Raw genomic sequence first — 144,179 nt, forward strand, 5'->3', positions numbered from 1 at the left:
ATTAGTACACAACCACGTTCCCCGTCATTACATTATGACTTTATTATGTATGTATCTTGTACTATTTTATGTCGATGCTATATCTTCATATAGTATTATTAATGCCGCTATGGTTGTCTACATTTGAAACTATTGTTATTACATTTAATTTGTTATGTTTCATCCATTCCTGTATTTTAGTGATTGATGTAAACAATACCCTTTAGTGAATCTAAGTACTGTCTAAGAACTTAGATTGCAGTGCTCTAAACTTACAGAGCCCATGTTATTATGTCTCCCACCCTTGTGAACTTATAGTTCCTTGGATGAATGTAATTTTGATTAACTATATCAAACCCTTATTACTGTAGCCATATCCCTAATATTTTATTTTCATCTTATCCTTTAGTATATAATATGCTCATTCCCCATTTTACTGTAACTGATTACTTATCGTCATAATCAAATTTAATGGATGAATCTTGACTAGTATCATCCTACATTGTACAATAGCACATTTAATGAGGTTATCTTACTTATATTATTTTGTTATTGAGTTATATGCGCATGCTTTAAGATCTTATACCTAATTGTCTTAAATGCCCTATTGGGATTGATACCAATGCCTACATCTGAATGATTGCAAGGCATATGGGAATCCCTACTCAATGTCTTTAGGAGGTTCCTAATTGTCTGTCTTATCCCCAGCCTGGTTGCTACCCCTGATTGCTACACCTGGTTGCTACAATATATATATATATATACAGTTCCGCAAGGTTGTCATTACTGGAAGTGGTAATGGATATAAGTACTCCACCATGGCTGGCTACCTAGCTAGGAGAAGGAAAACTCTGAATTCAAACCTCTACTGCCTTGCAGCTATACCCAATAATGGGAAAGGCTTCGGGAGTCAACCCTGAGAAAAAATTCAGGAGCTGGCGACCCAAAGGCAGTTTTCAGCACCCAATGCTACACCCTGGCAGAGCCTGCGACGCCGCTGAACCTAAACTGTATCGGCTCTGCCGTTTCTATGGATACATCAGCTGCGTGGAGAGGGGGAAACTGAAGTGCCCAGGCATTAATCCCGTTCCCATGGGATGATCCATAGTCGCTTCGCGACTGAAGGAGGCCATTATATATATATATATATATATATATATATATATATATATATATATATATATTGTTGTAACCCTGCCTTGCACCAGTGCTTGTGGTGCGCACTATTGAATCAGATCAGGAAGACGCTAGGATATAGAAAAGAACAGTGTTAAGTATTTGTAAAGAGTCTGAAATGTTTGGAAACTAAAGAGCCGTCTTTCGTGCTTCCTGGAGAGCGAAGCGGGCAAGGCTGTCGTTAGTCCGTATTCAGGTTGCTGGTGGAAGGACTTATATAATTAGTAGCAAGACTCTTGGAAGCTGAAGGATGTTATGTGTTTGTCCTGGTAAATAAACACACGTATTTATTTATTGTAGAACTTTGTTGAGTTGCCTGCCTTAGATTTACAGATTTACAACAATATATATATATATGCCTGTGATTTTAAATTAAATTACTTGATGTCCCGTAACGTAAAGCAGTTGTGTATTCTTTCACTAGTTTATTCTTAGACTGAATATTTCCATGGCAAGGTCATGGCTGTAAGATGTTGACAAGTAACGACAAGTTTATTTAAGAATAGCATGGAACGTTCCAGAATAGGTCAAGAGCGTAAATTTGGAGAGTATTTTAAGGGATTAATTATCGGTTCGGGGTAAGAACGTACTTTAATATCGTATACTCTTAAGCGAACAATTCTTGTATGTATGCATAAGTGTGTATAAATCATCATAGTGATTCCAAGTTCTGATTTTTTTTTAAATTTATTTGGAAAATATTTCTATTTTGAATTTATCCTTTAAAGCAGTATCTCCGGCATCACGATATTGTTTGAGTATTCAGAAAATATTTTAAGGAGAACACCACAAACGCATTGTCTGATTAATACAATCTCATCGTAAACATCGCAGCCACATATTGTAACATCTGACACTAGAAAAATGTATCACAATAGTAAGATATATTGCACATTGCAACAACATTTTATTAACCAGTTATTATCCGACGATAAAAAAATATTTAATTATATATATATATATATAATATATATATATATATATATATATATATATATATATATATATATATATATATATATATATATATATATATATTAAAAACGATAGAATTGATGAATTGGATATAAAGTACAATTAAAACGGGTTTACCCAATTTGTTCAATGAATGGTATTATAAGTAAGTCAGGACGTTCTGAATTCGCAGATATATGTAACGAATTTATGTAAAAATGCTTTTGAAACACAAATTTGAAGGTTAATTTTGTTAAATAATGAAATCAATAGACTATATTTTGTATTTTCATGTGTCATAGTAAAAAACTATCTGTGCAAAATGTAGTTCTTATAATTAGATCTAGATCTAAATCCTTTCGATCTTTTCTCATGTCAACATTGTAAACAAAGCCTAGATCCACAAAATACTATAGCTTTAATAGAGTCGGTCAACTGTATTTTTTTTTGAGGGTCATAAAATTGTTTTAGGGCTACAATACATACACTACGGTCTAAGTTAGTATCCAAGGGACATTTCTGCCAAGTTTTATCAAGATTATTCAAGCGGCTTTGATTTCTATTCATAACATACATACATACATACGCCTCACATTCTACTTTATAAAGTATATATATATATTTAACGATTGTTAAATTAGATTCATTTGCATTTTTTAAATTGTTTATTTTTTTTTCATTAAATATCTTGTGTGTTGTATCATTAGCCATTCTGATTAAATGCATTTAACAAAATCCAGGATGTGAGTGTTTATATTATTCCAATCTATTGACCAGGATCACCTTTAGTTCCCATTGGTCCTTGAAATCCAAGGTCACCCTTAATTCCCTTTTGTCCATCTGGTCCAGGTGGCGCATGCAATCCATTCCGACCTGACAATCCTGATAACCCTCTTTGTCCTTTGTTTCCTTCATGTCCTCGAAGTCCAAATGGTCCTGGGTATCCTTTTTCTCCAGGCGGTCCTCGTAATCCATCAATTCCTGGCCTTCCAGGGAGTCCTTCGAGTCCCTTGATTTTTGGAAGGCGCTCTTCTAATTCAACTAAACTTTCTGTAGATATCAATTGTTGATGCTGTAGTTGGTCAACACTGTTCAGCAGCTTATCAAAAAGGTCAATGAAATTATCCTGCTTCAGTGTGTCCATTAAGACTTTATATATATCAGAAGACATAGTCAGTCTAGAACCAGATTTGTTAATAAGTCTTGCGACGCAGTAGTAGTTACCATTTTGTTTTGATGTTGGTTTCTTGAAAAGTAAACTCAAATAAGACAAGTCTACATCCTTGCTAACTAACTGACCATTCGCTTGTATTCCGGAACTGTTAGTAACAATTTCAACTTTTCCAATAGCCAAGACAGTGGCGAAAATAAAATTGTCTGCAGGGAAGAAATTGTAATTTCCTAAATGAATTTTAAAAACTAAAAACTTTGAAATACAGATTTAGATGGTAGTTAAAAAGAGTATGTAATCAATCTTCAAATGCAAGCATTTTTAATGTAAGTGTTACACAATGAAATGTTAAAGAAAAACTTTTTAAAATGTCTAATTAAGGGAATCATTGGTATTTTCGTCTGTTTAAAAATTTAGACATTTAATTTTCGGAATTTACGTAGGTTAGAATTGTTAATTTCATGCTGTCTTTCTGTAGCCTGTCACACATGATCTCAATCCCTAAATTTCCTATTAATTCATTTAACTATCGTCTAAATCAGGCTTTAAAAAATGGAACAGCTACTTTAAATGGGCTATGTCGCTGAACGTAAAAGTTATATATGTGACAGACGCGAATAGCTTCACGTTTTAGTAAAAGAAATTGCAAAAGCATAGACCTATATTTATATTAATTCTAGACTGGACATGAAGACCTTGTAACACTACAAAAATGTGAAATTTGTTTAAAAAGTTGAAACAAGGCGGTGTTTTGTAAAGTAGTTAAAAAAAAGTAAAGCTGTTGTTTTTTCAACCCTAACCTATGTAATATATAATTTTATTTTTAATTCTAGATCTAGTAATTGAACATCAAAAATAAGAGTACTCTCGTCTCATAATTATTATTTTGCAATTTTTAGATACAAAATCTAGAAAGACCTAGGCAATCAATCTATTTAAATTTACATAAGATGATTAAAATCAACAAATATGAATCATTTCGATATAGGATTTTTGAAACATTATCTCAATGAAAACTAACAGGAAATGGCTTTGTTTCATATATTTGCGTGAATATATAGTTCTGTGATTTAGAAGCCCATTGTAATGAAAATCCGAGTTAATGATTTTGCATTATTTCTAAACTTTGAAAACTAAAGATCATTACTTTTCTAAGACAGAAAAGATTGATTGGGGCGACTCCCCTTACAGCTTGAAAAATAAAGTTTACGTACATAAAAATCTAGATATGTATAGGTTCTCGAATCGATCTGTCGCGGATAAGAATTTGTTTCCGGTTTCCAGTCTAGATATAATATATTTAAGTCTATGTGCAAAAGTCATTTAACTATAAAAGAAGTTAAAAAAGTTATATAATATAAAACCACAAACTTATATTTACTACTTTAAATATAGTATTTTGCGCTCCATTTACGATATATTTAGGTAGGTGCTGTTTACTATTACACGCCAAGTATCAAAATAAAATAAAAAATTTGCAAAGACAGTTTGTGTGGAAACACAAACTCAAAATCGGCCCCCAAAGTGGTCCACCTAGAGTCTTCACCAGGATTCAAACACTGGACTTCCGATTCTAAGTGCTTTACCCCTCAGCCACATCATCTCTATATATTCCTTTAGCGTACACTTATATTTTTAAAAATAATAATTATTAACTTATCCATACATTCAAAATTAATAACATGTTACATTGTAATAAAGAGCAACTTAAAAAGATTTATTCTTGTAACAAAATTTGATAAATTGGCAACACAAAATAAAATATTTCTTGACCTACTTTAAGCTACAAGCATAGACATAATGTATTTTTATGTCTATGGCTACAATTGTTTACAAATGACTTAAGACTTTCCCCTCGCAAATAAAAATTAATATCTCCATTGTCATTTTTTATACAAACTAGACATAGAGCTAAGTCTAGATCTAGAAATAGATCTAAGTCTAGATCTTGTGTTAGATCTTGTTGATGTCCAAAGAGCTGAGCCGAAGGCTCTTCGAGCTCTAAGTTTGAAAAAAAACCTGTTTGGACGCCAAACAGTAAAAAAAAACAAAACCTGTGTGAACACACAGTTCTGTTTGGGGGAGACCCTAGACAATGCCTATGTAAAGCATTGCTGTTGACCGATGCATTTGGCCCCCAACTCGTGGGCTAGACACGGCCGAAGGCCGAGAATACACCGGGATCTTCTGCCATTTTCCTTCAATGTACCAAGCTAACTGTGCGGGAACCGCCATTGATGTAACGGTCCCTTTGAGGAACAGCGCATGGATGTGGGACGTGTTTGTGGGGACTTTTTTTACAACCCCGCCCGTGCAAGGGGTTAACTCTCATCTACCCGTGGGCATCCCCACGGGAGTCTTGTGTTGCTACCCATTTAGCCTAGCCAATTCCTCAAATGACCGTTTCCACCCGGGCGCCACGATGAGGCAGGGCAGCGTGCCCGCGTGTGTTAGATCTAAGTCTATATCTAGATCTAAGTCTAGATTATATCTAGTTCTATATCTAGACTTAGATCTAGATATAGACTTGTGTTAGATCTAAGTCTATATCTAGATCTAAGTCTAGATATAGAACTAGATATAAAATCTTGATATAGAATCAATATCTAGACTAGAACTCGTATGAATTTACACGTTTAATCTTTAAATTAATAGTCCTCACCCAATGTTATGATCATGAATGTAGGCCTTTTGTTACCGAGTAATGGTGTACTATGCTGTTCATATCCAATTCATTTCTTAATGTGATACTATTGTTTACATAATAAATAAATCTGCACACCTAAGCTGCCAGAAGATAAGTTATTGCCCTAATAATTAAAATTTTGTTCAAATTATCAAAACATTTATAATATATATATTATAAAGATATCTAGATCTGGGCTCTATTTAGTCTTATTTAGACTGTGTAGGCCCCTATAATTGTAACCTATAAAAGCAGTTCGTTATTTTTGAAACTTATAACTAAAGCGAAGTAAAAAAACAATAAAAACAAACAAACATTTGAATCAGTATTCTATTCAATGAGTTAGTTAATAAATGGAAAACATATTTTATAATGGTCCATTGACACTTTTACCATTGTGACCTTAGATGCAATTTTGTGTACCAATGCGCGAATCTTGGAACGAAGCTTGAATTATAAATGATGAAGTGCAAGACCTTAAAAAAAGTTACCTCTCCTGAAGTTTTTCATTGAAAAGTGGTGTAATTTTTTGAAAAATCTGCTTGGATATATAATTTTAAAAATTAGATAGTTTACTTTGGGAAAAAAAAAGTAGTCGTTGCATCAGAACTTTGAATGATGTCCGATTTCTATTTTCTCTTCTAGTTTCTGAGATCTAAACTGGACGGACGGACAGACGGACAGACGAACGGACGGTTAGGCCACACAAAACTAATAGCGTCTTTTCCCCTTTCGGGGGCCGCTAACAAGTTCCTTTTAGTGTAAATCTATTCGATAACACCTTATAGATCTAAATTACATCTCTATATTAGTATAATTAAATCTATATATTAAAATCTAATACAATAGAAATAGCCTGTATGAATGCGTTGGTAAAGCTAGAGCTACATATTCTAAATGACACTAGTAGATTTATGTTAATAAATTAAGTGGAATAAATCTATTCTAGAATTTTAGAATTTTCATTATTTGGGCATCTCTTACAGCAGCACAGCAGACAAACTTACAAAAGCTGTCATGTCGCAATAGGTTCTGCCATCAGGATTTTTTTTCGGATGGGGGGATATTGTGCCCTAGAATAGGTTTTTCCTGGAGTTAGTGGAAAAACTGTTGACTCCCCGCCTTGCCAGCAAGGGAGTATGTCAACTGTGAGCATCCATGTCATGCGTATTCATATTTGTTTGAGAACATGTCCCGCAAACCTCATGCGACGCTCTGTCACAACCTGACTAAGGGGTAGACTACAGTTCGTCAAAGGATTTCCTTGCTTGAGACCCAATCTCTATAACTGACTCCTAAAATCCGTCTTAGCCATCTTTGTTGAGGCACATTTAGTCTTTTTCAATTTCGGCAGATGACTATTCACTGCACTTTATTAATGGAGTCCATCCACTGATAGAAATGTGTAACCTCTCTTGGTCACGCTCTTGGAATTAGATTGTATATTGAAAAGGGAAGTTGTATCGTCAAAATCACCTGTTGTGGGGTTTTAAACTAAAAAATCCCTGCAGTTTTTTTTTAAACAAATTCAAAACCACTTAGCTATGCTCATAGAACTTGGTCAATTTAGTTTGCTTTAGAAAAAATATTAAAGAGATAGGTTTTCAACCTCGAAACTATCTGTAGGGGGTTTTAAACTCAAAACCATCTGGAGGGGTTTTAAACTTTAAATAAAGCCCTCTGGAGAAAGGGTGAGGGTTAAACTCAAAACCCCATTTGGATCGGCTACGCTAATAGAATTTTGAGTGTGTAATTTGCTTTTTTTTATATTGAAGAAGTGGATTTTAGCTGCAAACCCCGCTGGAGGGGGGGGGGTTAAACACAAAACCCCTCTTGGCTATGCTCATAGAATCTGATGACTGATGTATGGAGAGTCTTATACTGAAACGGGGGTCTTATCGTAAATTTCGTTTTAAAATCAAATCCCCACTTAGCTATGCTCTTGGAATATGGAATTGTCGTTGACATTTTTCTTTTTTTTTTTATAGAAGAGGGGGATCTAACTGCAAAACCCCTTGTAGGGGGTTTTAAACTCAAAACTCCCTTGGCTGCGCTGGGACAAGGGATGGTTTATTATAAAAAGTCTTATACTTGGTATGTAATAGTAAAACAGCACCTACCTAAATAAATCGTAACTAAAAATAAAAAAACTATATTTATAGTAGTATATATAGGTCTGTGGTTGTATATAATATAGCCTTCGTAACTTCTTCTATAGAGAAAAACCTTTTTTTTGTAATTTCTTTTACTGAAAAATTGGGCTATTCGCGTCTGACACATATAATTTTTATGCTCAGCAACAAAGCCCATTTAAAATACATTTTTGAAATATTATTAGTTTTCAAAAATCTGATTAAAGAATAGTTTGGAAGTTCAACGAAGTTGATTGTTACGTTTTATTTATTTATTATTATTTATTTATTTTTGGCAGTAAATATTTTACATGAAAATTAGTGGTACCTTCTGTAGTGATAATCAACCTGCGTCGAATATGGCAGGATAATAAAAATTGCAGAATATATATAGCAGAATATATATATATATATATATATATATATATATATATATATATATATATATATATAAGTTAACCTTTCCGACCTTGTGGTCAATAGGGCAGATGATGTAAAGGTCATCTGATTCTGTGGCCTACGGTTAACGAGGGTGTCATGTGGCCAGCACAACGACCAACCGCCTTTACTTTTCCACAACTAATGTCTGGTACCCATTAGAGCTGGGTAGACTCAGAGGCGCCGAAATAAAAAATCCCAGACTTTCCCAGCGTTCGAACCCGGGACCCCGGTTCGGAAGCCAAGCGTTTTACAGCTCAGTAACTTCGCCTATATATATATATATAAATTTTCTCAAATTAGTCAGAATTCGGTTTTAATTACCTAATTTATTTTCCTGAAGCCCCAACGTAATGTATCGGTTTCCTAGCATTCTACTTTTCAGATCCAGGAGAGATCGAGAAGGTAAACATTATCTCTTTCTACCCTAACTGACAATACCAACGTTTACTCCATCAGAATGTGGTAAATAATTACGGAGAGAAAGAGTTAAAGCCCAGTGGAGTCGCTATGGTAACTTGGTAACTAGGTCACACTTAGAAAGACATATCAGAATAAAATAAATAATAAAACAAGTAAAATATTTTTTGAAAAACAAAGCGTATAGCAAGCGTAATCTACTCACCTTTTGAAAATCAAACGTGTAATTTTATTAGTAATAGATTTAGACTAAATAAAATAAATCTGTGCGATTCGAAATATTTTTTCCAATTGTTTTCGTTTAGGGCAATTTCATGCTTTTAGCTTCCTCAATACGCTATGGTACGATAACTTGCTCACTACGCTATGGTACGATGACTTGCTCACTACACTATGGTACAATGACTTGCTCACTACGCTATGGTACAACGACTTGCTCACTACGCTATGGTACAATGACTTGCTCAATACGCTATGGTCCGATGAATTGCTCACTACGCTATGGTCCGATGACTTGCTCACTACGCTATGGTCCGATGACTTGCTCACTACGCTATGGTCCGATGACTTGCTCACTACGCTATGGTCCGATGACTTGCTCACTACGCTATGGTCCGATGACTTGCTCACTACGCTATGGTCCGATGACTTGCTCATTACGCTATGGTCCGATGACTTGCTCACTACGCTATGGTCCGATGACTTGCTCACTACGCTATGGTCCGATGACTTGCTCACTACGCTATGGTCCGATGACTTGCTCACTACGCTATGGTCCGATAACTTGCTCACTACGCTATGGTCCGATGACTTGCTCACTACGCTATGGTCCGATGACTTGCTCACTACGCTATGGTCCGATGACTTGCTCACTACGCTATGGTCCGATGACTTGTGTCGAACAGTTAAGGAGGGGGGAGAAAGAGGGAAAAGTTGCTCTACTTGTTTTTGAACATGAGGCTCAAATCTTTTGTTTGGCCAAAGTTACACGTTAGCCGCTGAGCTAGACAAGTAGTATAGAAAGTTGTATAGTTATCCATAGTAATTTTCAAATTTTTAGGCTACGATCTTATTCTTTACGCAAGACTCATTTACCCTTAACTAGTACTGTCTCAATACAATGGAAATGTATTAAGTACGATTAATTGATAAAATAATTGGTCAATTTTCGATTGATTCATGTATTGTTAGGGACAATGAATAATACGTTTCATCTTGATCTGAGAACGGAAGGATGGAGAAATCACGAGGACACAATTTGTTTTACACAGAATAAGTTCATTGGAGCTTCAAAAAAATGTTACACTTGTGTTCTAATCAATGCTTCTATAAGTAATTAGCTTTTTTCATTTTAAGTAAAAAAATAATCCAACGACAGATTTTATTAGCAAATTTTTATTAGGGAAGATATTATGTGGGATATACCTTTAACAAAGCGCATGGTATGCTATTGATGTATATATATATATATATATATATATATATATATATATATATATCATGGGCGTAGCCGGGGGGGGAGGTCACCCCCCCCGAAATGAAATTGGAATTTACTGACTGTTTTTTTTTGCTTTGATTATGTTTATTTTAGGTGAGATTTTAATACTAACCCATCATTTGTCCCAGCGCAACCAAGGGGGTTTAGAGTTTAAAACCCCCTACCAGGGATTTTTGCAGTCAAATCCCCCTATTGTATAAAACAAAACAGAAAAAAAAGAATGCAAACAATGATCCCCGAATTCTAAGAACATAGGTAAGGAAGATTTTCTTTTAAAACCCCCTCCGACATTTACCATAAACCCCCCCTCTTCAATAAAAGACTATCCATACATCAGTTACCAGATTCTATGAGCTTAGCCAAGAGGGGTTTAGCTTTTAAAACCATCCTCCACGGGGCTTAGATCTAAAAATCACATATTCAATAGAAAAAGCAAATTACACACTCAAAATTCTATGAGCGTATTTAAAGGGTATTTAAGTTTACCCCCCCCCCCCCCACCATATCAGTGGGGTTTGAAGCTAAAAAATACCTCTTGAATCTAAAAAAAAAAGCAAATTACATACTCAAAATGCTTTGATAGTAGCCATAGGAGGTTTTGAGTTTAAACCCCCTACTCCATAGGGCTTTATTTTGAAAGTTTAAAACCCCTATTGAGTTTTGAGGTTGAAAACCTCTCTCTTCAACTTTATTCTCAAGCAAACTATAGTTACCAAATTCTATGAGCTTAGCTAAGAGGGTTTTGAATTAAAAAAAAACAACTCCACAGATTTTTTTAGTTTAACCCCCCCCCCCCCCCCGCCAAATGATTTTGACGATAAAACTTTCCTTTTCGATATAAAATCTAAAGCAAACTACAGTCATCTAATTCCAAGAGGTAGCCAAGAGAGGTTTCAAATTTCTATTAATGGCTGGGCTCATTTCATAAAGTGCAGTGCATAGTCATCTGCAGAAGGTTTTGACAGAGCGTCGCATGAGATTTGCGGGACATGTTCTCAAACAAAAATGAATTACGCATAGTAAGAGTTACGATGACATGGATGCCATGACGAGGAAAGCGCAAACAGGGACATTCTAGTACAACTTGGCGCCACATTTTCATGGAGGTTCTCAGAGCTGGTGGAAAGAGGCTTCTGGCATTGCCAATGACAGATTTTTGTGGAAGCCCAATGCTCCTAACGACTCGGGAGGATCAAAGTCAGCAAAAATAGCACATAAGATTTTTGAAATAAAACTTTTTAATTGCAGGATAATGCATTGTAGATACCCCAGAATAAGCATTTTGTTTGGCTTTCGATATCGGAAATGGTGCTTGGCGGTGGGGCTCCCTCAGACCCGTTTGCTGGCAATGGCGGGAAGTTAACAAAGGTCTCCACTAACTCCAGGAAGAACCTATTTTAGAGTACAATAAACGTCTTCCGAAAGAATGAGGGGTCAGAATGTAATAAAGATTAATTATGTACACACACACACACATTTATATTTTTTTTGCAGGGTGGGGGGGGGAGAAAAAAAATCCCCCCCCCCAGAAAAATAATCCTGGCTATGCCCATGATTTATATATATATATATATATATATATATATATATATATATAAATTGTAGCTTCATCAAAGCATTATGCCACATGGCTTAAGTTAAGTCTATTATTTTCACTAATCGTTTTGATCTACAGTTCTAAAGGTCAAGAGTTCACTACATGTCGGACAATAAGGTCCTTCTGAACCAAGTTGACATTTAGTCGTTAAAAACGTTCGTTCACATTATTACTTGTTCATACGGCCTCCAGCATTGGGCTCGCCCTTAAGTCCTTTGGGTCCTGGTTGTCCAGGTACACCTGGATCTCCTTTGGGTCCTTTGGCTCCTGGTTGTCCCATAATTCCATCCATACCATTATGTCCATTCCTTCCAATATCTCCAGGTTGTCCAGGAAGTCCTAGAGCTCCAATGTGTCCAGGATCACCGCGCAGTCCTACGTAACCAGGCAGTCCTGGATCTCCGTCACGGCCGGGCAATCCTGGTGGTCCTGGGATTCTTTTTATTTCTGCTATTTGAGTTTTAATATTGAGAATGCCTTCAGAGCATATTGATTGCTGAGATTGAAGTTCATTAACATTGGCCAGGAGCTCGTCAAATAGAATGACACAATCTTCTTTCTTCATTTTGTCCAAATGTACTCTATAAGATTTTGAAGATATTGCCATAGTAGAATTAGATTTGGTAACAAATCTAGCGAGACAGTTGTAGTTACCATCTAATTTTGACGTTGGCCTTTTAAAAAGTAGTCTCAAATAAGAAAGCTCTAAGTCTGGGTGTACCAAATGACCAATTGCTTGTATGCCAACATTATTCATAAAAATGTCAACTTTTCCAGTCTCAGAGACAGTAGCATAAACACGATTTTCTGCAGGATATAAATGACATTTTCTTAGCACGGTTTTGTTCCATTTAGCAATATCTTACAAAAAAAAAATTACCACAATAAAAAAATTAATTATTTTGCATCGTCTTTAAATGGACTGTTTAGGTAGTATTGAAATAGTGTGCAGAAACGATTCGCAGTATTTACACATAAATTGAAAAGTAGGTAGACCAAATTATCATTCATTATTAAGAAATATAGGGAGGAAATAAATAAATGAATAAAATACATTAATTATCGTTTTCAATTGATTCATGTATCAATTGTCATTTGATTCCAAACATTAGAAAAAACTATGTAAGTTTGGCAAGGGGATGCCCATAGTACAATTCATAGATGGGTATTATAGGTCTATATTTTATTTTTATAAAACATAGATCTTTTAAATGAGAAATGCAAGTCGAACATCTACAATACTGTCTGTATAAATGATAATATACTTTTAAATATAAAGCATGTGTTTGTAGTGGGAACATGTATTTGTTGTTAAAACAAAAGTTTGTGGTTGGTGAATGTGCTTGAAGTTGGATCATGTGTTTGTAGATGGATCATGTGTTTGTTGTTAACTGGGACTTGTTCTCAATACGAATATAAACGCACAGATCAAAACTCCTCCGCAGACAAAAAGACAAAAGAGTTTGTCCTAACAGATCTATGAACAAAAAAGTTAAACTAAACCAGTCTAACAGTTTTAGGTTGTGGAAAAGTACAAAATAAACTGAAGATAAAATGTTGATGCTATTACGCTTGATTTCAACAATGATCAAGATCATTATCATGTCATTAATGACATTTACGCAGTGGCGTAGCTAGCAATTTGGGGGCCCCGGGGAGCTTGACTTCTTTAGGTACCCCTGCATTTTGACTCAAGTAGGGGCCCGGGGGGATTTTAAAATTTGGACCATATCTACGCCAAATCATTTATGCAGTGGCGTCACTAGGGTCGGTGTCACGAGGAGCGCTAAGCTAGGGGTGTCATCCCCCCCCCCGTCAAAGGAAAAGAATCTCTTCTAAAAAAACAAGCAACTATTTTTTATTTTGTTTCTTTATGTTGACCAATATACTGTAAGCTAATTAATTGGTTTTCGATTATATTTTAAAATATGGGTGATTTTGATATTTTATCAAAAGTTATTACATAAATTAAAAATGTACAAGTATAGAATTGAGAAATCTTGATTTGAATATATTTTTTTACTACAGATTATTTCAGAGGAAAAGAACTGAACAGGTTTACGTCCTGCGTGTCGAACAAAGCCTGGAATACCACCAAAGGATGCTGATACCTTTGGTAGATTTTTAAAAAGTTTGATAGCGTCTTGAAAATAGCAAGAGAATAAGGAATCTTGCAACTCTTTGTCCAGATTCAGCGACATGTCTAAAACAAAACAAGCTGTTGTGTAACAAAGTGACATACTTTAAATCGAGACGGATATGAGATTAGGCTGTATCATATCCCCATTTCTCTTTCTTGTAGCCATCGATGTCATAAACATACATTAAACAGGTTGCATTCGGGTTGTCATGGTAAACCAAACCGAGTTGGATTTTGCAGATGGCATGGCATTATTTTTAAATAGAATTAAATGTATACACGAGATGACGGATAAAGACGCCCTCAAAGTTATGCATATTGGGTGCTGGTTACCCAGTACAGCCGTCAACATTGGTCATACAGACCTTGGAAAATAGAAAAGTTCACCTATTTAAGCAGTGTAATTTCAAGCGATGCATATCATTATTTCGCATGTCGGATTTGAAAGCAGGAGCCGTCTTTCAAAAAGTACGGACCAATTGAACAAAAAAATAAATTAGCCTGGAAATTAAAATCAACCAACTTAATACAATAATTGTCCCAACTGCCCCCTACGCTTCGAGACGTGGTAGGTTGAAAAGAGGCTGAGCAGTGATGGGTGAGAAGGATCCTACGAATAACATACCGAGATAATTTTACCTATAGAGAAATCTTTTCCCGCACATTCGCTATCTATGGGAAGTGGCGACTGAACGTCGTACATCTGTGAGACATATCATTAGATATGATGAAACACGTTTATCTATGTCAGCCTTCACATGAAAGCCGAAAGCTTCAAAAATTCTTTCTCCTGGGTACCTATCAAAGGGGGATAGGGTACATGGCTACCTACCAAGGGGGCATAGGTTCGACACCCGACTCAAGCAGAGATGTGTTTACTGAGAGCCTAAAGACAGCACTATTCCACAAAAGATATTGAACTATAGAATAGGCTACAATCATGAAAATTGCGCTCTATAAAGGTAAAAAAATAAAATAACACGGTCCTCAATGAGTCAGATTAAACGGCATCTCTCCTTGATGTTCACCTCCCCCCTATTATCTATGTCAGATTGGCGAGCTAGCTGGCATTGACCATCACTGTCTTTATCCTATCTCCCCCCAACTCCATTAATCAGTCAAACGCGAAAGTGAGGCTCTAGCGGGCCATGGCTTTTTGTATACAACAAAACGTGTTTTCTAAGCCAACCAGCTGCAATCTAATTGAAACATCTAGTCATCTCGGCCTCACTTATAAGCCTCAACTCAGACAAATCCTTTGGTCCATCGCTAGAACTCTAGGAATGTTCGTTTCTAGTTTTCTCGGACCTGTTTCCACTAATGCTACATAATAAAGCACCGACCGTTATCTGTTATCTTTATCTCTGTAACAGGATCGTGGGCTTCTGACCCAAGCCCCAGTCAGATCACAAGACTCTAGAATAAACCTTTCTTAACTACCTGACGGGAGGAAGGAATATCTAAATCTCTTAACTTAAGCTGAACCATGGGCTCCAAAAAATACACCTTTAATTGATCATCAGTTGCTAAAGTTGTTTCTTTTAAGAGCACTGGGCTTCTGCTTCCACATCGTTCTGTTATCTCCGCAGACGCTGCTTTCCCCTACACAACAAGAGCGTGTAATAATGAGTGGATGATCAACTGACGTCTCAACTACAACCTAAAATTGAAGCCCGTTATCATAGCTGATTTCTCTTAACATTAGGACTCACACTAACAAGCTGAGCCAGCCAACGGTAGAAGGATCCGTCTCTGAGAGAACAACAACTAGAGACTAAAAAAAAACCCTAAGGTAACAAAGATAGTTTGTTTGGAAACACAAACTCAGAATCGGTCTCCAAAATGGTCCACTCAAGAATGGAAAGACAGGTTTCAATTATTTCATCTGAAATATCAGAAACAATGAACTGCAAAATATCGACAGCCCTATCTCTCCTCCGAAATAAAAAGATTAGACGTTTAAGTGTTGCCGATATCTATGAGTTGTTAGTCCGACAAAGAAATATGATACCACAGGATACAGAGATATATTAACGTTATTTTTTTTATATTGTTAATATTCATATGAAATCAATGAATTGATTTATATGTACATCTGGTTTAATGTAAACGTGGCCAAAATGATGCTATTAAATGATTTAGAAGTTGATGGTTCTCTAATTTCTCTTGCAAGGCCTCAAATCAGAAACTTTTTTCTTTAAATTCATTGTACTATTGTGTAGGGTTCATTCTTATTGTTTAAATAATGTGAAACACAGCTTATTAAATGATGTTGTAAATTATATTTTACCTATACACATACTGAATGATTTATTGATCTTTTAAATCGAAAGAAAACAATTTATTTAAAATATAAGTTGCTTGTATAACAGAAAACATTTAATTTAGTTATACAAAATATTTCTAAGAATTTGTTTTAGAAAATAAAACAATATTTGCATACATGTTTATGTAAATAAATGGCTTGAGTTTATTATCCCCTTCTTACATACCAATCAGAACAATATTTTGTCTACTTTTTAACTCATGATATTCTATATTTTTAGCGGTCCCCGTAAGAGGAAAAGCCGCTATTAGGTTTGTGCAAAATGTTCGTCTGTCCGTCTGTCACACTCAGATCTGCAAAACTAGAAGAGAAATGTAAAATATTATTTCTTAATGCGATGCAGCTTGAAAAGTAGCAAGGGCTACTTTTGGTTTTCTAAAAGCAAACATTTTAGTTTATAAAATTAATTATGCAAGCGATTTTTTCATAAAAATACACCAATTCTAAAACAATTACGTAAATGTAAGGGAGGCAATGTTACAATATGCTAACAAAGATGTACAATTTTTTGTGTATTTTCAGTATCACAAAGTCAAATATAGTTATAAAATGTATTAGAAATGTTCACAACTAATATAAATATTAGTTAAAGCTGTTTTTTTCTTGTCAACTAGCTGCTAAAATTAAAAGAAAACATTTATATTTGTTTATAAAGGCTAAGAATGCACTTTGTATGTAAATATCACGCACATTTTTAAAATAGACTTTTTATGCAGCGACATTCGTGAAGTAGCGTGACATGCATTCTGCAAGATATGGTGCTATCAGTTTCCTCAAAATTTTTAAAAATAATCAGATTTTATTTATTTTTTGTTTAATGCCCCCATCAGTGTAAAAAAAGCTTATTTTTGTGCGTTTTGTCGGTTGGTCGGTCTGACCGTCACGTTTAAATAAAAAATCAATAACTCTCTAAGCTATTGAAAATCTGATTTACCTTTTAATGTTCCTCCCGTAACATCTCAATAGTTTTAAGTATCTATAATTAATTGTTCCGGATGTTTTCGTGCAAAACTAATCAATGCCAACAAATGTTTGTTTGCTCTTTTAACCTATATTACATTTAATTTCCATGATTAAACGTTGCAAAAACACATTGTCAATAATATGTTGTTCTGTTTTTTTTATGCAAATAGCATATAAATACAAAATCAAAATCTCTATACTGATTGTAAAATTAACTGTAAGAATGTTCCGAATATTGTTTTATAAAAAAAAATTATGTCAAATAATTGTTTGAAATCGCATAATTGATTAATATTACACTTATATTCTTTGACACTAAGTTATCAATATAAAATTGTTCCGTATTTTCATCTGTAAACAAATTTTAAAAATATCGACAATAGGTTGTTCAGGATTTAAAAAAGAGAAAGTAATTTTCTAGAAACAATTATTGAAAATCACTTTTTAGCCTTATTTTACATTTAATTTTCTTGCTGAAACAGAACAAAAGTTTTTAATCAATTAAGAATTTCCAGATTTTGTATTGAAAAGAAATTGACCTACATTACTTACATTTTCTTACAAATCGTAGAGAAAAATTTCTTAATTTTATATGAAAAATCTACTAACGCCAATTAACTGTTTGAAATCTCTCTTCTAATTAATAAAACAAATAACCTTCGCTTTGAAGAAAAAATGTTAATCCCGATTTTTTATGAAAAATTATTTAACTCTATTTTTATGTAAAATCTCACTTCTCTCTTACAGTACATTTAACTTTCTAGCTAAAACGTTAGAAAATCTAATGATCGTTAATATTATATTCCGATTTTTAAGAAAAACAACTTCCAAACACTAAAGTATGGTATAAAAATCTCTCGACAAGGCTGTGGTAGATCTAATTTTTATACAAGACCATCCCAAAAACTTAAATAACGGTATTACATTTATCTGGAATTCTCTTTTTAACTTACTATTTGAACAAACATCCGGAACAATCTATTATATATAATTAAATCTATTGCGTTGATACACAAAAATATTGCGATGTTTTGAAACGAAAATTAAAGGTTATTTTTTTTTTAAAGTAACATGACGGACAGACAAACTGACAGACAAAACTGACCAAAAAAAATGCGGCTTTAATCATCTTAATTATATTAAAACTCAGTGCACCAATGTCGTTATATATCTGGTGTTAATAAAGACATTTTTAGGTACTATCCCATTTTGATGTAATGGAGTTTTTTTTAGAAATCAATGCTGAAAGATTATCTAAAATCGCTCGTCTGACATATTGTACATATCCGGTAGATGTCATGCCGCAATGTGTAATATATCTCTTTATCAATAATAGGCTATTAGTTTGTAACCATTTTGTTACTAAGTTAACAGCAATGCCTGGTCGAGCGGTTAGCGTGCTGGACTGATTATCTCGACGGTCCCGGGTTCATACCCACCTCGATGCCATCCCCGTCGTCCAGCGGGAGGTTTGGACAAGGACGTTATCTTTATCTTTAATTATCTTTAATTTTAATCTTCGTGTGGGAAGCGTGGTCGAGAGGCTAAGTGCGCTTGAACTTGCCTTGTCTTGGCTACCTAGAAGGGGGCTCTAGGTTCGACACCCGACTCGGGCAGAGCTGCGTTTACTGAGCGCCTAAAGGCAGCATGGAAAACCAACTCCTAGATACCCCCCTCCCCCCACTGGTCCACAGATGAGATTGGACCAAAGCGCTCTGAGCATGCTATAAGCATGAATGTAGCGCTATATAAAAGCTATAATAATAATTGTTGATCTCAAATAATTCTTGATTAGTTTGTGTCGCGAGAAGCTTCTTTGATCAGATGCCACAGTTTCAGGTATTGTTAAAAACAACAAAAGGCAACAACGTATTTTAGGAAAGCCGAGTCTCTTTCATTAATGGACAAATAAGCAAAACATTTTACAGGGTTTTTTTGGCGTTATTTGGCAGAATATGCCTTATAATGACAATATTGTCTCTTTTTTAGGAGATTTTTTGTGAGTTTTTAGTAAATTCTAATAATTTCAGGAGATTTTGAGGAGCTGTTATAAGTTATAGTGGTTTAATTTCATAATTTTCATCTAGAAGCGCGCGGCCTATGGAAAAGCGGGACCCACTGCGGCCGCATAGGTTGCAGTGTCGTAAGGCTGGCCCTTCACCTACCTCGTTGAGATGTTCGTAAATGTTTCGAGATAAATCACTTCAATGAGCCTTAAAACCGGTGTAGGGCTGTTATCCCTTGGCGAGGATGAAGGATTGGCTCTTCACCTACCATTCTGTCTGGAGGCCCCAGTCAACTACGTGATCATTTCAGCTTATCCGTTTGTTCATGGGTCACGATCCCTTGAACTTATGCAATGGGTTCCTCAATCCCACGCGAGGCCGGAGGCCGAGCCCACGATGGGACGAAATTCATATTTCTATACTGAGCCATTGCCTTCCTTGGGGAGACCCGCTGCAGAACGGTGCAACGGATATTGGCAGGTTAGCAAGTCTTTCGCACATCCTCACCACGTGCAAGTACACTCGCTAGAGCAGAACTGTGGTAGCTCACTGGAGGCTGTGTTAGTTCTCGTTCTTAACCTTTCCGCTTCCCCGGGCAAACATCTCCACCAGTGGCACCACGCTGAGGCGAAGGGAATTTTAATCCTCTGGCCTACCAGGGCAATCAATAAATTAATATTTAATGAATTAATGTAAATAAAATTACACCAGAGGCTCAGTCACTATATCTCTTGGCAGTTTTCTGAGCGTTGCTTCTGGATTTAAGTTGTTTTTTTTTAAATTAACATGTTTTACAAGAGTTATACCTTTTTTGATGATCAATTGAGAAACTTCCCAACCATCTAGTTGATAATCTTTCTGAAAAAGAAAATGCCTTAAAATTAAAAATGGCAGGGGCGAAATATCAGCTGTGCACACTAAGCAGTGCTAATGTTTCTGAAATATAGCCAACTTTACAAAGATAACTGGAAATTTCAAAATAAAAAGTGTAGATACGAGAGTGAAAATAAAATCGAAACATATTGTAACGCTTTGTTCCTGGCTTTAGCCTACCAATCAACAGAGAGAAATCTTATTTATCACTTCTTTGTGAGATTTTTAATTTGAATGCTGGTAATATACGTAATAAATACCGGCTGGATCCAGGGGTTTGCTGCAGGTAAGCGTGATCCCTCTTAACCTACTCACTTCCTGACATCACTATTATGAAATGTTCCTTTCTCCGATTTAAACCGACTATTAAATTCAGAGGTTGAATCAGGTATACAATAGCTAAAGAAATCTATACATCATTATAAATCATATAAAATTGATTGAAGGAGCTACTTCTGGTTTAAGTCTTAAAATACGCTTCCCTTCTGACACCTAATATTCGATGCTCTTATCGGTGAGAGAGAACAGGCGCTCTGGTTAGATAGCTGGGACAAGTGAAAAAAAGGTCAGAGATGCATGGAGGCAGGTGAAAAGGTAAGACCGCAAAGATGCGTGGTTGAAGCTCAAACGAGAGGAACAGGCCATCCTATCCTAGTTTACAGTCTGTCTTTGCCCAACAGGCGAGTAAATAGTGCGATTTAGGGATGATTTGACTCAACCACTGCTGAGAGAGTGATGGGAAAGTGGTCCTCGTTCTCTCCGAATGTCTCGTCTTGCACAATAGAGAACAATGATATGACAGCGAGAAGCCTGGTAGGCTACATGTTGAGGCTCATGATTCTCCTTGTACATGGACAGGTTAACCACTCACTGTCCACCGTTCTTGTGCTCTAAGAGAAGAATCTCAGCACCTCGTCACGAAGGGGTTCCAGATAAGATACGTAGTGTAGGTTCACACATTAACCGCCCCTGTTTCAGCGATGAATCCTTTCACAAATTTGGTTTTAGTTAATACAATTAGTAATAAACTATGATCAGTTTCAAATAAATCTTTACTCGAATATGTTGGGTTTAGATACCATGTAAACAGGTAAGTGTCAATAAAGTAGACTTACTATACTCTAACTCGCAGAGCCAGAAAGTAAAAATATAGTTTGAGTAGGTTAAGCTAGGAGGTTCATATACTCAAAGCAGATAAGTTGGAAAAGTATTAATAAGTAGATTTAAAATAATTGTTACGTGTGCACATTATTGCGGCGTTGCTTAAAGAAACGTATACTGTTTATACTTATATCAGACGTTTTAAATCTTAATCCTAGTTGCATAAGTTCACTTGCCTTAGCTACCCTGTGCGAGCCACTATCATACGGTAATTCGCAAATGCGCCGCTTACCGGACCTTCTGGCATAGACACATCACATATTGGCCCAGGTGCTCACTAGGTTCGAGATAAACCACTTTTATGAACTTTTACCCCGGTAAAGGATTTTATCCCATGGCCAGGTTGAAAGAATTGCTCGTCAACGACCCTTCTGTCTGAAAGCCCCCTATCAACTAGAGCAGTGTTTCCCAAAGTGGGGTACGCGTACCCCCAGGGATACTGGAATACTTTGTAGGGGTCACGGGTTGCACCTCATTAACTATGCTGATTTTTTGAATACACATTTATTATGTGCTGTTGATAAATTAAAGTGTGGTGAGGGGGGAGGCGAGGGGTACTCAATAATAAAAAAATTATAAAAGGGTTACACATAGGTCAAAAGTTAGGGAAACACTGAACAAGAGAATAATTTAATCACATCCGTTTGTTCATGGGTCACGGTTCCTTTAAGCCAATGCGAGGCCGGAGACTGAGCCCAAGAGTCGTCACTTCATATTCCTATATGTTCCGTGGAGGAGCCATCACCGCCAATATAGTCACCGCTGGAAAATGGTGGGGTGGATGGGACAGGTAGTATTTGTACTTTGTGGCGAAACAAATACAATTTAGCAACCCTTTCTTCCATCCTCACCACGTGCATGAACACTCGCTAGAGCAGAACTGTGGTAGCCCACTGAAGGCTATGTTCGCTGAGGCAACGGGACCCTAAGTCCTCTGGCATATATTTAAAAGAAGTGCGCGGCATGTGTCGGGAAGTTGCAGATACACATTCTCTTCTGTCATTTATTATTTCGCACAATTGTCGAGGAACGTGGCTGACGTACAGTAAATGACATGTAATTGACTAAACGTCCAGAATTTGGCCAGATACACAAGCTACATTCCATAGTAAAAATTGATGAAGAAATATTTCTTACCATGGTAGCGTTGAAGCCTCTCAGTGAGCAAGTTAAATTTAATGGTGTCAGAAATTCCACAGGATTTTGAGGCTCAACTTCCAGCCTTATGTCTGTGATTTTAATAGACAATATATACAAGTAAAAATACAAGTAAAAATGTAAGGTACCTCTTTCGGGTCTTTCGATGGTTTAAGAGACATTGCCAATAATCTACAGTTCAATTTAAAACTATGCAACCATAAGTACATTAAACTTTTTTCCCCTGGATTTCAAACTTGAAAACGTATCTAAATAAATATATTTAACTATTTCATTTTTAATATAATTGCTCGTTGTGAAAGTGTCGTCTGTTCATTTGCCCCCCAAAACTTCTTAATTTAAAGAATCCTTTTTACATTACGCCAAACATGGGCCGAAGGTAAGAAACGGTGGAAGGCTTTGTTAAATAATTTAGAGATATTCTTTAAGGTCTTAGTGGCATAGGATTCATGCCGTAAACCATATCCTCTTTGAATGCCCCTCCCTAATCCACCTTAGGCAGACCCTACTACCACTACAGCCCAACATAACCAACACCCTGTAGGGCAGTGCTGAACAACAGAAGAAAACAGCACACATATTTTTCCTTGGCACAGTCTGCAAAAGAGCTGACAGCTCAGCAGCAATAAAGCTGGCTAGAAGAAGAAGAAGAATGTCGTCTTTTGGAAAAACATCTTATACGTCATTATTTTGAAACTGACATCTACAATAATGCATCGCTTGTTGAACTAAAGTATTTTTGGTGGGATTGTTCCGGATGTTTATCTGCTACATCAATGATTGCTTCGTGTAGGATTTGAAGCTCAGCGTTAAAAAACAATCAATGCACAAAAGAATGAACTTGTTCTCTTCTGAAATAATGAGTCCGGCATGTTGTGATTGCTCTCCTGATATTTTCTGGGTTTTTTTTATCACTGTGATTTTTTTAAAAAGAGCCTTTTTTTTATAACACTTAGAGCTAAAGTGTTATACTTTTGTTAAAGAAAAGGTTTAATTAGTCACCACTTTGTCAATAGTTTAAAGATAGGCCTTCTCTTGTGTTACTTGGGCCTTCTAGTATATCTTCACCCCCCCACCCCCCTCCCCCAAAAAAAGGTAAAAAAAAAAAACAAAAAAAAAAAGATTTTAAGCTGCGCCTCTAGTGCCAATTATTTCAAAACGAAATCCCGATATTACAGTGCTAGCAACAAATTCAATAGATTCGATTAAAAACATTTTTAAAAAAATCAAAGCCGTCTTCGTATCCATACATGCAGTTGGTTAAGAAAGATAGGACATTTTAAACAGTATGATAAAAAATAATGTTTAGTCAAAATGAAAAAATATAAAGATCTATTGATTAATTGTGAATAAAATGTTCTAATAGTTAGCCACTGTAGTTTATTTTTTTAAATTGTCAGTTATTCCCAAATTGCATTTTTTTACTTGTGTGTAACCCCCCCCCCCAACCCTAATGGGTTTCACTCGGTGCGGACCACACCCTCCGCAATCCCCAGTGACGCCACTGTATGTATGTATGTATGTATGTATGTATGTATGTATGTATGTATGTATGTATGTATGTATGTATGTATGTATGTATGTATCTATCTATCTATCTATCTATCTATCTATCTATGTATGTATGTTTGTTTCTTTGTATGTATGTTTGTATGTATGCATTTATGTATGTATGTATGTATGCATTTATGTATGTATGTATGTATGTATGTATGTATGTATGTATGTATGTATGTATTTATCAAAATCAAAACCGTTAGACCAATCTTGATCAAACTTGACATAAATGTTTCTTAGATCATGACGGAGACCATAGTGTATGTTAAATGTCACTACCACTACCGGAAGGCCCTGACAAAAAAGACAAAAAGTGCCTAATTGTATATTTATATAAAATAAATAAAAAAATTTAACAAATCGGGTAAATCCATTTTCACGCACTGTACATTTGACTGCTTGGCAAAATAGAAAACACAATGTGAAGGTAACTTTCTCCATGTTTAACATAGATCTAAAATTAAAAACAGTAAAACAGTAATACCAAAACTAAGGCCCGCGGGTCATATCCGGCTAGTAGGAAATAAAAGGACACGATTGTTGCATACTTACTTTCATTATATATTATCAACTCTGTGTTCAGCGCGGAACACTCTTGAGAGCTTGTATCCAGTTTCTTCAATCGCAGTATCTCCTCCAGCAACTCTGACACAATCGTCTTCTCCTCGACTTTCTTCTTATCTGCTATAGAAATGTTGTTCCCTTGTAAGCTATCTCCAAACACATTGCACCTATAGACCTGCGCATCAGACTTGGTAGGATTGTAAATAGTCAGCGCTAGAAACATGTTCCCGGAGCTGATCTCTGTATCTTTCAGTAGCGTTACTTGTTGGGGTAACAGTGTTTTGGCGTCTAGTGTATAAAGAACATCAAACGCTTTGCTGCTTTCATTATAGCGTGACAGAGAAAGACTTGTGATGATTTTAATCTCAGATTGCTGATTGTCTGTCACAGAACAGTTGACCACAAGACTTGTTGTGATTCCAGGCGATATTATCCTTGGCTGCACATCGATAATTACAACTAGGATTAAAAAAAAAAAAAAAAGAAATATATGTATATAAATATCCTTTTTTTTCAATTTCAGATCATACGTAAGTTTTGTTTTCTAAAATATTATTTGCATAAATTATTATTATCTGTTCCTACATGGGCGTAGCCAAGATTTTTTCGGGTGATTTTTGAGCCCTAGAATAGGATCTTCCTGAAGTTAGTAAAAAACCAATGCCAGCTAGGGAGTCTGGGGAATCTCTGGGAAGACCTCCAGCGGGGCCAAGCATTATTGCCGGTATTTAAAACTTTAAAAATATTCTGAGGTATTTACAGTGCATTATGCTGCTACCGTTCTAAAAAAAAAATAAAAAAATAAATTTAATATATATATATATGTGTGTGTGTGTGTCATACCAAATCTGCTATTCACTGCCCTTTATTACTGGTAATTATAATTTCGCTTTACATTTTTATTGAAGGGGAAGGCATCCATAAAACCCCTTTTAGCTACGCTCATGTAATTCAGTAATTGTAGATTAGCTTTTCCTCTAGTCCCACCTTGGATACGTTCATGACATTTGGTGACTGCTCCAAGTTTTTTATCGAAAAGGGAACTTTTATCGCCAAAACCATTTGTTGGGATTTCATTTGGAAAAAGAGGGGGATTGAGCCCATACCCCTCCCACGGTTACGCCCATATGTCCCTAGCAAAATTTGTTATAAACAAATAACCAATTAGTTAATAATTATTGATAAATAATGTTTTGTTTCAAAAAAGGGAAATAAATGCTACTTATTGAGCTATGGGGCTGTATATGTGGAGTTATTCTCCCCCTTTTTACGTTATTTTCCACTCTTCCCCTTCTTGGATCAAGATAAATTTTGCATAATTATTCATCGTAGTCGATGACAATACACGAATGATAAAAAAAAATTAATTAGTTAATCGATTAGAGGTAATTAATTAATTTTGTCCTATATAGAAACAAATAGAGCCTATTCCATCAGTATTTATATATAGGACCATGGCCATGATTTTTGCGGTTCTTTCCATTAGTTAAGAGTAGCTATTTCAATGAGTCTGACCACATTTTGAGAACATCTATCTAAATATTCTCTATTTTGTTACTTTGCCACTAAATGATTAATTTCTATCTCCTCCGTTTAGATCATAAGAAAGGTAGTCGCCATATTCCATGTCAAGCTTTATGCTAAGGCAGTGTTTATTAAACTTTTACCAAGATGTAGCGAAAATGAGAAAAAAAAAATTAAGAAATGCAATTTGTAGCGCTGTCATAACTAGTCCTAGTTTGTCATTAAGAACTGACACTTTGGTATGAAAGATGGGACACCTCCGATAAAGACTGTAAATTTTGGAGGTGAGTAAAAAACAAACAGCACAAAGATGAGGAATGGTAGCTAAAGCGAGAGGAACAGGCCATCCTAGCCCAGTTCCGTGTAGGTCAATTTTCGATAGGCGTTTACTTCGGGCGTTTCTTGTAGCATTATGACACACAATGCCTCACTGCATGGAGAACGATGAAACAGTGAATCACATTCAATCGGATGGCAAACATCCGAAACTATGAAACATCCGAAACTTTCAATATCAGGGGAATCAAAGCACGAACCTAGTAACACATCATTGATCATAATTAAAATAGGTAAAAAGATCTGCTTTTGAAAGTTCTATATACCGGAGTATTACTAAACTAAGATACTACCTGACATAACTGATGTAACTAGAGAGAAACACACCAAGTAACGTAACGGTAAAGTCGACATTTTTACTTCAGCACTCACACATCACATGTAAATGTCTCTTTTTATAAGATTCAATCTGCTTTAAAAAACATTCATATCATTGTGTTATATAATAAGATAAACTTCAAAGACATTTAATGTTGACAGAAGCAAGTTAGCATTTGAATTTTCTTATCTGTATTTTTATGTTAGCCAGCTTGTATATCTAGATATGTTTCTTTCTTCATCCTGCTTCGAGATTGGGTCACACACATTCGAGTTAAATATTATAGTATTCTTTTTTTTAGCGTTTGTATTTTGAAGATAGTTCTTGTTTCACGCTCATGAACCACGGATGCGGAACTCATTCTTATCTGTGTTGAACGCTGCTCTCGTAACGTTTCGCGAAAGATGTTAGATAAATTGAAAGCAGTGGTTCTAAAATTGTGGACTGTGTGCGATGGTTATTGAAGAATGAGCTAGATTTTATTAGAAAAGACAAAGAACTATTTTTGATATTTTAGAAAAATGTATATTCTGAAGTATCTACAGTGCATTATCCTGCTATTAAAAAAATATTTGTTCAAAAAACAAATCTGTTATTCACTGGACTTTAATAATGAATCCCAGGGACGGGTAGAAATTTGTAACCCCTTTTGACTGCACTCATGGAATTTGGTGACTGTAGTTTGCATTAGATTTTATATCGTCAAAACCATCTGTCGAGGGGTTAGAAAAATCTCTGGAGTTTTTACAAATTTAAAACCCCCTTAGATACGCTCTTAGAATTTGTTGATTGTAGTTTGCTTTAAAATAATAATGAACAAGGGATTTATAACCTAAAAAAACTCTCTGTAGGAAAGTTTTAAACTTAAAACCCCTCTTTGCTACGCTCATAGAATCTGTTGGCTGTTGTATGCTTTAGTCGTATATTGAAAAGGTTTTATCGAAAAATATAAATTGGAAGGGGTTTTAAAATCAAAATTCAAACTCCAAGTGCTGTGCTGGGGCAAATGATGGTTATAATGACATTAAAGATCTAGATCTGTGAAGAAATATACATACAAACAAAATCTCGAACCTAAGAAAATTACGCACCGAAAAAAATAAGCGTTGATAAGCAGAAGGAATTATTGTTTTGTTCCTTAGATATTAAATGTCGGCTTCCAAAGACATTGTTGGTTGAAATTGTAAATAAAAAAATCATTTTTGTTAACCGCTGCGGTTTCGATCTTGAAAATGGCTTAGCTGCCCTAAGCTTAATTTAAGTAAGAAGAGGTTACATTTGATGACATTCCGCCCCACGGCAAGTGAACATTATCATGAGTGAATGAATGAATGAAGAACTGGCAAGGGCCAAGAATGTTATATTTTATATTGTAGATGAAATTAGTTTTTTTATTGCAGTTAGTTTGATAATTATTGTGTTCAGAGGTAAACCACAAAATAGATATTTTAATAATTAGTGGAATGACAGTCCCGAAATGTATTGTGTATACGTCTAGGTCCAAGGGAAGTATAAACAGGAATTTTATTTACACATTGGTTTCTCTAAGCTTCGAGTTTCTACATAGAAGCCAATGTTAATGAAAGGGAAATAATTCATTTCTAGCAGGAGTACACAATTGCACATAATTATTTTTCCGTGTTTTGAAGGAATCCTTTATTTTGCTCATTACTATTTCACTTCCCTGTTATGATTGGGCTTCAATGGCTTTGTTGTTTGTAATCAGAAAATGTTGTATTTGGTATAGAATTAAAGGAGAATGCCTGTTCTTTTATGCCAAAAAAGTCAAATAAAAAAAAATTAATTTAACATTAATTTAATGTAACGGGCTCAAATCAACGATGGTATCGTCGAATAAAATTGAAAGAGTTAAAGACAAAAGAAAAAGGGAGACGAACGCCTGATACCAGTCTTTTGTTTTCATTAGTTTAAGATTCCTGTTAAGTGCATTTTCAAAATTTACCATTGAATAAGAATAAAGAGGTGAATATTGATAAATATATCGAGTGTTCAATCTTTTCATGATTTCTACATTGAGGAATACAATCATTTATTCCGTAAAGAGGCTTATTGATCAGTCTTTACTTAGACATGGATCTTCTGGCAGACATCGGGCCGTTAGTCACAGACTTAACTTCTGAATAGACAGAGACACATATTCATTACCCAATGCCATTCTAACACCTACTTGTAGTCTTAGGGAGTCTGAGGACGTCGCCAAGGAAAGTCCCCCCTTTCAGACCTTGTGATCTATAGGGCAGATAATATAATGTTTCTGTGGCCAACACAGACGGTGTCATGTGGCCAGCACAACGAATAACCGCCTTTATTTTTTTACAACTAATGTAAGGTACCCATTGAAGCTGGGTGAACTTAGGACTCGCCCTAAAGATCCCGTAGAAATCCATTTTTTTTACTTGGATTCGAAATCGGTGTCGTGCGCATCTAGAGTTGCTTCTAATGGGATGTTTCTCTTTTGTGAACCATAATGGTTTAGGCTTTAGTTTCTTAGGACGCGCTATATTGGTGCCATTGCTCTCTTGTTTTTGCTTGAGATGGAGTTCTCTGTTGTGTTTTTTTTCCACCAGTGTTGGGTAAGTTAGTTTATTTTGCGTTATTCTTCGCGGGGTAGTTTTGAAATCGTTTCTATTATAATCGTGTGAATGGCGGTCTCAAGCAATGTGTATTTTTCTTGTTTTTGTTGTAAAAATTGCTTAATTAAAATCCAACTAAACCATGGTCCTATTCTAGCTCAAAATTGATGTTAAGAAGTTTTATAATCTTCTGAAAAAGTACTTTTTAGAGGAAGAAATATCTATACTTTAAAACTTGTTTTTAAATAAAAATGTGAGAAATTAAATGAAGGTAAATTGCTTTTTTCGTTATTTACAGAGAGAAAACATTATTATCTGTCTGATTATTTAATGAGATGCAATTTTGAATATAAGACAGATATTGATTTTAAATTTTAGTTTTTGTCATCTGTTTCTGTCGCCCGCGGTTAACAAGGTTGTCATGTGGCCAGCACAACCACCAACCGCCTCTACTTTTCAACAACTAATTTCAGGTACCCATTAAAGCTGAGTGGACTCGGAGGCGCCCTAAATCCCGAAATTCTAAATCTCAGTCTTCACAAGGATTCGAACCAAGAACCCTTTGTTCGTAAGCCAAGCGCTTTACCACTCAGCCACCACACCTCCTGTTTTAAAATTATCTACACAATAAAAGTTCTGATATCGTGCTGAGAATAATATTCTCTCTCGCCGTTCTTCGCATCAGTCGTTAAGCTGTCTCTATACAACTTGTACTTCAGCCTAGCTTGTAGCCCCTTCCAAACTGATGTCTTCTAAACTGAAGCTATTTGAATACGTATAAACGAAACTACCCTTGAATTTTAATATTTAAGTTTTATTCTATTAAAAAATGCTTAGGGATCTTAACGTGCTTAGTGACATAAGCAGATAAAAGACGCTGTCTGAGGGTTTACCCTCGCTTGCTATTCTGACACTTTTGAAAAATAACAACAAAAAACAATGTAACCCATATAAAAAAAAACTGTCGCTCTTCTTACATTTAAAGTTATTCACACGTTTGTTTCAAAAATTAGGCTTAACGCTAGAGACTTGTTCACAAATTAGTAGAAGTTTCAACATTTGATTTCGGTTTGGGCAAGATTTCTATAGAGCTATAATCACTTGGACAAAATAATTGCTGTTCATTACAAGATTGACCTGACTTAGGTTAGTAATAGCAGCTGTAAACATGATGAAGACATTAAGACAAAGTATTCAAGACACTATATTTTTATTTAGAATGTTTTTTTTTTGTTATCTTATATGTTAAAGTGCATTAAAACTAGCTGTGCCAGAAGGTGAGAAGTCCGATCTACTATGTAACTTTATTGCACATGGTGTATATGAATTGATATCTGACTGTACTGATTTTGAAACTGCTGTAAATACACTAAACGGACTATATGTCAAACAAACCAATATGGTTCTAAAATATGCTTAAAGAGTGTCGACCAATCGCTACAAAATCAAGACTTTATTCTGCAAATTACACTCTATTTATCAATTCAGAGGACGCCTTCGTCATTTCCTTGGCGGGCTCAAGTATTAATAACAACTAACGAACGACACAAACGAAGAATGGTAGTGGACTACAGCCAAACTGTTAATCGGTTCACACTTCGGGATGCTTATCCCTTACCTCGCATTGATGATATGGTCTCTCAAATAGCTAAATACGAACTATTTAGCACCCTTGATCTTAACAACGCATACCATCAGATCCCTCTAAGGAAGACTGATCGCCCTTATACTGCCTTTGAAGCTGGAAGAAAATTATACCAATTCTGTAGCATACCCTTTGGAGTAACAAATGGGTAGTCTGTTTTCAACGGACAATCGACAAGATCATAGAACAAGAGTCACTGGAGGGTACATATGCTTATATTGATAACATCACCATTTGTGGTAAGGACAGAGAAGAGCATGATAAAAATCGGCTTAAATTTCGTTAGGTTATAAGAAAATATGGAATAAGTCTTAATGAAGAAAAGTGTACATACGTTTCTTCAAGCATAAGATTACTAGATTACTAACCCATAATGAGATGAGGCCAGGCCCCGACAGACTACTGCCCTAGCAGCACTTCCGCCACCCGAGAACATAAACGCACAAAGGCGAGCTGTAGATCTATTCCCATACTATACCTACTATTTAGAACAGTTCTCTGATAAGTTCCATCCTTTGGTACACAACAGAACTTTCCCACTCCTTGAGAGAGTCAAAGATACATTTCAAGCGTTGAAAGAAGAACTAGAAGTAGCGGTTGTCACTAACGTAGACCACAAAACGCCTCTGGAAGTTGAAACTGATGCATCGGATATCGCTATATTTGTTACATTATGCCAGAACAAAAGACCAGTTGCCTTCTTCTCCAGAACACTATCTCTTAGCGAGAGACGTCAATCCTCCGTAGAGAAAGAAGCAATTGCTATCGTTAAATCAATAAAAAAACTCACCACGGATCCTTCATGCTTAACCCTCGTCATCATGGCAAGATTAAAAACGACAAAATTCAGAGGTGGAGAATTGAACTATCAATGCTCAGTTTTGATGTTTACCGGCCGGGGGCTGACAACATGGCCGCCGATGCTCTTTCTCGTGGATTCTGTGCAAGTACAACCACCCCCTCCATAGGTCTTTGAAAGAACTTCACAACACACTTTGCCATCCTGGCATAGTGGGAATGCTCCATTTCGTCCGATCAAAGAATCTCCCGTATGCAGTTGAAGAAATAAGAACTGTAACAAACAATTGCCCCATTTGTGCAGAGATAAAACCTCGTTTTTATCAACCACCTGCCGGCAGCTTAGTAAAAGCCACATCACCATTCGAGAGACTTAGTGTTGACTTTGAGGGACCACTCCCTTCTACTACTAAAAATAGGTATTTATTGACAATTATTGATGAGTAGTCAAGGTTTTCTTTTGCATATGCATGTCCTAAACGCACTCTATATGATTTGCAACAAGATCTGGCAATCAGGAGATTGGCCCAAACCCTTGACCCAATCACTCATAATAACCCTTCCAAAGAAAGGCAACTTACAACTCTGTCAAAACTATCGCACCATCAACCTCATAAGTCATCCCAGCAAAGTACTGTTAAAAATCATATTAAACCGGCTAAAACCGATAGCAGACAACATCATATCAGAAGAACAAGCAGGTTTTAGACAAGGTCGCAGCACAACAGAGCAAATCCTAAACCTCAGAATACTCTGTGAGAAATATCTCCAACACCAAGAGAATCTTTTCCATGTCTTTATTGATTTCAAGAAAGCTTTCGATCGAGTATGGCACGGAGCACTCTGGGCGACAATGGAAAAGTACAACATTAATAAAAACATAATCAAAGTTATCCAGAACCTCTACAAGGAGGCCACCAGTGCGGTGTACTTCAACAATAATATTGGGGACTGGTTCAAAACCACAGTTGGAGTAAGACAAGGCTGCCTACTGTCACCAACACTCTTCAATATCTTCCTTGAAAGGATAATGGAAGATGCCCTCGAGGGCTATGAAGGTACTGTTAGCATTGGAGGAAGAAGAATTACTAACTTGCGCTTCGCAGATGACATTGACGGCCTAGCAGGGACAGAAGAAGAACTAGCTGACCTGGTGATGCGCATTGACAAGACTTCCGCAGCATATGGCATGCAAATAAATGCCGAAAAAACTCAAATTATGACCAATAGCCATCAGGGCTTTAAAAGAGGCATCAGTATTGGAGGTGAAAAGCTAACTAGAGTTAACAGCTTCAAATACCTCGGAGCTATTGTCTCAGATGAGGGAACAAAACCCGAATTATTGGCCCGAATAGCACAGTCCACAGCAGCCCTTTCAAAACTTAAAATAATATGGAAAGATAAGGGCTTAGCCCTCGGCACCAAAATTAGACTGATGCGCTCTCTGGTCATGGCCACATCTTTATATGCTTGTGAATCGTGGACATTGAATGCAGAGCTTGAGAGGAGGATCCTAGCAATGGAATTGAGATGCTACAGAAGGATCCTAGGCATCACATTCAAGGACCGCATCACAAACCAAGAAATCAGAGACAGGGTTACTGTAGCGATCGGAGCTCATGACGACCTGCTTACTATTGTGAAAAAACGAAAGCTTAAAACCTTTGGCCACATTACAAGATCTACGGGGCTCGCAAAGACCTTTCTTCAGGGAACAGTGCCAGGTAAAGAAGAAGAGGCAGACAGAAAAAGCGATGGGAGGACAACATTAAAGAATGGACAGGCCTGCCATTGAGAGAGGTTCTGAACAAGGCAAAAAAAAAGGGAGGAATGGAGAAAGACGGTCGACAAATCTTGCCTGGTGCCCCAACGGTCCAACAGACTAAGGGATAGGTAAAGGTAAAGGTAAAAGTCCTGATATATCTACTCAAACATTAATTAGATGCTTCACTAATCTATTCAGCAATTTCGGGACGCCCTCGTATATACATTCGGACCGGGGATCAGCCTTCATGTCCGAAGAGCTACGATCTTTTCTCAGAGGTAAAGGCATAGTAACAAGCAGGACCACAGCATATAATGCAAAAGGTAACGGCAAGTAGAAAAACTGAACTCAACTCTCTGAAAGTCGATTATTATTGTCATCAGGACAAGAGGGCTACGTAATACACAATGGGAGTTATATTTTAACGACGCCCTCCATTCAATTAAATCTTTACTAAGCACTGCTACAAACATTACGCCTCATAAAAGACCATTTTACCACAAAAGAAGGTCCGCCTATGGTGTTCCTCTACCGACCTGGCTATCTGTTCCAGGGCCAGTCCTGATGAGAAGACATGCAAGGCAAAGGAAATATGATCCGCTGGTAGATGAAGTGGAGCTTATTGAAACTATTCAGAACTATGCTCACAAAGTCTTCCAAATGGACGGGAAGAAACTGTCTCACTACACCATTTGACTCCGAGAGGCGACTCATCTCCCGCATTACATGATTTCGCTCCGAGATAGGTTGAGACATCTTCTAAGGTCTCTCAACATCAACTGGCTCCTGGTAACACTAAGATATCGCCGGTGTTCCAAACACTCAGTAGCTTCTAGGGGTGACAAGGGGACACCTGCAGAGAACATGATTCCACCTGCTATAAGAACAGAGGAAAACACCAGTATAAAAAAAACACCAAACATGCTTCGATTTTTGTGAAAAGATCCGATACTACCGAATAAAATTCCAACTCTGATTATAAAAAAAAGGTCAAAATTAATATTTAGATTTGGTCAATCTTATCATTTTTCTATGAAGATAATGACCTTGAACCTGATAAAACGTAGACAGTGAAAGTTGTAGATGTTTCAAAGACATCTTAGAAAGAGTATATTTAATTTATTAATAACAACACTACAAAAAATAAAAAAAATAAAAAAAACTATTCATCGTCAAATTCACCAATCACAATGAAGTGTTTACAGACATATCCCGTTCTGTCTGAGTGTTTGTTGTTTTTCACTTCACAATTTTTCATAGCATATCTTTGCAAAACTATGTTTCTACCCTGTTAGTTATCAGTTGTCATATTATATAAATATGACATTCGTTGTGATTTTTCAAGCACCGCCCCTCGAACTCTTGGTCTGGTGAAACATAAACAAACTCAACCTTGCACTGACGTTAGCTTGTCGGCACTAAGTGTCATAACAATTTTGAGCAATGTAGTTTATAGTTGCTGGAACTTGAATCCATCTTCCTCCGTACTTTTCAAATTATCATATAAGTCTATGAATGAATACATGAGATTCGTTAAGCTATAAAGTTCATTTATTTACAATTTAATTATGTGAAGAAATATTTATTGGAGAAAATTTGATTACGTATTGTTTTGGGTTTGAGCATTGAAGTTTCGGAAATACAAAAAAAACCCAATAAAGTATCCCCTTTCAGACCTTGCGATCTGTAGGGCACAGGACGTAAAGCTAATCTTATCTGTTTCTTTTTGCCAATGGCCAATGAGAGTGTCATGTGTCCAGCACAACGACCAACTAATATCAGGCTTTCATATATCCCAGTCTTCATCGAGATCGAAACCAGGACTTCTCGGTTTGAAAGCCAAGCGCTTTACCACTCAATCACCACATCCCCTCAGCTTTAACAATTCCTATCAGATATTGACGTTGTAATTACGATTTTATAACGTTAGCAAAAGCACTGTTATTTAGGCTTTAAATAAAAAGAATTTTATGGTTTTGGTCGCCGCATAGTTGGGAACAGTAAATAAAGGGGACGGAATTCTGAAAGTGGAGAGCCATTGGTGTTATTGAAAATCTTTTATTTATTAATTTTTTTATTTCCATTCGTTGAGTTGATGACTAGATCTAGGACCTTCTAAAGCTCAGTGCATTTTTTCATAAGCTAGTCCTGATTTATTTGTTGCTGTTTTTTTAACAAGGTTAACACACTTTGTAGTAACGCTGTAACTATGAGAATTGACATTTTGGCATTTCATTTATTTGAAGATCTAAATGATTATAAATAAATTATCTATCTTGATCATTCATTCTGAAAACAAAAAATGTAAATAACATGTAAATAAAGTGTGCTTTATTTAAAAAGAAATATATAGGTAACGATAATTATACTATAACATTAAAGGCTAGAATATAAGGTCTACAAAAAAATATATAGATCTAGATTGGTTTGTAAAAATCATGAGCTGGCCTGTCAATAGAAGAACTTGATTGTGTGAAGCTCACTATGACTTTTTGAAATAAAGAAGCATTAAACGAATAAATGATTAATTAATGATTATCAATCAGTTTCATTAGGGGGGAAATTATTTTTTTTTAAATATTTATATCTTACTTGTTTAAGTTTAAAATACTTACAAAACGTAATAATTAAAGTAGTGAATTTAAGTAGTTATGCTGAAATGTACAGCCACTATTGACAGCCCTATAACAGTCACCATGTATGAAGAAAGCTTGGATAACATCTCCACAGAAGAATTCACTGGAATGGTCGTGGTCTTAATGTCATGTGTTATCTCATCTATTGGAAATTGTCACGATAAACTTAACATTGTCAAAAAGTTCAAAATAAACTTCAATATAAACACAAACTCAAAAATCGCCCCCCCCACCCAAAGTAGTCCACTCAAGCAGATTTTACCATGAATATCAGAAGCTATGAACTACAAACTATAAACAACCATGTGTCCATTCATACAAAAAGAAGAGACGTGTGCGTATCGAAAGTGTTTACCGATATTACTTTATTTTTAGAAGAGGATATACCAATGTTTTTACTAGTATAGCATAGTCAATAATCATATGTATCCCATAAAGATACCTGTAATAAGAAATAAAGGAACACTGAAGAGTAACCTAAAACAAGGCTTTATTAAACTAGAACGACACATGAACTGGCGAAAGAGACTTGGACAGTAGCACACTAAATCAATGTTGTGAACACATTCTCACGACGTTACACAAACATAAACAAATAGCAACTATTTCACCACAATACCATTATTAAGATATGGTTCAGTGTGAGCTTGGCCTCACTGATGTTATTGAATGATTACCTAAATTGTGCTTTTGTAAAGCAGAGCCGGTCCTACAAAACGCGGGGCCCTATGCGAAACGGATTGCGCGGGGCAAAAGCTGGGTTGTGATAAGGATAATAAGTGAAAATTAAGAATTTATATTAGAAAATAAATTCGTATTTGCATTTTATTCATACATTACTAAATATAAATTCACGGTCAAATTAACTTTACGAGCCAGTAGATAGTAGTTTTCCAACAAAAAAAAAACCATAAACATTTAGATCTGCCTTTTAGATTTACTATCGACTAGCAAAATATCGCTTTTTTTAAAAAGAGATTGAAATAGATTTAGATCTACATTTGTATGTCAAAGACTAAAAAAGTAAATTAAGTATTTGAGTTTCTTGTTGTTGTTAAAATTCGCCTAATTATTATATTTTATAAAATGAAAGCTGACAAGAGATTTGCATCAGTTTTCAGAAGATTTAAAATAATTTCCGGAGATTTGCATGACTTTTTCGTATATTTTAGAATTTCAGGAGAATTCCAGGAACTCTTTAATAGTAAATTAAAATGGTTTAAATCTCTCTATCCTAACTGACGATACCAACGTTGATTTGAACCTATTAAATTAAATTAATTTTTGGTTTTATAAACTTTAATTTGTGTTATATAAAAAGAGTGTTATATACTTTCTTCTATAATTATATACATAATATAACATTTCCTGATTACAAAAAAGGTATTGAAGTTTAATCATTACAGGGGTAGCGAAACACAAATGAGCAAAATGAATGATTCCATCAGAACGTGGAAAATAATTACGGAAAGAAAGAGTTAATTTAATAATTTACACCTAGAATTCGAGAGGGGCCTATGAAATTGCGGGTCCCACTGCGGCCGCATAGGTTGCAGTGGCCTAAGACCGTCCTTGTTGAAAAGGATCAATCTCTCATTCAAGGAATAAAGACTTTCCATTTTTGTTAAGTGTGTCAATAAATACAATAAAAATAAATGGGACGGACAGACAGACAGACGACACAAAATGATTAGCGACTATTTCACTTTCGGAGCCGCTAAAAATACAAAGTTTGTTCCACGATGTCTTTAATATCTAGAAACTAACGATAAGCAATCAGCCTAATGCTGGCTTTTCTTTATGCTGAACCGCTCTGAGGTTATCTCAAATTTTTTGAGTTGTGTAATACTCGACATCTTATCTTGGATCTAAAATGTTATCACCATATACACCAACGTGTACTATTGAAAGTAACAGTCTTTAGATGACAAGTGCACCACCCTTTTAAGGAAGTGTCAAGATAACATAAAGAAAATTTGATCTATAATCGTTATAACAGTTGCCGCTGATATTTTAGAAGAAATTCAACTTGCTATTATATAGGCATCTTTTCTAATTACAAATTACAACGCCAATAGTGCGCTTTGGTCAAATCTCTTGTGTAGACCAGTGGAAAGAGGGTGGGGGTATCTGGGAGAAGTTTTTCGTGCTGCCTTAGGCGCTCAGCAAACCTAACAAGAGCCCCCTTGATAGGGTGCCACGCATTCCACTATTATAACAGAACCTCATTAATTCTTTTGGAATAATTAGATCGACCAAGATGAAAAAAAAATCTTGAACATCTTTCTAGCCTGGCATTATGTTTTGGCAGAAGGCAAACTGACATTTAGATGTAGTTAAGATAATTCTCAACTGTTGGCCTACATATCCCATATCTGAATTTAACTTAATGTTATCAAACGAGACCTCAAAGCAGTGGACGTCAATGTTGGTAATACATAGCTTTAGTCTCACAATGAGAAGAGAGAAGGGGACAAAGAATACTTCAACAGCGACATGGAAGAAAGGTGAACCATACAAAATAACCGAAATCTAAAAAAAATATGCTAAAAAAAAATGGAATTAGATCTTTATAGAAGAACTCCACATTTACAGACGTATATCTCAATACTGTAAGATTTATTTCTATTCCCGATATATGACAAATTTAATTAACTACCACTACTGAAATAAATAATTGTTTACTTTTTTTTTAAACTCATGTTTTGTTAGAAACAATGAATAATTGTGCGAAGTTTCAACATAATCCGAGAGTTGGAAGTGGGAAAAATAACGTGTTCCAAATGTGTACCAGACAGACAGAGTGAGTTGATATAAGTTTAGTACAACTGACTGGCAGCATTATCACCAAAGCAAATACTAACTTAACCTACGTTTTGTGTGGTCTAGACTATCTTTCAAGAATAAGGCTCTACAGTCACTTGAAAAAAAGTACTCTACAACTGAACAGACCAACAATGTAATGTCAAAATTGAATAGCCATGACAATGCGTTGTAAGACATATCATATTCATACTATTCATGTTTTCAATATGTAGCCATATGCCAGTTATATAAAAATCTCATTTGAATTTAGAATTTATACTTACCAAACTCTGGACTACATGAAATGTTCATATCTTCACCTAAAAATATTTTCAAATGCTTTAAAAAATCATGTTTTTATAATTTGTTCTTTTCTTCTAACAAAACTGCTTCATGATTTTCTCAATCAATATATTTTGAGAAGGGAGGCGTGGTGGCTGAGCGGTAGAGCGCTTGGCTTTCGAACCGGAAGTCCCTGATTCGAATCCATGTGAAGAGTGGGATTTTTAATTTCGGAATCTTTGTGCGCCACTGAGTCCACCCTGCTCTAATGGGTACCTGACATTAGTTTGGGAAAAGTAAAGGCGGTTGGTCGTTGTGATGGCCACATGACACCCTAGTTTACCTATGCCACATAAACAGATGACTTTTACATCATCTGCCCTATAGAGCACAAGGTCTGAAAAGGGAACTTAAAAGAAATATTTTGAAACACAAAAGCATTTATCCCCTTCAAGATCTTTGCATTACATTTATATAAATATTTGCATCTATTCCTAACTAGTATGAAATTATTTTCATGGATTTTTTCATTTCGACACACATTTAAAGTATATAGAAACTGAATTTATATTTCATTAAAGCTATAATATCCATTAGATATATTTTTACCTGCAATTTCGATCCATAAACTGTTCGATAGCTGCCATCTTTCTTTAAATGTAAGTATGATATTGATAGAGTACACAAAAAATTCTTTGTGCCCTGCAAGCATCCATATCAACGAATCGCTCTTAAACAGGTCCAGACCTCTACAAGACAAACAAAATGATAAAGGTTTCTCAAAATATAAACACAAACAAAATTTAAAAGAAAATGTGTTCTCACTGAGAAGATAGTTTGATAATGTTTGAGCTAGAGAAATTAGCTTGGCCATAAAATATTAACTATGCGAACATTTAATAGCTTATTTTTAAGTCGGGCTGAGTGGTGTCAATGTGGTAAACTGCTGAAAACCAATAAATCCTGGGTTAAAATCTCGATGAAGACTGGGATTTTTAATTTCAGATTTTTAAGGACACCCTTGTGTCTCCTTACTATAATGGGTACCTGACTTTAGCTGGGGACAGTAAAGTTGGTTGACCGTAGGCCAAAGAAACATGAACTTTACATCATCTGCCCTATAGATCTCAAGGTCTGAAAATGGTTACTTTACTCTATATTACAACGGGCGCCCTTTCTGTGCTAGTCTATATATTTGAAAATATTGTGGGGGCGAAATGAATCAGACAATTATTTAAAAGTCAAAATATTTTGAAACACATTTATCCCCTTCAAGATCTTTGCATTACATTTAAATAAATATTTGCATCTATTCCTAACTAGTATGAAATTATTTTAATGGATTTATTCATTTCGACACACGTTTAAAGTATATAGAAACTGAATTTATATTTCAACTATAATAACCTACACATCGTTGTTTTCCTGATACACTTGTAATTCTTGATGTCAGTCTAACATCAATAGGGTGAACTCTAATACTGTTGTCCAACGACATCACTGAACATGTACAAGATGAAGGTTGCGATCTGGAACTCATCAGTTCTGATGTATTCAATGCTATTATTCTTTTCGTTAATCCATCTAGATTGGCCTCAGAACACATGTCGAGATAAGAATGGCGAGCTTCTGCTAATAAAAACAAGAATAACAAACATGTTTTAAAAGACCATTCCTCCCTTACGAAGCTAAAGACTTTTGAAAGAGAATTTATTTGTAATCATAGTAATAAATGACAATTTTTTTTTTTTAAAAGGACAATTTTGTACCTAGCCTTATCCTACCTCTCGACAAAATCCTGGTCAAGCGAAGGCATAAATCTACTTAGAAAATTAAAGGTTCTTATAAATCTTTTGATTCAGACTTTCAAGACGTTTCGCTAATTCTATTTGTTTATTCAATTCTTTAATAAATTCTTACGGTAATGCCTATTCATGTACGTATGTTCAAGATGTAGAATTCCAAGACCCCCAGACCAATATCAATTTGAAGATTATTACTTTAAAATCATAACAGTAAAACCAGGCACCAGCTACAGCCCAGCGTACTAGTTATTATTTTACAACTTAACTACATTAATTCAAATTTGTAGAAAAATCTTTAGAGCCGATTTCGAGATCCGTGTCCACCCATCCAGGCACTATGAAGAGTTCGCAGGCTGTAAAGAAGAATTGTAAAACAAAAATCTTATAATTAGTTCAATAATATAAAATAGCAATGATTGTACTCTAGGTCCATATGTACTGACGAATATATATATTTGATTATATTTAATAGGACATTGAACTGTTTTATTGAACCAATTGGATCCGTATTAAAAGGTGCGTTTATGTATGTATATCGCGCATATCTCCAGTGTATCCATCCATCCTTTCATCCATCCATCTGTCTGTCTTCCGCTTAGAAATCAAAACCGTTTGATAAATCTTGACAAAACTTGGAATAAATGTTCCTTACATACTGCCGTAGAACCTAAGTTACGTAAAGTAGCTCTACCACAAGCTGAAGACCCAGAGTCCTAGCTATGGATTCTAGGTTTAGATATTCATGTTTTCAATGTAAGATACCTAGTAGGCCCCTCTACTGAGGATACCACCTACTCAATATTATAAGAAATATTCCAGACAAGCTTTACCAAAATGTTTACAACCCTAATTTAGATAGAACAAAGAAATAAAACTTACTTGGAACGCATTCGTAGCTGATGGCCAACAAAGACGTGCTTGGTATGATTGCATTCAAAGAAGACTGGACGTCGGAATACGAAACATTTTGATGTCGATGGACGCTGAAGTTTTGGATTAAAACAAGAAATAATTTCTTTGTCAAGTCTGGATCGGTCCTTTGTAGACATGAAGACTTGATCGTGCTTTTGTAATTAAACCCAGCCAAGGTATCACAGACTTTCAATTGTGTGCATGGTATGTACAGGTAGAAATCAGTAATAAGAAGATAATCATGTAAGGTGCATCCTCCTTGTATGTCATACATTGGGTTATCTCTCTTGTCCCCATGAATGCAAAGCAACATTGATTGTGTGCTGAATTTTTTTGAAGTCCTCCAAACAGTTTTGAGGAAAAAAGGAGCTGCCTGTATATATAATAAACAGTAATAAAAGGCTCATTTAATGAATTTATGAGTCATTCCGTCATTCCCTTGTCTTTCAATCACACATACAGACTACTTCACTCTTTCCCTTTCTTCGTATGACTTTCTTTTTAAAATACATTTTATTTGTCTTTCTTTCTCTTTTTCTTTCTTGCTTTTCACTGAATTTCTATAATTCTCTCTTTCTTACAGTATTTGTGAAAAAAAGGTTGCTTATTTAAATTATATGTTCTTCATATTGATACTCTGACTAATGCTTATAATATTTCATCGCATATTGTAATCTACATTCCACTACCAGTAAATATCAAGTGGAATGGTAGGGGTGCTTGTTTTTGTTTCCATTCTACCGCCATCACAGGATTTACAAAAAAAAAATAGTCTCATGTAATGTGAGAATTTCAGTCAAAAATGTTACAACTTTGACATTTAATTCTCATAAATAGCTATAAAATACTCTACTCTTTTTTGTAATATTTTCAATTTAGAATTTAGTCATACAAGAAGTTGCAAAGGGAAAAGATAGTCTCTAGAAATGTAAAATGCCACAGATAATTTAGAAGCCTTTAAGTGGTAGTTGAACATAAGAGACATGATTTTAACCCTATTTATTCAATGTTTTTATGTTTAAATTGCTTAAAGTACAAGTGATATGATTTTTTTTCGAAAGACTCCATGTATTTCCCCCTCCCCCATTTTGTTTCTCATACCTGTTACTCAGACTTTAAAAAAAAAAAATTAAAATAATTTTGTAACTTACACATGGAGGCGCGGTGTATGAGTGGTAAAGTACCTGGCTTCCGAACCTGGGTTCCTGGATTCAAATGTCGATAAAGACTTGGATTTCGAATTTCGGGATCTTTAGGGCGGCTCTGAGTCCACCCAGCTCTTATAGGTACCTGATATTAGTTGTCGAAAAGTAAAGACGGTTTGTCGTTGTGCTGGCCACGTGACATTAACCGTGGGCCACAGAAACAGATGACCTTTACATCATCTGCCCTTTAAATCAAAAGGTCTGAAAGGAACTACTACCTGCTTATAACATGTATTGCATAAAATCAACTTCCTTGGTCAATTTTACTTAATATGAAGCATTATTTTAAACATCTATGATACGTATTCAACATAGATATAGAACAGAAGAAAATGTTGCCTTAAGTTATGGTATACGTTCACAATAAATAACTATGTGAAACTTCGTTACGTCAGTGAGATGAATACAAAAATATTGACTACGCCTCTTGATTTAATTGGTGAAAAGGGAAGATGCCTGACTATTACTTTTAAGTGTCACTTACCCAACACAAGTGTAAGTCCGATAGTTACAGCTTCTACGGCAAGGCCATTGAATTGTTTCCACATCTTGACGTAAAACAAACTGTTGTTTCTGAAGAATTGACATTTTTTTTTTTAGAATTACTGGAATAGTGATGAACACATCAAGATCAATGCAACCACTTTGGCCTGTTAAGCAGTACACATTTTAATTATTACATAATGTAATATGCAGAAATATAAATATATAATTGAATGTATGGCCCGCATAGAAATCTTGATACAAATTGGCATAAAAGTTCCTTAGAACATGGTGGATACAAAAATGTACGATTAATATCCAGCCTACAACTTGAGGACCCTAAAATAAAAAAAAAAAATAAGAAACCGAAATTTATGTATATCTTTCAATAAATCGGGTAACCCTATTTTCACAGTATTTTGTAATCGATAAGATTAAGTCAGCTAAACGGATAAACCCACTCTCACAAGCTACTTTTATCTTCATGGCAAAACTTAAAAATTTGAAGGGAACATTCGCCATGTTTTACATAAATTATTATTAATCCAATGCACTAGGTCATTAATACCCTAAGACCCGCGGGTCATATCCGGCTAGTCTTTCATAAATCAAACACAAATAAACGAAACATTAATATTCTATACCTTCTGACACCATTAACCTGTACATCTTCACCTTCGCTCTTGTATTTCTTTAACTTTTTTTTTTTCTTTTGAAAATAAGAAACTCTATGAACATGAACGTGGCCCTTAAAGTGAATATGTCGAAAATGAGTATGTTGAAAATGAGAATGTTGAAAATGAGTATGTTGAAAATGAGTATGTTGAAAATGAGTATGTTGAAAATGAGTATGTTGAAAATGAGCATGTTGAAAATGAGTATGTTGAAAATGAGTATGTTGAAAATGAGTATGTTGAAAATGAGTATGTTGAAAATGAGCATGTTGAAAATGAGTATGTTGAAAATGAGCATGTTGAAAATGAGTATGTTGAAAATGAGTATGTTGAAAATGAGCATGTTGAAAATGTCGAAAATGAGAATGTCGAAAATGAGTATGTTGAAAATGAGCATGTTGAAAATGAGTATGTTGAAAATGAGTATGTTGAAAATGAGCATGTTGAAAATGAGTATGTCGAAAATGAGTATGTTGAAAATGAGCATGTTGAAAATGTCGAAAATGAGAATGTTGAAAAAGAGTATGTTGAAAATGAGTATGTTGAAAATGTCGAAAATGAGAATGTCGAAAATGAGTATGTTGAAAATGAGAATGTCGAAAATGAGTATGTTGAAAATGAGCATGTTGAAAATGTCGAAAATGAGTATGTTGAAAATGAGAATGTTGAAAATGAGCATGTTGAAAATGAGCATGTTGAAAATGTCGAAAATGAGAATGTCGAAAATGTCGAAAATGAGTATGTTGAAAAGAAAAAGAGTATGTTGAAAATTAGTATGTTGAAAATGAGTATGTTGAAAATGAGTATGTTGAAAATGAGAATGTTGAAAAGAAAATGAGTTTGTCGAAAAGAAAAAATATTTGTTGAAAATGAGTATGTTGAAAATGAGTATGTTGAAAATGAGAATGTTGAAAAGAAAATGAGTATGTCAAAAAGAAAAAGAGTATGTTGAAAATGAGTATGTTGAAAATGAGAATGCTGAAAAGAAAATGAGTATGTCGAAAAGAAAATGAGTATGTTGAAAAAGAGTAAGTTGAAAATGAGTATGTTGAAAATGAGTATGTTGAAAATGAGTATGTTGAGAGGAAAATTAGTATGTTGAAAAGAAAATGAGTATGTCGAAAATGAGTATGTTGAAAATTAGTATGTTGAGAGGAAAATTAGTATGTTGAAAAGAAAATGAGTATGTCGAAAATGAGTATGTCGAAAATGAGTATGTTGAAAATTAGTATGTTGAAAATTAGTATGTTGAAAATTAGTATGTTGAAAATTAGTATGTTGAAAATTAGTATGTTGAAAATTAGTATGTTGAAAATTAGTATGTTGAAAATTAGTATGTTGAAAATTAGTATGTTGAAAATTAGTATGTTGAAAATTAGTATGTTGAAAATTAGTATGTTGAAAATTAGTATGGCAATTAAAATAAAAATGTCTATGAAGATGATTGTATCGATCGATAAGAAAATCGTTTTTTTCATTCGCCATCAAAATTTCTTTCCTTTGTGTTGTGCTTTCAATGTGTGTTATGTGATGAAACAATGAACATAATACATTAAAATATCAATGTATATACATATTAAAGGTCTTATAAGTCTATGTATACTTACTAGCAAGAAAAATGATCAACTTTTCCACTCCAAAAGTATAGCGTACACTTGACATTTATAAAAAAAAAAAACTCAAGAGAAGATGACTTATGTCGAAAGATTTGCGTAAAGATACGAGAGAGCTTATATGTGGTCATTGAGGAAGTTAAAGTAGATTTCCAAAAATAGTTTTAGAAACGCAAGGTTGCTGTACAGATGTCACGTGATCACATTCAAAGCTAGTCTGCCATTGAAGGGTACATAAACACAATATACCAAAACGATGTGTGGATCTTATTAAAATTGAAAGTGCATTCATCATGCACGTAGCCAGGATTGTTTCTCTCCCCCCCCCATGCCATATATATCTATACCCAGCGCCTTTTTGTGACGGAACTCAGCAGTACGGCGTACCGGCACATTTTTCAATGTGGGGAAAAATATTACTGTTCTTGTATTTTAACGATTATCATTAACGTATTAGTAGTTAAAAGTTAGGCAATCCAAACTGAATACCGGCAACATTTTTTTTACATAAAAAGCACTGTCCATATCTCTATCTATCTATCTATCTATCTATCTATCTATCTATCTATCTATCTATCTATCTATCTATCTATCTATCTATCTATCTATCTATCTATCTATCTATCTATCTATCTATCTATCTATCTATCTATGTGCGTCTGTGTGTGTTTGTGTACTTAATAAATCTTTATTTCATTCCGCCCTTTTGGAAGAAGTTTATTGTACCCTAGAATACGTTCTTCCTGGAGTTAGTGAAAAGATACCCCGCCTTTGCAAGTTCTCCCAGCGTGGCTCAGCGCACTATTTCCGGTATTTAAAACACATAAAAAGCATATTTAAAGGTATCTACAGTGCATTATCCTGTTATTAAACAATCTTAGTTCAAAACTAAAATCTGTTATTCAGTGCACTTTAATAATGGAGCCCAGCGACTTGTTGAAATTTGTGGCCCCTCCTCGTTACGCTAATGGAATTTAATGACTGTTGATTGCTTTAGATTTTATATCGAGAAGGGAAGTTTTATTGTCAAATCTATCTGTTTGGGGGTTTAAACTAATTTGTTTTACAACAAACTCAACCCCCCTAAGGTACGCTTATAGAATTTGGTGACTGTGGTTTGCTTTAGAATAATATGTAAGATGTTTTTTTAACATCAAAACTATCTGTAAGGGAAAGGGGTTAAACTGAGAACCATCTTGAAGAGTTTTAAACACAAAGCTGTATGGCTGCCTGGTCGTGCGGTTTGCTCACAGGACTGTCGTTTGGACTTATCGATGCCCCGGTTTCAAACCCTGCCCCCTCCCATCCTCGTCGTGTTGAGGGGGGGGGGGGGTTGGACTAGGAAGTAAATTATCTTCGAGTCTAAAGGAACATCCAAAACATGTAAAACATTTTACAAACATTTTAAAGTCCTCTGGAGAGGTTGGGGGGAGGGGGTTAAACTCAAAACACCCCTTGGCTACGATCATAAAGTGATATTAGATTATAGACACTGCAGTGTCGTGATGAGTATCTATCTATGAGTGTCTAAAAACAAATCGTTTAATTTATAAAATTAATTATGCAAGAGATTTTTTCAAAAAATACACCAATTCTAAAACAATTACGTAAATCTAAGGGAGGCAATGTTATAATATGTTAACAAAGAAAGACAGTACTATATGTATCTGAGTGTGACAGACGGACATTTTGTACAAACCTAATAGCGGCTTTTCCCCTTGCGGGGGCCGCTAAATAGATGAAATTTCGCCGGGAAGTCACTTGGAACGTTTGAAAAAGCTCACGCCTTAGCGTGGCGCCTCCGTGGAAACGTCCGCCTGGGGAATCGGATAGGTTAAGATCGAGAGCAAACATGCAGATGATGAGAATGGAAGAAAGGCCTGCTAATCCAGTCCCATCCTTTGCACCGTTCCTCAGACTTTCTTCACTTTCTATTAACTTAACGTCTGACGATCTAGTTTCCTATTTCTCTGTTAAGCACGAGATAACTAATTTTATAATGAAGTCCATAATATAACATCACTTTATTTATACTGATCACAACACTGGAGTATCCATATTCTAACATCACTTTATTTATACTCATCACGACACTGCAGTGTCCATAGTCTAAGATCACTTTATTTATACTCGTCACGACACTGCAGTGTCTATGGTCTAACATCACTTTATTTATACTCGTCACGACACTGCAGTAATAAAGTAATGTTGGACTACGAACTTCATTATACAATTAGTTATGTCGACTCAATAGATAAATAAGAAACTAGATCGTCAGACATTCAAAGTCTGAGGAACGGTGCAAAGGATGGGACTGGATTAGCAGGCCTTTCTTCTATTCTCATCATCTGCATGTTCGCTCTCGACCTTAGCCTTTTTCGATTCCTCAGGTGGACGTTTCCACGGAGGCGCCAAGCTGAGGCAACGGGACCTTTTTCATCCGTTCCAAATGACCTGCCCGGCGATCTCTGTTCTTTTTTACTTCTGTCACTATAGGTAGGTCTTCATACATGGTAAGTGCGTGCCTTCATCCTGTTAGTTTAGTTCCAATCACTAGGTACTTCCTGCTGCAACAAAGGCGTACGTAGCTGTTTCAGATTTCATTTTTTTGTACTATTTCTTTCTCATTCTTCTTTGCCTGTCTGTGAGATTAAAATTCGTTGGTCGACACACTACAACTTTTTGAAAGCATCTTTTTGCTAATCGCAAATGTTTGGAAATCTTTACTTAAGGTTCATTTCGAATGATCTTCTTCATTTGTTCATGTTCTTCATATTTCTAAGTTTTTTATCCGATATTTCCTGAGATGTATTTGAGATTTTACTTCCATCTTCAAAGCGTTGCTTGTATGATACTTTAGGCATGTCAAACTCATGAAGGTGTATGGGCCACAAAAAAAAACTTACTTTGAACTGAGGGGCCGCAGAAGAAAATTAGTTGCAAAAAAAGCCTACTAGTTTTACGTAAATTAGAAACAATACAATAAAATACAATAATTAATGGCATACCTTGTCCCTTAGCTAAATTTTTAGTACTATAATTACACATTATTTTCTTAGTCCTGATGCTTGACATCTTTTCTGCGATACAAGTATATTAATACCATATTAAAGTTTGTTTGCCACTGACACTTTCATCACTGATGACAAATTTTGATCACATAATCTCGAACGATGAGGTGTTTTGTAGCTTTCATTATGGAAAAGAACTGCCCACAGAGATCAGTGCTTGCAAACATAGCAAGAATTCTAGCTGTAAATTTGAAAAGGTAAATAACTGTAAAATTTGGGCACAACCGAATATACACTAATTTCAACAATGAATCTGACTGCATATCTATCAGCTCTAGTTGCACATTACCAGCAGCATTTTCAGGCGCAAATGAGAATGGAGATACAAACGACGAAAATTCTTGCTCGTATGAAACGAAGTCACGAAAACGTTCATTGAAAGCATCTATTAATGATTCCAGGTGTAGGACATATTTACCAAATGTTGTAGCCGTATTTAATCTTTTTAGTTCCTGACACGTTGTGAAGTGAACAAGATTTTTACTTCATATTTGGTTTATCCACAGTCGTAATTTTGCTTAAAAGCACATCGCATCATCACACGCAGTTGTGACAATTTTGTCTTTGGCGTTGATTGAAACCACTGGCACCAATAAAATTGAGAGCGACTGAAACAAGTCTTATGACATGTGGAACTGTAATTGCTATGCGCAGAATGTTTCTTGGTGAATGGTGCACTGAAAATGAGCAAATTTAAAATTAGCATCAGTCTCTCTTATTTTGCAAGTAGCTTTACATCAAAGCCATTTCATTTCATGGTTGGTGTGTCATTTGTTGTCAGACTAGCAAGCATTACCAATGGTAAATTGTACTGCAATATCACCTCCTGTAATTTCTCAAAAACATCCTCGCTTGTTGTGGTGTTATGCATAGAATATAGCTCAAGTAGCTCCTCATGTATCTTAAAATTCCTGTCGCAGGTCCTGTGCTAGACCCGTTACATCAGTTGACTCATCTAGAGTCAATGAAAAGAATTAAAAATCAGCTTTTTTGACTGACATGTTATTTATTATATCTCTCATAGTGTTCCTAGTTAACGCTATTTCTTTGAATGCTTTTACCTTTTCTGGACAAATTACTTCGGCTTTAACGACTCACTCCTTCATAAAATTATATTCACTAAATGATTTGCAATGGCTTGTAATTTTTTATTAGTTTGACAAAATGTAGCTGGCTTTTACTGCAGGCTCACTCTCGTTGTTCTGTTTAACAAATACTATTTTTCAATTCAAGTAGCTTGTCATCTCTTATTTTCCGGCGTAATAGTTTAACATTATTTTGATAATTTTTAAGGTGGCCAAGCGGGCCGCATGCAAAGTGGTCGCTGGCCGCATGCGGCCCCCGAACGCCATGTTTAACATGCCTGCTCTAGAGTGTCAAAGCTATTAGTGTTGAAGTAAGTTAAGGCGTATCTTAGTGGCTTAGCAAGGGTGGGGGGGAGGGGTAGGTTGTCTAAATTCAAAAGCCCCGTGGCCCCCACTTTATTGGGAACCAAAATGCAAAATGAATGCACTAAATTATTTTTTTTTTACATTAAATATTAAAAATTACGCCGCTGTCATACAATCTTGCTATTCATGGGAATCAAAATATTCTAGACGATGTTATAGATACCTTTACTGTACAAAAAGCATGACGTGGGGCAATATACCATTAAGATTTGTGCATTAGTTTGCCAATAGACAACGATATTATTCATTAAAATAATTTTAATAATTTTTAAAAAAATTTTGTCTATATACTCTGCCAATTGGAATTTGTACCAATATATTTATTAAGTAAATTATCTCATGTCATTATGTCGAATGTCAATCTCCGGGTCCCCAAATTCCTAGCTACACAACTGGTTTGTGTTTGATGTAGGCTTTGAAATTTCTATGTTGGTCAAGCGGACAATTAAATTATTATACGAAAAAAGAGATTTAATAGATGGTACTGTTGTAATGTTTGTATTTGTTATAGAAAATTAGTTTTCTTTTTTTTCTAAGTAAGTCATTAGAGACTCAAAGATTTGTTCCTTTTTTTTTTTTAACTATTTGTTTTAAGTAATTAAAGAAGCTACTTCCGGCATTCCTAAATCAGTTATCATTATGTGCCCATTTCAAATTAATAAGAACATACTTTATTTTACTATTTCAAATGTCTTTTAGTCTGAGCTGACCTTAGGCCCGTCTAGCTGTGTTAGAGTCTTTTATGTTTCCAGATTCACAGTAAATTGTTAGGCAGTACTTAATGTTGGCTGTTCCTTTGATTAGAAAAACAAAAAGGCCCACTTTAAGACCTTGCAATCTATGAGGCAGACAAAGCCGAGATAGCAGCGTTAGGAGAAAGTGGAAGTACAGAAACTTTTAAAATAATGTCTAGAAAAGAGAGTGAGAGACTAGACATGGATATGGAGACAGCAGGGAAAAAAGAAGTGAAAAAGTTTGCTATTAGAGAGAAAAGAAAAATTAAAGGTTGCCGACAAAAAAAAAACTTAGCTTTGGAAATGGAAAAGGCGGAGACAACTTGTTATGAACAACGTAAATGAATAATGATTATGCTAAAGTGAACTTTAATACTTCAAAACCTTAACTCATAAAGAGCCTTTGTTTTGTAGCTGCTTGGAATAAAATCGCTAATCATTCACTTAAATAAATTAGGAATCAGCTAGTTAAATCAATAAGTGTAAAAATATAAGAAATAAAGTAAAAAGAACTATATTAAATCAACTTTAAAGTTTAATTTCAACCACAACTCAAAATCAGTTACGCTGCTAATTAAAAGAAAAAAAACAACACAACCTGTATTCATTCATTACGAGTAAATAATTATAACACACGAGGCAATAACAAAATGTGAAAAAAACTTTGTAACATACTGAGATGGATGGACCATCTTAAGTTTGCATGTATTAGTAATTGTTGCTTTAAATACATCGGATCCCACTTAGAATAATTCATTATTAGACTATGTTTATTATTCTTTCTTTCCTTTATGCTTATTCAATTTCCTATAAGTATATTCAAGTAAAAATTAGTCTTTTCAAACCCTTTAACCTTAGATATTGTAAACTTAAATAAAAAAAAAAAATAATGTTAATACTGCACTTTCAAGAAACGTATGGGGACTACTCTAACCCTGACCCTTACTTACCTTTAAAAATAGCAATAAACACTTAAGAGTTGGCAAGTACCTAAAGAAGGATAATCTTATGTTTGTCCTTAGTTCAAAAACCTTTTGTCATCGCATAAAATAAATTACACATTTGTAAGATGCATTTATTCTATTTAAATTATTATAATTTGTAGCCGAATATTACCCTCTGTCTGCGGTTCTTGATTTGCGTATAACTGATCTAGGCATTTATCTCGTGCATTATAAACAATAAAACAATGTTATTTTTGCATTATATTGTATAATACCCTCCTTACTTCTTACTTTGTACTCTCTATATTACATATGGAATTATAATGTATGTTTGTTGAGTGGTAAACTAATGCTACTGTTTCTTTTTTTATGTATTAATCAAAGCATAGCATAAATACGTAGAAACTGAATTACATAAATGGATGAAATGTCAAAGATTTTATAGTAATACAATTCATTGAAAGTGCGTGCAGGCCAATTTTGTTATTATTCAATTCATTGATTGGAAGAAAGTAAAAATACAGTATAAAGAATATATTTCAACCTAATAAAATAACTTTAGACATACACTCTAACTCAGGCAACTGAAATAAAAAGTTCCTAGTTACAAAGCTCTCTATATATGTTTTATCTTATGAGTTTTTCCACTGGTTGATTTAAAATGTTAGGGTTGAACAGTTAACACGTCGGCATAAGTTCTCTCTAGGTCTAGAGCTTTCGAAACGATGTCCTATGGAACAACATAGGACTCAGGGCTTAGCTTACAGTACTGTAGTAGTGCTGGACGGTCTCTTCTTGCTGTTGCTGGGTGTGACAAGTCGGATTAAGATATTTGGCCGTTTTGGGTGTCTAGGGGATTTTATAGTTTGAGAATCCTTACTTGCACATATAAACTACAAGCACAGCCTTATAATGCAGGCAACAAATACTATATTTAGATGTAAAATTATGTACAGTTTATTATACAAAGGATAGTTAAAAGGTAAAATGCTGTACAGATGCTAGAATGGGATCTAGCGTATTTACATTAGGAGACTATCATCATCAGATATTAGAACCAAATGGTCTGAGTGTCATTAGGCTGGTTGCTTAGCTTTTGGTCCTGTGCTGCACTGGTGAGACTGGTGTGGCTGGTACTGATGCTGTCTGCTGGTGGGCTGGCGTAGTGGATCCAGGCTCCGTGTGCAGTCCAACTTGTATGGTTGCAGAGCTAAGCTGCGTCTACCAATCAGTTAAGCCAGTGACGAGTCTGTGGCTAGCGTTGTTACTTGGACTCTTGAAGGATGAGTAGGTCTGATGTCTACAGATCTGGTGCCAGCAAATCTGCTATCAGCTTTAGGTTGCTAAAATTTCAGGCAGATGTAGCCTATAGATAAAAGCTGCAACGATATGATGTATGCGTCGGTTTAGCCATAATGATAACACTGGCAGGTAGATGCCTTTCCGTGGAGGACATCTTCAGACTGATGTGGAGAAACTATAATCTAGTTTCATAAACATCAAAGGGAACTAACCAATGAATATACTGTCCCATCAAGGGAGATAACAATAATAATGGGGACTCCCATAAAGGGAAATAACAAACAGTAATAAGTGATATATGATAAGTAATACAAGTGTCGTTCACCAATCACGGTGAGTAGCAAGTACCTACATCGCTTAGATAAATGAGATGAAAGGGGAAGGGGAGATCAACGTCTGATACTCGCCCGTGCTCTCACATAAGTAAACATAGAGCATAAGTAAATGCATACTCAGTAATAAGACATGTTTACATAAGTGTCTTGATAATTCCCTGCCAAGGAATTAATCAATGATAATACATTGAGGGCTCGTGCCGAGCGCTAATATATCCGAGTTAAATTAATAATAGTTAAAGAGCCAAATACATCTGGTAAGAATTGTTAATAAACTCTAGTCCAGCTGGTTTGAACATTTAGCCACAAAAGTCATGATATAAAATATAAGTATACAGTAATCTACTTACATTATCCATGATAAGAATACACAAATATGTACACAAATAAGGTAGTAATAAATGCACAAATATATATATACATTACTAAGTAAAATGGTTCTCAAGCACTTTACTAAGTTACATACCACCAATCCAAAGTGAAATAAGGGAGTGAAAATAGTCTAGAGCTTAAGCAAGAGATAGATGTGCTCCCTCTGGGCTCTCCAGCGTGAATGAGATCGGACGATGAAGTTTGTCCATATACACGTGGATAGCCAATGGGGGGGGGTGAGTGGCGGGAGATAGGTGCAAAGGTGGTCTAGACTATTTGACGTCTTTGACAAAAGGGGTCCACGCTTGACCGTGACGAGAGTTTCCGGGAGATAGACATTGCGCGAGGGCGCGAGTTGAAAGCCCAGGAAATCAGCCAAGGTGGTCAGGTGGATTATGAAGGGGAGATTATCAGAGCTGGGTACATCAATGGAGATTATACCTTGATAAAGGCTAGTGCCAGACGAACAGCGTTGCCCGAGGCGTTGAGTTGAATGGGCACTTTGAAGTGACCCGCCGCTCCCAACAAGGGGGGGGGGGCCAACGGATGTTTGCCAAGATAGGAAAAGGGGAGCGTACTCTTGTCAAGAGTCTAGTGTGGCACGTGTCAAGGTGGGGATAGTAAAATGTGACATCGCTGCCAAAGGGGGTGGGGTTGGATTGGAGGGGTGGTGGCTGTGTTTTTAGCGCTTGATTGGCTAAATTAATAAAATTGATGATTAATAGCGAGTAAATAAATTAATTAAATGCTTAGACCTGAGTGATACCTCGAGTGAGCTAAAACGGTTCGTCACACTGGGTAGCAGAAGACTGTCCTGATCCACCTGTCCAGCCGGTAGATGTCGCTGTAAAAGAAATGAAAACGTAACACACACAAAAAGAGAGAAAGAAAAACAAATAGATTAATTAAGCTAGCGCAAGAGTAACATTTTAAATTTAATGAAAAAACATATGTGTAAAATGTGAAAGCATGTTTCTCAAAAATGACATTAAACTTACAATTTACTTCTGCAAAAAAAAAAAAAAAAATAAGTAAATGGATAAAATAAAATAACATTAAAATAAACACTGAACGCAAAAGATCCAAAAAACATGTACTTTCTAAATTACTTTATCTGGCTTCAAAGTAATAAAACAACAACATTGACTAACCCTGCGGTATCTGATAGTTTGACGCATCATTCATGAGAGAATCTAAATGATCGTAATTAGATCTAGATTCTTGAGCAAGTCTTTCCCTTCTGGAAGAAAGTAAAATACAGTGTAACAGTATAGTTCCTTAGATACAACCATTATACAGCCAATACACTCTCACACTAATTGTTCCCCATTTATTGTAGTCCTTAAATATAATCTCTGATCTTATCCGGCTTCTCAGCTCAATATCGAAACACTTAATTGGTTCTGTGTTGCTTTTTTTCGATGGAAATTTGTTTTTCACACATAGCATTATGGACATAGACTTTTGACAAGTGAATTCTATTATCCTTTATCTCTACTCAAAACAACAACAAAAACAACAAAACAACACATTTTCCATACATTTATTTAAATTGGATTTTATAACCTTGAACATTACTTTATAGTTGGATGGTTAGGATGGCTGCCTGGTCGTGCGGTTTGCACGCTGGACTGTCGTTCGGACTTAACGATGGTCCCGGGTTCAAACCCTGCCCGCTCCCATCCCCCGTCGTCCTGCGGGAGGTTTGGACTAGGAAGTAATTATCTTCAACTCTGAAGGAACATCCGAAATAAGTAAAACATTTTACAAACATAGTTGACCATTTAGTTATCTTATCTTCTTATCTTATATAATACAGACGTTACTTCAAAAAAGAAGATGATTACGTCCTACGCGTCCTGCATTTAGTCATGCATATTAACCAATGACTTAAATTCTGCCAAGTCACTGGTTTTCCTGGCTAGGCCAGGCAACCCATTCCATGCTCTAATACACTAGGGAAGAAGGAGTATTTGTACAAATTTGTCTTAGCATATGTGACGGTGAATGTGCCTTTATCTTTGTGTCTTTCAGAGTATTTTATTAAATTTTGTTTTTTTATTATGGTTCAGTGTTTTATGTATGATTGCTACTTTACTTTTGAGCCTTCTGTCCTGAAGGCTTTCTAAATTTAGTGATTTTACTAAAGGTGTTACTCTAGTCAAATGTGAATATTCGTTTGTTATGAATCTCACTGCTCTATTTTGTTCTATATATTATGCAATCTTCTGCAAATAATCTGACTTTTGTTACTGAAGTAATGCAATTTGGTAAATCATTTATGTAAATTAAAAATAGTAGTGGACCCAAGACTGTTCCTTGAGGTACACCTTAGTTTACTGTTATCGGTGTTAATTTAGAGCCATTTATTATTACAGTTTGTTCTCTCCTTATCAGAAAATCTTTAATCCACTGATGCAATGGACCATTAATGCCGAAATATTTTTATTTTTTAAGCAAACCATGGTGGTGAACTTTGTCAAAAGCCTTGGGAAAATCTAGTAAGATAGCATCTATTTGTTCATTATTATCTAAACCTTTTGAAAAATCATCAATTGGTCCTATTAGTTGTGTTTCACATGATCTATTTTTTCTAAGGCCATGTTGGTATGGGGTGAGGACATTATGGTTGTCTAAGTGGTTTATGATGTTGCTACATATTATGTGTTCTAGGATTTTACATGTGATGCTGGTAAGTGATATTGGTCTGTAGTTTCCTGGGTCAGATTTGTCTCCTTTTTTTTAATAGGGGGGGGGTGACATTTGCTTCTTTCCAGTCCTTTGGTACTCTGCCCTGGTTAAGTGAAGCCTGAAAGAGTATTTTGAACACTGGGGCTAGCTCATTGCTTAGTTCTTTGAGTAATCTAGCTGGAGTACCATCAGGTCCAGACGCTTTATTTGGTTTGGTGTTGGCTAATAGTTTTTGGATTCCATTTTCTTGTACTACTATATCTTCTATGTTGTCTACTTGGTTCAAATTAAGTAATATGTCCTTCTCTCCTGGGGCTGAGAATGCTGATGCAAAGTATTTGTTTAGGATGTTTGCTTTAGCTTCATTATTATTATGTATTATGTTATGTTCATCTTTTAATGGCGCTATGCCTGTTGTTTCCATTTTCTTAGACTTAATGTATGACCATAGGTTTTTGTTGTTATCTTTAGATATTACATTGTTTATGTATTCACTCTGCAGCTGTCTGCTTAGTTTTTGGGTTAGGTGTTTAATTTGTATATACTTTTTGTAAACTCTTTGTGCCTTAGTTTCTTTAAATTTTCTATATAGGTTTTCCTTCTGTTTACAAAGCTTCCTTAGTCTGTTATTAAACCAGCATTTATTTATTTTGTTTGATGTTTATTTAGTTGGTATAGAATTTTCTATAATGCTTTTAAGATGTTTTTTAATGAAATTCCAGAGGTCATCGACTGGTTGATTAATGTCTTTTTCTAATAAGAGTGTTTGTTGAAAGTTTAATGCAGCTTGGAGTAGTTGAGTTAGGTTACATTTATTCCAGAGTAAGATTTTTCTTTTGGGTTTTGTATTGGCTACTGCTTTTATCTGACTGTGTATTTTTATGATCTCATGGTCTGATAAAGCCGTGGAAAATATTATAATTAACTACTAATCCAGGTCTGTTGGTTACGAAAATATCTAATGTGTTGTTTAATCTAGCTGGCTTTTTTGTGTTTATCTATGGTTAGTGTTTTTCCAATTTATATCAGGTAGGTTGAAATCACCCATAATCCAAAAAACTGCATTTTTATTACAGTTTGCTGTTTACACGTGACTTCTTGTTTACCATTTTTCCATCTGAAATAGACTTTAGGTAAATCTAGAATACATATTAATCTACTAGATATAGTCGTAATGCTCAAGAAATTATACAGGTATGTAGTGATCTCAAAAAATATTAATTTGGTATTGTTATTTGCTTTTGTTCATCTTTAAAGTGGAAAGGAAAGAATAACGAAACATTTAAAGTTGGAGAGAAAAACAAATCACGAATGAAGTGGTTTAAAAAAAGATCACCGTTTTAGATTTTATGGTATTAAACAATTAGTATTATAAAAATTATTATAAAAAATGTATTTTTATTTTTTCTTAGGACCAAAGAAAAAATAAAAATAGTTTTCGGATAAAGTAACTTTAAGTTTCAATCTTCAAAGGTCAACAGTTGTTTACTGCACGCTCTAAGTAAAGACTAGTATTTTTTGTTCATACCGCCTCCCTCCAAACTAGTAGTGAGCCAGTCAGTGATCTTGCCAAGGTTTAGGCCTCTCCGATATCTACCTCTTTCTCTCTCTCTCTCTCTCTCTCTTTTTTTCTCTCTCAATAATAATAATAAGGCTTGTCTTCGAGTCCGAATAAAGTATTTCTGTGGCTGCGCAGCCCCAACTGTGACCTACATATTTTGCCAAACACCCAGGGCAAGCATATTCATGTCCTCAGGTGGTCGATTTCGATTTTGTTTTCGTCGTCTGCGTTAGTCCTCTACAGCAGATTTTCTTTTGGTCTGAAATGTGTATCTCGCGGCCTTCGTGAGTGAGCTCCAGTTGTCTCGTTCGGCCAGAAGATTATCAACTTCTCTTGAAAGTGAGGCGTCAATTTACAATATACTACCTAGATATGTGAAGTCGTCTACCACGTTAAGGGGCTGTCCATTTACTGTGACCCTTGGGGCTGTGTATGTTTCATGACGTCTGTTTTCCCGAAGTTTATAGATAGACTGAAAGAGGCGGCAGCGTTTGCAAATTCGTTTACCGCGTTCTAGAGGTCATGTTCTTTGTGAGCTAGCAGGGCGCAATCATCGGCATACAGAAACTCCGTAATGACCATCTTCTTTGTTCTTGTATGGGATAGTAGACGCAGGAGATTTGACCCAGCATTACGCCAAAGAAGATAGCGAATAGAGTAGGGGCAAGTACACAGCCCTGCTTCACGCCATTTTCTATTGGGAAGTGATCAGAAAGGGCACCATTGTGTCTGATCTGACCTCTTTGTCCCATGTGAAGCTGCTTGAGAATGGATAGGAACATAGGTGGGCATCCCAGCCTAGCCAAAATCCTCCACAAACCATCGCGACTGACCGTGTTGAAAGCCTTGGTGAGGTTCACAAAGGCAGCGTACAGGTTTCGGTTCTGCTCTTTGATAAGATAAGACCTCGTCCACTAAAGACTGGTTTAGTCGGTCGAGCAACACTCGTGCAAAGATCTGCCTGCTACTGACAGAAGTGTAATGCCTCGATAGTTGGAGCAGTTAGACTTGTCACCCTTTTTGTATAGGGATATGATTACGGAATCTCGAAGTTCAGGTGTGACCGCGCACTTTTCCCAGCATAGAGCGAACAAGTCTGTTAGCCTCACGTTCAGAGCGACACCACCCATTTAAATTATTTCATCGGGAAGTCCATCTGAGCCAGGTGCCTTATTTTTTTTAGTTTAGATATTGCTGTCTCAATTTCTTCAGATGTCGGTCGGTTGTCGAGCTCCACAATTAAAGTTTTCCTCCGATAAGTGCCTTTTATCACCAAACAGTATACTTTAGTGTTCTGTCCAGCGATTTAGTATGTCTGCCTTGCTGGTAAATAGTGTAGAACTATAGGATGATCTGGTAAGTTGGGCCATAGGCACATCCAAGCGACTCATGGACCAGTGAGTAACTAGAGCCAGCTTAAAGGGATACTTCAGGACGTGACGGCCAATGTCGTGAGATACTGCAGTAAACCCAACAGAGACTAGTTTGATGGGAACAATACATTAATTAATGAACTGCTAATGAATAAGCATAAATACTATCGCTCTGTTCTCGCGAACCCTAATGACAACGCAGCCGGAACTCTCTATAAAGCTTCTTGTCACACTCTGCAGTCAAAGATCAGGGAACTAAAAAATAAGTGGTGGCTTGAGCTGCCGTAAACATGCAGAGACAGGCTGACACTGGTGACACACGCTCTTTCTCTCTCAATATATATATATATATATATATATATATATATATATATATATATATATATATATATACATACATAATTTTGTAATTGTAGCACTATTAGCAGTTACTCCTAACGTGTTCCCATAGCATTACTTTGTATAAACGTATAAATGTTATTTAAACCCTTGTATTCATTTGCGATACGTTATAATAAGAGTACTAGTCATAAAATCTTTTAATGCACAGGTTTCTAGCATAAAAACTTACAGAATCTTGCGATACTTGTAGCAGGCAACTATTGTTGATATGATAAAGCCCACAGCTACCAGACACAACACTACAATAGCCGATATATATTCAGAATGGTCAGAGGACTGATAAGAAACCAATGGAACTATTGCTGTCTTGTTTTCAGCGCTGCCTGTTTCAATGATACATAAACGTTGGCCAAAGCAATTGTAAAACAAAAAGCATACATGTTGGATTTGAGCATGAATACAGTGGCGTAGCTAGGGTGGGGGAGGGGGTCCAAATTTTAAAATCCCCCATGGACCCCACTTGAGGGAGACCCCCAAATGACTGTCAATTTTTTTTTACATTAAATATTAAGCCAATGCCATTTTATCTTGCTATTCATGTTTTTATGAAAATTAGTAACCACACACACATTAGACATATATTTATTTAGTACATTATTTCATGTGATGATGTCGAATGTCAAAATGAGGGGAGTTCAAGCCCCTCCGGCCCACAAATCCCTTGCTACGCCACTCCATAAATACATATGTATGTGTATAAATTTAAACAAGGCCGATTTAAGATAGTGGAGCCCCCATACACTTTGGAAAGCTTTAAAAATAAATTCAAATATTAATAATAATATTAATATTTTAACACATATCATATTTAGAAGGAAGAAATATACTATTTGTAATATGTTATCTAAGTTTACTACATTAAAAACATATTTAATATGCATATTTTAATTTGAAAATGTATATTTTTTAGGTTTTGCAGGGTAAGACCCAGGGTTCTGCTCTTTGCATTTTTCTTGTAGTTGTCGCAGAACAAATATCATGTCAGATGTACCTCTACCTCTACGCACTGCCGTATATCCGGAAGTGCAATTATATGTCACGAGCAAGCTAGACGCGGACTGTTCTTAACCAAGAAAATGTTTCCAACTGAAAGATTTTAAATATTGTCGCTAAACATATGAAAGAAATGTCCAGTTTTTCAAAACTTTAATATTTCTGACACAACAAAATTAGGATATTCAAACCTCTGCTGCTGAACCAAGCACGGAAATGGCTTCTGGAGTCGACCCTGAGGAAAAATCACGATCTGGCGAAAGTTATGCAGTTTGCAGAGCAGATTGCTACACCCTGGCAGAAACCGCCGAGCCGCTAATCCCAAACTGTATAGAAACATGCGGATATATCAGCTGCGTGAAGAGAAGGGATCTGCTGCGTGGGATACATCTTCCAACCATAACTTAGGCATTCATCTCATTTCCATGAGATGATCCATATTCGTTTAGAAACTGAGGGAGGCAATATATATCACATACAAAAAAGAAAAAGTCGCTAAGAACAGTTCAGTTGAGAAAAGCTTGTTCTTTCTTTCAGAACATCAACAAGGTTTTAATTACAGATAATGTCTGATCATCATAGACCAACTCAGTTGAATCTCTATAATCATTTAATCTAAACTGACAGTCATCACACTAGACCTACATTGAGATGCTTTACTACCAGAGATAATCGCAGACTATATCTTTTATGTGTTCTACCTTAAAATGATAATTATGTGTATCATGGGCGTAGCCAGGATTTATTTTGGGGAGTTTTTTGTTTTTTTTTTTGGGGGGGGGGGTAACCCCCCATTTTTCTTTTAAGGGGGGGCGTCATATTTATCTCTAAATATATATATATACACAGAAAGAGAGAGAGAGAGAGAGAGAGAGTGTTTGTGTGTAAAATTTTGTCTTTTATATAGGGCTACTTTCATGCTTAGAGCAAAGCGCTATGGTCCAATCTCATTTGCGGAACAGTGGGGGATGGGGTATCAGGGAGATGGTTTTTCCGTGCTGCCTTTAGGCGCTCAGTAAGCATGACTCTGCTCGGTCAGGTGTCGAACCTCGAGCCCCATTTATGGGTACCAAGCCAATTTCAGGTGTACTTAGCCTCTCGAACACGCTTCTCAATGTGTACATAATTAATCTTTATTACATTTTAACCTTTCATTCTTTCGAAATGCTATGTACCCTAGAATTGGTTCTTCCTGGAGTTGATACCGCCAGGCACTATTTTTGGTATTTAAAACAAAACAAAATGCATATTCTGATGTATCTACAGTGTATTATACTGCTTTTAAAAACTGTAGTTCAAAAACCTAATCCGCTGTTCTTACTTACCTAGGACTTAGATACTCCCGCGCCGTTCGGCCCATTGGGCAGCAAGCTGTCTCCACAAAAATCTGTCACTGGCAATGTCTGAAGCCTCTATCACCTGGTGTCTACTGCTCTGAGGTCCTCCGTGAGACTGCGGCGCGATGTTATACTAAATTTTCCACATTTTCGCTTTCCTCATAATGGCCTCCATGCCATTGCAACTCTCATTATGCGTAATTCATTTTGTCAGAGAAAATTTACCGAAAACTTCATGCAACGCTCTGTCACAACCTCACTAAGTGGTCGACTCCCAGTTCGGCATAGGATTTCCATGATTGAGACCCGATCTCTATAACTGACTCTTAAAATCTGTCTAAGCCATCTATGTTTAGCCACATTTAGTGTTTTTCAATTTCGGCAGATGACGTCCATACTATTTACTGCACTTTACTAATGGAGCCCAGCCACTGGTAGAAATATGTAATCTCTCTAGGCTAAGCTCTTGGAATTAGGTGACTGTAGTTTGCTTTACATTTTATATTGAACAGGGAAGTTTTATCCTCAAAACCATCTGTTGGGGGGGGGGGGGTTAAACTAAAAATCGTCTAGAATTTTTTTTTTAAACAAGCTCTAAACCCCCTTAGCTATGCTTATAGAATTTGGTGACTAGTTTGGTATAGAATAATATTAAAGAGGGGGTTTTCAACCTCAAAACTATATGTAGAGGGGATTTTAAACTCAAAACCATATTTAGATTTAGCAGAGGAGGATTTAGACTCAACCCCCCCCCCCTTCTACGCTCATAGAATTTTGAGTGCGTAATTTGCTTTTTTTTATATTAAATCAGTTGCAAAATTCATTTGGGAGGAAGGGTTTGAACCCCAAGAGCTCCCCTAGCTACGCCCATGACGTAAATACTCAATCATGTACCTGAATAATACAAACTCAATCATATCCACATGTAATGTCATATGAATGTAATTATATTATGTATTTTACAAATAATAGTTCTTCCAAAATTATCATCCAGGGCAAGCATAACCATTGTCCGCGGTGCTCGACTAAGATTTTCTTTTCGCGTCGGCGTTTGTCTTCGGCAAGCAGATGTTCTTTCGGTCTCCAATGTGTATCCGCGGCCTTTGTATAGAGGTCATTCTTTAAGTCTGACTGTTACGCTGGACAGAGCAGTATCCTGTATGCCAAAGGCAGTCTTTTTTGGTGAACTAAAAAGTGGTCGACGTAACACCGAAACGCTTAAAAGACCAGTTTAGGCGCAAACTTGCCTTAGCTGACATAGAAGAGAGCACCTGGTTGCATGCGGCCTCAGAACGAGACAGCTGGAGGTCACAGCAAAATAAACAACAATCTAAAAGGTATCTACACCGCTCTAAGCAATTAAAGAGTAAACAATTTATTAAGCACTTAAAACATAAATATCAAGTGACCGAGCCTCGCTCGGATGAATAATTTGTTAAGGAAGGATATATACCCGAAGTCATTTTGGGAATATTTTTGTAATTACGAAAATGAACGATCGGGTAAAGACTATCAATCCGAAGAGATGCTTTTTAGTTCTTTCAGTTCTCAATGTAATTGTACATGGCTATTAGAATAGAAAGTCCCACCAACAGTAGGACTGTAGAAAACCACAGCTCACATCTTAATGTTTTACATTGCTTCTTTCGCGTAAAACTATTGGGCTATTTTAGGCTTGGAAGAAAGTTTTTCCAAACTTCTAAAATGGTTACTTTCTGATATTTAATAATGCAATTAATATATTCATTATGGCTCTGAGACATAAACACTATACAGAAAACAACTAGGACATTTTAAGTGCTTTCACCAAAGATGCTTGCGCTCCATCATGGACATACTGTGGCAGGACCGCACTACAAACAGCGATGTCCTTGCCAACGCCGGTATGGACAGTATAGAGGGACTTCTTATGGTCCGACAGTTGCACTAGGTAGGGCACGTATCCCGTATGGGAGACTAACGTATGCCAAAGACAGTCTTTTTTTTTGGTGAGCTAAAAGGTGGTCGACACTATATTATATATAATATCAGGTGGCCTCGCCTCGCTCGGATGAATAATTTGTTAAGGAAGAATATATACCCGAAGTCATTTTGGGAATATTTTTGTAATTACGAAAATGAACGATCGGGTAAAGACTATCAATCCGAAGAGTTGCTTTTTCGTTATGTCAGTTCTCAATGTAATTGTACATGGCGATTAGAATAGAAAGTCCCCCCATTAGTAGGCCTGTAGAAACCACAGCTCACGTCTTAACGTTTTACATTGCTTCTTTCGCGTAAAACTATTATGCTATTATAGGCTTGGAAAAAAGACTTTGCTGTGTTACTTTCTGACATTTAATAATGCAATTAATATATTCATTATGGCTCTGAGACATGAATACTTTACAGAAAACAACTAAGACTTCTTGAGTGCTTTCACCAAAGATGTTTGCGCTCCATCATTAACATACGGTGGCAAGACCGTCTTAATGTTTTACATTGCTTTCTTCGCGTAAAACTATTGGGCTATTTTAGGCTTGGAAGAAAGTCTTTGCAGTGTAACTTCTAAAATGGTTACTCTCTGACATTTAATATTGCAATAAATATATACATTATAGCTCTGAGAAATGGACACAATACAGAAAACAACTAGGACTTTTTGAGTGCTTTCACCAAAGATGTTTGCGCTCCATCATGGACATACGGTGGCAGGACCGCGCTACAAATAGCTATGTCCTTGCCAACGCCGGTATGGACAATTTGAAGAAATTTCTTATGGACCGACAGTTGAACTGGGTAGGGCACGTATATCATATGGGAGACGAACGTATGCCAAAGACAGTCTTTTTTTTGTGTGAGCTAAAAGGTGGTCGATGTAACAGAGGCGCGCCACGGAAATGCTTCAAAGACCAGCTTAGGCGTCAACTTTCCTTGGCTGACATAGAAGAGAGCAGCTGGTTGTATGCGGCCGCCGAACGAGACAACTGGAGGTCATTCACGAAGGCCGCGGGATACACATTTCAGACCAAAAGAAAATCTGCTGCCGAGGACAAACGCAGACGTCGAAAAGAAATCTAAATTGACTACTTGCTGACAATGGTTATGATTGCTCTGGATGTGGCAAAATATGTAGATCACAGCTGGGGCTGCGCAGCACGGAAAACACTGCATTCATCACTAATCTTCGGAGTCGAAGACAAGACAAGTCTTATTATTATGGCTTTAGTAAAAATCATCAAGTGATGTAAAATCTCTACGTTATAGTGTAAAACGTGCACCTAGTAACAAAGTAAAATCGCGCATTTTTTTCTAAGAGACTTATAAACATCGCAATAGTATTCTAAAGAAGCGTTATTGTGAGGCATCTCTGTTTCTCCGACAACCTTTCAGCTTACTAAAAAAAAAGATTGCCAAAAATATGTTCTTTCCCCATACGGAATAGGTGCCCTGCAAAGCGTGACTGTCGGATTATTAGAAGTTCATACCATTTTGCAAGAATATCGCTGTTTGTATTGCGGTCTTCGGTGAAGTCGTTCAAGAAATCTTAGTTGCTTTCTATAAAGTACTCATGTCTAAGATCCACATAGAGGGGTTGAGAGAATTACTGGTTTACACTGATTTTTGTAGACATGTGGAGCGATTTATTTCGCCACACTCTCGCTTGGAGGTGTCCAAAAGCACGACTATCCGTGATCACATATTAACCTCTTATTAAAGCAATGCGTCATTTGATACTATGCTTCCTAGATAATGTGAAGTTATTTACCACTTTAAGGGATGTCTATGCGCGGTAATCTTTGGGCTGAGTAGGTTTTATTGGGAGACTTCTGGAACATGACTTCTGTTTTACCGAGGTTTATAGGTTAATAAAAAAAAAACAGCAGTGGACCCCGAAGGTTTGAAAAGCCCCGCGCTAATTCTAGGTGTAAATTATTAAATTAAACCATTATAATTTATAGTGATGGGCAAAAGTTAACTAAAAAGTTGCCAACTAAAAAAATTAGTTAAGGCCAAAGTTTAATTAAAAAAAAAGTTTAGTTAAAATCCTAGTTTAATTAGTTTTTTTTAGTTACAAACTAAAAAGTTTAATTACAAATTTTACAAACTTTTTTAAACATACATACCAATAAATATTTAGATCTATGTAATTTGGAGAATATATATAATGAATAATAGAGAGGAGAATAAATAAGAGGGTGCACAGGTCACAAGAAAGCCTTTTGACCTTTACCATATAATGGCCGCTATTCCCGCCAATTCAAGGTATTTGAAAGGCGAGAAAAATAAACGTGTTCATTATATTTCTAGCAAGTTTCGCTGCTTGATAAATCCTGATAATTCCTTAATTGCTTCTATAGATCTACATTTTGCTGCTTTTTATTAAACACCGGTGTGTTCCTGTATAGCTGCTCTGCAGGCAAAGAATTTTGCTTTACTATAGATCTAAAAGAAATGTCGACTCTTTTTATTTTAAAACTTTTTACTAGATAGATCTAAAGTTAGAGTCTAGTGACGTCTAGTCTATTAGTATATTAGTCTATTACTACTATTAGATCTATAGACATAATAGTCTATATTTAATTATTTTAGTCTCTTAGTCTTAAGTAGTGTCTAACTCTTAGTAGTCTTAGTCTTAGATCGAAATGTAAATTTAAAATAAATGTCAATCTACATCTACTTCTATTATAATTATACTTATATCTACTATCTAGATCTAGTATTATCTACTAGAGTATATAGATCTAAATACCCATATCTAGTTATAATCATAATTATAATAATCTATAATCTCTAGATAGATCTAGAGTTGCTAAGATATCTAATAGACTCTTTTTAGATCTAGTAGTAGTAACTAGTATTTCTTAAATTATTTTTAGATTAAAATATTAATTATTTGATCTTGGTCTAGTAGCTAGATCTAATTCTAGATCCAGATTATATTTCTGATCATTTCGTTTGTAGAAGATATTAGATCCAGAAAATTCTAGAATCTACAGTTAGTTAGCGAGTCAACATGAAGTTTTATCATTACTTCTAAAATGGTAACTTATATTAGAACTTGGACAATTACTTCTAATCTACATCTATCCCATAATGACATTTAAATCTTTTTTCATGTGCACAAATAAATGTTTATTACATTTTGTTAAAGAGATTGGTTGTTGTTTATATTTTTCATGTTTGGCTGTTTCGTCCTTAAAAAGGTCAAAATAGTTAGTAAAAGTTTAACTAAAGTTTCTTAGTTTAGTTTAACTAATTTTTTCAATTTGTGATTAACTAAAAGTTTAATTACTTTTTTTTTTAGTTCAAACTTAGTTTTAGTTTAACTAAAAAAAAATAGTTTAGTTCCCATCACTAATAATTTATAATAAGGTTCCCGTGGTCTCCTTGTTTTCAAGGAGCTCCTGGAAATCTGAAACTCATAAAAATGTCCTTAAAAAGACAAAATTGTCACTTTGGGTGTCAATCAATATGGTAAACGCCAGTCCTACGCGTGATATAAAAAAACGGCATCGTCAGCTTTCATTTAATAAATATGTAATGCAAATACGAATTTATTTTCTAATACAAAATCTTTATTTTCACTTATTATCCTTATCCCTACCCTTACTGGTCCGCGCGCAATCCATTTCATATAGGGCCCCGCAAATGTTAGGGCCGGCCCTGGTCGTGCAAGTAAGGCATATATAAGCTGTGTTATGACCATTTCCTATGTTTTGGTATGGGACAGTAGACTTCGAAGCTGGAACACATTGCAATAATTCACCAACAAAATAATAACAAAGTAAAAGCTACCTACGGGTGTACGCAATTAAAGTGTAAACAATTTATAAAGCCTACATACATACGTAAAGATATTTAATTTCATTATTTTTCTTCCATAGTTTCATAATGGATCAATGTACAATAAGATGGTGCGCAAATGTTTAATTAGGCCAATTGAATCATTAAAACTTTTTCTTGTTTACGAAGAAATGTCTTAGTGTACTGCTGTGAGCCTAGTGACGTAAGCGGTGTCAAGTTTTTTCTACATTGACGTCATATAGAAAATTTCATTCATAAAACATTCTTGCCAAAAATTTTTTTTCGATAATGAGCCATTTTCAAACAGATATAACGGTCGACCTCGAGTTTTCCCGATGTGGCCAATAAGTTGAGAATATTTTTCTCACTAATATGCACATACGTTGAAATTTTAAAGAAAATCGTTATAGCCGTTTTCGAAATAAAATGTAGATAAATATATATATACAATATAAGGATATTTTGGGAATATTATTGTAATTACGAAAATGAACGATCGGGTAAAGACTATCAATCCGAAGAGTTACCTTTTCGTTCTGTCAGTTCTCAATGTAATTGTACATGGCGATTAGAATAGAAAGACCCCCAACAGTAGCCCTCTAGAAATCCATAGATCACGTCTTAACGTTTTACATTGCTTCTTTCGCGTCAAACTAGTGAGCTATTATAGGCATATTGTACATACTCGTTTGATGCCATTCCGTAATGTGTAATAGATATCTTTATCAATAATAGGCTATTAGTTTGTAACCAGTTTATTATAAGTTAAGAGCAATGCCTGGTCGTACGGTTAGCGTGCTGAATTGATTATCACGACGGTCCCGGGTTGTTTGTTTCTTTTACACAGACCAGTATCACTTACCAGCATCACATGTAAAATCCTAGAACACATAATATGTAGCAACATCATAAACTTCTTAGACAAACATAATGTCCTCCATGGACGAGCCTGGGGGGGGGGTTGGGGTTTAAACCCCACCCGAAATGAACTCCCCCCCCCCAACGGGGGGGAAGACGAACTTTTGTGACAGATTTTTTGCTTTGATTTTGTTTATTTTAGGTGAGATTTTAATACTAAACCATCACTTGCACCAGCGCAGTCAAGGGGGTTTTGAGTTTAAATCCCCTACCGGGGGGGTTGAGTTTAAAACCCCCTACCAGGGTTTTTTGCAGTTAAATCCCCCTCTTCTATAAAACAAAACAAAAAGAAAATGCAAACGACTATCCCCAAATTCCAAGAGCACATCTAAGGAAGATTTTGATTTTTAACCCCCCTCCAAAATTTACGATAAACCCCCTCTTCAATATAAAAAAAAAAGCAAATTATGCACTCAAAATGTTATGAGCGTAGCTAAATGGGTTTTGAGTCAGTTTTAAGTTTAAACTCCCCTCCAGTGGAGTTTGAAGATAAAAATACATCTTCAATAAAACAAAAATCTAAATCTAAAATCTATGAGCGTAGCCAAAGGGTATTTGAGATTAAACCCCAGCTAGCGGGATTTGAAGCTAAAAAATACATCTTCAATGTAAAAAAAAAAGCAAATTACGCACTCAAAATGCTATGAGTTTTACCAAAAGGGGTTTTGAGTTTAAGTCCCCATTCAGAAAGGTTTGATGCTAAAAAATACCTCTTCAATATAAACAAAAAGCAAATTACACACTAAAATTATTTCAGCGTAGCCAAGCCAATTGGGGATTTTGAGTTTAAACTCCTCTCCTCCAGATGGTTTTGAGTTTAAAATCCCCTTACAGTGCGTTTTTAGGTGGAAAACCTCTATCTTCAATATTATTCTAAAGCAAACTACAGTTAAAAAATTAAATGATCGAAGCTAAATGGGGTTTTGAATTAAAAAAAAACACAAGTCCTGAGATGTTTTAGTATAAAACCCTAAACAGATGATTTTGACGATAAAACTTCCTGTTATGAACATAAAGATAAGAGAGTCAATAACCATGTCTGTATAGTATGGCTTTAATACACTGAATGACTACACAACACACATTTCGTGAACACATTCTCACGGACGAGTTACAAGCACATGTAAACACAAGAACGATAACCGATACAGAATATAAATTCATAACACTTCCCTTTTTTATATAAAATCTAAAGCAAACTACAGTCACCTAATTGCAAGAGCGTATCCAAGAGAGGTTACACATTTCTACCAGTGGCTGGGCTCCATTAATAAAGTGCAGTGAATAGTCATTTGCCGAAATTGAAATATACTAAATGTGGCTAAACAAAGATAGCTAGGACAGATTTTAGGAGTCAGTTATAGAGATCGGGTCTCAATCAAGGAAATCCTATGCCGAACTGGAAGTCAACCCCTTAGTAAGATTGTGACAAAGCATCCCATGAGGCTTACGGGACATGTTCTCCGACAAAATGAATGACGCATAATAACAAATGGGATGACTCCATAGTACAACTTGGCGCCACACATTCATGGATGTCCTCAGAGCAGGTGGGAAGAGGATTCAGACATTACCATTGAAAGATTTTTGTGGAAACAGCTTGACCGCAAATGCACCGAACGGCGCGGGAGGGTCTAATTCAGTAAGAAAAGCACAATAGGTTTTTGAAATAAGACTTTTTAATAGCAGGAAAATGCACTGTAGATACCTCAGAATATGCATTTTGTTGGCATTCAATACCAGAAAAAGTGCTTTTGGCGGTGAGGCTCCGCCCCGCGCTGGTGGGAGCTCTTGGCGCTCCCCCAGACCCCATTGCTAGTAATGGCTGGGAGTCAACAATTTTTCCACTAACTACAGGAAGAACCTATTCTCGGACACAATAAACGTGTTCCGAAAGAATGAAGGGTCAGAATGTAATAAAGATTATGTACACACACACACATACTTACCTACAGATATTTTTTTTCGCGGGGGGATGCGTGGGGGGGAGTTGGAGAAAAAATCCCCCCCTAAACCCCCCCCCCCCGAAAAAAAATCCTGGCTACGCCCATGATGTTCTCACACCATACCGACATGGCTTTAGGAAATATAGATCATGTGAGACACAACTAATAGGACTGATTGATGATTTTTCAAAAGGTTTACATAATAGTGAACAAATAGATGCTATCCTAGACAATAAACTAAATTTTACTGCAAATACTGATTATATCAGCAAAAAAGGGCAGCAAAGATTACGATTACTAAGAAAACTGTCCTCGTTTAATGTTAGCGAAAAGGCCTTGGCTATGTTTTATCACGCTTATATCTGCAATATTTTAAGTTTCAATATCACTGCCTGGTAAGGCAATCTGAGCATTAAAAATAAGAATAAACTTTATAGAATCCTAAATGCTGCTGGTAAAATCATTGGCAAAAAACAAACCCCATTTGGGCAGTTGTTTGAGACAAACATTTATAAAAAAAAAGCTAACAAGATCCTCGATATAAAGAATCACTCACCTTTGTGTCAGGATTTTGTGATTTTACCATCACAAAAGAGATACAAGACACCGATAGCAAAGACAAACAGACACAAACACTCTTTTTTTCCCCTGGCTATCAAATCATTAAATAAGAAAAATCTGGTATACACTCTGTCACATGTAAATAATGATATAGTTATGATGTTTTTTGTTTGGTGTAATGCATAAATGGTAAGACGAATTTCCATACGGACAATAAAGATTATTATTATTATTATTATTATTATTATTATATTATTATTATTATGTTAGAAATGAACGAGTAGTCATTCTCTGGCGCTGCCAGGGTCGAGTTTCGCTAAAGAGAAACAAAATTCATCGTAGTCCCTTTAACAGTTTCCACTGAGGAATTTTCTGGTGATGTGGCAGGTCTGCAGCAGTACCGCCCTCTGACAGGCAACGAAGATGTTCCTAGGAATGTTAAGGGCCTTGAAGGTGTCTGTGAGGTCAGTTGTTATTATCCCCTCGGTTGATATAATAATGGGGTATATTGTTATTTTGGACAATTTCCATAGACGCTTAATCTCCAAGCCTAGGTTCCCATATTTTCTTTGTTTTTCTATCTCAGTTTTTCTTAAATTATGAGACAGTGGAACGGCGATATCGATAATGGTAGCGGTTTTTTCTTTTTTATCGATGAACAACAGATCCGGGCGATTGAAATCTACCGTTTTGTCGGTCAGAATAGGCCTATCCCAGTACAGCAGATGTTCAGTAGACTCGAGAACCTCTTGCGGAGAGTAATTATAATAAGAGGGAGTGTCCTTACCGATCAATTTGTACGTCAAAGCCAGGTGTTGGTGTATTAACTTTGAATTTCAAACAAATTAACTGTAATAAGAATTAAAAAAAAAAACAACAAGAAAACGTGTTCTGGCCTTTGTGTCTTGCTGCTGTCACTTTTTTTTTTTTAAAGTTGTCTGCATTGACATTTTTTTTCTTTGTTCGCGACCAGACCGGCCCATTGGGTACCGGCCCACCGGGCGTTTGCCCGTTTGCCCATATAGCCAGTCCACCCCTGGTCCAATGGCCCTAAAGATCCCGAAATTTAATATCCCAGTCTTCACAGGATTCGAATCCTATCCCCTTGGATCAGAATCCGAGCGTTTAAACACTCAGCCACCGTGTCTCATCTACCCAACTTACAAGGCAGATAAAAACGTAAAGTAGGTTGAACGTAGAACTGAAATTTAATTTCAACTAATGTCATGAATTAACGAGCTGACATATTAGCGGATTTTTTCTTATTTTCTGAAATAGATATAGTAAACGTTGGCTGAGTGGTAAAGCACTTGTCTTCTGAACCTGAGGTCATAGGCTCGAATCTCGACTGGGTAATGCAATTTCTGAATATTCAGGGGCCCCCTGAGTCCACTCAACTCTAATGGGTAAGGTCTGAAAGGCAAATTTACTTTTGATTGATTGCCATGTTGCATCTCACACTAGAACGAGTGGTAGGATTTGGAAATGTTTTAACGAGTTGAAATTAGCTTGACGTAACAGAGTTGTCCCTCTTGCTCCGAGTATTTCTCAGAGAGCATCTTAAGAGTTAGCTTGCCACGATGGTAAACATCAGACAAAATATGGCTTCCGAAAGCTGCAAAACTTTCATAAAGCTCAAGGAATACATATTTGAGACTTAAAGCAAAGCAACAGTTAAAGACTTAATAGATAACCAGTAAACATCGGGTTTGTCTGAGTAAATCGTGAAAAAACGTTAGCACATTAAGCACTATAACTTTCCTTAGATCTTGGACGCCGAAAACAATGCTTAATTAAAATAGCTTACCGCACACTGGTCCACAGGTCACATTCATCACACTCATAAAATCATCTAAAAAATAATAAAAAACGTGTGATGATGTATTTTATTTTAAATGACTATTTGACTTAGTTTTTACAACGCTTATATAAACTCACTGTTAGTCTTATACAACAATTATTTTTCCTACCTTCAATCCCTTATGAAGTTGAAACATGTCCATGAGCATGTGAGGAGAATGAAATAGCGTTAAACCAGTTTGGCAAACTTATCTTATCTTCTTATCTTATATAATACAGACGTTATTTTAAAAAAGAAGATGATTACGTCCTACGCGTCATGCATACAGTCATGTATATTAACCAATGACTTAAATTCTGCTAAGTCATTGGTTTTCCTGGCTAGCTCAGGCAACCCACTCTATGCTCTAATAGCACTATAAAAAAAGAGCATTTGTACAAATTAGTCCTAGCATATTTGAGGAGGAGTGTGCCATTTTCTTTGTGTCTTTCTGAATATTTCATTAAATTTTATTTTTGTATTTGAAGATTATGGTTCAGTGTTTTATGTATAAAACTTTTTGTACCACTTGCTATGTTTTCCAGTTTTCTGTAGACCTGCTGTTAACTAATTATGCAGTTTTTCTAATTCATCGCCTTTAAATATGTCTTTTTTCTCACGAATTTCTTAGTGTGTATAAATATACTAGTCGATCCACGGCGTAGCATACGCTGCTATTTAGCAAGCCAATGCAACCTAAGCGATTGCAGTGGGCCTCACACTTTCATAGGACCCGCGTTAATTCTTGTTGTAAATTATTAAATTAAACCATTTTATAACTTATAAAAGATTTCCCACGGCCGCCTGATTTACCAGAAGCTCCTGAAAATACCGTGAAATCGCAAAATTAAGAAAATGTCTTGGGGAATCTCGGAAATTAATCTAACCTTTAGAAAATTCATACGAATCTCATGAAATATATATAAGGAAGCTGAAGGATGTTATGTGTTTGTCCTAGTGAATAAAACCTGTATTTATTTCCTGTTAAACTGTGTTGATTTGCCTATAATCCCACTTCGACACCAATTGTTGTAACTCTAGGGTAGGCACTCAACGTAAAGGCAGGCAACTCAACACAGTTTAACAGGAAATAAATACAGGTGTTTATTCACTAGGACAAACACATAACATCCTTTAGCTTCCTCAGAGTTTTGCTACTAATTTAACAGTCCTTTAGACAGCTACCCGAATGTGGACCAGGATCCTTCTACAACCTTCAAAAGCTGGCTTCTTAGTTTCCCAAACATTCAGACTCTTCACGAAGGGAATGCAAATGTCAATAAACCCATCAACAGGGTCTGAAACCAATGGACTTCGATACTTCTGTTTTCACCGGCGAGAGAGGCCCTGAAGGTGGTCAGAAAAACCCTGCAGCTGAAGACCAGACAACAGCGGGTCAGTGAAACCCTACAAGAGCTAAAGACGGATATTGAACTACTTGCCCATCTGGCATACCAAACAGCAGCACAGGAGTTCCTCGAAATAATCGTCACTGATGCCTTTATCGATGCCGTTCGAGATCTAGAGCTAAAAAAAGTTATTAGAGTTAGTGGCAAGCACAAGGCCAGCGAAGCCCTTGTGTACGCTCGGTCCTATGAAGCCGCTAAGAACGCATTCATCAACATTCATCATGGTCAGAGACTGGAAGTTAAGGAAGAAGATCTAACACAAGTACTCAGACGGATGACGGAGGTTCTTGAAGAGTATAAGCCAAGCCGGTCACAGGGAGCTCAAGATGCAAGGCAGGGTTACAACAGTATTTTAAGAAGATGAAAACTAAACTTAAATAGAGCCAGCGGACAATTGCTTTGTCTGCAGAAGATGCGAAAAAATATGCAGGTCCCAACTGGGTTTGTGTAGTCATGTGAAATACTGCACTCATCCTTCGTAATTGGAGACATTACTATTATTATTATCCTCCAGCTTAGATGGTTCCATAGCGTCATTACTTTGTTGCTTAATAGACACATGGGCAAGGAAGATAGGAATGAAGACAAATCTCAAACAACCAAGATTGTGCTATCTACATTTCTTTTTGGATTTGGCCATGTTTAATGTTAGTTTGTTTCGCATTTAAATACGATGTTAACATTTACAAATTTTAAAAAAATCACTCGAATATCAGGGTTAAAATTTAAAGGATTAACCTAAGTAAAATCATATGTGTGTGAGTTAATTCCAATAAAAAGGATTTGCAGTTCGATTTTTTTCACTCGTCGACTCAGCGTGGCACCTCCGTGGAAACGTCCACCGGGGGAAGCGGAGAGGCTAAGAACGAGAGCTGACATAGCCTCCAGTGGGCAACCACAGTTATGCCGTAGCTAGTGTACTTGCACGTGGTAAGGCTGGGATAAAGGCTTACAACCTCGTCCACACAACCTATTGCACCGTTCCCCAGCGGGGATCATACAGGCGTTGGTGTCACTCCCATTGGAAGCTATGTTAATGGTACATGGAGTGTTCGTTCGTGGGGTCGAACTCCGGCCTCGCATTGGTCGAGGGAAACTATTGCGTTGGCTTAAGGTACAGTGTCCCATGACCTAACGGATGTGATTAAAGGATTATCTAGTTGCTGGGGGCCTCCAGACAGAGGGGTCTGTGAAAAGCCTAATTCTTTACCTTGGCACGGGACAAAATCATTTCCCGGGTCAAAAGGATAAGGAATGTGTTTCATCTCTAACCATTTCGTGGACATCTCTACGGTCGTGCGGCTAGCGCGATAGAATGATTGTCTCGACGTTCCCGGTTTCATAGCCTGCTCGCTGCCGTCCCACTTCGTCCAGCGAAGGTTTGGACTAAGAAGTAGATTATCTTTAACTTTGAAGAAATATCTGCAACGTGTAAAATATTTTACAGAAAAAAAAACAGTTACATTTTTTACAACGCCAAATGAGTCTTTAAAACATTATTACTTTTGACAATCAAACAAAATCACGTCTTGACTTTTCCTTGCAAATAAGCAAATATGTATCCGACGAGGGCGCTTATGAGTTTGCATGATAGCACAAACTATCTTTGTAATCTTGTTTATTTTCGAAATATTTCCTTTATCGCCGACACATTTATGCGTATCCTTTTCTATTCTTTTTTTTGATACTTTATTTTTATTGCTTCAATAATGTAAACCAGATCTTAAAAATCGAAATGCAAACAATAAAGAAAACTTAGTTTAAAAGTCTCAATATGACTTTTTTTTTAAAGTAAGGAAACAAAAGTATCAAACATACCTCGTATTCTGATCAACAAGTTGTTCCAAGGCTGCCATTTTTCTCTGGATGTTAGGGTAATGTTGAGGTAATCAGTATGAAAAACTTTAGGACCATCCATACTCCACAAAAAATAGTTTTTCTTAAATATGTCGTAGCCACTATAAGCAAAAATTTACTAGTCATCTCATTTCTATTTGAGGATTTTATTGAGTCTACATCTGAGTGAATTAAAATGCTACGAAAATAAGGACATGCGCCGACCGAGGCTCGAACATGTGACTCTGGATTCGACACCACCGCCTAGCGATAACGCACCAAGCGAAACTAGCCTCTAGACCAGTGGTTCCCAAACTTTTTTGTCTCGTAGACCCCTTGCCATTTTTTCTGGTTTTCGGTAGACCCCCTGCTTAACTTTCAAATTTTTTCAAATTCAACATTTTTAAGACTAATTTCTATCTGTACAAAAAGTAAAGTAAAGTTTCCCTCAGACCTTGTGGTCTATAGAGCAGATGATGTAAATGTCATCTGTTTCTGTGGCCTACGATTATCGAGGGTGTCATGTGGCCAGCACAACGGCCAACAGCATTTTCTTTCCCCAACTAATGTCAGGTACCCATTAGAGCTGGGTGGCCTCAGAGGCGCCCAAAAGATCCCGAAATTCAAAATCCAAGTCTTCAACAGGATTCAAACTCGGGACCCCCGGTTCAGAAGCCAAGCACTTTACCGCTCAGCCAAAACGCCTCCTAATTTCTATCTGTAGAGAGTTGAAAAGTGAAAAAGTAATTTAAAGCTACATATTAGAGATTTTTAGAGATCTCTCTTTTTATTGATAAAATTCAAAACCAATTAAAATAGCAATATGTATTGCTGGAATCTCCAAACACAATGGCCTTAAGTATTGTTACGAATCTCACTATCCAGGCTCTCTGCAAACTGCACCATACACCACCAACTTAAAGAACTTGACAACTCAGGGCTTCAAAATAACGTAAAGGTTTAAGGTGAATAAATAACAGCCAATACTGTACAATCGGCAACACGTACACTGTACAAATATCTCTCCGATAACACCGTTCCGCCGTATCAACTCTTGCACTGGCCTCTCCGTCTCGTTCCGGGCTTGCACTGGGTTCAACAGTTCGGGACTGACTTCACACACTTGGGCTCGTTGTGTCGGACTCGATCACAGACCAAGATCAAGACGCCGTTCGTCTCAACTGTACTTGATAGTACTCCGCACTGAACCGTCGTAATGCTCCGTACAGAACCACACCGCTGAACCGTGTTGTAGTCGACCGTGTTTTGAACTCTTGTCGTGAACCTCCTTTCTGAACCCCTGCCGTGAACCGTGCTGTATTGAGCCCCTTTTCTCGACCGACCTGACTACCACACCTTCGCTCTTTATATAAGGTCCCTACTGGCCTTCTCGAACCGGACAGAACGCCGCTCGACGTTTCTAGGTGGTCAGATGACTACAACTCTCGTGACGCTGCGATCCTTCCCGAACCGTCCTGTTGATACTCGACTCGGCTGACAGTCGTAGCTCGTCACGGTTGACCGCTCGTCTAGCGCTGGCCTGGGGCGATTTGCGTCGGCTGACTACACACACACCACTACCCCCATCTGTGCCACCACCAGGTTTATAACAGTATCATTGTAAGAGTTTTCGCAAAGAGCAGTTTCTCGTGTATTTGTTGACGTTTCACGAATTGCTCAAAGTCCGCGCGAAGGCGAGTGACTGTCGCCTAAATCTGTAAGCTTCGAGCATGAAGGGTTTATTAGCCTTTGCTGGCTACCCACCTAGCAGAAGTAAAACTGAATTCAAAACTCTCCTGTCTTGGAACTCAAACATGGGAAAGGTTTTGTGGGTTAACCTGAGGAAAAATAAGGAGCCGGCGACCATAATGCAGTTTGCAGCACACACCACTACATCCTGTCAGAACCTGTGACGCTGCTGAGCCCAAACTTATATATGTCAATTGCAAAGAATTACATATGAAGCTTTTAATTTTATAATTCATGCCACCGAAGCAACCTTGAACTGTATTGTTGCTTAAAGAAATTCTTTTAATAATAGCAGATGTGGGTTTGTGTAAAACAGGTTTTAAAACTACAACGGCTGGTAAAAATCAATGTTTTACCTATGGTGTTTTCTGCATTTTGCCATAAATAAGTAAATTTCCCCTTTCAGACATTGTGATGGTGTTATGGTCATCTGTTTCTTTGGCCAACGGTTAACGAGCAGGGTGTCATGTGGGCAGAACAACGACCAACCGCCTTTAATTTTACTAACATAATTCAGGTACCCATTAGAGATGGGTGGACTCAGGGGAGCCCTGAAAATCCTGAAATTCAAAACTCACAGAGATTCGAACACAGTACCCCAATTACGGAAGCGAAGCGCTTAACCACTACCACCACACCCTTATTTTGCTATAAGTGAACAGATATTGTAAGACTCATTAACCACCATCTTATCTACATGATGTTGAATAGAGATTTTGTGGGTCTATTCTGAACTTTATCTTTGAATGTTCAAAAGTTTTTCAAATCTATATCTTTTTACCAGGGTGATATTGTCGCAGATGATCCTCAAGCGTAATTAGTTTTATATCGTCATAAAAAAGGCAATCGGTAACCACTTGGTTGACAAGGAAAGAATGAACAATTTTATATAATCAACGCTAGACAGTCTACATTTCTTTTTGTTAAACATTATTTACATGAAGACAAAATAAAGTTATTTTAAAGTTATTTTAAAGTTATTTTAAAAAGTATTGAAATTAAATACAACAATTTTTCGTTTGAATAGCAGGATAAATATTTAAATGATTAACTAAGTTACAAATGTAAAAATTAAAGTCAGGACCTGCTTATATGAAATCTATTATCATAGACCCCCTTGGACATCTCATGGACCCTCAATTTGTTTTTTCACTTTCGTAGACCCCTTAAAAGTCATGGTAGACCCCTGGGGGTCTATATAGACCACTTTGGGAATCACTGCTCTAGACCATCGGAATGTCCAAAAAAACATTCTTCTGATCCAGAGTCATTTCGCCCGTATGCAAATTACCACCCCAGTGGTTAAAGGTCACAAGCCCCAGATAGCCCCTCCCCCACCCTCGCAGCATCCGTTCACCAACAACTTCGATAGAGGCGACACAGACAGCCGTTAGGCATGTATTAGACAAACGATGGTTCTATCTAATTGTGTATCAACAACACCAACAACTTCGACAGCATTATTGCTCGTACCCACTGAAGCTTCTATATGTAATGTGTTTATGTTGTCCACTTGTCTTTGTGAGAACTTCGGAATCCTTGGGCGCCTCTGAGTCCACCCAGCTCTAAGGGTACCTGACATTAGTTGGGAAAAGTAAAGGCGGTTGTTCGTTGTGCTGGCTACATGACGCACTCTTAACCGTAGGCCACAAAAAAAACAACAGATGAACTTTACATCATCTGCAAAATAGACCACAAGGTCTGAACGGGGAACTAGTTAGGCCAGGTTCACATCTAACTTTGCATTTAATGCACCTATCCTTTGATCTGCTGGACCGTTTGGGCACTACACAAGATCTGTCAACCTTCTTTCTCCATTCTTATCTCTCATTAGTCTTTGATATAATTTCATTCGGATGTTCTTTCTGAAAATATTGAAGCCTGCATGAATGGACCACTTCGGGAGCCGATTTTGAGTTTGTTTCCACATAAACTGACTTTGTAACCTTGTTTTAACATAAGTAGGGGCGATACTAGGCATTTCCCCATCATTTGGAGACCTGGGGGCTTGACTTTTGTGGGCACCTGCATTTTGCGCAATATTTAATTTTTTTATGTAAAAAAAACTATTTCTTTTCCCTTCTCTCCCACCCTAATTACGCCATTGAATATAAGACCTGCTAAGAGATATACATATTTTCATTCAAAAGTTGATCATTTATAAAAGTTTAAAAAAGACTTATAGGGATCTCCACAAAAATAATGCCCCGGGTCTCCATATAAGTAAATTTAGCCCTTGTCTAGTTGAAGGTGAATGATACAGCCATTTAATATTTAACATCAACCTTCCTACTTACATATCATCCCTTCCCTGATAACTTCGTAATGTATCAGTCGCTTTGAGTCTAACATCAAGAGGTCTGACTGTTATACCCTTACTTGGCGACTTGATAGAACAAGAACAAGAGGATGGTCGTATTTCAGAGCTCATTAGTTTCGATTTGAACAATATATAAAAAGACTTGCATCCTACTAAACTTGAAAAAGAGCAGATGTCGACTTCAAATCCATCTGTATCTGCGAATTGAAACAAATACTAATTACAAACAATAATGACGATGCAACAAATTAAGAAGAAAAAGGAATAAAAGAAATAGACATATCATAAATTATCTACTAAATAATGTCTAGTTGGCTTAAAAGGTGTATCATTGGAATCATGGGCGTAATTAGGTGTTTTTTTTTTTCGGAACCCTTCATTCTTTCGTTAGACGTTTATTGTAGGTACTTTCTGGAGATATATGAGCTCCCCCAGCGCCCCGCCGCAAAGCACTATTTCCGGTATTGAAAGCCAACAAAATGCATATTCTGAGGTATCTGTAGTACATTATCCTGCTATTGAAAAGTTTCATTTCAAAATCCAAATCTGCTATTCTTACTTACTTAGATCTTCAGGTGCTGTTCGGCGCATTCGGCGGCATGCTGCATTCACAAAAATCTAGCATTCTCTGAATGTCTTCCCATTCTCTGAGGACCTCACTGAAAGTGTGGTATGTCATCGCAACTCTAAAATCTGTCTAAGCTATCATTGTCTTAAGTCTTTTTCAATTTCAGCAGATGACTATTCAATGCACTTTAGTAATGAAGCCAAGCCATTGGTAGAAATTTGTAACCTCTTTTGGCTATGCTCTTAGGATTAGGTGACTGTAGTTTGGTTTAGATTTAAAATCGAAAAGGGAGGTTTTATCGTCAAAATAATCTGTTGGGGGAGGGTTACATTCGAATTTAAATTTAGAATAATATTCAAGAGAGTGGTTTTCAACCTCAAAACTCTAAGTACGTGGATTCTAAACTCAAAACCATCAGGAGGAGTTTTAAATTTATAAGAGGGCCCTCTGGGGAAGTGGGGTTTATACTTAAAACACCACTTGAATTGGCTACGCTCTTTTTTGAGAGTTTAATTTGCTTTTTTTTTATATTGCAGAGGTATTTTTTTAGCACCAAACCCCGCTGAAAGGGGGTCAAAATTCAAAACCCCCTTGGATACGCTCATAGAATCTGATAACTGATGAATGGATAGTCTTATATTAAAGAGAGGTTTTATCTTTAATTTCGGAGGGGGTTTTACAGTCAAACTGTTCCTTATCTTTGCTCTTGAAATATGGGTATTGTCGTTTGCATTATTTTTTGTTTTGTTTTACTTTATAGAAGAGAGGAATTTAACTGCAAACCCACCAGTAGGGGGTTTTAAACTAAAGAAAACGTTGGCTGCGCTGGGGCAAGTGATGGATTAGTATTAAAATATCACCCAAAATAAACAAAATCAAAGCAAACAAGGTTACAAAAACAGTTTTTGTGAAACACAAACTCAAAATCGGCCCCCAAAGTAGTCCACCTAGAGTCTTCACCAGGATTCGAACGCGGGACTTCCAGTGCCATGTGATTTACCCCTATATATTCATTTAGCGTACACTTATATTTTTCAAAATAATATCTATTAACGTTATCCATACATTTAAATTAAATAACATGTCACATTGTAATCAAGAGAAACTAAAAAATATTTATTCTTCTAACAAAATTAGATAAATTGGCAACAAGAAACAATAAGATTTTTTCCTCGCAAATAGCAATTAATATCCTCATTGTCAATTGTCATACAAACTAGACATAGATCTAGCTTGATCTAGAATAAGGCTTAGACTTAAATCTTGAATCCAGATTTAGATAGATCTAAGTCTCTAAGTCTAGATCTAGAAATAGATGTCTCTAATCTTGATCTAGAGTTAGATCTAAGTCTATATCTAGATCTAAGTCTATATCTAAGTCTAGATCTAGATCTATAATCATGAAAACAAAAACTGAAAACTTAAAGTCAAACTATATTTAGTCTTATTTAGACTTTCAAGTTAAGGCCCCTATTATGAGAAAATGTCAAAACTGCGCGCTATAAAAGTAGTTCGTCAATTTTGAAACGTACAACTAAAACGAAGTTCGAATCAAAATTCTTTTTAAAAAAATAACAATTGAATTAGTATTATATTCATTGAGTTAGATAATAAATTAAAAATATATTTTATAATGATCCATTGACACTTTTACCATCGTGACCTTAGCTGCAAATGAAGCAATTAATGTTAAATTATTCGCAAGGAGATAAGTCTTCTAGAGTTTAGCTTATTTGATAAGATACAAAAATGACATATAAAAATTAACTTTAATTGCTTACCTGGAATGCAAAGGTAGTCTACACATAGCAAATGGACGCCTTGGACAATTTTATTTAACGATGATAGGGCTTCAAGAATATTATTTCTAAAGCTCATCAAAGTTGAAGCAATCCGTTTGGAAAGATCTTTATTTTCTTTGTTCAGACATGAAGCTGTTATTGTTTGATTGTAGTTAAATCCATTCTGATCTAAACATTCATCTTTTCTAACTCGAGAAGTATACAACACAAAATCCTCAATGTAGAAATCTTCTCCGGTATGACAAGGTATTTTGTACACTTCTTTTGAATGTCCATTAATACAAATGTAAGGGAAATAACATTTTTTTTCAAAATCTTTCATACACTTTTGCGAAAATACCGTGCCACCTAATGGGATATGTAAAAATAATTGTTAGCTCTTAAACAAATAAATATGTAAAGAAGCATAAAACGTTCCTATTGGCTAGTCATTGGACAATCTAAACTGCAAACATTTACCAAGCCAATGCACTGGCGAATCCAGGAGGGGGGGGGGCGGTAAAGGCGATCGCCCCCCCCACTCGGCCGACCCCGCCTCCCCAAAGGGGGGGGGGCGGAAGAATTTTAGTATAAACTTTCGAGTGGGGGGGACGGTCCTATTTATTTGTAGAAATCAATCACAGCTTGCTAACAGAATCATTAAATATATATATATATATATATATATATATATATATATATATATATATATATATATATATATATATATATATATATATATACATATGATTAAAACTTGTTATTGATATTTTAACCGGTCTTTATATTATGTCATTCACCTGTTGGCCGATTGGAAAAGGAAGAGCGAATACCTCCACCGCCCTTCCCATCTAAACCCTTTTAGTGGGGGGGGGGGGGGCGGTCCTACTTTTATGCAGAAATCATAGTATGTGAACAAAATTAGTCGAATATCTATATAATATAAACAGGTGGAAGTGCGATACATGCAATCACCTTCCCCCCATCGGACAAACCAATACTTTTTCTTTTTGTATTATAGTAAGAAATTACAAAATTAAAAAAAATCTGTCACTAATATAATTTATATATGCTATAAAGTAAATTCTTATATAGAGTCGCCAAACCCCTATTCTTTAATGCAAAATGCAATAATTAGCAGAAATTATAAAAAGGAGCGAGGATTAATCGTTTTCATTTTACCGCCCTTCCCCTTTCCAGACAGAATTTGTGTAATTTCACATGAATTTATCATAACTATTTTAAGAAAGACTTTGCTTTGGAAAAGTTATAATTAAAACGAAAATTTTCAATATAACAGTCACGGTTGAGATGAGTTCAAAAGCCAGATAATCTTTTCCTAGTCGACTTTTTCCAACCTTTACTCTATCTTATATTTTTCTAGTTAAATAAATTAAGGACTATAATATTTAAGCTTGAATTTTATTGAATATTATTAATCGGATTTTTTCTTTCGGCGGCGCTCCTCAAAGCCTTAATCTAAATATATGGGGTATCTTATCTTTTCCAGGAACAAATCGGTTGCATTTGCAATCTATTAAGGGACTATAAATTCATATTAGAATATTTTTCCACATTATTCAAAAGGTCATTTATAATAGAATGAATAATGAGCTGTAGGTCAGGAGAATGCATTACTGCATTGAAGAATGCCAGAAAACGCTTTTGGAGTCGCGGATTCGCCCCAAACCCTACTAATAAACAATGAGCTGTAGATGTCAGGAGAATGCTTTTCAGCCGTGAAAAATGCAAGAAAACCCTTTAGTTGTCGGGGCGAGAACGCGTTTCTGCAGTGAAAAATGCAAGAAAAAGCTTTTGGCTTAGGGGCTTCGCCCGAACCCCACTAATAAGTAATGAGCTGTAGATGTCAGGAGAATGCGTTTCAGCAGTAAAAAATGCAAGAAAACGTTTTGGCGTCGGGGCTTTGCCTCGAACCCCACTGATAAATAATGAGCTGTAGATGTCAGGAGAATTCGTTTCAGCAGTGAAAAATGCAAGAAAACGTTTTGGTTGTCGGGGCAAAAGCTTACGGCGCTCTCGCAGACCCAAAAGCTTGAAAGAGAAAGGCCTCAACATGACTGTTTTTTGTCTGTTTTTTTTTTCGCAGAAGATTGAGAAACAGTCTTATTTTATTCTCATATATCGAATATATATATATATATATATATATATATATATATATATATATATATATATATATATATATATATATATATATATATATATATATATATATATATTGTTTTAAACCTGGTGGTTGCACAGATAGGGGGTAGTGGTGTGAGTGTAGTCAGTCGACGCAAATCGTCCCAGGCCAGTGCTAGACGAGCGCTCAACCGTGACGAGTTAGACTGTCAGCCGAGTCGAGTGTCAACACGACGGTTCGGGAAGGATCAACGTCGTGAACAAAGCTCAGGAGCGTCACGAGAGTTGTAGTCATCTGACCACGTAGAAACGTCGAGCGGCGTTCTGTCCGGTTCGAGACGGCCCGTAGGGACCCTATATAAGAGCGGAGGTGTCGCAGTCAAGAGTTGAGAAAAGGGGCTCAATACAGCAAGGTTCATGACAGGGCTCAGAACACGGTCGACTACAGCACAGTTCAACGGTGTGGTTCTGTACGGAGCATTACGAAGTTTCAGTGCGGAGTACTGTCAAGTACAGTTGAGACGACTGGCGTTTTGATCCTGGTCTGTGATCGAGTCCGACACAACGAGCCTAGTGTGTGAAGTCAGTCCTGAAATGCTGAACCCAGTGTAAGCCCGGAACGAGACGGAGAGGCCAGTGCAAGAGTTGATACGGCGGAACGGTGTTATCGGAGAGATATTTGTACAGTGTACATGTTGCCAATTGTACAGTATTGGCTGTTATTTATTTAACTATTAAAGTGTTACGTTACTTTGGAGCCCCGAGTTGTCAAGTTCTTTAAGTTGGTGGTGTATGGTGCAGTTTGCAGAGAGCCTGGATAGTGAGACACTCTCGTCCACATAGATCGCAGGTTAAGATGAATTTCGGTTTGGAGGTAGAGGAGCATGCGATTCGTATGGCACGCTTTTCTTTCATGTTCTTTCGCTGTCCATAGCTTTCTTGTTCACCATCTCTCTTCACTTAGTGCGGTTTAGGGCTATGTCGACCCATTAGTCAGTATTAATGTTCACTGTTTTGAGGTCTCATTAGATAACATCCACGTAGCGGAGAGACTAGGGGATCCAGAACTTTTGAGTGCTGGGGAAAGCCGTTTGCACAAGGATCTAAGTATTAAACACTCTCTTTTGACATGTGAATTTCAAGATCTTTCGGAGGCAGCGCAAGTGGAATGATTTTAGTTTTTCCTATTGCCTTGCATAAGTAGTCCATGACTAGCTGTCGTACAGTAGCGTGCTCAGAACTCATGCCTTGTAAACCTTCCTTTTGGTCGCCGTATTGAGCTGGTTTTCCCAAACTCTTGGTCTGAATCTGGCTAAGGTCGATGCAGCCTTCTCTATGCCTTTTTAAAAAAATCTCCTCTTCAATGGACAAGTTATGGCAAAAGTTATAAATGCTGGATTATTAAAGAATTTTGAGACAATATATAATATGTTGTCGGCAAATTGTGAGATACAGCATTCTATAGAATGACTAGAACTGCTTCAGTGTAAACAAAAAAATAAAACATGCTTGGGATGTTTCTTCAAAAATGTAGATAAATTACTTCCTTGTCCAAACCTCCAGCAGGACGACCGTGAATGGGAGCAGGCAGGGTTACAGTTACTCAGGACCATCGATAAGTACGAACGACAGTCCAGCGCGCATACCGCTCAACCAGGCAGCCATACGTATGAATGTTATCAACAACATAAGTTTTTCAAAATAAATATTTTGTTCTTCAACATAAAAAATATTGTACTTCTGTTTTGTAATAGTTTGGAGTTTGTTAAATGAAAGGTTTTTGAAATGTGTATGTGTTGTCTAGCTTTTTTGTGCTACGTATTTTATTGATGCAAGAGATGTTTCATATCCTGCCATAGAAACTATGTAACATGAAAAAAACATTAGAAAAAATATTTTAAAAAGATAAAGACCTCCTTAATACAAAGTATAGATCAATTTAAAAAAAAACAACAAATGATTGTTAGATTTTAAAAAAATGAAAATTTTGTTACCCCGTTCTATTCCACCCCCTTCCTCAAGAAAGAATTCTGGTTAAGCAAATGTATAGATCAGTGGTTCCCAAAAATTTTTGTCTCGTAGACCCCTTGCCTTGTTTTCTGATTTTCGGTGACCCCCTGCTAAACTTATATTGCATTTTTGCACATTCATAAACTAATTTTTTAAAACTAATTTCTAACAGCAGTGTATAAATTAATTAATTTGCCTCATGTATTATTGTACAAGTTTTCGTAAAGAGCAGTGTATTTCTTGATCTGTCACATTTGGCTCAAACATTGGTCCTGCGGAGCTGTTTTCACTAACAGGAGAAGAGGCAAAGTTTAGTTACTGGCGCCTAAACCACTAAGCTTCGGGCAAATGTTTTATCTACAGTGTTTTTCGTATTTGGCTATGGGTATAGAGATCTTGTAAGACGCTTACAAACCACCATCTTTTCTATATGATGTTGAACAAAGATTGTGTGAGTATACTCTGACATTTTTTTCTCACTTTTATCTTTTTATCAGGGTGGCCTCGTCTCAAATAATGCTCCAGTTTAATTGATTTCATATGGTTATAAAAAGGCTCTTATTATAGACAACCGCTTATTTAACAATAATCAATGCTTTAAAATCAAGATTTCTTTTTTGTTAAATATTAGTTACATGTAGACAAAATTAACTATTTAGATTAGTATTGTAATTAAATACAACTATTTTACTTTCGAATAATGAAATAAATATTTATAAATAAGGTACAAATCATTTATAAGTGTTTGAAATAGTTACATTAATGTGTATGTGAAAATTAAAGTTATAGGCCCCCATGAACATCTCATAGACCCCCAATTTACTTTTTCCCTTTCGTAGACCCCTTGGAAGTCTTCGTAGACACCTGGGGGTCTATATAGACCACTTTGGGAATCACTGGTTTAGATCATAGACTTATATACAGTATATCCAGACTGGACATGGAGACTTTTTAACATTACACAAAATGTCGTGAAAATTTTTTTAGAAAGTTCGATCAAAGCGTTATTTTTTAAAGTAGTTAAAAGAAGTAAAAGTTTATTTTTTTCAACCCCAACCAATGTAACATATAATTTTATTTTTAGATCTAGATCTAGTAAATGAACATAAAAAATAAGAGCACTCTCGTCTCATAATTATTATTTTGCAATTTTTAGATACATAATCTTCTTTATCAAAAGACTGAATGCAACACTAAATTGTGATTTTTTGTGTATTTTTGATAATCAATACTATGGGAAAAGACCAATGGCGAACGCTTTTGTGCCAGTTTTTAGTTTAGATTTATAACTCCGCAATGGTTAAACTTATTAAAAAAATTAAAACATCTGCGGACTCCTCAGCTATTGGGCGATAAAACTAAATTGACTCTTGTTTCCATATCAGCTATTAAATTTAAAATTCAAGTCAACTGGCGGTAGGAGTCTTACCTAATCAGCGAACGCAATTTTCACATGAGTCATAATGAGCAAAAGGCGGTAAAAAATAGCGAAATAGCATGTTAAAATATAGGTAATTATGCTTCGATTAGTTCTATCATCTAACTTCTTCCATAAAGTATAAATATTGTTCTCCTTGTGACATTAGGCCTAAATTTGTTTTCACTTTTCTCATGCTCCACATCTCCTTTCTCTCCTTGGAACTGATGTCTATATAACCTACGAAACTTGCGATCAATTTTTTTTTTTTTAAAGAAAGAAAGAAACTACAAAATTCTATCTCGCCACTGGCTAGTCCAAGTCGTATTACTCTCCATTTTATATTTTTTTAAAGAACTTATGTACAGTGCACTTAATCACCATCAACTCGATCTCCCCCTCCCCCCCCCCCCACACACACACGCTGATTGATCCAAAGGCAGATCCCGAATGCGATGGATTGATGATGTATGGAGACAGATCTACAACAACTTGGGTTCTGGGCATGGAGACGAAAGGCTCAGGAGAGATCTTGTAATTTTATACATGTATATTATATAGTAATTCTAATATTTATTACTAAATATATAGTTCGCGTTTTTTCCTATCCTGAAATCGAATATTTTCTCCTTGAAAAACTCTTGGAAATCTCCTAAAATCCTAATCTCAGAATGGTAAGGGAACCCTGTGAAAATGAATTCTGCACTTCTTTTAAACATTTATACACATATTAATATCATTAATTTGTAACAAGAGGTCAACCAGCCAGTTAAAAAAAATGAGGACTGCAAAACAGAGGTCCCCCCCCCCACGTATAAGCTCTGATAACATCAACTGTAGCGTCATTTCACCCTCACTGGCATAGAGGAAAGTAACTGCCAGCATATGACCTCTGAGAGACTGTTGGAGAGCTGCGAGTCAAACATTTTAGACGGAAAGAAAATGAGGGGGAAAATAAGCTGGTCACAACTGGGCGTAGTCTTGTGAAACACGTAGTGATGTGAAACACGTAGTCATGTGAAACACGTAGTCTTGTGAAACACGTAGTCATGTGAAACACGTAGTCATGTGAAACACGTACTGCACTCATCCTTAATCTTGGAAATCTAAGACATTGGGATAAGGTAAAAAATAGGCCTATTATTTTAATATTTCAGTTTACAAACAGTATCAATAGATAAGACAAAAAGAAAAACAGATTAAATAAACCAGTAACTAATTTATTATTAATGGCTTTTTTAAGCTTATACTAGGGCTTTCGTTGAATAGGTTTTCAGTTAAAAAGGTCATTTTGAGCAAACACCCCATAATATTTTTTTTTCAACGGAATGAATAGCCCTAGCTATTCTAGCTAACTATTTCCTCATCGATTTAGAAGCATAATATGCAAATTGTTTTCGGCCGATGTCCACTGATGCTTTAAAATCACCTTAAGTTCGGACCTATTCTCGTTTATCCGGAAACGTTTTGATTATGAAATTTCCATACATGTCAACTTTGACCTTCAGCTATGCTTTATTCTATGAGGGGAAAACGAAAGTGACTGTGGGGAATAAAGAAAAATGGAGCCTTTGTAATACCATTTTATTGGTTCTGCAGTTACTTTTGAAATAAATAAGAATGGATAAAAATTACGGGGAGGTGTTCGCTTTATATGCCATTTCGCTGATGGGCCTTCCCTATAGATCTAGATCTCAAATGATAACTTTACAACTTGACTTCTTTGAACTACTTTCCAAAACAACGCCTTGATCCAACTTTCTACAAAATGTTCACTATCGATCAGTCGCGGATAAGAATTTATTTCCGGTTTAAAGTCTAGTAGTATATATAAGTCTATGGTATAGATCTAACAGACTTCATAATATTCCAATGATAGGCTTTTATATCTAGACTAAGATGACAAATTTTTCTGTGCATTAATTTATTAAACTCTTAAATGAATGCTGTAATACCCGAAGACGTAAAGTTCGATAAAAATGTCTAGTTCTCTAGCCACATTTAAATTCTTTTCTTTTTTAAAATTGAAAAAATTATAACGTTAAAATTAGAGTTTTTCTATTGTGACCAAACGATATTGTAATTCTTTTCCTGTCGATATACACCAAAATTCAAATTTCTAGGAAAATCGTTAGAGCCTTTTTTTCGAAATCTGTGTCAAGCTTCTCTCAAGGCTCCCCCCTCAGAAGTTTCCACTCTCGTGCGAGTCTCATATTGGTATTGTAAAATGACATTTTTTCTTTTTACATATTTAAACATTGGAAAAAAAAAAGATCTTGTACCACAAACAATATCTTCGTTTTCAAACTGAACTATAAACTATGTGGGCCATTTTAAAAACAACAACAGAAAACATCATAAATTAAAAAAAAAAATAATAATAATAACTTGTTTTCTAATTTAATTCTTTCTGTCAGATTGAACTTATTGTCCCATCAAAATAAAAAAATAAAACATAAACACGATTACAAACTCTTAGGCGGTCTCGTCGAATTCGTCGATAAACCAACAATATTCAAACCATGGTTTTGTTTGTATCGTGTAACATTATACAATGTCAAAGTTTTTCAGCGTTATTTTTTCACTTAAAAGCAAACAGGAAAACATTTCGCCCATAATAAGACTCTTCTAACAAGCAGCGTCACTAGGGTTGGTGTCACCCGGTGCGGTCAACTCAAGCTGTCCCCCCCCCCCCCCCCACGCCCGTAAGAGTTTTTTTTTCGTTTGTTTGTTTGTTGTGCTGCAATACATAATGTTTATAATGAACTACGTTCTTGGATTACTCTAAAATGAGAGTCTATTAAATTTGAAAATTCAGTTGTTTATTACAATGTATCTTTAGTTCACTGGGTTTGCGTAGTCATGTGAAACTCTGCACTCATCCTTAAACTTCTGAATCGAAAACATTACCATTAATATATAGTTCAATTTTGCGACAAGTAAATTACACTTTTTTTGTTCTGCATTTCAAACTTGAAAACGTAGCATCAACTTCATAAAAAGTTAATGTCTTAACGGTTTCATTTTTATTCCAATTGAGTGTTGTGAAAATGTCGTTTGTTCGTTGTCTCGAAAGGTTCTTTGATTTAAAAATCCTTTTTCATATGACGACATAGATAAGCTGATGGTAAGAAATGGTAGAAGATTTTGTTAAATGCACTGTTAACAATAATTTTCATCAAGAATATCTTTTGTTGCCTTTAGATCTCTTCTCATTCATGGTAATTCTGTTTGAATGTCGCCATTTGAAAAATCGTCATATACGCCAATATTTTGAAACTGACATTTACAATACTTTTTCAGTTGTTGAACTAAAGAATTTATCTTTAGGCCATGTCGTGCCTGCAGTCACTTAAGGACTACTCTCTCTCTCTAAACAACAAGAGCCAAATTCTATACAGTCATATCATTAAAATCAAGGTCTATTCACAGTTAAAATAGTAAAGGTAGTACAAATTTAATTATTTGGTAAAAATCTAGTGTAAATAGTACACGTTCACAAATTCATAAATCAGATCTTCGTAGATAACCCCACTTCCCGGATAAAGCCCAGTACCTTCCCAGGGTCGACATTATCAAATAGTGTTTTTAAGTTAGTGGCTCTAAAATATTTCTCCCTGACATCCTGGTATCTGGAGCAATCAACGAGGATATGTTCCACGGTGAGGCGAGAGTCACAGTACTCACAAAGTGGGGGCTCGTCTCTCTTCAGCACAAAAGAGTGCGTGATGTAGGTGTGGCCAATCCTAAGACTGGACATGGTAGAGCTACCACGCCTTGTCAGACCCTTAGATGTGGGCCGTCACCTGACATCAGCCACAATCTGCCTGAGTTTATTGTGAGTCTCAGCCTTCCATCGGTTCTGCCACTCTCGATAGGTGGCAGAGGCAATACTTTGTCTTAGGTCCGAGCAGGGAATTTGGGTTCCTGACACCGCATGATTTAGGGCTCTCTTTGCTTCTCTGTCTGCGGCTTCGTTTCCCTCAATGCCAACATGGGAGGGGACCCAGATGAAGGCGACATCCCTACGGTCGGCTGTTATTAGGTCCAACAGCTTCAGGCTCTTATGTACAAATGGGATGTCAGTCTTCATCCGCCCCAAAGCTTGCAATGCAGATTTGGAGTCGGAGCAGATTATACATTTCCTCCTTTCTGATGCTTTAACGGCCATACGTGCAAGCGATATTGCATGCAATTCGGCCTTCGATTGTATAATTCTACCTCTGTGGGGTTAAATATGGAGTTGAAAGCAGGGTTCGTGGGGTTGGATTTTAGCTTGACTATATACTGCATTGCAAGCTTTTTCATTCTCATATCCATGGGGAGTTCTCCAGCCTCCACATGGAGACTTCGGATAGGTGATGTACGAAACGCGCCGAGACAGAGACGCAGGGCAGCATTTTGTATTGGTTCCAGTATTTTTAGGTACGACTTCCTTGCTGCTCCATATATTTTGGATCCGTAGTCTAGCTTGGATCGAATTAGACTCCGATATAGCAGCAGCAAGGTATATCTGTCAGCTCCCCAGTCCGTATGGCTGAGTACTCTTAGTATGTTTAATGACTTTTGGCATTTCTTCTTAAGTTCCTTAATGTGGGGGAGAAAATTAAATTTGGAATCTAAGGTGAGGCCTAAAAATTTTGTAGTTTTCACGACAGGGATCTTCTTTTTGTGTATTAATAGTTCAGGGTCTGGGTGGAGTCCCCTTAAATTACAAAAATGCATACTAACTGTTTTGGAGTCCGAAAATTTAAAACCATTATCGTTTGCCCAACCCTAAATTTTGTTTAAACATAACTGTAATTTTCTTTCTAAGGTGTTCATATTTTTCCCTAAGTAAAAAGGACAAATTCATCAACATACAAAAAGCACTCTATGCCAGGGGACAGAGCATTTATGATGCTATTTATTTTAATGTTGAACAGGGTGACTGACAGAATGCTGCCCTGGGGTACACCCATTTCCTGGTCATGAGTGTCAGAAGCGGAGTCGCCCACTCGAACCTAAAATTTTCGGTTATTCAGGAATTCCCCCACAAAACGGGGGAGGTGTCCCTTAAGCCCCATAAGCTCCAGGTCGCGTAGAATGCCATGTTTCCAGGTTGTGTCATAGGCCTTTTCTATATCGAAGAATACAGCTACTAAATGTTCTCTTCTGAGTAATGCATTTCTAATATAAGCTTCCAGCCTTACCAGGTGGTCAGTTGTTGTCCGACCCAACCGGAATCCACACTGGTAGTTGGAGATCACTTTATTCCTCTCCAGGTACCAGACCAGCCTTCTGTTAATCATTCTTTCCATGGTTTTGCAGATGCAGCTTGTTAGTGCTATTGGTCGATAGTTAGCTGGGTCAGAGCCGTTTCTTCCCGGTTTAGGTATCGGTATAACTGTGGCTTTCCTCCAGCTGTTTGGGAAAGCGCCTGTTTGCCACACACAGTTATAGACCCCTAGCAGGACAGCCAATGAGGGTTCGGGAAGGTGCTTGAGGAACTGGTAATGGATTTCATCTTCTCCAGGTGCTGTGCCATGTGACTTGTCCAGCGATTCCCTCAGTTCCTCAAGCGAGTACGGTTTGTTGTAGTCTTCATTGTTCTCTGACCTGAAATCAATGGGGTGTCTTTCCTCCCTGGTTTTGATTTTTGGAACTCTGGCGTGTAGTGTGCAGTGGATGACTTTTCTGCTATTGAGGATGCAAGGCAGTCAGCTATTTCTCTGGGGGACGTGACCGTTCGTCGTTGTTTTTTCAGATGCCCTATTGCATTTGATTCTTTCCCTTTGATTCGCCTTACTGCCTTCCAAACCGCTCTAGCAGAAGTTTTGGCATCCAGACTGCCGACAAAACTTCTCCAGGAATTCCTTATGGCTGACCGTATGGTTTGTCTAGCCTTTGCTCTAGCTATCCTGAATAGCTTTAGGTTTTCCTGGGAAGCATTCTTTATAAATGCAGCCAGTCGTTTTTTCCTATCGCCATAGCACTTTTGCAAGCTGTATCAAACCATGGTTTGCTAGGCCGTTTTGGATTTGCGGAGGTTAGGGGTACAACTTTTCTGGCTATACTTAGTAGCTTGCTAGCAAAGGTATCAGCTGGGTTCTGTTCATCGAGGATATTTTCTGTGATATCCTCGGAACATCTTTTTTGGAATTGTTCCCAATCGGCCTTATTCAGTTTCCACCGCTGGGGTCGTCCCAATGAGGGGAGATTGTTAGTAATGATGATTGGGAAGTGATCACTTCCCCGTAGATCATTGCTAACTGACCATTTAAAGTCGTCCAGAAGTCCAGGGACGCATACGGTGAGGTCAATGCATGTTAGAGATCCAGTTCCTGGGTGCAAGTAGGTCGGTGATGCATCATTAAGTATGCATAAATCATGTTGGAGGAAGATATCCTCCAGCATACGACCTCTTGTATCGGTATTGTTGGACCCCCACATGGTGTTATGGGCATTGAAATCGCCAAAGATTATATATGGCCGGGGGAGTTGTTTCAATAGGTTCTCCATGTCTGTTGGGTTTAATGAAGCGCCTGGTGGTAGATACAGGCTGCAGCAAGTTATAATCTTGTGAAGGGTTATCCTAGCTAATACGGCCTGTAGTGTGGTATGTAGTTCTACCCTCTCATGGGGGATGCTGTCTTTCACAAGGATACAGACTCCACCTGATGCTCTCTCTGCATCCTCAACATTCTTGTTGTAAGCACTGTAGCTTCGGAAAATGATGCTATCTTTCAGAAATGTTTCCTGTAAGCAGACAGCTACAGGGGTCTCAGAGTTTATCAGTAGCTGCATTTCCGCATAATTGGCCTTGAGGCCTCTACAATACCACTGTACAATTCTGGAATCCATGGCTTATTCTAAATAACCTACTTGGAGCTATTTGACCTTGGGAGGTCCCCGGAGGGTTTTTCCTTTATTCCAGTGACCTTGGTATTTTTATTCTTGGGTTTGGATGGAGAGGAGGACAACCCCCTTTTGGGGGAAGTCTTTCTCTCTGGAGAGGGGAGATCCCTCTGGTTAGAGCGGAGGTTATTTCCTCCTCTCTCACCTCGGGCATCCTCTTCGCTTTGATTTCTCCCCTTAGGGAGTTGGTCAACCTCTAATTCGGTAGAGGTTGGGGTGTCTGGCTGGGTTCTCTGAGGAGAACCTGTGTCAGACATGATGTCTCCGGGTTCTCCCGGAGTGTTGGTTTTGACATGCTGCTCAGTCTCCATGCTCTCATCAGTGAGCACAGAGAACCTGTTCTTTAGCATGACAACAGGGCTTTCTTGTTTCTTCAGAGGTGTGTTCTTTGGCGGTGTTTTCTTCTGAGTTGGAGGAGGAGGAGGGGGTGGTGGGGTCAATGTGTCCGTCTGTGTGGCTATGGATCTTCCTATCTTAGCAACAGCCTGGGCGTAGGTCTTTGTCAAGCCGAATTGGACCTTGGGTAGGGCCAATACAGCCGATTTCGCCTGGCTGAAGGTACATCCATTTCTTGCCTTGTACTCCTGCACGGCAACCTCCTGTTTCCACACATGGCAGTCCTTGGAGTAGGCTGAGTGGCCAGCGTGACAGTTTGGGCCTTTGAACTGGGCTGTGCAGCCCTTGCCCTCATGACCCTCTCCAGCACATCTGGCACACACAGTGTTCCTTGCAGACTGCCGCGCCATGTCCATAACCCTGGCACTTGAAGCACCTCATGGGGTTAGGTATGTAGGGCCTCACTGGAACTCGTAGGTATCCTGCCTTCACATACTCTGGCGGTGTCCTAGTTCCGAATGTGAGGATAATAGTGGCGGTTTTGACCTCCTCACCATCCCTGCGCCTGGTAATGCGCCGGGCATGGGTGACTTCTTCAATGCCTTCCACTATTTCCTTCTCGGAACATTCCAGTAGGTCCCTAGAGCTGATTACACCTCTGCTGGAGTTCAGACTCTTGTGTGGCATTACTTCCACTTGGAGATCACGGAATCTTCTGCATCTTAAAAGCCCTTATATATATATTGTTGTAACTTAACTGTTATGCTGGTCAGTGTAACCATATGGGTAATCAACCGACACATGTGTCAGAGGCATGTGTACTTAAAAAGGACTGATGTAAACATTCTCTGTGTAGGTCAACAGTGTTTTTTGGTTATCTGACTATGAACTATGTGTTGTACATAAGAAAGGTTGGGTCAGGTCTGGCGGACTGAGAGAGGAACAAGAAAGTTAAGGAAAAAGAACATTCATTGTTTACAAGTTGTGTCTAGCTGTTCTATTCAGACATTGACTTCTGCCCATTTGTAAAGTATTGCATTGTTTTCTCTTCATTATTTATTACACCCATTAAAGTGTCTCGTTATATCAGAGTCCAAGTTGTCTGGTTCTTGAATTAGCCACATTGTCTTGTCAATGGTTTATAGAGAAACGTAACAATATATATATGCAGCCCCAATTCCCAAATTCAACCCTGAACTTGGCGAAATAGTGCATTGTAATTGCCAGGTAACTGCGGTTTTGAAGTTCAAAAATGTTAGAAAAAGCAATGCACCATGATTCTGTTGATGGACCTAGTAGCGCTCCACCAGACTTCCTAGCTTACTAAAGGTAGGGTAAACTCATTTTTGAGACTAGTTGAGCGTCACCAGAAAATGGTTTAATGTAAAACCGTTCCGAAGTCAAAAAGTCTCATGAAGACTGCATATCCATAGTCAATACTTTTTATAAACTCGCATACGTAACAATTATGATAAAATGTCGTAAACAACCAAATGTAAAATTTAAAACGATAACTAACGATAGTTTTTAATGGGAATAATTTATTTGGGTAACCTAACCAGATGACACTGACCCAAGTGACGTCACTGTCTGTTGTCATGATAGTAATTTATAGTAATGTAACAACTTCTATGAAGATTTTTTTATACTAGAAACAATTAGAATGTTGAGCAATGTGCGGTTTAGTGGCAACTACCCCATTTCTAGTGTACCTATCAAGGGGGCTGGAGTTTGAATTCCGACTCGAACTGAGTTAAAGTTACTGAGAGCATTAACGAAAGGCAGCAACGAAAACATTACCTCTTAACCCCACCTAGCTACATGCACACAAAATATATTGCACCATAGAGCTTTGAGCATTCTATCAAAGGTGAGATACGCAATGCATAATCAATTAAAAATGAACTTTATTAGCTATAATACACTAAAGATTAGATTGTGAGAATTAATGAAAACCCAGATATAAAAAAGTGAACACTTACATGACCATGGTACCACTAGTGTATGTAACCGTGTTTGTAATGACATGTTAGATCAACATGTTGACAGGTTTGTAGCCAGACACCAGCAACTTCATTCATTCCTAACTCTGCCTCGTTGTCATTGTTTTTTTTTTTTTAAATGAGTGTCAATGTGTATTAGTGTGGCTTTAGTTTCGTACTCATGTGACCACGTGACAAGTGCGTGGTGAAAGCAGACCGAATACGTTAAATAAAAATATTCGACTATAGCATTAATATAACTAGGTAATTAATGTTAAGTAGTGTAATGAAATGATAACGACTAGAATACCAATACCATGGCTTTATTCGACAAATTAGACTACAGTAAACACTGAATGAAACCAGCACGTCTAGCATACCACTGATGCAGTCTATACACACACACACACTGGACATGAAACACACACAATGGCCATGACCTTCAGACACGCTGGACGCATGCAGAAAATCAACTCAGTTACACTACAAGTAGATATAGACAAACAATAATACATTTGTGCGATTAAAATATTTTGTTCAAAGCTTGAATCTGACTCTGCTACAATTCTTGCACACGTTATTTCTTCTACTTCCCACTCCTGAATCAGGTCCAAACTTTACTCAATTATTCATTATCATTAGTCCTATAGTTTGAATCTAGTCTAGCTTCCTTATTTCTTTCTGTTGCGCCTCATTCTGTGGCACTATATTCTGTAGCTGATTTTTTTGTTAAAGAATGTAGTGTCAGTTAAGTTTTCTCATAATTGATAGTCTTTGTATGTCTTTACCCGTTGTCTTTTCTAGTTTCCTTTTCGCAGTTAGCCTCGTGTCATATGTTATTTCAAGATATGTAGGCTATGAAAATATAACAAATACGTAAAGACACAGACTATCACAGAAACATAAAGACACAGACTATCACAGAAACATAAAGACACAGACTATCACAGAAACATAAAGACACAGACTATCACAGAAACATAAAGACACAGACTATCACAGAAACATAAAGACACAGACTATCACAGAAACATAAAGACACAGACTATCACAGAAACATAAAGACACAGACGAGCTCCTTGGTCGGAGACACAAACTCACAGAAGCGGAAAGATACATCATATGTAAACAGAAATGACAGACCAAAGAAGACAAATTAGATTTTATGCGATGGACTGTAACTTAAGTCTTTTGCTCAATTTTAAAGAATATTATTTTGAATGCAACACCATGATATGGAAGTATTACCTAGATGTGATCATTTAAGACCCAAGTTCATAATATAGCCACGCATACACACACATCATATTAGCCTTCTTCAGTCGTAGAACGACTATGGTTCATCTCAAACACTTTTTCATTTGGTTGTCGAACCCTATTCTGGAGAGACTACCGTCCACATGTTGCAGATCAAGGTGACCTTTGCTTTGGTGGTCGAGGAGCCGGCCATTTTTCGTCTGGAACGCACAATTTGGTCAACACTTGGGTAGGTGTCTCCCTGTGCAGTTAGCTCATGGTATCCCCCCGCCTTTCCTTTTAACTTCACTAGGAAAAGTGATCCCAATAAAAGCTATAGATAGTGTATATTTTTCTTTAACCATATTACAGTGAGCTGATGACCTACATCCATTGATTCCTACACAACTGTAAAAACGAGTTAAGAATCTGTTTTAAAAGTTCGTTATTTGAATACATTTTTATGAATATTTATTACAAATATTAAAAGTCCTAATGTATAAAAATTAAAAACATAGTAAATAGTAATTGAACATTTTTCTTTCTTACACTTTTAAGACTTTTAGACGTTATGGAAACTGTATTACGTTATACCAGTGTTATTAAAACTTGTAAGGTGACGGTAATCTAGACCAAAGCAATAAACGTTGGTCGCCCTTTTAGTCAGCTATTCGTCTGTATGAGCGATGAAAGCTCCCAGAGTGGGGTTCGAGGCGAACCACAGGGAGTTAAGAGTTTTTCGGCTTTTTATAAACTCATTCTACTTAGGTCTACTATAAAGAAAGGGTGGTCGATACTGAACTCGCAAGTTCAAAAAAGACAACAAAAAAAAATGCTGAGAAGCGTGAAGTCTCCCTCTAGCCTCTCTCGGACCTTATTTTTTTTACAAAAAAAAGTTAACATAATGATTTACAAAAGTTTTGACCATTCTGAAATGAGACAGTAGAGAAGTACAAAACGTTTGGAGTTAATATTGATTGCAACAGACGTCCCTCACAAAAATGTTTGCATTTTAAAATGTCATTATTAGAAAATGAACTGCGACACCGTAATGTTAGCTTTTCATACAACCATAGTGGTTTCCTCAGTAGTAGCTGAGAGGTAAAACGCTTGGCTTTTGAAGCAGCGGTCAAGGGCTCGAATCGTGGTGAAGACTAGCATTTTTAATTTCGGGATATTGAAGAAGCCTCTAAGTCAACCCATCTCTAAAGGATACCTGACATTAGTTGGGGAAAAGTAAAGGCGGTGCTGGTCACAGGACACATTCGTTAACAGTGGGCCACAGAAACAAATGGCCTTTACAATATCTGTCCAATACATCGCAAGGTCTGATATGGAACTTTACTTTAGTTTATGTACAATATTATATTTTTCAAAATAAGAATTCCAAAAATTGTTTGATAATTTCAATGAAAATTTAACTTTTAAAATTTTCTCCATTGAAAAACAATTTGTCCATCTTCGCCACCCCCTTTTTTTTTGTCAGTTTTTTCGCGCCCCCTTGAGATGAATACGCACTTCCCCAGACAGACACGCTGAGTAACGCTGCTGTAAAAGCATGCACGTTTTTAATATGCCTGATCTTCGTTTGGTCATCCTCGTGTGCTGCGAGATGTCTTGTAGCTAGAGAAATGTTCCTTTGTAAGAAGGAGATAGACCTTAGAATTGCGTGGTGAAGACGGATTTAAATGTTTCTTTAAGAGAACTTCTTAAATCGATGTAGTTGTTAACAGAAATGTTCTAATTAGAAGCTGCAATTTTGTCAATTAATTTAAGTTAACTATTTTTTTAAAGGTTGAATGCTTTTGACAGAGTGCATTTTTTCTACTCGGGTGTCACTCCTTAATGGGTGTCACCCATAGTTGACCGCACACTCACACCCTCTAGTGACGCAATTGGTCTGACCTATGTTTTAATACAATGATCAGTACAGTAATGAACTCAAATTCAAAGTAAGAATAAGAGAATAACAAGTCCCAACGGAGAACACCACAACCAGATCGACTATATCATGGTTTCAGTAGTGCTTTAAGGCAAGCATTCACATGGCTGAAACAAGACGTTTTCCTTAAGCTGACAATGGAAGCGAAAATGACCTTTTTATGATGACCTTAAAAATACACATAAAAAGTTTTTTAAAAATCAAGCAAGGACTACCAGGATAAAATTTGACCTGGATAAGCTGAAAGAGCCCCAAATAGCTGCCATATTTGAGGCACAAGTATGTGAACGCTTTGCAGCCCTCAATATCTTGGACTCCAATGACACACAAGTCAATATGCTAAATTCTGCAGTTGCAGATACAGCCTTTGGGGTATTAGTGACGCTCCGCCCACCCTAAAATAAACCCTGGGTAACAGAGGATATACTCAACTCTGTGACAAGCGACAAAGGGAAAAAGTTGTCCGACCAAAATATTCCCACGAAGTCTCAACATACGGATTAGCAAAGGGAGTAAAGAGGAAGTGGATAGAGAAAAAAATGAGGAGTCGGATTTGACGTCATTCTTGTGGAACTTTTTGAGACCTGAGAAGAAACAATGAAAAACTTACTTTTTAAGATTTGCAACAAGATTTGGCAGTCATAAGAATGACAGAAGCACTGGTTCCAATCTCTTTCAACCTTCACCTTGATACCTTGATTGTCCCAGTCATCCCCTTTCAAAGAAAGACATTTTTCAAATCTGTCAAAACTACCGCATCATCAGCCTCGTAAGCCATCCCAGCAAATTCCAGTCAAAAACTATTTTAAACCAGCTAAAACCAATAGCAGAACGACAGCAATCAATATTATATCAGAAGAGCAAGTGGGTTTTAGACAAAGTCGCAGCAAAACAAAACAAATCCTAAACCTCAGGATACTCTGCGAGATATCCCATCAACAGCGACAGAATCTTTTCATGACTTATTGACATGGAGCACTCTGGACGACTATATTAAAGTAGAATGCAAATAACAACGTAATAAAAGTAATTCAGAAAAACTGCAAACAGGCAACTTGTAAGGTGTACTTCAACATCAACATTGCGAACTGACTTAATACCACAGCTAGAGCAAGACAAGGCTGCCTACTTTCACTAAAAATTTTCAATATCTTTCTTGAAATTAAAAGAAAATGCTTTAGATGGTAATAAAGGTTCTGTAAACGTTGGGGGAAGATGAGTTTCTAAATTGCGTTTTGCGGACAACATAAATAGTCTGGCAGGAATAGAATGGAAAGCTAGACAAGACTTTCGCAGCATATAGTATGACAAATTGCCAACAAGGATTTAAAAGGTATATCAGTATTAGAGTTGAAAAGCTGACAAATGGTAGTATTTTCGTTTCTATGAAGAAACCAAACCTCAACTACTTGCCAGAATTGCACAGTCCATAACAATATTTGTAAAAATCCAAACAATATGGAAAGACGAACGCATAGCCCTCGACAGTAAAATCAGACTGATGCCCTCCCTTGCCATGATCACATTCTTATATGCTTGCGAATCCTGGACACTAACTGCAGAGCTAGAGAGGATCCTAGCAAGGGAATCGAGATACTACCTAAAGATTACTACGTATCACATCACAACCAAAGACATTAGAGACGTGATTGGTTCAGCGATTAGACCCCTTGATTTGTTAACTACTGTAAAAAAAAACGCAAACTAAAACTCTATGGCCATTTCACAAGGTCCTCAGTGCTCACAAAAACCTTCCTTCAGGGAACAGAACTAGAAAAAAGAAAAAGAGGCAGAGAAAGCGATAGGAAGATAACATAAAAGCAAGGATGGTGCTGTCATTGAAATAGATTCTATCAAAGGCAAAAGACAGAGAAAAATGGAGAAAATTGGTAAACAGATCTTTTGTGGTGCCCCAACAGTACAACAGACTAAGGTATAAAGGAAGATGAAGGAAGTATTGACAAAGAAAAAAAATATTCCATACAAAAATACTTTTAACAGAAAATTATTAGGAGGTGTGATGTATCAATTAGTCTACATTAGTCATGTCATTAAATTTATTATAGATCTAGAGTTTTAATCCAACATTTAACTATGCCATTAGAAAAATTTCTACCAATTATTTTTGTTTAACGCTATTTCATGTCAACGCGACAGCTGGAGGTCACTCACGAAGGTCGTGGAATACACATTTGACACTACAAAAAAAAAATCACTGTCAAGACCACCGGCGGCCAATGGTTATGCTTGCCCAGAATGTGGCGAAATATGTAGGTCACAGCTGGGGCTGCTAGCAATGGGAAGTATTGCATCCTCATTAATTTTTGGACTCGAAGACAAGCCTTATCATTATTTCATGCGTTTATCTTTCTCAATGCGCCATGATTCCTTCATTTATCTGAAAACAAGTTTTTTTTTGTTGTTTTTTTTTTGCTAAGACATGACAGTAGCTAGATACCTATTCAAATTACGCTATAAGAACATTAGGGGGTAATGCCCATGAAGAAAGAAAACTGTAGCAAAGTCAGACTTTAAAAAAATAACTGTAGCTAAATACCTACCCAATCACGTTTATGCACGCCCAACAGGGGTGGACTGGGTATCAAAACCGGCCCGGACATTTCTAAACCATCCGGCCAATAAATCGTATATTATATGATAGACATCCAGTTCTAGGTCTACATGTCCTCAAAACCACTTTATTAAATTTGATAATGTATCAATAGCTGTACACATGCTTACAGTGAACACTATGTCCTTATAAGGAATAAAGGCTTTATGTTGCTTTTTAATCGTAAAGTGTATAGGCCCTAAAAGGATGAAGCCCTACCGATGTAGGTTATTACATTATTTCGGGAAATGTGTTAGATTAAATTAGTAGGCCTTAATAGAGTCAGTAAAAGATTTTAAAGAAAATACTTGGCTCAGAGGCCCCTTCCCCAGAAAAAGGAATTCTATGAAACATTTAACAGTGTAGTAGTGGCATCCATGCGGCCCTTATCTTATAAAATACAGACGTGGTTTCAAAAAAGAAGATACTTACTGTGGTCCTACCGGTCCATTTGGATACCGGCCCACCGGGCATTTGTCCGAATGCCCATATAGCCAGTCCTCCCCTGACGCCCAATATTGAAGAATATAGAATCTAGATGAATGGACACGTGTTTTTGTTACGTATTTTTTTCAAAAATCGATGTTGTATGCATTGGGGTCCACAAGATGACCGAAAGGGATACACAGAAATGTGAAAATTGTATACAATTTAATAATGTCTTCACTGAAAGCCAGTTTATCCGATCGGATAATTTGAATAACAATTAGCTCGAACCTCACTACTGTTTAATACGTCTGTTACTTACTACTCTACATTGACCCAAACCAAAGATTTGAAGACATTCTTCACTTGGATATCCCCGACTGGATATTGAGCCCTTTAGCGGGTGGACAAACTCAAATCATATTGAAGATAAATCTCTACTAATGCAGGAGCAACGTATTAAAATATCCACTTATGTGGAACCTAAATCAATGCTTAAACAAGGTGCATACCAATTCTGGTTTCAAATACATATCTAAATGTACAGGCTGCAGTTGATGACTGCTCTCCGTCGTCTTATTGGGTACCACGTGAAGTCATTGCCGTCATGAGCCTCATCACCAACAATAATAGAAACCCGCTCGTAATTCAGGCACAAATACAATCTCATCCAAGTCAATGATTGAAACAAAAAATATAGTCTTTAAAATCTTTTTAAACCCCCTCCTTCTGTTGAGTGTTGTTTTCTTTTTACATTTGCTACTTCTATAATTTAAGTCATTGGTTAACATGCATGACTATATGCATGACGCTTAGAAAGTAATCATCATCTTTTTTGAAGTAACGTCTGTATTAGATAACATAAGATATGCAAGTTATGTAACTTTTTCACTTAGGGGTCCGTGGGCAGGTTTTGACTAGTATATAAAAGGGGCCCTAAGAGCTACTAATATAGACTAATGAGAGTACTGACTAGTACTAGATTTAAATCATTTAACTAAGATATAGATTTTCGTGATCTAGACTAAGTAGGCCTGTCGGTTACTATTTAGTCCATTATTCTTTTGTATAGTCATTATAGCCTACTTTAACAACTTTTAGTGTTTCATTGAGATCAACTGTACATTTCAATGTTGATCAAAGAGCTTATCAACATCTACATTTAGATCTAGATATAGATATAATCTAAATAATTTTTTACCGTAAAACTATTAATCTAAATCTGAAATCCACATTTAGTCGATAATACATTATTTTTTTATATTTTCGAAATTAAAATTAATTACATAATTAACTAGATCTAGGAAGATAGATCTAGACTAGATTCTAGATCTAGACTTTGACTTGACTATAGTTTATAGTAATAGTTACATTAATCTTATCTTACATAATTTAGACGTTACTTCAAAAAAGAAGAAAATTACGTCCTACGCGTCATGCATTGAGTCATGCATATTAACCAATGACTTCAATTCTGTCAAGTCACTGGTTTTCCTGGCTAGCTCAGGCAACCCATTCCATGCTCTAATAGCACTAGGGAAGAAGGAGTATTTGTACACATTTATCCTAGCATATGATATGGGATGAGGAATGTGCCTTTATCTTTGTGTCTTTCTGAGTATTTTATTAACATTAATGTAAGATCTAGATCTAGATGTCTATGTTTAGATTCTATACAAGTATTGATTAAGCTAATAGATTAATTATAAACGTAATATTTTTTGATATATTTTTTTCAGAACTAAAGATTAGTGTAGATCTATCTTATACCAAACCTTATACCAAAATTTGCTCTTAAAATTATGTACACACTTGTTTGTAAACGGAGGCGTCTAGTAAGTTCATTTATCACATAACGCAAGCGGTGTGGCACTATCGCGCTAGTGTGCAAATGCACACAAATACTAACCTAGTAGACGTCGGGGATGGCCGCGGGAAGGTTCGAACTAGGAACAAGTAAGGACCTCAGTCCGCAGAAAATAATATAATTTCCCCATGTTGCAAACGAGCTTGTAATTCTTTTCTCAGCGATATACATCAAGTGTTACATTTCTAGGAACATCGTTAGAGCTGTCATTGATATCAGTGTCCATAAAAGCTCAATGTTCCTGGTTTCATGTATCATGAAGTTCTGCTTGAATAGAGGTATTGTAATAAACATATTTTAATACAGATGGTCAAAGGGACATAACTAAATTTATATCGGTAAAAGCTATATATTGGAGATGAGAATGCAGCTTGCGCGATGAAAATTTATTAAAGTGAGGGAGATTAGCGCTGCGTCAGCCTCACTCTCTCGCCCCTTGCCAGCTGGATCCAGTGGCAGAACAGAGTCCAGACAACTGGAGCTGGTTTTGGGTGCAGTGAATGACCAGTGTGCTCTACATGTCCCACAGTGATCTAAAACGTTCCGCAGTGTGTCATGTGACCAGCACAACGACCAATCTTAACTATCCCCAATGAATGTTAGTCGCCCATTAGAGGGGTGGACTCAGGGGCTTCCTAAAAATCCCGAAATTCAACATTCCAGTCTTCACCAAGATTCGAACAATTTAGCCACGCACCCCCTTAATCACCTGCACCCCCTTAATCACCTGGAACTGCTAATGAAATTTGTAAGTGTACAAAAATAAAAAAAAGATAAAATAAATTGTCTTAAATAATTTGTTAAGTTTACATTCAAAAACCAATCATTAGAAGTTACGCTGCTTCAAAAAAAAAATGAAACTAAACAATTGCTAAGGATTTATTTTTTGTGATATAATAATTTATTATTATTTTAAAAAAATAAAACATACAAACTATAACTTCATACAAGGCATAAAACAATATGAAAAATAAAGAAATAGGTCGTGTGCGTTTAGAATTAGTGCTCTACATCCAAAGCAAACCACTAAATTTAATTCCTATCTGTCACGGATGAATGTATGTCTGTATAACCTATTTGTACTTATATATGTTAGTTGGAACGTGTGCGCTAATGAGCCGAAGTGTTTTATTTTTTTAGACATGGACTAGGAGGCCAATGTGTACGATAGGCTATGAGAAGTACAGTGCAATGCAACGTTGCCAGCTCCGAAAGTTATTGTTTTTATATATACAGTTGAACCCGAGGGACACCTAGACGAGTAATAAGAGACTAGTATACTTTGTAGTCAATGGGCAATGTTGGACTAGTCCGTTTCGTTTCTTTGATTAAAAGGTAGAATCACAAATTGGGCCGGAAGTGCCTTTTTTCCCTTAAATATCTTTGCATTTTTCAGTTTCCTTTTTAAATTAAACTGATATTATTATGCATAATTTTAAGTGTGCTTGATAGAGAAAAAAATTCTACACAAAAATACGGGTAGTTGGGATCAAACCCGATAGAGGCTAAAAAAAGAAAAGACCTGAAACTAGCGCGTGAAACTACACATTTACAGTTCTTTATTTTATGAGTATTTTACCCAAGATCTGTGTTGTTTTTTAAGGACTAGCTTATTTTAAGTATCCGGCATTTTTCGATACACAATTTCATACACAAAATAATTGTTGAAAAAAATTGTATTGATTTTAAACTTTAAATGATTACTTAAAAAGGTGTTACTCTAATCAATTTTGAACATTATTTTGTTATGAATGTCACTGTTTATTTTGTGTCTGTTCTAGTTTCTTAAATTTTTCTTGAGTAAAGGGGTCGTTTTTCTCCTAATGGGTATACCTGATTTCTCCAAGCAGCCTTTGTAAAATATTGGTCTATGCTATGTTTATAAACGAAAAATCGCATGGCTGCATTATAATGAATGTACGTTTAGTACAATATATTTTATATAACTATGTAACTAAAAATAAATACATAAATAGACTAGACATAAGTTTCATTTTTTTCTGTTAGACAAAGTCATATGGCAAATTTTTGTTTATATCCTTATTCTAAAAAGGAATAATAATAGAATTATACGGTAAAAATAATCACTAAGTTTTTTTTAATTTTTAATAGTTTTGAAAGTCTAACTGATAAGATTACAAAGAGAGTTTGTGTTTTTTGCAAATGTACACAAGCTACATTATGAGTCAGTCCATCTCTTTTAATTGTTTAGAAATGAGTGTAAAAATGTAGGCTTCGATATTTTTAGCCTGAATTTAAGAAGTTACAAACTTCAAACAACTAATATAAAACTTTGTATTTCAAAAATAAATTTAACCAATGCTCGAGATCCTGCTTGTATACTTAGGCCCTATATAGATCGATCTGGTATCAATGTATTAAGTAGCAATAACCCCGCAAAAAAAATTAAATGAAAGAAGATTGAGATATACATATATTTTTGTGACGGTACACACCGGTACGGGTACCGGCACCTTTTTTCAATGTCGGAAAAAAATATTACTTTTCTTGTATTTCAACGTTAATTGTTAATTTATTATTAATTGAAAGTTAGGCAATCTATCGCTGAGTACCGGCACCTATTTTTTTGTTTTTACAAAAAAAAGCACTTTATATACTTTCAGCCGACATGCCGTATTATTAACACCTCTATGTGAAAGTGTCTATTATCTAGAGTTTTAGACTAGATTTAAGTAGAGTCCAGACCTAGATCTAGTAGGCCTATTGCTATAAAAAAAAATTAAATAATCAGTCATTAGACATCATTCACAATTTTATTATTAGGTCTAGGCATTGAAAAGTAAATCTATTAATAAACTATAATAGATCTAAGTCTTACTAACTTATTTAATAAGTCATTATAAGTAGAAGTATTATAATGAATATTTTATAGATCTAGATTAACTAGATTATAGATAGATCTATAGATAGATCTCTAGTCTAGTAGATTAAGTATAGAGTATAGTAAACGTATTACAGTATTATGAGATCTATGTCCTATGTCTATACCTAATAATCTAATAATTAATAAACTTTAGTCAATCAAGATAGAACCTATACTATTACTATATCTTTTCGATTTTTATATATAGATCTAGACTAGAATTAGAAGATAGAAATATACTAATGGAGAGATGATATGCGATGTTAGCTAATAGCGTTGCACAAGAAACGAACCTGGGTTTTTCTAAACTCTAATAATTGGTATGTAATGGTAAAAAGGAACCTACCTAATTAAATCGTAACTAGAAATCAAAAACTTATATTTATTGTAGTATGTATAGGTCTGTGGTTGTATATTATATAGCTTTCGTAACTTCTTCTATAGAGAAATGCCTTTTGTAATTTCTTTTACTGAAAAATTGGGCTATTCGCGTCTGACACATATATAATTTATGTTCAGCAAGAAAGTCCATTGAAATATTAGACAGCTGTTACAATATAGTTGACAATTAAAAAGAAAATTTGAACCTTTCTGTCTAGTCTAGACTATAGATAATCACTTGTGCCAAGACGTGTTGTTGATAATGTCACAGATCAAGCAGATTCACCTCCCTTCAAGATAATGCTGTCATCTAGTGTGCTAATGTTTTTAAGTAGGCATAAAGACTACCATGACTCTTACCGCTAAAAGTTCTTAATTCTACCTCTAAACAGAAAAATAAAAAAAGGCTACAAAGACAATTTGTGTGGAAACATAATCTCAAAATAGGCCCACCCAGGCAGGTAAAATGGCAGGTTTCAAAATTTTCAGAAAGAATGTCAGAAGGGAATTATATCAAATGCAAATGACAGAAGAATGGAGAATCAAGGTTGACAGATTCTGTGTGGTGCCCCAACGGTCCGATAGACCAAGGGATATGTGAAAGTGAAGGTGAAGTTAGAAGTGAACCTGACCTAATTGATGTTATATAATGATTATCTAATTGATCGAATTGTTTTTTTAAGGGTCATTCTCTTATTCAAAGTCTCAAGGAAAAAAAAAAACAACAACATTTACGTAAAAATAATTTTACAAGGTTACAAAGGCAGTTTGTGTTGAAATATAAACTCAATATCAGTCACCCAGGCAGGTAAAAAGGCAGGTCTCAATATTTTCAGAAAAAAACAAACTTGAGGAAATTCTATCAAAGACTAATTACAGAGAAGAATGGAGAAAGAAGGTTGACAGATCTTGTATGGTGCCCCAGTGGTCCAGCAGTACAAAAGATAGTTGAAAGTGAATGTGAAGTTAGATGTGAACCTGGCCTAACGTCTTATAAAGAATATCCAATTGATCGAATTGTCTTTTAAAAGGTAAATCTCTTATTCAAATCCTCAAAAACACAACATTGTTTTGTAAAAAAAATAAAAATAAATAATTCCTGTTAGATAAGTGTTCTATAGCCATATAGTTCTTTTAGATAAGTGTTCTATAGCCATATAGTTCTTTTAGATAAGTGTTCTATAGCCATATAGTTCTTTTAGATAAGTGTTCTATAGCCATATAGTTCTTTTAGATAAGTGTTCTATAGCCATATAGTTCTTTTAGATAAGTGTTCTATAGCCATATAGTTCTTTTAGATAAGTGTTCTATAGCCATATAGTTCTTTTAGATAAGTGTTCTATAGCCATATAGTTCTTTTAGATAAGTGTTCTATAGCCATATAGTTCTTTTAGATAAGTGTTCTATAGCCATATAGTTCTTTTAGATAAGTGTTCTATAGCCATATAGTTCTTTTAGATAAGTGTTCTATAGCCATATAGTTCTTTTAGATAAGTGTTCTATAGCCATATAGTTCTTTTAGATAAGTGTTCTATAGCCATATAGTAGCACTGCAGTTCACGTGATAATATGACAAACTTCTTTGTAATTGTTGTTTTCAATTATGTTCCACTTATATGCATACTAAATAAATGTTTTCTCTTTGAAATAAAAGTATTTTTGTTTTCTAAATTTAGTAGTTAGTATGACAGAACTTATTTAACTTAGCAATACATTTGTAAAAAAAAAATTGACAAAAATCTAAAACCGTTACTATTAATAGTTTAAAAATGGTGTATTTTTATAAAAAAAAATGCTAATTTTTTTTCGATTTTAGAACAGAAAAATATTGCCGTTGCATCAGAAATGTGAAAAGTTGAAAATATCACAATGTCGGTTTTTCACTATCTTTTTTTAGTTTACGAGATTTAAACAGGACGGACGGGCGGACAGACCATACAAAACTAATAGCGTCGATTCCCCGCTAAAAATGAACTTTCTTGTTTATTCTGTACTTTCTAGTAATACCAGACTATAACCTTAAACTCGGAAAAAGTTGTGAAAGATCATAAAATGACTATTTTTCAATAAAAAAAGTTATTATTTGTAAAAAGAAAAAAAAATTCAAATTATCTTTACTTGTATAACGACACTACTATTTCTATTTTATGCATTGATCAAAGTGTCTTATACATAGTGTATACCACGGACAAATAAATACTATATTTTTAATTTTCGGAGTATACCTATGACTATGAAAGTATATGCTTGACTAAATTTTGTTTATTCAATTTATTGATTGGAAGAATGAAGTTAGATAGTTATAAAAAGATTATGTAAGTTAGATTATTAATACTAATACTAAACTAATAAGACATACACTGTGACACAGGTAACTAAAATAAAAAGTCCGTACAGGAAACCATACATTTGTTTAGTCTTACAAAAACAAAAAACGAAAAGATTAATTATTTCTCATTACTTATTTTTTATAGCCTTTTATAACACGTTTTATTATTACATAATATAGATCTACCACGAACTATAACATTATACCACCGACACCACTACTCTACCTGCCGGTAGTAATCTTGTGACCAGATTATCCTAGGAATAGTTAGCGCGGCGCTGCCACTTGCGTAGCATTCTTCAAAAGAGGTCTTCCATCGGAAGTTTTACCTTAAGTCCTTTGTTACTAAATTCTCTCTATATTTTCACTAATTAGTATTTTCTCACTCTGGTTAAAAGTTAAGGTTAGAAAAGTTCACACGTCAGCCTAAGAAATTAGCTTTAGCTTTATAGTTCTCTACGTGGTTTCTATAGAACTGTAATACTGCTGGTCGTTTTCAGCTTGCTGTTGCTGAATGTGTGGAGATTGACCTGGCCTGCTAGACTGAGCACTAGATGTCGCTGTAAAACAAGTTGAAAACATATATATATATATAGTAAGATCAACAAAAAAGTATATTACGTTAGCGCTACAGTAACATTTAAAAATTTGTATATAAGAACACAAGTGTAAAATGCGTAGGTATTTTTAGCCGGTTTTAGTTTTGTGTAAAATGTCCGTCTGTCAGACCAAGATGTCAAATACTTGAAGAGAAATGTAAAAACTTATTTCACCATGCGTTGTGGCTTGCAATTTTTTAGTGCAACACCTACTTTTTGTTTTCTAAAAGGAAACCGTATTAGTTTTAAAAATATTTATGGAAGCAATTTTTACATAAAAATACACCACATCTTAAACACTACATACATGTAAGAGAGATTGTGCTAACAATATATGAACAATGTACACGAAATGTTCAATACAAATACAAATTAATTAACTGTGTGTTTTTTTCTGGTACACTAGCTATTAAAATTGAAAGAAAACATTTTTTTTTAAAGGCAAAGAATGCACTTTATATGTAAATGTCACACGCAGATGTCAAAACCAACTTTATATGCAGCTACTTTTGTGCACTAGCGTGACGTAGGTGGCCTTATATGACAAAATCAGTCCCATGAAAAAGCTTTAAATAATCTGATTTTCTTTTTTTATTGCCTACGTCAGAGTAAAAGTCACTTGCTTTGTGTGTTTTGTCGTTTGGTCTGTCGGTCGTCACGTTTAGATCGAAAAAAAAAAAAAAATATTGAAAAGCTGATTTCATTTTGAATTGCCCTTCCAAAACATCGCAATAAATGTAATATCTATAACAGGTTGTTCCGGATGTTTTGTGAAAAATACATTTTGATGCCAACGAATGTTTGATATTACTTTTCTACTTTATATTACATTTATTTGCTCACTGAAACGTCACAAACTCATTATCGTTAATATTATATTCTAAAGGATTGTATATAATCAATCTTCTAAGTTAACGGTCGACCTCGAGTTTTCCGATCTAACAAAAAATCTGCGAATATTTCTCATTTATATACAAATGTACAAGAACTGCTCGACTTAGAATATAGGATTTTACAACGTGAAGAAAGTATTGTTACGAATGAACAGTGACAGGTAGAGGTCACTATGTGTGACCCCGGCGAGATGACACAGCACCGAGTGTTATCTGGAATCTATGCGTGTAAACAAAGACAGGATGTGACGTGCCTCACGTGTTGTTCCAGAGGACGAACAGATTTACGAAGGAGGGCATTGTGACAAATGAACAGTGACAGTTAGAGGTCACTACGTGTGACCTCGGCGAGATGACACTGCAGCAGGTGTCCTCTGGAATCGACATGTATAAACAACAACAGGATGTGATGTTTCCTCCCATGTTGTTCCAGAGGATACTAGCAGTGTTTTTGCAACAATAGACAAGCGATTAGGGACTCTTTATAAACCAGAGAGTCCATGTGAAACGGGTCAGTACAGTCGTCGTTACTGTTGTCTACTGTGCGAGACAGTAGAAGAGAGTGGACTTGAGCCGTTACAGTCGATACAGTCGATGTAAGACGTATACGCTACATGTTGCAGTGACGAATTGTTATAGTTATTATTCAATAAAGTTATAATAAGCTGAAAGTTGAGCCGTCAAGTTCTTTGCAGTGTTTTTATTTGTGTGCCTACTAGTACATTTAGCCAGAAGATTCAGAAATACGTAACAGTATTTACTTACCCTCCGGTGTTTGATAGTTTGAGATGTCGTTCGTAAGAATATCTAAATAATCGTAATTAGAATATTGAGCAGGTCCTCTCTTTCTGGAGACAAAAGACGATTTGTTATACATTTCATAAAGTTGAAACAATACAAACACAGTAATAATTAATACAAGATAAACATCAAAAATAATAATAATAAAAAAAGACAATACCTCCTTTATACAAGTTGTTTTTCTATTAATAACTAATAAATGTTAAATAAAAAAAAATACTCCGCCCCATTTCCAAGAAAGAATCCTGGTTAAACGAATGTATAGATCTATAACACTTTATAATATTCTTATGTTAGTCTTTCATATCAATACTATAGAAAACGATGCGTAAAATGTTCCTGAACATTAATTGAGTAACATCTTGAACGAATGCGGAAATAGAAATAAAAAGCTATAATAATAATAGCCAAAGACATATAATTTGTCCAAGATATATGTTTTCTCCTTCTGTAGCCAAATTGAAATCTATGGGTTTTTTTTTTACTTAAAAAAATTATAACGGTCAAAATAGAGTTCTACTAGTATGACAAACACTATAGCGATATGCATCAACTGTTAAATTTTTAGGAAATTCGTTAGAGTCTTTTTTGAGATTCGTGTCCACCCACAAAGGTTTTAGGCTTATAAAGTTTCCAAGAAGTTACGAATTGAACATATGTATTATAAAAAAGGTAACCTAATTAAATATAAAGTAACAAGAAGATAAGTTTCTATAGAAAGCCTTGCAACAAATCAACAGGCATAAATATATATATATATATATATTAAATGGATTGGAAAGATTATTCATTACAAATTAGGGTAACCGTTATATCACACTTTTTGATCCATCAGTAGGCACCACAAACAATCCAGGCAAGATTATTTTGTTAGCATTCATGTATGCTATTTGAATTATTTGTGTGCTAGCTTAAATGATAATGTTTAACCCTTAACTCTTTCTCTCCTAATTGACGATACCATCGTTGATTCAACCTCAATAAATTAAATCAATGTTTAATTTTAGAAACTTTACTTTGTGTTTTATACAAAAAGAGAATGCATCCCCCCTTTAATTCTATACCAAATAAAATATTTTCTGATAACAAATGAAAAAAAGTTATTAAAGCTTAATCCTAAAAACAGCTTAGTGAAATAGTAATAGTAATGAGCAACTTGTAGAATTCCTCAAAAACGTGGAATAATAATTACGGAGAGAAAGAGTTAACATACCAAGAAATGAACTGAACGTTGTTTAACAATTTCAAGTCTTCTAGGGACTCCATTGTTTGTTTTTTTTTTTGGTAAATTTTGTACATGTTATTTGCTTTGTTTACCTACAATAGTTTTTTTTAAGCTTTACAAAACTATATTTTAGTTTAAAAAGTAAAAGATAATTAGTTCTTACTGTTACAACAGGATAGTAAAAGAAACAAACAATAGGATCTTGGTGGAACCACTTTTATATGTTGAGGGATCACTTTTAACACACAAAGCTTTTGGTAGTACTATCAACCTTGTCCAACACAGGAATATTATTATTATTATTTTTATTATTATTATTATTATTAGCATTCCTAAGAAGACTGTTGTTGCCTGTCAGAGGGCGGAACTGCTGAAGACCTACCATATCACCAGAAAATTCCTTAGTGGACACTGACATTGGGACTACAATGAATTTTGTTTCTCTTTAACGAAACTCGACCCTGGCAGCGCCAGAGAATGACTACTCGTTCATCTCTAACATAATAATAATGCCAGTAATATCAAATAACATAAATGAGACATTTAAAAATAATATAATTCTGTTTAGATCATGTCAAATAAAGAGTTACAGCAATCGTGAGATCCCTCAGGGACACAAAGCGCCTTTATTTATATTTTATTTTTAGTTAATTCTTTAAAACGTGAAATACCCTTGGGTAGGTTAATGGTTAATACGCCTCATAGTTACAAAGTCACTTTATCTAAAAGCTTCTAGTTTTAAAACTTACTGAATGCTGCGGTACTTATAGCAGACAACGACTGTTGATATGATGAAACTCACAGCTACTATTGACACCACAACAACAGCAACCATACAGTCAGAAATGGCTGATGACTGCTGCGAGGAATCTAGTGGAGTATTCGTTGTCTGTATGCTGCCTAGTATTTCAATGATATGTAAAAGTTTGTCAAAACAATTCGTTTTCATCAAATAATTCTACCAAGAGACATAAAAACAAAAGTTAACTCCCATTAGATCATGCAATCTTTGGTGGAGATGATGTAAAGCTTATTTTTTTCTATGTCAGACGGTTAACGAGGGTATAACCTGGCCAGCACAAGGACTAAGTGCTATTATTTTCCCAAAGAAGAAAACTAAAGTAGCGGTCATGTGGTAAGAGTTAATTAAATTAAACGGTGATGCCCAACCATAGTCGGCCTGGAGATCACTTAAATTTACAACACTCGTGTCATAGAGTGGAAAATCCACAAGTTCAAAAACTCAGTCATCACCGGGACCGCAACTAGAGACCTCCAGGCCAACACGTCTATGCCAGTGAGGGCAATATGGCGCTTATGTTGATCTTTGGCATGGAAGCGTTCCAGGAGCTTTACATGCTTTGGATACAGCACCCAGGTCTCTCAGAGCCATACAAAAGTGTTATCAACCATTGATTTATAAACATTGTTATTTGGTTGTTAGGTGACGAGAACTATCATGTCCTACACTCAGTTGGATGCGATCAAAAGCACACAAACATGTATTTGTATTATGTAATCACATACATACACTTTTTAAAAAAAATTCTTAAACTGTCATTAAAATTGCAATACGCTTTAACAGATATAAAACAAAGATTTATGTAAATACAGAAACCTAACCTTGAATTATATAAGCTCACAAATATGTTTGAAATAGGAGACGAGGTGGCCAGGTGTTATACCATAATACAGTTAAGACTGGGGTTTTTAATTTTGGGGTCTTTATGGAGCCTTTGAGTCCACCCAGAACTAATGGGTTCTTTACGTTAGTTTGGAAAATGTAAATTAAGTTGATCGTTGTGCTGGACACCCTCGTTAACCTTTTGGCCAAAGAAACAGATGACCTTAACATAATCTGCTCCATGTGGCCAGCACAACGATCAAACACCTTTACGTTCCCCAACTAAAGTCAGGTACTCATTATAGTTGGATGGACTCAGGGGCGCCCTAAAAATCCCGAAATTGAAAATCGCTGTCCTTATCGTGGTTCGGAAGCCAAGCGCTTAACCAACGGCTGTGTATTATATTGTTACAAATGAACAGTGATAGGTAGAGGTCAACGTATGACCCCGGCGAGATGACACAGCAGCTAGTGTTCCCTGGAATCTACATGTACAAACAAAGACAGGATGTGACATGTCCACACGTGTTGTTCCAGGGGACGAACAGATCTAAGTAGGGGGACAGTTACTAATGAACAGTGACAGATAAAGGTCACTACGTGTGACCCCGACTTGATGACACTGCAGCGAGTGTTTTCTGGAATCTACGTGTATAAATAAAGACATGATGTGACGTTTCCTGACATGTTATTCCAGAGGATACTAGGAGTGTTTGTGCAACTTTGGAGAAGCGATTAGGGACTCTATATAAGCCAGAGAGTTAATGTGAAAGTCAGTCGTATGGAGTCGTGAGTGAGCCGTTACAGTCGATACAGACTATGTAAGACGTGTGCGGCTCTGTGGAAGAGAAATGTGTACGACTCGATGCAAGTTAACTAGGGTAGAGTTAACTGGAGTGGACTACTGTCGTTAAAGTCTATACAGCGAACTACAGTGGACTTGAGCCGTTACAGCCGATACAGTCGATGTAATACGTGTGCGGCTCTGATTCGGTAGACTTGAGTACGACTTGGTTCAGCTTTGGGAGACCTGGAGCGACACTGGGAAGTGTGTCGTTGGTCTGTTCTGTGGAATACGGCTCGAAGAAGTTGAGAAGAGATGAAGTGCATTGAAGTGAACAGATGCAGTGCAACGAAGTATAGCTAACTGTAAACTGACAGATATTGTAGTCTTCTACGCTACATGTTACAGTAATGTTAGAGTTAATAGTCATCAAATTTATATGAAACTGAAAGTTTAGTCGTCAAGTTCTTTACAGTGTTTTTATTTGTGTGCCTACTAATACTTCTAGCCAGAAGATTCAGAAATACGTAACAATATGACAAAAACGGTAGTTAGGTTAAATAGTATCATGTTGGTTTTATCTACATTATTAATATAGCTTACCATACTCTGGGCCACAGGTCAGGTTCAATGTGTCTCCTAAAATATACAATTTTAAAAATGGTTAATGACTTCAAGTTAGTTTTTTTTTTGTTTTTTTTACCAAAACGAACGTTCCGTATAAGAGAAAAAATCATTCTGTAAATTGAAATATGCTTCTGCTTTTAAATAAATAATAATGTAGATAGTAGATGTAGGCCTATGCTAATTAATACTGTTACAAATGAACAGTGATAGGTAGAGGTCAACGTATGACCCCGGCGAGATGACACAGCAGCAGGTGTTCTCTGGAATCGAGACGTATAAACAACGACAGGATGTGATTTTTCCTCCCGTGTTGTTCCAGAGGATACTAGCAGTGTTTTTGCAACAATATACAAGCGATTAGGGACTCTATATAAGCCAGAGAGTTAATGTGAAAGTCAGTCGTGAATGAGTCGTCGGTACTGTTGTCTACTGTGCGAGACAGTAGAAGAGAGATTTGTACGACTCGATGCAAGTTAACTAGGGTAGAGTTAACTGGAGTGGACTACTGTCGTTAAAGTCTATACAGCGAACTACAGTGGACTTGAGCCGTTACAGTCGATACAGTCGATGTAAGACGTGTGCGGATCTGATTCGGTAGACTTGAGTACGACTTGGTTCAGCTTTGGGAGACCTGGAGCGACACTGGGAAGTGTGTCGTTGGTCTGTTCTATGGAACACGGCTCGATGCAAGTTTAGAAGAGAAGAATTGCAACGAAGTGAAAGATGAATTGCAACAAAGTATAGCTAACTGTAAACTGACAGATATTGTACAGTCTTCTACGCTACATGTTACAGTAACGAATTGTTAGAGTTAATAGTCAATAAAGTTATATGAAGCTGAGAGTTTAGTCGTTAAGTTCTTTGCAGTGTTTTTATGTGTGTGCCTACTAGTACATCTAGCCAGAAGATTCAGAAATACGTAACAATACACTTTATTAGTCAGGTAGAGCTATATCTAGACTAGTGACAATCTGGACTCAAGATAGAATGTATATTTCTAAACTAGATTCGATCAGAAATGTGGATCTAGCTCTAGAGTCTACTTAATGACAATGTCATGGATTCTGAAGATTACTGACGAGTACAGTGTTTACTAGTTATTTGAACGTTTCATGAATCACTTGTGCTCATGTGGCATACGGTATACGCAGAACCTAATGTGACTTGACGCCTTTTGTAAGTTTGTCTGCTGTACGAGATGCCAAAAAATATGTAGTTTCTAAAATTGTAGAACGATAGATCTATTACACTTAATTGATTAACATTAATATATACTAATCTCATTTATAATATGTAGCTCAAGATCTACTATATTACCAACGCATTCATACAGATTTTAATATAGAGATTTAATTATACTAATAAAGAGATGCAATTTAGATCGATATGGTTTTAGCGATTAGCGTTACACAAAAAACGAACCTGGGTTTTTCTAAACTATGATACTTGGTGTGTAATAGTAAAACAGCACCTACCTTTGTAAATTGTAAATAGAGAGCAAATGCCTATATTATATTTATTGTAATATATACAGGTCTGTGGTTTTATATAATATACACAGACATAAATAAATATAGACTGGCAGATTAAGGAGTTTTATGAAACGAAAATTTGTGACTTCATTATAAAGCATTTATGGTCCAGTATAAAAGTTAATAATTCATATCTATTTCAGCCACACACCTATATATATTGTAAATGAGGCAGTGTAGTTTTGTTTAATCTCTAAGAATGAAGATCATGCAATTTTTCATAATTCGGAAATCCGAATACAATAGATATACATGTTTCAAGTTACATGAAGTTACTTCCTTTGGCCAGTCTATATTTATTTATGTCTATATAACTTTCGTAACCTCTTCTATAGAGAAATGACTGAAAATTTGGGCTATTCTCGTCTGACACATATATAATTTTTATGTACAGCAACAAAGTCCATTGTATATGCATATTAATACAGAATTTTTTTGTGTTATACAACTAAAGAGTAGAAAATAATATTGTCATTGACTAGCCATAACGTTCGTAACAAAATAAAACTTCAATCCAGACCATATATATTCGTCCTGGGTTATAATATCTTTTAAGTTTCTTGATGCCATAATAACTAGTGGCCTTATAGTTCCAAGTGCAGTATTACAGTACAGTATTACATTACCTAGTAGCGGGTATAGCTAAAAATATTCAATTAGAATTATAGCTAGACTTAGGTACTTGGTAATGTGAACTCATATTGGTTCATGAATCCTCTTTAGGTCACACTGCTTTATTATCACATACTGTCTTGTTATCACATACTGTCTTATTACCATATACTGCCTTATTACCATATACTGCCTTGTTATCACATACTGTCTTGTTATCACATACTGCCTTATTACCACATACTGTCTTGTTATCACATACTGCCTTATTACCACATACTGTCTTGTTATCACATACTGCCTTATTACCACATACTGTCTTGTTATCACATACTGCCTTATTACCACATGCTGTCTTGTTATCACATACTGCCTTATTACCACATACTGCCTTATTACCACATACTGTCTTATTACCACATACTGTCTTATTACCACATACTGTCTTGTTATCACATACTGCCTTATTACCACATACTGTCTTGTTATCACATACTGCCTTATTACCACATACTGTCTTGTTATCACATACTGCCTTATTACCACATACTGTCTTGTTATCACATACTGCCTTATTACCACATACTGTCTTGTTATCACATACTGCCTTATTACCACATACTGCCTTGTTATCACATACTGCCTTATTACCACATACTGTCTTGTTATCACATACTGCCTTATTACCACATACTGTCTTGTTATCACATACTGCCTTATTACCACATACTGTCTTGTTATCACATACTGCCTCTTTACCACATACTGTCTATTTATCACATACTGCCTTATTACCACATACTGTCTATTTATCACATACTGCCTTATTACCACATACTGTCTTGTTCTCACATACTGTCTTATTACCATATACTGCCTTATTACCACATACTGTCTATTTATCACATACTGTCTTATTACCATGTGACCTGGAATTAGGATTGGTCATAAGACCAGTGACCTCTGCTGTATTGGCAAGCTAGTCCAGTGGTACTTCGTGGTTCCAAATTATATTATCTAGGCTATTAATTATAACCCCTAGATATATAACTTACTAAGGCATACAAGTAATAACTTTGAGATTTCATTACAACTAATAAAGAGTTTCTTAAGGAACAAAATAAAAAGATCATTGAAAGAAAATGGGCATACTGGCCAACAAAGGCAAGTCAAATAATGAAGAAAAAATCAAAATAGTAGGGCCGGTTCAGTTCAACACCATTATAGATCTGCCATCACAGAGGCACAATAGTGTCTCAGCTCAAAACAAACAATGAATTACAATAATATAATACAGGAATCAAAATAGTCCATGAGACACACAACTGTCTCTTCTCAAGACAAAAGTTTGTCTTTCACATACTTTACGACCCAAATCTGTTCGTTAAAAAAAAACATGTACAGGAAAGGATAAGAGACTAAGTAGACATAATATTCACATCAACCAACTTATTAACAACAAATAAATAAAGTCTACTTAGCTCGTTAGTGGAAGATACATTCCTATAAAGTGGCACACTCCTCTTGATTAACACAGTCAGAGCAGAACATAAAAACTATCATATAAACATTATGGAAATTTAGTTCACAATAATGGACAGTGGTCAGCTCAAAGACTGAAGAGGAAGTGGCAATTGTACACAGTTAACAGAGACTTAAATCAAGTAATAAAGGGGACTAACTCTAATAAAAAAAAAAGGTAGCCACCCTTATTGTCCCACTTGTCACAGGCAGTATATGGTAATAAGGCAGTATGTGATAATAAGACAGTATGTGGTAATAAGACAGTATGTTACTATGTAGTAATAAAGCAGTATGTAGTAATAAGACAGTATGTAGTAATAAGGCAGTATGTAGTAATAAGACAGTATGTAGTAATAAGACAGTATGTAGTAATAAGACAGTATGTGGTAATAAGACAGTATGTGGTAATAAGACAGTATGTAGTAATAAGACAGTATGTAGTAATAAGGCAGTTTTTAGTAATAAGACAGTATGTAGTAATAAGACAGTATGTAGTAATAAGACAGTATGTGGTAATAAGACAGTATGTAGTAATAAGACAGTATGTAGTAATAAGACAGTATGTAGTAATAAGACAGTATGTAGTAATAAGGCAGTATGTAGTAATAAGACAGTATGTAGTAATAAGACAGTATGTGGTAATAAGACAGTATGTGGTAATAAGACAGTATGTAGTAATAAGACAGTATGTAGTAATAAGGCAGTATGTAGTAATAAGACAGTATGTAGTAATAAGACAGTATGTAGTAATAAGACAGTATGTGGTAATAAGACAGTATGTGGTAATAAGACAGTATGTGGTAATAAGACAGTATGTAGTAATAAGACAGTATGTAGTAATAAGACAGTATGTAGTAATAAGACAGTATGTAGTAATAAGACAGTATGTAGTAATAAGACAGTATGTAGTAATAAGACAGTATGTGGTAATAAGACAGTATGTAGTAATAAGACAGTATGTAGTAATAAGACAGTATGTAGTAATAAGACAGTATGTAGTAATAAGACAGTATGTAGTAATAAGACAGTATGTAGTAATAAGGCAGTATGTAGTAATAAGACAGTATGTAGTAATAAGACAGTATGTAGTAATAAGCAAGTATGTAGTAATAAGGCAGTATGTAGTAATAAGACAGTATGTAGTAATAAGACAGTATGTAGTAATAAGGCAGTATGTAGTAATAAGACAGTATGTAGTAATAAGACAGTATGTAGTAATAAGGCAGTATGTAGTAATAAGACAGTATGTAGTAATAAGACAGTATGTAGTAATAAGCAAGTATGTAGTAATAAGGCAGTATGTAGTAATAAGACAGTATGTAGTAATAAGACAGTATGTAGTAATAAGGCAGTATGTAGTAATAAGACAGTATGTAGTAATAAGACAGTATGTAGTAATAAGACAGTATGTAGTAATAAACTAAACTAAGCTCTAAGCACCAATTAGAGCAGGCAGGCTGTGGCGGATCAGCACCTAACTGACTGGGGGCTGCCCAGGTTGAGGCGGGCGGTAGCTGATCAGTGAGGCGCGAAGACCTCTCCCACCGTCAGAGACAACCCGTGGCGTCCATACATTACGCCAATCAATTTGGACTTATAACCCGTAACTGTTGTCTCCCGTGTTGTTTTAGCCGCTTTGCAGCAGCACCAGAGTTTCCTCTCCGGGGCGCATTCCTGGGCCTTGGATAAATATCTAAGCCACACGAGCAGGCCAGGTGCTGAACTTAGTTGTTAGAGGCTATTTGAGACGCATGCCATTAGGAGTATTTTATAGACAATGGGAGCTTAACCCCATTGACACCCCTGGCCATGACATTATGTAGTAATAAGACAGTATGTGGTAATAAGACAGTATGTGGTAATAAGGCAGTATGTAGTAATAAGGCAGTATGTGGTAAAAAGACATATGTGGTAACAAGACAGTATGTGATAGAAAGACAGTATGTGATAGAAAGACAGTATGTGATAACAAGACAGTATGTTGTAACAAAACAGTATGTGGTTAAAAGACAGAATGTGGTCGCAAGACAGTATGTGGTAACAAGACCTACTGTGGTAGCTAGACAGTAGGTAATTGCAATAAAGTATGTTGTAGCAAGACAGGTTTCTTGTATCGCCTCCACATTTCTGTATAGTCATTACTATTCTTTTTTTTTCAAAGTTTATATATTTGTCTTGCATAATGTAAATCTGATCATACAAATCGAAATGCAAAGATAAGGTTATTTTTAAAGATTTATATAGAAAGTACCAATAAGTCTTTTGTGAAAGGGAAACAATAAACTGAATTACCTGATATTTCGATCACTAATCTGTTCCACGTCTGCCATTTTTCTCTGGTTGTTAAAGTAATATTGAGGTAATCAGTTTGAAAAACTTTAGGACCATCAATACTCCACAAAAAGTTGCTTTTCTCAAATATGTCGTTGCCACTGTAAAATAAGGACAATTATACACGACTATTTTAAGGACATGAAAATGTTTTCTTAAATAGGTTCTTATAGCAAATTTATTAGTGTAACGCCAGAGCAGAAAGAATACTTTTTCAAAATATTATTTAGACATTGTTGGTTTTTAAAATCGTAGATTACATTAAATAGAGACCATGTGCAGGCCTCTGTCCTCTTTAAGCTTAGGTATAAAGGCACCCTATAAGGCAAATAAATCTAAAACTATGCTTTATTTGCGAACAACAAAACTAGAGTACCTATACATTTCATTTCGTTTCTCTAAATCTAGTATATTTAATATGTTTATTTTTCTTCAAACTTTGTACTTATTTATTTAATGTGGAGGCCACCCTTGTAAAAAGATGACCCTGGGTAGCTGCGCTGTCTGAGACTGTCTTGAACTCGACCCTGGTCTGATTATATATCTATTGAATATCAATGGCTACCTATCATTTCTAAAAATGAACTTTTAATGTTTAAGTATTTAACTATCAGGATTCCAGACTATAAAGCATTAAGTAACTGTCATCGCTATGAGATGTAGTGATAAAATTCATATATGGCTTCCTTCGGTCGCGAAGCAATTATGGATCATCTCAAACTATATGGAACATGGAACAACATGGAAATGAGATGAATCCTGGACATTAGCTGTGGTCGAAACGATGTTGTCCACATATCAGTTTCCACCTCTCCACGCTGCCGATGTATCCAAAATACGGATATAGTTCGGGGTCAGCGGCGTCACAGGCTCTGCCAGGGTGTAGCACTGAGTGTTGCAAAATGCCTACCGGTTTAGCTGTAAGGATGCAGAGGTTTGAATTCAAAGTTTAACTTTTCCTAGGTGGATGGCCAGTAATGGGTAAAATGGGTAACAAGCCACTCCTGCCTGAAGCTTACTGCTTTAGGCGCCAGTTACTCGCCTTCGCCCCTTGTCCTGTAAGAGAAAACTGTTCTACCGGAATCAATATGTTCAGGAGATTGACTGGTTGTCAGTAATTTACTATGGTTGACGAACGGTTGACGAACGGTTGACGAACGGTTTACTCAGCCATTTGTGTTTTTTTACATTGAATTGAATGCTTACATATGATTACTGCCCGTATAACTTTGTAATGCATCAGTTGTTTTGAGTCTAACATCAATTGGCTTGACTTTTATGTCTTTACTCGACGACTGGATAGAACAAGTACAAGATAAAGGTCGGGTCTCAGTACTCATTACTTGGGATGTAAACGATGTCAGGAAAACTTTAAAGATACCTTCTACACTTGAGAACGAACACATGTTGACCACGTCAGCTGCTAATTTAAAAAAAACAAGGTTACAAAGATTAAATGTCTGGAAACACTAACTCAAAATCGACCCCGAAGTGGCACACCCAGGAAGGTAAAAAGGCAGGTTTCAATATTTTCAGAAAGAATATCAAAGACAAATGACAGAGAAGAATGGAGAAAGAAGGTTGACAGATCCTGAGCGGTGCCTCAACGGTCCAACAGACCAAGGGGTAGGTGAAAGTGAAGGTGAAGTTAGAAATGAACTAGGCCTAACTGATGTTATATAACGATTATCTAATGGATCTAATTGTTTTGTAAATGGTCAATATCTTATTCAAAGAGAAAAAAAAAATTACTTTTAAAAAACTCTTTTAATGAAGTGTTTCGCATCCTGCGCACACCGTTGCAGTTCACGCGGTAATATGAAAAACTACTTAAAGACTATTGTTTTAAATCAAGTTCAACTTATATGCACATTAAATAGATTTATTCTCATTTTAAAAAAGTAACCTTTTTTTTTTTGTAAATTTAGTAGTTATTATAACAGAACTTATCTAACTTTGCAATACGTTTGTAAGAAAAAATGACAATAAATTTAAAACCGTTAGCATAAATGTGTAACAAAATATGAAAAATAGTTATCTTCCTTAATAAATAGCCTCCCATGTTTGTTTCTATTAATAGTGAATAGTTGTAGATAAAAAGGTGTATTTTTATGGAAAAAAAAAACGTGCTTGCATAGTTGATTTTAAAAATTAATTTTGCGCTTTCAGAAAAGAAAAAAGTAGCCGTTGCATCACAACTTTGAATGTTCTAAAATATCATGATGTCGGATTTTCAATATCTTTTCTAGTTTACAAGATGTAAACGTTTGGACAGACGGGCGGATGGACAGACAGACCACACAAAACTAATAGCTTCTATTCCTTTTTCGGGTGCCGCTAAAACCAACAACTACTAATTACAAAAATGAGAAAACAAACAAGATAAGACATCTGTTAGATCTTTTAAAACCCTTAATGATTAACTATATCATCATCAAATCTTTAGGCCAACAGAAAAACGACTTGGCAATAAAAATATTTTCACTTACCTCGCCGGCATCTAAATGAAACACTTAGCCAATGCACGCCTGTCACAATTTTATTTAAGGATGATTGAGCTTCAACAATATTATCTTGAGAACTCATCAAAGCTGAAGCAATCTGTTTGGATAGATCTTTATTTTCTTTGTTCAGACATGCTGCCGTTACTGTTTGATTGTAGTTAAATCCACTTAGACTAAGACATATGCCGTCATTAACTCTAGGAGTATACAGCGCAAAATCATCAATGTAGAACAACTCTCCAGAATGACAAGTTAGATTGTTCACTTTTACATTACTCAATATTCCATTAACACAAATAAAAGGTTCATTATTAATGAATACTTCAAAGTTCTCCAAACACTTTTGTGGAAATGCTGTGCCACCTGATGAGAAATGGAAGCATGTAATAAATATCTGCGTTTAAACACATCGTTTCACTTGGAAAGCAGATTCAAATGTTTAACAAGGTTGGCCAAAAGGGCACCCTAAACCCTAAACCTAACACATCTACCATAACAAGATGATGGTCTTCTAGCTAGATTACTCAAAAAACGAAGCAATGAGCTAGCACCAGTGTTCAAAATACTTTTTCAGGCATCTCTTTATCAGGGGAGAGAACCAAGAGACTGGAAAGAAGCTAATGCCCCCCCCCCCCCCATTTAAAAAAGGAGTAAAATCTGACCCAGAAAACTACAGACAAGTATCATTAACCAGTATCACATGTAAAATCCTAGAATACATAGTATCTAGCAATGCCATACATCACTCAGACAAACATAATGTTATTACTCCATACCAACATGACTTTTGAAATATAGATCATATGAGACACAACTAATAGGACTAATTGATGATTGCGAAAGAAAACATAATTGTAAGATAATAGTGAGCAAATAGATGCTATCTTATTAGATTTTTCCAAGGCTTTTGACAAAGTTCACCACCATACATTGCATTAGTGGATTAAGGAATTTTTGATAGGGAAAAAACAAACTGTAATAATAAATGGCTCTAAATCAACACCTATAACAGTAAACTCAGATAAGATAAGATTTGTTAATGATGAGTCTTGTTAAGCAAAGTAAATATAGTTCGAATCCCAATGAGAGTGGATTTTGTAATCATTATATGATCATCTTAGAATAACTTAAAAACCTCTAAAATTTTAAGGTAACTGAAAAATGTTGTTGTTCAATGCTGTCTGTCTAAATCTGGGTATCATAGGCTTTGAAGAGAAAATTACGTCCACAAACAGTGGCGTGGCAAACTATCCTTAAGCCCGAGTTCAAGAATATGGATTCGTACCCATCCTAAAAGAATTTAAAAAACCAAATCTAGTTGTCTTTTATGAACCATCACATTTACCAAAAGATATTTCAATGTATGTACAATATTTTAAACTTAACATTGTCATAAAAGTAAATTCATTAACGACTTCTTACTATTAACAGTGTCAGGACACCCAATTACCGTACGTGTCTTAAACTTAATAAACGACCATCTGGAGACTCCAGTCAGTCATGGGCTAGGGAAAAGCGAACCCCACTTTCTCGCTATAACACTGTGCATCAATGACTAATTAGAAAACACACTTAGTAAGGTTTAATATGCTGCTCACCAACAACAGTCACCAGAACAAGTAACAAAGTGTGTGTAGAAACACTCAATCCAAAACAAGTCCACATGGTATACTGTTTATTCAGCATGTGTAAACTGTTAAGATAACAAGCAAAATAAAAAAAATACTTTAAAAAAAAAAACCTTATATTATGTGTGCATTTTGTTTGGGTCAGTAATGTAGTTAAGTTATTAAGAGATCTAGACTAGCAATAATAAGATTACAAAGAGAGCCACCAATGGACCAGGAATATTAAGCCATAGTCTTGTTTTAATCGTTTAAATTAATAACATTGTAAAAAATCTTTTGGCGTTTTTTTTTCACATACAAGCAAACAGGACAACACTTCGCCTTTAGTGATCACCTAAAACAAGAATGAAAACCTCCCTGACAGTGTAGGTGGAACCTGGTGAGGTAGCTCAGGGTGTCATCCCTTCCCCATCAACTTTCTTCAAATATGTTCCAATAAACACTATTGCTAGTTAGTTGTTTTTTGTTGTTGAACTAATATAATGAGCTATTACCTACTAGTATTTGATTTTTAATTTTTTATATTTAATCCAATGTTATTGCAAATTTTAGAATGATATTTAATTAAAATTAGAAACAGACATAACATCACCTAAACAGGTTTCCTTTGTTATACTTAAAGGCTAAAATGGTATAACGTTGTGCTTTGTCATTTAAGCTTTAACTTCCATTTAGACGTGTCTAGGCATGTTTTGGGCATATATCTAGAGATTTTAATATAATTATCTTTTCCGATTTATGCCAAGATATATTTTTTAAAACTTTGTTATCATCCCCAAAATGGTTTCACCTGCATCCCCTAGTGACGCTACTGCTTCCAGATATGTTTCTCTCCCCAACAATTTTGATTAATATAGTGGAGTAGACGGGCTAGGAAATTTAAAAACAAATTAGCCCGCACAAATAACCGGCTTGCCTTGCAATCAGCATAGTGTAATATTTCCCACTTGTAGGCCTAATAATCCTGATCATTTTATAGGTCTAGACTAGATCTAGAATATGGAATATACCTAGAATCTAGAGCTAGACTAGATCTAGATTTTTAGACTAGTTCTATATATAGTCTAGATATCTCGGTCTAGATCAAGTATCTAGACTAGATCCAGATCTAGAATTTAGACTAGGTCTACATCTATATCTAGAATCAAGAAAAGGACTAGGGTTAGGGTTAGAGGTCAGAGGTTCTATTTATATATATATATGCTGCTGCTTGATTTGATTTGATTTTTTGATTTGAGGCACATCGGCACAATTTAGGCCATGTCGTGCCTGCAGTCCCTTAAGGACTAATCTCTCTCTAAACAACAATGGCCAGATTCTATACAGTCATATAATTAAAATCAAGGTCTATTCACAGTTAAAATAGTAAAGATAGTAAGAATTTAAGTATTTGGTAAAAATCTAATGTAAATAGTGCATGTTCACAAATTCAGAAATCAGATCTTCGTAGATAGCCCCACTTCCCGAATAAAGCCCAGTACCTTCCCAGGGTCGACATTATTAAATAGTGTTTTTAGATTAGTGGCTCCAAAATATTTCGCTCTGACATCCTGGTATCTGGGGCAATCAACGAGGATATGTTCCACGGTGAGGCGAGAGTCACAGTACTCGCAAAGTGGGGGCTCCTCTCTCTTCAGTACAAAAGAGTGCGTGATGTAGGTGTGGCCAATCCTAAGTCTGGACATGGTTGTGCTAGCACGCCTTGTCAGACCCTTAGATGTGGGCCGCCACCTGACATCCGCCACAATCTGCCTGAGTTTACTGTGAGTCTCAGCCTCCCATCGGTTCTGCCACTCTCGATAGGTGGCAGAGGCAATACTTTGTCTCAGGTCCGAGTAGGGAATTTGGGTTCCTGACACCGCATGATTTAGGGCTCTCTTTGCTTCTCTGTCTGCGGCTTCGTTTCCCTCAATGCCAACATGGGAGGGGACCCAGATGAAGGTGACATGCCTACTGTCGGCTGTTATTTGGTCGAACAACTTCAGGCTCTTATGTACCAATGGGATGTCAGTCTTCATCCGCCCCAAAGCTTGCAATGCAGATTTGGAGTCGGAGCAGATTATAAATTTACTCCTTTCTGATGCTTTTACGGCCATAAGTGCAAGCAATATTGCGTGCAATTCGGCCGTAAAGATGGAGCAGCCATCGGGGAGTCTACGGGAGATTGTTTTGTTCCGAAAGGAGCAGGCATATGCGACCTTTCCCTCCATTTTGGATCCGTCTGTGTAGATGGTGCCACAATCTCCGTAGCTCTCCTGCAGTTCCCTAAAGTGGACTTGTAGTATGCTTGGGTCTGTATTTTCTTTTTTGAAATTAAGGAGGGATAAATTTAATTTGGGTTTATTCATTAGCCAAGGAGGATTCTGAAGGGTTTCTATTGCTACTGCTTGTCTCTTGTGTTTCTTAACTTGGCTCTCTAGGGTTTTCACTTATACGAACAAATATTACTTGATTCTTAAGTTCTTCAATACTCAATTACAATTACTTAATACTTGCTTAGTTACTCAAATAAGAACAGTTACCACTAGATACACATCAACTCCAACTCTAGATCTCCAAGAATATAACAATGATATTTTAATATCCAATATAGGTCAAATAATGCACAATAAATATTACTTAAACAAAACCAGTCCATCAACTTATAAATATATAAATGCATAAACACCAGTCCAGGAAGTAAACGTCCAACCTTCCTGGACCGGGAGCAAGACCTTACTGACTAACACATTCTCTCGCACATTCAACGAAGACTTAATCACTCAGTTCACAACTCGTGCAACACTTCGCATTCATAACAAGGGGATATAACAATCATATCAAAATATCAAACTAACATTCATTCTCGCCATACCTCTCCCTGACATCCCCCCCCCTCACGATATGACTGTTATTAGATAACAGTCATTCAAATATATTTATACATATATACACATACTATGTCATACACATACATATATACATATATACACATACTATGTCATACACATACATATATACATATATAAACATATATATCTACACACAAATGTATATAATGTACGTAAAAGTGAAATAGCGCTTATTAACCTAACAAAAGAAATATGCCCAGCTAAGGCTATCACTTATATGACACTATTTACAACAAAGGGAAAGAAAAGAGTAAATGAGAAAAAAATAGTGTCATGGAGAGTTAAATTACAATTTGAAGTCGGCAGGCATAGTCCTTTCCACGTTAATATTTAATATGTAAAACAGCAAACATACAAGAAAAGAACTCCTATGTATAGCAATAATATACGACAAGATACCATCTCTAATAGTTAAAACCGCGTTTGACATTGTATTGGGGAAAAAAGATGAATTCTAACAATTACAACTAATATAACTATGCTAAGTTGCTAGGTTAGTCTTGACAGTGTATCAGCTAGTAGACAGTGGTCTGTGGTTAAACTGGATTGTGCATCCTCCTAGGTATCAGTGGTATCTGTCTAGGCGTCGGACACTCACGCTACTGATGACGTAATGCCACTCTCAATGTATCAGCTCTCTGCACTTTACCGGAAGGAAGCCATCTACTTGGTGCAACACACAGCAAGCTATTTCGGGTGTACTGTTTAGATAATACAATAACTATTAAGATTTGATACAAAAAGAATAATTAAAATACATGAAGACAGACAATGCTGAATTTTCTCTATTGCCAAGTCGCACTCGGGAATTCAGGTGACCCTCGTGGACATCCCCTTCTCAGCGACAGGGAGAGGGGAAACACTACGTCAAGATTTCTTTTTTTCTTTTTCTTGGAAGTTTTAGGTACAAAAACATTTGTAGCCTATTGGGGTCTGGTTTAACTTTACCCCCACCAACAACTTGATAAACTCCTTTTGTTAGGTTTAATCTCTTTAATGGTTTGTGTACTCTGTGAAATGGTCTCAGAACATGAATATTATTATTGTCAATAAACTGACAATCAATACGTTCCTTATCAATAAGTTCCTCAGTAGTTAAGACATTTTCTATTACTTCTCCAATCTCACTGATATCATAAACAGTTTAATTACAATCCTTTAGTTCCTTACTTGTTAAGACATTCTCAATTTCTTCATTATCTTCTATCCCATTGATTTTATTAACAATATCCTGACAGTTATTTTGTTCCTCATTAGTTAATATGTCATTTTCAATTTCTATTTTATAGGGCACATCTCCCTGTAATGACAGTTTTACTTCCAGTTCCATTTTCAACTTTACCACTTCTATTGCCTTTCTTTCTAATTCTAATTTTAATATTTCTAGATCTAGTTTTTGTTGGCTTAAAACAAACTCTAGTAATTCCTCCCCCTCAGTTCCAAACATGTGGGCCTGTTCTATTATTACCTCGATTGACCTAGGTTTAAACTCGTCCATGGTAATCACAAATAATAAGAAATATTACTGAATAAGCTTAAATTAATTTATAAAGGTTAAGTTAACAAGTAACATTGTTCAATTTACATAAGACAATAAATTATAAAAAGGATCAACAAAACAAACAATTTCACCCTTTATCTCCACTACTGAAAAGGCGATCAACACTCGACCCTGAATGCCCGATACAACAGACAAAAGAAAATTCAACTCATCTGTGTCTGATGCCGGAAAGAAATGACAACTCTTTCCACACGAAGGTGATACTTTAAGAATGTAGAACTTCTGGAGTGTCAGGTCGCTGTTCGGCCTCCTTGTAAACGCAGATATAAAAATAATCAAATCAGTCCCATAGGTTAGACACAGTGATGCCTACACTTGATATTTCCTTTACGTTCAACGATGACCAAGAGGGCGTCGATGCGCAAAAGTCCAGTATAATCCAACAACAATGTAACAAATGTAGATAATTCACGATTTCTTGAGTAATTGCATTCATGTAGAACAATTCAATAGTAAGTCAATAGTAGTAGCAGTAGTGTCTCTTTAACTGGTGATGTCTCTTTAAATGGTGAGTAACGCAATGACCTCGGTATACAAGAAGTAGCTGTAAGTCCAAATTAGTCAATGACATGACGAATTAGGTTAAACAAATACGGTTCTAGTAGAAATGTCAATTTGTTTCTTTGAATGGTATGTCATTTTATATAGAGTTGATTAAACATAATGATATATACACATCTCCGGCTAGTGATTAGCTCAATAACCTTTCGTAGAGTTCTAGTAGACTGCTTGACTTCAACAATAACGTGTTGATGGCGAAAAAAAATAGTTCTCCGTGTTCTCAAAAATGTAAACAATGTCAAGTTCTTCAGTGTGTGTCAAAAGACTCTCAAATACTGGCCGAACGAGGCCCAAAAATGTCAACGAGTAGTAGGTTACAAATAATACAGATTGCCTTGACTCCAACTTTAGTAGACAATGTCATGTACAATAGTTACTGTCCCAGACTGGACGAAGCTAAAAAAATTCGGTATCCATTTCTTTGCTTGTGTTGCTTATTCTTTATTTTCTTATCGACTTCTTCAACGTGACGAATGACATAACAGGTATACAGACCTGCCCGGACAGGCCCTCAGATGTCAAGAATAATACTGTATTAGTACACTGGTTAATACACTGGTGTTAAATAATACAGATTTTCTTAAATCCACTCAAATATGTCAAGGTAGTAATTCGTTTGGCTGATCGAAGCGACAAATGATAGGTAACAGGTACAACGATACCTGCCAGGACGAAGCCTCCAGATGTCAGAGTTCAACTTTATATATATATGCAGCTGCTTGTCTCTTGTGTTTCTTAACTTGGCTCTCTAGGGTTTTCACTTATACGAACAAATATTACTTGAGTCTTAAATTCTTCAATACTCAATTACAATTACTTAATATTTGCTTAGTTACTCAAATAACTCAACTCAGTTACTACTAGATACACATCAACTCCAACTCTATATCTCCAAGAATATAACAATGATATTTTAATATCTAATATAGGTCAAATAATGCACAATAAATATTACTTAAATAAACACCAGTCCCTCAACTTATAAATATATAAATGCATAAACACCAGTCCAAGAAGTAAACGTCTAGCCTCCCTGGACCGGGAGCAAGACCTTACTGACTAACACATTCTCTCGCACATTCAACGAAGACTTAATCACTCAGTTCACAACACGTGCAACACTTGGCATTCATAACAAGGGGATATAACAATCATATCAAAATATTAAACTAACATTCATTCTCGCCATGCCTCCCCCTGACAGTCTAGATGATCTTTAGCCAAGACTAGGTCTAAATCTAGCATCTAGACTAGTTCTAGATCTCTAGAATTCAAATTAGATCTAGATTTTAACTGAAAAAAAAAAGGGAAAGTAATCTACCCCATGAGTAAGTTACAAATAAAAAATATATTTTATAATGATTCATTGATGCTTCTACCATTGTACAGCAATCTACAAATGTTTAGTACCAATGCGCGAATCTATGAATGAAGCTTGATTTATTAATGAAGAAGTTTGTGACCTTTTTAAAAACTTACCTCCCCTTAAGTTTTTCATTGAAAAGTGGTGTATTTCTTTTTAAATCTGCTTGCATAGATAATTTTAAAAATGAGATGTTTCACTTTCGGAAAAGAAAAAAAGTAGCCGTTGCATTAGAACTTTGAAGTATCTAAAATATCATGAGGTCCGATTTTCATTTTCTCTTCTACTTTCTGAGATCTAAACGGGACGAACCGACAGATGGCTAGACAGACGTATGGACGGACGGACAGGCCACACAAAACTAATAGCGTCTTTTCCCTTTTGGGGGTCGCTAAAAACAGCTACTCTGCATACGAATTAGATTGTGAGAAGAAAGAAAACCTAGAAAGAATAAAAGGAACACTTACATTGTTATTGTATGACTACCATGAGTCCTGTTCAACAGTTACAAACAAGTTGACATGGTCAGTGTAGATTTTAGATCTACGTCCGCCTCGTTGTCATTGTTTATTATTGGGGTGTATACAATTTTTTTTTCGTGAATCACTTGACCACGTGACAAGTGGGTGGTAAAAGCAGAAGCAGCTACAGTGATTCCTAGTTTTTTCGCCTGGGGTGAGTGTCAAAATCACAAGCAAAAAAAAAAGATATTCCGCGAAGTAGGGAGAAGATTTTGTTGATGTTGTTACCAAGTAGTTGACTTTTGAAACCCTCGCTGTGCTATTAATAACCCACAATTTTGCATCGAAAATTCATTTTATGATTTTTTTTCCCGGCTGCAACTAAAAACTGATAACCTACCAGTTGCTTTAAAAGAAAAAAATTGCCATGTTTGATTTAGCGTAAGTAAATTTTACTCGGATGTGGACATAAACAATAGATGAACTTGTGAATGAAATTTTTATCAATTGTAGGACTAGTTTAATATTTGTAGATAATTTAATTTTTTTAAAAATATTCTAAACCTACACATATAAAGAAAATGAGAAGACCCAGTTACTTTTTATTTTATAAACATGGTCTATTAGGCAAGGACTTTTTTGGGCGACATGATCGTTTTTGTGCTAAATGTTTAAGACAAATTACATAAGTTCATTTTTTTTGGCCTTTAAAAAGATGATACAAATCTAATTTTTGTTTGCGTGTTTGCTTTCGAAGAACAAAGAGCAATATATTTTTATGTCCATTAGATTTTGGAAATAAATTTGTTATATTATTGTTATGTCCCTTTACATCCTACTATTTAATGAGTTCTAATATTGTCCATTAACACATGGGATTTATTATTTATATATTTATAAGTTTGTCTTCTTTTTTTGTTTAGCTATCCACATATTTAAGACTGTGCATGAGTGTAAATTTAGAGTTTTTAGTCGAAGTTATTAACTTAGTTGTCCGAAGTTTGTCTCTTTAGACCTAGAGGGGTCTACGACGACTTAAAGCGTAAAAATGCCATGATTGAAGACACAAAATATCTCCGAGATATAAAGACATAAACTCGTTGGTAGTAGACACAATCACCAACTCACAGATGAAACCAATTTAAAGTTATAAAAAAATTTAGCCTAAAGATAACAAACAAAATTCAGAAAACATACAATATACGAATATTTAATGAACATTGTTATGATTGAATGTAATAGTTATTGAATACAACAGATTTTAAAATATTTTTCTCTTTAACGAAACTTGTTCATAATGAAGCGAAAAAAATCTACTGCAACATTCAACTAAGCAATTTGACTTGAAGTGGTGTAACCTTGTCTTTAGACGATACACTTCTCAAGTGGACATACTTCTGTTGTTTGTTTCGTTTTATTAATGACAGGAATACGTGAATGTCATTCTTAGCGGCTCCCGAAAGAGGTATAGACTCTATTAGTTTTGTGTGGTCTGTCTGTTCGTACGTCCGTCCGTTCCGTTTAGATATCGTACACTAAAACAGATATTGTTCACAAACTATGATTTTACCATCAAAATAGAACCGCATCCCTCACTCAGAGCGATAGAGTTGGGAGGGTAGTGATACAATCGCCCCCACCACAACCCCACCAAATCGTCCAATTTATCAGAAGGGGAGCGACATAATATAAACATTATATAGTAATTCAACAAATTTTGTTCAAAAACTATGATTTCTCCATAAAAGAAGGACCGCCCCCCCATTCAAAGGGTTTAGGTGGGAAGGGCAGTAGATCTATCCCCCCCCCCCCAACCCCACCCAATCGGCCAACAGTGGAACGACATAATATAAAGATTAGTTAAGATATCAATAACAAGTTTTAATCATATAGATATTTAATTGATTCTGTTAAAAAGCTGTGATTTCTAAAAATAAAATGGACCGCCCCTCCTACTCGAAAATGTAGGGGGGGGCGGTATTGCTGCTATTGACCCCTCCCCACCAAATCGACCAACATACTAAAAGAGGGGGGCGAAATAATCTAAAACTAGGTTGAAATATAAAAAAAATTAGTGTATATTATTAACATAAATAATACATTCGTATAGGGAGGGAGAGTTCTGCCGATTGTGGGTGTGGGGGGTGATCGCCCCTACCCCCTCTGGATCCGCCATTGCATTAGAGTGGGTTGCAGGCTACCGTGGGCACGATGAGTACTGCAGGTAGTAAAGGTCTACCTTGGGCAGTAGTGGCGCGGTGGCTACCGAACCGGAGTCCGGGGTTCGAATCCTGGTGAAGACTGGGATTTTTAATTTCGGAATCTGAGTCCACCCAGCTCTAATGGGTACCTGACATTAGTTGGAGAAAAGTAAAGGCGGTTGGTCGTTGTGCTGGCCACATGACACCCTCGTTAACCGTGGTCCACAGAATCATATGACCTTTACATCGTCTGCCCTATAGACCACAAGGTCGGAAAGGGGAACTTTACTTTACTTTACTTGGGCAGTAGTAGTAGTAGTATCAATAGCAAATAGTAAGTGGCAAACGCATGAGAGATCGTAGTATCAGTACCAAGAAGTACCAAGTACTTTCACGTAGGGGTATACGTAGGCGGACTACCTGAGGGAGGCTGCGAAGAAAGCCTAGACAAGTTAGGACACTTCTCTCATGCATCTTATTGATGACCTCAACTGAGATGTATTTATTAGATTGATAAAATTGTTCGTGATTACAATCAGGGGATATTACATCTAAAACATTGATTCCTAATAACAACATAAAACACAAGAGCACAGCTAGGGAGATACAAATCTCAATTAAACATAAGCAAGGGAGGCAATAGGAATTTATAGCTCGAGATACAATCTAGGTGTGGACAAGGAGAATAATTAAATTAATTAAGGTGTCTGATTCTACACTGTAGGTAGAAGGATTATATTTACAAGTCTATTCATCATAGCGTTGAATATAGGAGGAGATGATGAATGCTAAAGAGCAGAAGACGAGGGATAGGACCGGGGAGTGCACTCAACATTAAGAGTTGACTTCATGGACAGTGTAAATTGAGATACACGTGATGTAAGGGTTGTCGAACGACCAGATGACCAGCGTGGCATGAGTTGTCGAGCGTCTAGCTGACTAGAAAGTGTACGAGTCGTCCAATAACCATCTGATGTTTCCAACAACTAAAATATAAACATTAGTACAATACACATATATATGGGTGATCATTTGATACAAACAAAACATCATTGAGATTATTCGTAGGATAAAATCAAGAAAAGAATATACGTAAATAATAAACATACACATTTTTGAGTTGTGGAATCCACATGGTCAAATAGAAAAATCCTTACAAGGAGCATGTTTATAATGATTTATTCCGAAGGTGGATCTGACAAACATAACAAATTACTCTCTGGTGCGAGTGGTGGTTTAAATTATTAACAAGTACATTGTTTATTTCCCAACCAACAAACGGTAAACATTAAGATAATACGTTGGACAACTAAGTCTAATAAGAGAATATTTAAAGACTTGGTGAGTTTGTATTTACGAATACATATATGAATCTACTCTAGATGTGATCCAATAGTATATAAGCTCTGAAGCGCCAGTGAAGCAACTTAAGTTCAGATCTAGACTGCGTTTGATAGATGACTTGGCATATTTATCACATGATGCAATTGTCGATAAATGCAATGGGCATAATGCCAACAAGTGGTTTCACAAATAAAACGACTGCCCTTGAGTTCAAAGAGAGCATAACTCTACCCAATACTTATACTACGCTACTATTAAAATAGTTAATGTACGTGTGTATCACCCATAACACTCTTACATCCATCAATAAACCGTCCCGCAGCCACGCAATATTCTAGTCCTCAAACTCCATAACGCCCCCTTTATTTTTGTCTCTTTCCTCCGTAAATCAAACGGCCTGCAAATCCCTTATTATAAAGTATGCACTGACCTTTCTTAGACCCGTCCATTGCAGCCTTCCATCTCGCTACGCTATAATGCCACCCACATATACACGCATTATTTTCAAAATGAAATGCCCATTCCCGCGGAACAGTTGAAAGAAGAAACATCTCTATTCCCAATATAATATAGTCCACACTTTAAATATTTCTCTATTATTTTTATTTTATATTTTATATTGTTGATAACCAAATGGAACGAAAGAAAGTTGCGCACCAAAGAAGTGTTATTAGGTGCTGAAGCGGAAGGATATTTTTACTTTAGATATGAAAATGTCGGCTTTCAAAGAGACATTTAACCGCTATGGTTTCGATCTGGAAACGGCAAGTGAGAAAATTAGTGATTAAAAGTGAATGCATGAGTGGTCAGAACCTAGAATTTATATAACCTATATATATATAGGTTATATAAATACATATATCTATAAGTTTCTCCATTGTTTTTAAATATATTACCAGCATGCATCTTAAAACTGTTTTATGAACAGAAAATGTTAACTAAAATTAAAAAACAACAACAATATTCTACATACATATACAACCCTAATTAAACTATAACAACTCTATACAGCAACACTAGTTCATAACAAAAATGTTATATAAGAGTTAAGGTTCGAGTTATAAATTGGCATGAATAGATAACATTGTCTCGGCATTGAGCTTGAGTTTACTAGCACTGTCAATCTCTGCCGAATCGCTGTTGCTACATAGTTGACCTGGTCGGCTTGTCTAACATCTTGAAGTGGTAGGTATCACTGTAAACACGTTTAGCAAGGTACGATTTTGTTACCATGTAATTAATAAATAATTATTAATCAATCTAATTAATGTAATTATTATTGTTCTTCTTATTTTTTTTTTTACTCTTTATCTTTGCCTTAATCAGAATTTCACGCTAAACCACAAATAAGTTATATAAATATTTGAAAAGATTATACATTTATGTAAAAGTTTCACAAAAATATTATTTGTGAAATTAAAACAAATTTTATTTGAAATTGCCATTGCCATAGCCATAGACAGACATAGAGCATACAGATGTATAGATATATAAATATATCAGTTACATATTTGTTTCTCTGTGATACTCACGTGTAAATATCATGCCCAAATGTATCAGTTTTTTTTAAATGGTTTAAATCTTTATAGCTTTCTTAATAATATATTATCTATATACTTAAAGAAAAAAAATCTTTAAATTCGAATATACCCGTTCAAACATTTACTTCATCTAAAATATTTCTTTGATCATGTTCTTGAATTTATAATTTTTTTTTTACTTTTTACCAACCTTCCAATATTTCATATTCGGAACTTTTATCCATTTGAACATTTAAATGATCATACGTTAATTCTTGAACAGCACCTCCATTCCTTCTGGAGGAATAAAAAAGGTTTATGAACATGGCTATTAAAAAGCAGTGATCTTTAAATTACTGTAGTAATTAAGGCTGTAGTACAGTGTTGTACATTTTAACGGAATTTTTAGACCAAATGTATTAAACTGAATAAACTTATACTTACACATTGTTCCGATACTTATGGTAGAAAACTATTGTAGAAATGATGAAACATAAAGCAACGAAAGACAGGACTGGAACAGCCACCGTACAAAGGTAAAACTTGGTAGACGGCTCGGAAGAACCCAATAGAGCTGTCTTTGTATTGTTTTTATTTTCTGTCAAATAAAAAAATTGATCAAATAACTTGAAAACAAATCATAGACAAGTGAATGGTTATACAATAAAAAGCGTATAGATAACAATGCCGGACCAAGTAGAAACAAAGGACGTTTGGGCCACAAGGCCTTCATAGGCTACAAAATCAACAAAATAAAGACAAAATTTAGCACAAAAAAGTTTTCAGCTAAAGTATATGCATGATGTTGTTTTCTAACGAGGCAGAAAAGAAATAAGCCACGCTGGTGTAAAAGCGCGGGAAATCGGAAAGGGCGGCTTTTCCCAAACACGGGAGACAACCCTGAGAAAAAGTCAAGAGCTGGTAACCCTTAGGCAAATGGTGGCACATAGTGCTACAGCCTGGCAGAATCCAAACTGTATCGGATATTCCGTTCCTTTGATCACATCAGCTGCTTAGAGAATGGGGAATTGCTGTGTGGGCGACATCGTTCCGACCATAAACAATGCCCAGGCTTTTATCTCGTTTGATACAAAATGGCCAGCTACTCTAACATCAAAGCGAAAGCCACCTTAATCAGTGATAAATGTGGACGGGCGTGTCTCTCCAAAATAAGGCTCCAAAATTACATGAAAAAGTGTTCCATGAGATGAATCATAGTCGTTCTACGACTGAAGGAGGCCAACAAACCAAGGAGCCATTTAATTATTTTCCTTTATAAATAAATAGTAATGTTATACCGAGGAGCTCAACAAAGTTTTCTTAATTGATCTTTAAAATTAGCGCATTCTTCATGATTATAGCATGCTCAATGTCATATGGTCTAATCTCTTTGTGGACCAGTGAGAGGGGGGGGAAGAGGTATCTGGGAGGCTTCCTTGCTGCCTTTAAGCACTCAGCAAACACAACTCTGCTCCAATAGGCACTTGAACTCGAGTCCCTCGTTAGGTGGCAAAGTAGTAGCCAAGCAGTTTTGGACTTTGAGCCAGACATCTCAGACCATGCTAGAAAAGATTACCAAAGGAAAGAGCCACGCTAACGTATTGAGAAGCGGTGTTCAGATTGTCTTCAAAAACTTTTAGAGCCTTTTTCGTTCACAGAAATTGACTGTAAGACAAATGATACAAAGCAACACTCCTTAGCGTCTGTTTTGCCGGGTGCACTAAAAACCAGCAATCATTCGATGAAAACTTTGATGATCTTCATCCAAAAGAAGTGTCCGGTGTAAAGATTTATTTTTCATTTTATGTTATTTTTACAACTAACGCTTGTTATAATATTGATTAAAATAAGTTCTTTAAAGTTAATGTGTCGCATACCACTAAAACTACTGAAGTCAAATGTATATTACATTCTCTCAATAGCAGCGCAACAGGCAGACATGTCGGGATATAAAATAAAATACATACAGTGATGACTTACATGTTTCATGACCTTTAGGTGCAGATCACACGAGGTGCCCAGCTTGTTTAACTCAGACCAATCGTCAGAGAAGGCCTCAACAATGGCCTGCGACGTCGCAACCTGTTGGCAGTTTAGACCAATAGAACGTTGCAACGTCATAGGTCTTGACGTCGGAACAGTGAAGTGGCAACGAGCTATTGGTCTAAGCAGCCCACCGATTTGAACGTTGCAGGTCAGTGTCGAGGTCTTCTATAACGATTGGTCTCTGTTCAACGGACTACGGGACAGGTAGAGGTGAAAGTGAAACACAATTCAGAAGTCACAGCTACATTCGAAACTTCTGAAGGAGAAACCTTCTTCTTGTCGGTCGTAATTGTTGTCATATTTTAGTTAGACAAGATTTAGACACCAAAAAATGGTCATATCTCACCGTGTCTCACTGTGTCTCAGTCTTAACACAAAAATTTTGACCATTTCACCCAGTGCACAAAAACTTTTCCTATTTCATCCAGTGCACAAAAACTTTGCCCATTTCATCCAGTGCACAAAATTTTGCCCATTTCACCCAGTGCACAAAAACTTTGCCAATTTCACCCAATGCATACAAACTTTGCCCATTTCACCCAGTGCACAAAAACTTTGCCTATTTCATCCAGTGCACAAAATTTTGCCCATTTCACCCAGTGCACAAAAACTTTGCCCATTTCATCCAGTGCACAAAATTTTGCCCATTTCACCCAGTGCACAGAAACTTTGCCAATTTCACCCAATGCACAAAAACTTTGGCAATTTCACCCAGTGCACAAAAACTTTGCCCATTTCACCCAGTGCACAAAAACTTTGCCTATTTCATCCAGTGCACAAAATTTTGCCCATTTCACCCAGTGCACAAAAACTTTGCCCATTTCACCCAGTGCACAAACATTTTGCCCATTTCACCCATTGCACAAAAACTTTGCCCATTTCACCCAGTGCACAAAATTTTGCCCATTTCACCCAGTGCACAAAAACTTTGCCAATTTCACCCAATGCCAAAAAACTTTGCCCATTTCACCCAGTGCACAAAACTTTGCCCATTTCATCCAGTGCACAAAATTTTGCTCATTTCACCCAGTGCACAAAAAAGTTTTCTATTTCACCCAGTGCACACAAATAATTTCCATTTCACCCAGTGCACAAAAAAGTTTTCCATTTCACCCAGTGCACAAAACTTTGCCCATTTCACCCAGTGCACAAAAACTTTGCCCATTTCACCCAGTGCACACAAAAACTTTCCGATTCACCCAGTGTACAAAATATTTTCCATTTCACCCAGTGCACAAAAAATTTGCCCATTTCATCCAGTGCACAAAAAAATTTCCTATTTCATCCAGTTCACACAAACTGTGCCAATTTTTACCCAATGCACAAAAACTTTGCCCATTTCATCGAGTCTACAAAATTTTGCCCATTTCACCCAGTGCACAAAAACTTTGCCAATTTCACCCAATGCACAAAAACTTTGCCCATTTCACCCAGTGCACAAAAACTTTGCCTATTTCATCCAGTGCACAAAATTTTGCCCATTTCACCCAGTGCACAAAAACTTTGCCCATTTCATCCAGTGCACAAAATTTTGCCCATTTCACCCAGTGCACAAAAACTTTGCCCATTTCATCCAGTGCACAAAATTTTGCCCATTTCACCCAGTGC

General features: G+C 36.1%; 3 protein-coding genes and 1 long non-coding RNA gene across 15 annotated transcripts in view; all 4 read right to left on the minus strand.

The window, feature by feature from the left end:
* Positions 1-2,739: 2,739 nt before the first annotated feature.
* On the minus strand, positions 2,740-27,107 carry LOC106073418 (uncharacterized). 2 transcript variants are annotated; one of them, XM_056031378.1, is made up of 5 exons: positions 26,953-27,107; positions 24,788-25,258; positions 22,658-22,749; positions 20,293-20,344; positions 2,740-3,486 (listed from the first exon to the last, which is right to left on the minus strand). In XM_056031378.1, the coding sequence occupies exons 1-5, from the start codon at positions 27,011-27,013 to the stop codon at positions 2,876-2,878; spliced, it is 1,287 nt and encodes a 428-aa protein (XP_055887353.1). In that variant the 5' UTR covers positions 27,014-27,107; the 3' UTR covers positions 2,740-2,875. The 2 variants fall into 2 exon arrangements, with proteins under 2 accessions (XP_055887353.1, XP_055887351.1); XM_056031376.1 differs by lacking the exon at positions 2,740-3,486 and adding an exon at positions 11,249-12,858.
* An 8,889-nt stretch (positions 27,108-35,996) lies between these two features.
* On the minus strand, positions 35,997-46,276 carry LOC106073419 (uncharacterized). Of its 3 annotated transcripts, none has more exons than XR_008778292.1 (7): positions 46,190-46,276; positions 43,910-43,998; positions 42,188-42,593; positions 40,915-41,132; positions 40,113-40,252; positions 39,506-39,541; positions 35,997-36,558 (listed from the first exon to the last, which is right to left on the minus strand). It is a non-coding gene; the product is annotated as an uncharacterized LOC106073419 (long non-coding RNA). The 3 variants fall into 3 exon arrangements; XR_008778294.1 differs by lacking the exon at positions 46,190-46,276 and adding an exon at positions 44,553-44,620; XR_008778293.1 differs by lacking the exon at positions 46,190-46,276 and having other exon boundaries at positions 35,997-36,069; positions 36,396-36,558; positions 43,910-44,215.
* A 5,697-nt stretch (positions 46,277-51,973) lies between these two features.
* On the minus strand, positions 51,974-83,815 carry LOC106052401 (uncharacterized). 2 transcript variants are annotated; one of them, XM_056033947.1, is made up of 8 exons: positions 83,477-83,811; positions 81,105-81,324; positions 77,041-77,180; positions 73,781-73,825; positions 60,601-60,754; positions 55,556-55,644; positions 55,199-55,248; positions 51,974-53,199 (listed from the first exon to the last, which is right to left on the minus strand). In XM_056033947.1, exons 1-8 carry the CDS (start codon positions 83,571-83,573, stop codon positions 53,152-53,154), a joined length of 843 nt encoding a protein of 280 aa, XP_055889922.1. In that variant the 5' UTR covers positions 83,574-83,811; the 3' UTR covers positions 51,974-53,151. The 2 variants fall into 2 exon arrangements, with proteins under 2 accessions (XP_055889922.1, XP_055889923.1); XM_056033948.1 differs by lacking the exon at positions 51,974-53,199 and adding an exon at positions 53,219-53,774 and having other exon boundaries at positions 55,171-55,248; positions 83,477-83,815.
* Positions 83,816-107,259: 23,444 nt separating this feature from the next.
* Positions 107,260-144,179, minus strand: part of LOC106078976 (uncharacterized) — a 55,590-nt gene continuing 18,670 nt past the window's right edge. For 2 of the 8 annotated variants that reach the window (XR_008778559.1, XR_008778556.1), the window contains exons 7-10: positions 140,970-141,123; positions 140,737-140,822; positions 135,467-140,200; positions 131,178-132,215 (exon numbers count right to left, since the gene is read on the minus strand). Coding sequence is in view for 4 of the 8 variants with exons in the window: in XM_056033019.1 (XP_055888994.1) it covers positions 112,396-112,499; positions 114,197-114,279; positions 116,207-116,357; positions 118,469-118,504; positions 124,453-124,592; positions 125,698-125,914; positions 126,981-127,358; positions 128,594-128,681 (1,197 nt within the window). In the remaining 4 variants the exon portion in view is untranslated. Of the gene's footprint in view, positions 112,500-114,196; positions 114,280-116,206; positions 116,358-118,468; positions 118,505-124,452; positions 124,593-125,697; positions 125,915-126,980; positions 127,359-128,593; positions 128,689-131,145; positions 133,326-135,466; positions 140,201-140,736; positions 140,823-140,969; positions 141,124-144,179 lie in introns of those variants that run through there. The other 6 variants (XM_056033022.1, XM_056033021.1, XM_056033019.1 and 3 more) reach the window with 6 other exon arrangements.

Source organism: Biomphalaria glabrata, chromosome 6, assembly GCF_947242115.1.
Source record: "Biomphalaria glabrata chromosome 6, xgBioGlab47.1, whole genome shotgun sequence".
NCBI lineage: Eukaryota > Metazoa > Mollusca > Gastropoda > Planorbidae > Biomphalaria > Biomphalaria glabrata.

What these genes read in the sequence shown, in the direction of transcription:
- LOC106052401 (XM_056033947.1), bottom strand. Translation starts at nt 83,573, where the DNA reads ATGAGCTTTAGAAATAATATTCTTGAAGCCCTATCATCGTTAAATAAA. An exon ending in AGACTACCTTTGCATTCCAG is followed by an intron (nt 81,325 to 83,476) that starts GTAAGCAATTAA and finishes TTCAATTCGCAG; the next exon opens with ATACAGATGGATTTGAAGTC. An exon ending in GACCTGTGGACCAGTGTGCG is followed by an intron (nt 60,755 to 73,780) that starts GTAAGCTATTTT and finishes TCATTGAAACAG; the next exon opens with GCAGCGCTGAAAACAAGACA.
- LOC106073418 (XM_056031376.1), bottom strand. Translation starts at nt 27,013, where the DNA reads ATGTCGACTTTACCGTTACGTTACTTGGTGTGTTTCTCTCTAGTTACA. An exon ending in GAGGCTTCAACGCTACCATG is followed by an intron (nt 20,345 to 22,657) that starts GTAAGAAATATT and finishes TTTCTTTTTCAG; the next exon opens with AAAGATTATCAACTAGATGG. An exon ending in TCAATTGATCATCAAAAAAG is followed by an intron (nt 12,859 to 20,292) that starts GTATAACTCTTG and finishes TATATCCTGCAG; the next exon opens with AAAATCGTGTTTATGCTACT.